This window comes from Triturus cristatus, chromosome 2_1, assembly GCF_964204655.1.
Source record: "Triturus cristatus chromosome 2_1, aTriCri1.1, whole genome shotgun sequence".
Taxonomy (NCBI): domain Eukaryota; kingdom Metazoa; phylum Chordata; class Amphibia; order Caudata; family Salamandridae; genus Triturus; species Triturus cristatus.
Window position 1 is genome coordinate 695,255,671 of NC_140581.1, and position 144,179 is coordinate 695,399,849.

Below are 144,179 nucleotides of genomic sequence, written 5' to 3' on the forward strand. Positions count from 1 at the left end.
GAGACTTTCAGTGGACCTGCAAACGATTTTTTGTTGGAAGCAGTGGCCACATATGCTGCCTATACATTCATGGATTAACTGGACAGTCGTCCTTTGCGCCTGTGCTACTGGACAGCACCCTAGCGCAGCATTTCTTCTTTTCTTTCTCTTTTTTTTCCTGATGGTCGTTTTGAGTTTTTTTTTTAACTTCCAATTTTTTTTATTAAACAACACTGGTTTATATTTTTGTAGTTTCGGACTTTGGCGCATTCTGAAACTCTGCATTGGTTACGCCTTGTTCTGCTCTGACGACACTGAACTCTGCGTTCTCTCTTTTCTTGCCTATTAAATAGTGCTTCGATCAAGGGGGCGTGTAGTGAGTTCTTCCTGAATACGCACATACATTGTTAAGTTAGCATAACCACGTTAGATGTTAGAATGCCATCTTTCTGCTTTTGCACACGACACTGCGTTTAAATGTTATTTCTTAAATAAACTGCTGACTCGAGACTAGCTTCACACGAGAGCAATCTGTTGTTACCATCCCAAGCTCTGCGCAGCGACCTTGGTCTGTACATGGTGTGACAAACAGTCTGGAATATTACACAATGCATGTTTTCCACTCTAGGTTGATCGACCCACTATTTAGCCATAACACACGCGCAGCTGCACATACCTGAAAGTTGGTGCTTTTAATATCACAGACATCATGTTTATTATTCAGACCGAAGACGAGCCTTCCTGCGAGAAGTCTCCTGATGCTCCTGTGATGTGATTTCACTAAGCTGATCTTTGAGGTATGGGGTCCCCTATTCAAGCCTAAGAGACCTTCTATTAGCATAATATTAATATTAGCTTCTTAGTAAAGGGAAGGTGGTAGTATCCACTGTCATTATAATATGATCACCCCTTTTATATTCTATGGTATTGTAACTATGTTGCTGGTTTTGATATTAATCATTTGTCTGCTTGTATTAGCCAAAGTACTGCATCTTAGGACACGTGGTCTATAAAAATAAACTCTTTTTATTTACACCGTGTCTCTGTTGATTATTGTTGTGGACTGATGTGAGAATAATATACGAACAGGTATTTCCGATTCCCACCATTCCTGAGAGTACACTGAGTCGCTTGTTCTGGGTTGTCTATTCATTGGGATCTCTGAGCTAAATCTTGGATAACGAATGGGACACTTATGCTAGCCGGATACTGGGTTCTGGGTTCTGAGGTGAGTTTCTGGTACACCACAATTCACTGAGGTCCTGGGGTTCTAAGCATAGTTCTGTGTATAAGCAGAATCCCTGCAACACTGCCCTATTTTCCTTTCCCCGTTCCATAAGAGAATTCCTTCTTTTTACTTCCGGAGTCACAACCTTTGTCTTAATGATTCTCAGAGTCTCCCTCACTGGTGTATCTGCAGTTGGCGTTTCTGGTTCCTGCCTGTACGGAGGTGGGCTTTTGAAAAACATATCATCTAGGACATCGTCATCGGTCTCGTTGGCCCCATACCTCTGGGTTTCTACATGATTTTTCTTTTCTAGGCATTATGCATTTCCTTCCTTCACTTTCTCCTTCTGTTCTAACGGGAAACAGTCCTTCAGTCATACTAGCATCTCGCCACCTTCTCATTCGATCACAATGAGTTTCGCGATCGTTTGGCCGTCCGAACATGTACCGGTACCTACTGCCATTTCTCTGTTTCTCTCGCTCATGCATCTCATCTTCCCACTCTGTCAGTGCCTCAAACTGCGTAGGCCTAGGTCGCGGATCTAAGCTCATCATCCTCTCCCGTAAGTTTCTCAATATTGCCAAATTAAAGGACCCATCCTCTGGAAACGCTAGAACTCCGTCTTCTTTGTATATTTTGCCCAATTGTCTAACCAGATGCAAGTATGGTACCCATATTTCGCAACCATGAAGGATGCGGAGGTTTTCGCTGGAGGAAGTAACTGTCCTTCCCTAGTCACAATCTCTTTGTCTTTCACAAACCAATTCCTCATTTTACTAAATAATGATTTTTTCTTCTTTTCGGCTGAATGATAATACATTTTCCTTTCTTTCGTGAACCCTTTAGTCTTTCCCGCAACTGTACGATCTTTTAATCCAATAGCAACGTGACTCTTACTCATGCACCAATCCTGGCGCGTCTACGTCACTGTCACAACCTCCAATCCTTGTGCGACTCACACTAACGCACCAATCCTGGAGCGTCTTCGTCACTATCACAACCTCCAATCCCTGCGCGACTCACACTAACGCACCAATCCTGGAGCGTTTACGTCACTGACTAGCTGTCCAATCCCAGCGCGGTCCTCCTGACGTCAACAGTCGCTGCAGCAGCTCCTGCTCCTGACTCCTGTCTTCCGTCTACCCCTCCTTTACAAAACTACTCGATAGACTTTGTTTCAATTTTACAATACTTGTTAGTTACAACATACAAACATCTCCATTGTCTGCTACGCTAACCACAGAATAGCAAAAGACCTTTCCCACGAGAATTCTGTATTCCCGAGAGCAGCGCTTACCTCTGCCCTACTACAGAATCATTACGTCCGTTGGCAAAGTAGCGCATCCCTCTACTTCACCCTTCTTTCAAGCATCAATTAACTGTTTTCTCCGATATTAAAACACATAGGTGGAAACGCAATGCTCCTGAGAAATAAAACCAGAGTTCCGCAATCAATCCGAATGCTATTTCATTCACGCACTTTACACAAGAAAATATAGTTAATTCACACAGAATTCTGCTTTTCCGAGAACAGCGAACAGTCTGTCCTACTACAGAATTATATCATACGTTAACAAAGCAGCGCTTACCTCTACTTTGTCCTTCTAACAAGCTCAGAGAACACCTGCTACCTTTTCAGTAATAAGCGTTATTGGCATACCAATTGGTTTTCTGGTACCTAAGACCAAAATTTCACAAGTAACCCTTTGCTATCATTCATTTTCTTCACACAGAAAATCACTAATGGCAACACTTGGCAATGCTACCGAATCGAACCCAGACAATGCGCCGTGTAACTTCAATTGTCACACGTTTCTCCCGTGTACCTACGGGCAACCACAATTCCGTCTTTCCCCAGAGCAGCACTTACCTCTGCTCTGCTACGGAACTGTTACCGATTCCCGACTTCCTACCTCCCAGAAGCCGTACAGACGTCATAGAACTCAATACAACTTCGACATATAGTGTTAGTACATATATCAATACCAATCAATAATCGATAAGCTATATACATGCCAAAATCATCAAACCAAAACAATAACAAACCACCTCTAGCTACCAGAAATACTAGTAGCTATATATATATACACACAAATCATCAAATCTAAACAATAAAAACCATCATCTTGCTACCAGAAATACTGGTGCAGTTCGGAACACAAAATCTTCCCCTGCTTCCACGGACGGAATGATTTCTCAGTCACATGCACATACACACATCACACGCTGGTGGGGCCCATAACACCAACATTCATTCTCTCAAACTATGCGTGCCTACAGAGGATATCCAATCCCGAACTACAGCTATTCACTTTTGGATAGAGGAAACTCATCTATTGACTTACTCTACTAGTTCCTCCATTCGGAGGTCGACTAGATCATTTAGTTGAAATAGAATTTGATGAAAATCCCTTTAACTCTCATTTTAATCAGTAAAACATTGCCAGAAATAATCACCCGACACAGTTCTTCAAATAATGATTTTTCTTTATCTAATTAAATTGCAGGTTAAATCCTAACAATGCCATATTATCTTTTGTCATATTTACCTATTCTGGCTATTTGTCGTTTTCTAAGTCAGAACCGGTCCATCGATCAGCTAGGGGTCACGAGCGCTCATTTCCCTCCCTAGACTACTAATATTTATACTAAAATTTACATATAACAGTAACATTTTCTTTATTTCCAGGCCCCTGATTGGCTGAATTCAGCCACGTCCCAATACATTAAGAAACATTCTCCAAATTTCACATACGGATGATGAATAAACTAGGCGCATGGGAAAGGCTGTTCCCAGGTCAGGAAAGTATCAGTCTATTGTCAATAGGTGGCTTTTGGTTCCCAAATGGCAACAATTGCTCCATGTTCAGGGACATTGGCATCTCGCCCAGGGTAGTCTTCATGGACCTGGTCCGATAGTTCATGGAAAGGCCACAACGAAGTCGGTGCAGGCGCCTTTCTCCATTGCTCAATTTATGAAGTCATGTACTTTAGTTAGGATTCAGTCGGCAGCCATCTTTTGGTAGGCCAGAATAGTCAACTTAAGCAAAGAAACACAAAATCATAATTAATACATAGAAATGATTAAAACAGTGTTATTCCCTTACTAATACCCTTATGTGTATGCATTTATCTAGCCTTATGCAACATTTAAAGCCGTTAATGCTGGTTTATTTAAGCGCAAATTACAATAACATTGCCTAAGCAACACTTATCATTTTAATATGCGTACAAACTTAGTTCACTTATTATTTTTAGCCATGCAAATGCATTCCCACGTGTATTCTCTTGGTTAATAAGATTGATTAATTAACATCACATCACTCTATTATTCATTAGAATTAGTTCTTTATTCGTTTTAATATAAACTTATATAAATGGATTGGGTATATAAAAAGAAAATATTTAACCCGCTCCATCAGTTTCACTTGGATCTTGTGCACATATCCTTTCAAGATCCCCACCTCCTCGTGAAATACCTTTTTCACTTTTTCCAAAATTCCTTCAACATTCTTTTTCTCACAACCATGACCTATTTTAAAGCCCTCTGGTTTACAATAATACTAAGATCATACTGATGTATCCACCCTAGAATAGGTGATCCATTGTCAGCCACATATATTTTCCCTTGTGTTTCACATATCTTGAACTTTATTGATGAAATAAAACACCCCAAAATATCAGTTTCCTTCCCCTGCTACCCTCCTGGTCAAATATCTTTTGGCAACAAATCAATATGTGGCCATGTTTCTTAGAAAATGTCTTTCGGAATAATGGTGTATCTTGAACCAGTGTCATCCATAAGTACCACTTTAGACTTTCTAATAGTAAACCACGCTTTAGGCCTAGTTTTCCTCTTGTCTGTGCCTTCATCATCCCCTAAACCCAAAATGCAGTCCCAGCAGTCTCCACAGTCATAAACAAGCTCACTTCTCTCATCACTCATTAAAGACACTTTGGATTTTGGCCACGAAACGGCCCTTGCGTCCACATCTACTGCATTCTTTGCCAATGGCATAGCATGTCTTGGCCTCATTTCCGTGAAAATTGCTTCTACACCTTTTACACCTATTTGAGTTAAAGTTATTACCTGCATTTTTCTGTGTTTTTTGAGAGTTTTTCTCCACAGCCCCTACCTTACTTCTCATTCTGTTAACCTCTCCAACCTCAGCCAGTCCATCATTTTCACTCGAACTGGTACTTGATTGTTTGCTCATCTCCCACATACAGAAGACTCTCCCGCAACATTTGCCATATCAATAGCATCCTTCAGAGTAGGATTTTTTGTTGCCCATAAACGCTCTTGTAATTTTCTTCGCTTACACTGCATAATAAATGAATCCCTTATCATTTAATCTCCCATACCATCAAATTGACATTTGACCGACAACTCTCTCAACCTTGACACAAATTCATCAATCGTTTCTCCCACGCATTGAGGTAGCGTATATAACTTGTACCTTGCCATCACCATGTTCGTTTCCTTTGCAAACCTATTACTCAATCTAATCCTAGCTTCCCTGTACACATTGGTGATCCTCGCACAGTTATCCAGTGCTGGTGGCAAAAATGTAAACATTCTTTGCGCTTCAGACCCTAATGAATTCAAAAGAATTTCCGTCTTCCTTTCAGAACTAAAATCTTCACTATCCAAAGCCAACAAGTAATTGTGAAGCATGTTAATCCAGTCTTCCCACTGAATGACTGGTGTCCCTTGATGCTGTATAAATGGTGGTGGTGCTGCAACCGACACCTGCTTATTGTTGCCTAAGAATGCTCAAAGTGTCACTAATGGTGTGAGTATCACGTGGATGTATACCAATAAACTTTCACTACTGATAGGATAATAACCTAGATTTGCTCTCTGATGATATTATAATATTTTCATGTCTTTTTTTAATGTTTCCTTTTCTAAATCTTCTTTTGGAAGCAGTAGCACCAAGCTCAACTTACAATACGCTCTATACTAGGGGTGTATGCATCACCGTGTACCTTACAAATTCCTCATTTACATTACCACGCTACAATGCAGGAGTACCATATATCCATCTTTTTTTTAAACAACTTTTGTGTGTCGCTGCGCCCTGTCAAAACTCACCGTAAAGAATGACCTAAGACTGAACAAAGTTCCTTTAAGAGACAAAGCTGAGCATTCGGCTGAGAAGAGTCGCAGCACACAGCAGGAAACATGTGCTGAACAGTCTGTTGCCAGGGAGCGTGTTGAAGGAGACATACGCTGAATAGTGCTGAACAGTGAGGTTCCTATAAGAGACAAAGGGGTATATTCACAAGAACGTGTGATAATTACCGTAAGAGTAGCGTAATGCAACTTTCAATATCGCAGCCCACCGCGGGAAAATAACCTTGTGTCAACGTGGAATTCACAACAAGGTGGTAGCATGCAGTAGACCCTAGATAACGTGTCAAATGTCAGCATCAAAATCAACGCCACGCCGCAAAAATGCAAAACTCGAAAGCGAAAAATCATGCGATGAGGACAATCGCGGTACACAAATCAGTGAAGACCAGCCACAGGCCTGCAAATCCCACGCGTCTGGCGGGAAAAAGCAACATAAAAGCAAGAAAAAATAGTCCAAAAACATTTCAAACTGCGTAGCAACATGGATGCACCCAGACCGATGCAGAGGACAAGCCGGACACCACAAGCCCCACGGAGGACCAGCCAGGGCAAGGACAAGAGGAAGACGGGGTTCAGTCTGCAGGAAGACCGGATCCTCGTCACGGAGGTGACCGAACACCATCAACAACTGTTCGGCACCTCCACTGCGGCACTGGCAACCCAAACCGAAATATGGCAGGCCATTGTTACCAATGTCAATGCAGTCGGAGTGTTGAGGAGGTCACTGGAGGAGGTCAAGAGGCCCTGGCATGATCTGAAAAGGCAGACCAAACATAAGCTTGCCGACAACAGGGAGGCAGCAACGGCGACTGGAGGTGGGCCTCCTGTGACACAGGAGGAGCTGGATGAGCTGGAGCAAATGGTGGCCACAGTCAGCAGTGAGGAGACTGTGACAGGATTGGGGGGCCTGGACACAGCACGGTACGACCTGAACCAACAGCAACAGGGTGAGTAACGACCAAGGACGGGGGGGGGACGGGGGGAGATGGGCACAATGGCACACATGCAAAAGTATGCATAGCACACTGCACACCCACAATGACCGTGGAACATGTCCCTGATTGCCTTGGCACACTGCAGCACACATAGAAACGCCAAGTAGGCCCCCATCCACAATGTGCACACAGGGGCCCCCCATCTACCAATATCACAACCAACCCATGCACTTGTGCCGAATCCAGCAAAGCAGCGGCTCTGTGACCCACACTGACTATGCAAGTAACACTGCATGTCCGATAGCATGGCAGCAGCCGAAAAAAAAGACATGGCCCACGAATTGTCATGGAAGTAGCCCAGTGCGGATCACATCCGTAAAGGAGCAGGTCACACCCTGACATGTCCACGTGCACTCACAACCCCTGCCTTACAATACACGCAGTAGACGAACAATGCACCAGGCCACAAAATCTGTCTGAGAGCACATATGACCCAAGTCAAAAGCAAATCAGGCCCCCAAAAGCACACAATTCAAAGGCACTCTGCCTTAAAGGGAGAAGGCCACACAAAATCAGAGCTGCATTGGAAACTCCCCCACAATGCAGCACACACACATAGCAATCACAGGACATCAGCAACGACAGCAATGTGGTACAATGTGCAACACCAGCACCACAGGACAGAGCTCACAAAAGGTTCCCCTCGTGCGTAGTAACTGTCCACTCACATTTGGCATTGCCTGACACAGTGTTATGATAATGAACGGGTACCACCACACATCCGTCATGCATTCGGAAAACACACTGACTGCCATCGAATAGCCAGCTCCCCCAAAACATTCATAATGTACCTTGGCATGCAGTCTGAATGTAAACATATGCAAATCAACAACATATATGTGAATCTCTGTTGACCTGCATCTCCCCTTAACATTGCAGAGGGACAATCAATACTTACTGCAGAGCAGAACACAAACCCCATCATTGATGATGTAGAGGATAACCTGCACATGTCAACGGATACTAGACAGCCTCTGCACCCCACCCCCTGGAGCAGGGCAGGCCAGCTGCCTCGAGGTGACCCCACCACCTGCACAGACCACACAGCAGGAAACACACACCACCACGGCTGTCTCCCAGGACCCCCCGACCAATACATGGAGCACATACAACGTGTGTGATCTTCCCAGGTGAAGTTGGCCAGGTGGGTTTGGAGCTCATAGCAGCCAAACTCGATGCCATACGTGGGTGTCTGAGTCCCATCATGGACCACGTACAGTCCCTATCAGACACCCCCTGTCCGCACCATGCTCCGCCACAGACCTTGGCTGACCTCGCTGGTGCCACGAATCATACACAAGAACTGTGTGCGCAGACAGGCACCGGCCATGACAGCACAGAGTTGGGACAGATGCAGAGGTCAATGGAGACCATGGAGCGGATGCAGGCTGGAAGGATGTCTGACACGGATGGACACCAGCGAGTAGTATCTGGGGACTTCAATGCCCTGCAGTACTTCATCTTGCCATTGCTGCCACTGAGCCGTTCCCAGATGACTGCAGCGGGAACATCGACACATACAGCCCCTGATGTGTCCGTGGCACACAGTGATGCAGCCATCACCCTGCCACACACACCGGACACACTGGGCATGTGAACTACTGTGTGGGGAAGGAGGCAGTAGTAGCCATCACCGCCGTATGGCCTGTCCCTGCCTGGTTATGACCTATGCATCATGGCCTGGAAAACACCTCAAAGTGACCCCCGGAACACTCTGCGACTTTCACCCGGACCCCGACACGGACTGCCATTTCTTCACGGCTGGCCAATTACACAGCTATCCTGCTGTGGACTGCACTCTCCCTCTTCCCAATCACTGTGCAATCCCCAAAGGACTCTGGTTGGCACACCACTGGGCTTCCATGTGATGTGGGCTTGGATGGCCATGTACAGCCCCAGCTCCCGCAATCACCTGAATGTGAATAAAACATTCTAAATCACACAGATGTGTCATCACTATGTTCACTCACGTATGGAAATATGGCTGGATGTAGGTACAATGATTGCACATGAAGGTACACCCTAGTAACTGACATCTATGCGTATGTGTATCCCTGAGACACATGGCCAATTGGATGACTGAAGGTGAGTACTAGCTGCGTCCCCATTGCACATCAACAGCAATCTCACAACCCTTAACGTAGGCACACGTCCATGTATTGAATAGGGCTGTGTGTAGGACTGACCCAAACGAAAGCAGGCCAGGAGTGGTATCCTACTGCACATGACACCAGAAGTTCACGTCCCATACCTACTTACACACATCTGTGTGGACACATTCTGTTGTGATATATGACATTGCTCCACATGGTCAGGGGTTGGACACCATACTCATATTGCTGAAGTCACGTAAGTGCACATGGCGTCCAGCACCTATCAAATAACAGTGTCTGGCTCACAGAGGTGGAGCTTGCCAAAGGGACACCATCCCCATTGCACATGCGTCAGTCAGTTCATCCCTGTGTAGGGACGATGCCCATTGTGGCGCACAAGTGGACAATCCAAACAACACACCTCACAGTTAGACACCAGTGGAGTTGCATAGACTTTATTGGCATGTGCGTGTCAGTACGGATGAGGCAACGGCCACAACAGGCAGGGACATGCTTAAGACACTTACACGCAGCATGGGTACATGTCGAAGTTCAGAAAATGTTGGAGCTAAAATGGGCAACATTCTTCACGGATGGCAATGCTCTCAGCCCACCTTGCCTTGCTGGATGAGTCATGTGTTGTTTGACGTCTGGCCATTTCCCCGTGTGAAGGGGCACGACTCACTGCCCATGGGATCTGCATAGTGCTCTGCCTCAGGAGTGCACCGATTGTCTGCTCTGCTGACAGTGATCAGGTGTGAGGGTCCGATAGGTTCACATGTCGTGCTACATTGCCATATGTGTGCTCTTCCCCAGCAGTGTGTCCGAATTGGCAACATTGCCAAACGACGCTGTGTTGCACCGGGCATGGACCTGCATCACCTTGCACAGGTGTGTGTACACGCGCGTTGTTCCACGCACATGCATCCAGAGCCCGGACATAGGCAGATGTATCCTCTGTTGTGGTGGGATGTGTGAGCAATCCCCACGATGCAACAAGTTGTAGGGACATGTGCTGTGGGTGACAATCGGATGTGGCTGCAGGAACGTAGTCACTCGTCCATGAATGCCTGTGCAGCTTCATGTGCAATGTGTTCCAACAGTACGTCGTTGTCGTGTTCAAGGAACCCCAGGGTGAACCAATCCATTAAGTGGTCCGGGCAGGTGCGCTCAGCCCATGCTGTTTCACCAATCTGCAACACAGCCCAATAGGGGAGAGCCTCGATGTGGTCACTGCACACGAGGAATTGTGCAATCTCCCAGTCACAACTACCAATACATACGCAGTATGTCAGGGCATTCCATCTCGGTTGCACTCCTGTTCGTGATCCAACAGGGGGCGCAGACACAAGTCATAGTCCAATTCATCAACAGTTGTGTTGGATGGGCAGACATCTATGGGACACTCTAATGTGCATGTTCGGCAGTGGATCCAGGGCTGGATGCATGTGACTTAGGCAATGCGGAAGCTGGGCCGGTAACTGATCCGCAGCACTGCCAGTGGCACTGCGCTCAGTAAATGCAGCATATGTGCATGGTACTGTTCCACGTGACGGGGGTTGTGCATGTGCCCGGTATGGCCTGCCTTGTGTTGGTGCGTCTCGTGGAACCGGCACTCTTCTGAACTGCGGCAGGTGTGTGGAGGATATTCACAGCTCTGAGCAATAATTTAAATGTCTGTGCAACGTTCGGGAAAGTGGGTTGCTCTTTCTGTGAGTGTCAAGGGCATCCCCTGCGGGGGTACCACAGGCAGGGGCTTCTGTGTGGGGTGTGGATGAGTCGGATAGTTAATTTGCAGAATGCGTGGTGTGGGAGTCGTCCCCGTCTGCCATGGCATCTCTCTCAGGGTGTTCCAGGCGCATTCTGGACCAAGGTCAGAGGTGCAGGTGTCCTTCCGCCTTCTGCATTGGAAAAATGGAGCTTTCATCCCTGATGTTTGTCTGACTATTACTTGCATTTTCGGAAAGTGACGTGGCTTCGGTGCTGAGATTGGGACATGGCCTTGGGTTCATGGTGTATGGATGGTGGTACACACACACACATGTTGGCATGTGGAGTCAGGTGCCCAAGGGGCCTTGCGCTGCTTGAGCAATCTCACTCCGTCTCTCTCCCTCGCTCTCTCCCTGTCTTTCCTTTGTTGGGCGAATGGCACACCTTCTCTTGGATTTGGTCTTCCAGGCTGTGTGCTATGGATTGTCCAGTGAGGAGCCGCTAGGACTCATCCTAAGGGTTGTCTCGGCTTTTGTTTGTATGATGTTTTGCGTTGGTTACTGCATTGCTGTTTGACTGAGTCTCCATTTCCTGGCCATGCATGTCTGTTGATTTTCCTGCTTGTGCGACATCATGCAAAATGTTTGCATTGGGATTCGTGGTGTAGGTGTGCAGTTTTAGTCCGGGGTTGGGGGTCGTCACGGGGGGGGGTTGTTGCGGGCCTTGGTGTGGTGTTGGAGGGTGTTGTGGCCCTCTTGGGTGTTCGGGCCGTATGATGGGTGGCTCCATGGCATCTGTTGCCCTTCCAATGTGGCCCTGGGCTGGTCTCCCTTTTGTGGTCCAGGCTGCCGTCCGACTTTGCACCAGGTCAGAGCAGGTGTAGATTTCCTGGTGCCAACGCATTATCGTCTGTTTTGTGTTTTTATCGCAGATCTGTCTGGTCCTTGAGAATGTTGAGGTGTGATATTGTTGTGGCTTTTGGCACGGGAACACCCACTCTGCATCTCATTAGCGATAGTTGCGGGGGACCTCTGTGACGATGTTTTTTGCTATCGAGGGTACACTAGTGCTGTGGGCTGTTAGCACCAGTTTGTGAATGGGGAGGTACATTTATCACGACTTTGGCTGAGACGAAGTGCCGTTAATTTGGCGATTGCTTCTTGTGAATATGCCCCAAGGTGTTCACATCACCGCTCTGATGTGCAAAGCATTTGACCGGGAAGACTCGCTCCACACAACTGGAGAAACGCACCAAACAGTCTAGTGCCGGAGACGAGCTGTGAATTAATTGAAGACACTCTAAAGGAGACACGCTGTGATTTAGCGCAGAACAATCTCGTACCAAAGAGTGCGCTGAGTAGTACGGTGGACAGGAGTGCTTGTGCGGGTTCGTGCTGATCAGCCTCAATGCTTGGCTTTTTCACACATCAGGAAGATGCTGTGCTACAGACTGCCCGAACAGCTTTAAAAACAAGTCTCTGTACACCACATACAAACCTTCCGTCTCATATGGTGCACACAATAACAGGTCCCATCACACTGACACATAGTAAGGAGCTGCTATCACACAGTAGCAAGAATAACACGCTGAAAATAACTGTACATATTGGATTTCTAGCTTGTTTTCCAAGGCTTTGAACTGCTGACGTCCGTTAAGGGGTATGAAAACACCCCAGAACATCGGTGCCAGCCTCAGCAAGCTTTTTTTTTGTTTTTGGAGGAGGAGGATTGGGGACAGGGTGGAGGCAAAAATGTGTCTTAGTACTTCTCAGCACGAGGCCCCGCCCCCTCCAAGGACCTATCTCCTCCTCACACTGAGATTTTTGTTCAGGTTGGCAAGTATGCATATAACACTCGTACATAGCCTTCCTTGAACACTCCACAAGTCAAACACAGTACCTTATTAAGGGTTGAAACCAAACCCTTAATTGACACTGCAATAGATATCCTCTAGTTGCACACGCTGGGTTTCGTGGAAAAACACATTCACGATCTTCATCAACTGTCAGGCTGACACCTGTAGGCCAGCCAAAAACTGTGGTAAATGAAGATAATCTGCTCACAGATTGTCTTTAAGTGTTTTTTTAATCAGCCTGCAACAACATGACCATGTCCGCCAGCCTTCAATTAAACTGACCAGGAATTCAAATCATGAAATTTCAACAGAACCTTGGTTCCAAAGTTTCCCTACATTAACAAGCATTTGCAATGCGATCGTTCTCGCCTTTAGGACCTTATATGTATTTAGCTAGACAGCACATTAGCCTGTGTGCTAAAACATCTACTGTTCTTCAACATGGTGGAAAGTAGGCACCAAACTTCGTGACACGCCAGGTATGGGAACAATATTGCTTCAGCTGTAAATGGTATAGTCCAAAGCTCTGTTTTTAATATAAAATCAGGGCCTTCGGTGGTCATATCACTGAAAATACAAGATTTGAAAAAAATATTATTGTCTACCGGTGCTCTTTGAAGACAATTTCTATGGACTAGAATCTAGAGGATGCTAAAGTGATTGTGGTATTTTACTGACCTCTGCTGGTCGTTTTCTATCAAGAAAGTTAAATAGAGGCAGTTGCCAGAAAAATTTAAAGAAGAAAGTCCCTCAGCAGAAAGCAAGTCTGGTATTTTACTGACCTCAACTGGTCCTTTTTTATTAAGATAGTTGATAGAAAAAAAAGTCCCCAAGCGGAAGCAGACAAGTCCTAGGGCTTTACTCCAGAACCCACAAAGTACATACACATATAAGTATACACTACTATATAAGTATATTCTAAAGTATATACAAGAGGTCTCAAATGCTCGACCTAAAAATGAATATGGCAAAAACCTAATACCTCTCAAGAATTTAGACAGTAAAGGATGCTCACCAACTGGACTGGACTGCCAATCTGTATAAATTAATCATCCTGTAAGAGACGTCCTCCATTACTAAAGAGGCTAAGAAATTTGTGACGTGAACTACATCAGTTGACACAGGCTCCAAATTCCATTCCAAGCACCAGCATGCCCATTGCTTCCAGGCGACCTGATTCCTCCTGTGAGTAGAGTCTGCCCAAGATTTATTGATGAAGTCAAGAGCCTGTTCCAAAAGGCCTGACACATGCTAACATCTCTGGAAAGTATCCAGCTTATCAGTCTCCACTGATGAGTCACAACCAAAGGATATTGTCGACCCAGAGTGTCCAGGAGGAGATTCGGGAACCAAGGAAGAAGGACAGGGCAATCGCAAGACAAGCAGGATTGATTCTGCTGTTTGCTTTCGGACCTGCAGGGCTACTCTCAAAATCATTGTGAAAGGGGAAAGGTGTAATTCAGACCTGCCCACTTCTGCAAGAAACCTTCTGTCGCTTGTGCCAAGGGATCCTGCTTCCAACTGAAGAAGGATGGTAACTGAAAGGTTAGTCAAGATGCAAAGAGGTGCATCTGCATAATTCTGGAAAAAGTATTGGATCCAGTTTCCACTCACTGGCATTTGTATCTTTGAGATAACAATAGTTCCAGTCGCCCACCGTATTTTGCTTGGCTGGAAGGTAAACCGATATCACAGAGATCTGTTGATGTTGGCAATAATTCCAAAAGTCCGTGGCTATCTCAACAAGGAGAAACAATCTTGTTCTTCCTAGGTGGTTGGTGTACTGCACCACTGAAACGCTCTCCATCTTGAGTAATATGCAACAATAAACCTGTTGGGGAAAGAAGGAGCGAATCTGGAAGGAACCTGCCTAGAGTTTCAAACAAGTGATGTGTAATTAAAATTAAAACTTGGGCCATCTTCCGCCAATAGTCAGATTTCCACAGCCTTAGTCCCAACCTAAACTGCAGGCATCAGATTCAATTACCATGTCTTGAATGAGATCAGAAATGGCTTCCCATTCCAAGTGTCCATGTGAATGAGCCACACAAATGGATGCTTTTCCCCTGGGTGTGATACAGGGTTAAGGCCTCACCGTTTGGGTAGTTGGGAGTGACACAGATGGTACTCATGGGCCCTGACTATGATATAGGGCCGATACCTCAATCTTATTTTTTAGTTCAAAAGGGTTTTCTCAGGGTCATGACCAACATGGAAGGTGGTTGAAACGTGATTCTGAGTACCTCCATCCTCGCCACCGTGCCATCCTGTCCTAGAGCTCATATACCGGGATTCCTGACCTGGACTGAGGAGGCCCAGCACCGATAGCTGACGGGGTACAGACGGAGCAGCTTTTTTTCAGCTTACTGCACTGCAGCCGCACTGGACAGGTGTTGTGTGAGTGAGACTGCGGCTACGCAAGATGGTGACCTGACTGCATCGGAGCTAGCCACTGATGGTGCCCCGACTCTGATACACCACAGTGCCTCCAGGCTATCTCTGGACTGCTGCCGCACAACCGTCCCTGAGTGGGGGCACTGTGATTCCTGGCATGCGCTGTCGTGGACCAGCCCGATAGCTGATGGGGCATTAGCGGAGCAGTTTTCTCCTCTGCCCGCCATCCTGCTGCCGCCATGGACTGGTGGTTCCAGGTGAAAATGCGGCTGAGCAAAGTGGTGGCCTGACCTCGCCACAGTTGATAGCTGGTTAGCCCTGGTTCTGAATCCCTGTCGCACCACCACCGATGGCTCCAGATGGGCTACCTTCAAACAATTCTCCCGAGAGGGGCGCGCTTTGAGGGCAGTGGGTGTCCTGGCTGAAAACCATAGCAAATTCCTGCTCTGCAGGCCCTCTCTCAGGCTGGGGTGAGGGGCCTGCAGGACGTGCACGTCAGCAGCAGCAAGATGGCCTGGGCCTGGACGGCCTTCCTCCAGACTACTGAGCACGAGACTGGTGGCTCTCCTGACGGTGGCTCCATGGCCGATTGCGCTTCGGTGAGCTCAGGGGCCTGCGGGCCTTCTGGCCTTCTTCTGCCAAGTGGAGCCCTCCAGCCACTGACAAGGTACCTTCAGCTTGACACCAGATACGTGCCATGGGCTTCCACTCTACCCTACACCACCGAGGGTTCCTCCTGGGGTTTGAGCCACAGCAGGGACTGGGCTCCTACGTGCCAATTGTAATTCCTGGACCATGCATGCCGGGCCTGATGACTTTGAGGGCAGATGCTTTGGCCCTCACCTTGTTTCCTCTGGAGGGAGTGTGCCCCTTTGTTTAGCTCCTGAGCACCCCATCGCTACTGGGTGACCCTTCGTGTGCCCTGGGTTTGGGGCCTACTAACCTATACCACGCAGTAGCATACTACCATTTGGAGGGGGGTCTTGGACTCAATTAGATACGTTTAATGTTCCTCAGGGTTTATGTCGCTGATGCCTGATCCCTAATTTACAATACAATACCTCTAGGAAACTGATTACCTCCCTACAGTGCCTTGCTATGGTTTTCTCTCTGCAGGTCTACTCTCTGTAGTTAGCTACCTGAATATTGCCTTCACACTGGGTACTAGTGACGATCTCCACTCAGCTAACACCGTAAGCTCCAGGGGATGGCTCCCTGTAGACTCCAAATTTGTGCATCCACAGAATTCCTGCAACATCTCTTTGACCTGCCCTCCAGGTTCAAACCTCTTCTAGACAGTGAAATGAAGCTGCAGGAATGCTTTAAGTCAAGGAAAAGATGGCTACTGGATGGGGAAAAAAGGATCACACACTGAAGGACATGCTCACCAAAATCCCAGATCCCCAATCAGGTGGCACTTCATCCTTGGTATTGGACATCGCATCAGACTCTGGGAGGACAGATGCCCCAGTCACTCGCTCTTTTATTTCAGCCCTGTTTGCTTCCTTTCGAGACGACCTCCAAGCCACTAAAAGAATCTCTCTAATGATCTTAGGGAGGTACACCGGGACATAGATAGACTGGGTGACAGAGTCTCGACACTTGTGGACCATGAATCAAGCTGTGATGAGGAAATTGAACAACTAAAACAGGAGGTCCTTCGTCTCCATGATCGACACCTGGACCTAAAGGCCATCCAGAAGATTTCCCTCGGGCTCTGAAGGGTCTAACATTGCACTCAATTTTTTTTTAAGTTCCACCAGAGACTGTAATCAAACTAGACTGACCTCATCAGATAGGCTCCAAGAGACCTGCCTCGGCCCCTCCAGCAGACATTCTGACATGCGTGCATGAGTTTCCACTGAAAAGAACGCATCCTCCAAGCAGCACAAGACAAACACCTGCGGCAATTCCAGGGACTCAAACTAATGTTCTACCATGACCTTGCTGCCTCTACCCTTCAGAAGCGCAGAGCCTTTCGTCGAATCACTATGCATTTCAGATCGGCTGGCATATCATATTCTTTGGCCCATCCATTTAGAATGGTTTTTAGACTAGACTGAAAACTCTATCAGCTCCGTTCGCTGTAAGAGGCCTGTCAACTACTGGACATTAAGGTCACTTCCTCAGAGCAATCTCGAACTGATAGGCATAACTGAGGTATCCGAAGAGATCATAGACAGAGGAACACTAGCTGACCTTTTACCTAGTTAGGTACTGCATAAATGTCGTGTGGTTTTCCCCGAAAACTAGCCTCATTTATTATGCATGGGGATTCTCAGAATCACAGCAGGATTACCATCTTCTGCATAATAACTGTGATTAAGGTTCATCACTATCATTATCCTCTGCTGACGTGACACAGCAAGGTAGAACCCCTGAGGGTATATAAGCACCATATCTTTGCTGGGGCAGGCAGAGGATAAAGACTTCCATGCTGACACGAGACGCTGAGGTTCCTGCACACAGACACTCCAGCACACAGTGGTCTGACATACCTTGCGGGGTGTCCATCTCGAGACCAAGACAGGGTTCTTCATTTTCTCACTTCAGGTAATGGGTTTGGCTTTATCCTAGGGGGCTTCTTGGCTATACACCTACACACATGCTAGGTGCATTTAAGTCCATCTAGTAAGGGTTAGCATTGTAGGAGTATGCATTATTACTGTCATGTATGTATATGCCTCCATATATTCATCGTTTTAGCACTATGGTAGAATTCTACCATCTATTTACTCTGTTAGTGCTCATGATCGTATATATCTGTTTCTGTTAGACACACAAGAAAAATGGTAGTGATGGTTCAACCGGATTGCACATCAATCATGTACAGTAAATGGCTTGAATTCTTAAATCGATACCAATAGTGTTGGTGCCCTTCAAGGTAACCGAATATAGACACCTCACTACCACAGATGTCACCCACAAGAGCTCCTAAGAGTTCCCGTGCAAAACTTAAAAAGCCAATGTACCTCGGCGCTCTCTAGATATTTACCAGTTAGTCAAAAAGAGTATGACATCGTTTAGAGTTCAGCTACTAGTATGATTACTCACAGGAAACCAATCCATGCAGCAAATCCATAGTACAATATCATTTAATTTCAAATATTGTCATTTCATACAGATAAATTCCAACAATGAACGGGGTGTGATCCAAAATACTAACAACTATTCTTGAAAAGTCCACGGAGGTCAAAATCGTATGGCCCCTCTGTTAGTAGTGGTGAATAAACAGCCAACACGTGTTTCGTTGCAAAGTAACTTCTTCAAGGCTTTAAAATAAAGATAAATGTAGAAATCAAGAAGCTTCTGAATGTTTCAAAAGGTAGGTGTTCTATTCTTGAATGCTTTAGGGCAGTAACATCACCTTGTATTCGATAAGATGAAAGGCTGTGATATGCCCCTCGGGAAACGGCGCGTCCGCCATATTCCAGCGCCGTGCATCCAAAGTATGTCAAGGAGGCTATATTTGAAATTAAATGATATTGTGCTATGGATTAGCTGAACTCTAAACGATGTCATACTCTTTTTGACTAACTAGTAAATATCTAGAGAGTGCCGAGGTACATTATTTTTTTAAATATCTGTTTCTGTTTTAGGGTTGTTGCACTACATGCGTTTTACACTAGAATGACGCTGGTTTAATAAATGCTTATTGAAAACGTTCCCATAATTTATTCTGTGTATCTCTCCGAGACAAAGTGAGAACGAGTGACTGAGCGAAAAGTGCTGTACTGTTTCCACGATCCCTGAGGGGACAGGGTTGTCATGTTCGATAGTTGCCAGAAACTATTCTCTCCTTGATAAGAAGGGTTCATAGTGGCAAAGTGAGCTAGCTGGTATACAGGCGAACATATCCGGTGGGGGTGTCTGGAGTCAGTCTGGACATCGATCCCACAGTTTATGTTGTCTAAACGCACAGATCTTATATAGATTTATAGGAACTACATGACAATCTGGGGTAGACTACTTGCCTACTCAGTGACAGTGGGCTCTCAGATCTTTACCCTGGCGGACTATTTACACCCCCCCAATGAAGGGCAGAAACCCTTCCTCTGTTGCGCAGTATCTGAGGTGCTGAACACTCCAGACCGCTTGATTCTGTTGGGAGGGGACTTACATCTAGTCATCGATAATGATTTGGATAGATCGGCCCACGGCTATGGACAGGCGGGGGCCCTCTCTCGGGAGAGGGCGCTTTGGTTGGGTGGACATAGGTTTATCAGAAATCTGGCCGAACCCTATAACCACAAACATGGGAACATACATTTCACTCTCATGCACACGAAACATACGCCCGGTTATATTTTTTGGGGTGATTTGCTGGTATTAGTTTTATAGTCACAGCTTCTGAGATAGAACCTTGCTCCTTATTGGACCATGCCATGCTGCGGTGATGAACACACGGAGCCTTCCCCCACTACAAGAACTTGGTGGTTGCAGGAAACCCTGCTACAACGCCCTGAGGTTGTCAAATTACTAAGGGGACAGAGGATTTTTTAGCAATCAATGATACGCCAGATGTTTCCATCTTTGAACTATGGGAAACACTGAAGACTGTAATCAGAGGCGAATTGATGGCAATTGCTGTGGAATGATAAGAGAGAGCGCCTGTCCTGGGTGCCCTTCGATATGGTGGCAACTTGAAAAGGCCCGCTTACAATTGGCAGGTATCAACCTAAACAGAGCAGGATATGCAGTGCTGCGACTCTGCCACATGTACTATATAGGCAGAGATAGATGTGGACGCCTCCTGGCCAACAGGCTAAGTGTGCAACACTAGGTGACAGGGGTCCAGGAGGTGTTTGATTCTAGTGGTCAAGAACGAAAAGATGATCCACATATCGTGTGTCGGGGTTGTTCAGCGCCCGCAGCAAGCTGCAGCAGAGACGCAGCAAAGCAGAGATAAAATGGCCCGCGAAGAAGGAAGGACTGCTTCTCGTTCTAGTCTGCAAGTGTCTCCTTTCCTGTCCCGGTCATTTACTCACCACCCCCGGCATCCTGAAGTCACGCATCTCGGCGTCCTTTGGTTACTCTGGAGTCTTCTTGGAGTCAGGGAAGCCATTTCCTTGGAAGTAGCTGGTAGTTTGCTCGTGTACCGGCATTGCCTCGATTCCGCCCATCCTGTGCTACAGAAAACAAAGAAGATAGACAGAGTTAAAGTCTCACAAGGCTCTTCCAGTGTGGTAACGTGCTTGCGCTCCTATGTGATGCTTGAATTTAAAAAGTAACTACTGATCTGAATTATGTTCCCCTTGGCTGTTCATAAGGGCATTTGTATTCATTGTTTCCTACATGAGAAGACTAGGTTTGGAAATAGCAGTTTGTGGTTAGTTTCCTGAAAATTAAGGAAGCCACATATTAGCCTGCATATGTTTTGCATTTTTGTTTGTTTAAACGCACAATTGGATAAATACATATATCGTTCTGGCTATTGAGCAAATGTATAGAGATTCAATATTTGGGCTATATTTTTCTTTTTTCTCCTTTCTATATAATAGGTAAGGAAGTTGTCCACTATTCAAAATTGAACAGGGGAAGTTATATCCCAGCTTATCTTTACCTGTGTATTTCTTCTTCTGTCTATAGAACTATTCTGGCGCCTAAGGAATTGCTTTACGGATTATAGTGGAAGAGGGGAGTAATCAGATAGTGAATGTAGTTACTTACCTCAGTGACATAAACACTGTAATACACTATTCCCATTGCCGGGTCTCATTCTCGCTCTCTATTACAGGGACACACACTACTTCCACTGGCGACTCCTGACTGCACTGGTCACCCGAGGGATCCTCTTCAGTTCTCTTTCCCTTGTTTCCCCTCTTCCCCCTGTACACTGGTCTTGCTTTGACCACGTTGGGCATACTCAGTGGGAAGGGGACCAGAAACCCTCGTTCCTGCAGAATATTCAGGTGAGCCTTGATAGAACATGAAGTCCACGTTATTTTTCTGCCTGAACGAGATGTAAGAACATCAAGTAACACTTGCCGACCTAGCTCACATGATAGGTAACCTACAGAAAGAAACACAAGCACTCTCACTAAGAGTAGATACATTACAAAGGGGTTCCAGAGCTGCTTCCCCTACAGAGTCTGCCACAGGGGCTGCAGGTGTTTTTTTTTCTCCTTATTCGTCCTCTCCTAACCCAGGAAACCCAATTATTCATGTTACGACACCACCTACAATACCTCCAACCCCTCCTGAAAGATTCATGGGCAACCCCACCCGGTTTGTCTCTTTTAATAATCAATGTCAATTACACTTTATGTGTAAGGCAGCTTGTTTTCCCATGAAGCAAGCGAAGGTGGCATTTGTACTTTAATATTTAGGGGGAACAGCTGCTACCTGGTCCATTCCCTTGGTTATTCGTAACGTTCCTCTTCTTTATGATTATACTGCTTTCAAGGACAAATTAAAAAGACTTTGAGATACATTCTTTTATCTAATCTGTTGATTCAGAATTGTTAAATCTTAAACAAGGAACCAAAGATCTGTTGACATATATTTCAGATTTCAACCATTTGGTGGCTAAAGCAGGGTGGCCAGAAGCAAAACACAGTGCCTTGTTATATAAAGGACTCAAAGATTAACTAAAAGGCCTTTTGGATCAAGTGATAGACCCCCCCCCCCGATGCATGTAGTGCTCGTATAGCTCTGGTGGCAAATCTTGATCATAGAATGCAGGAAAGAAAGAGAGAATGAAGTTGTTCTAACACAAGGGTAGTATTATATAAGGAGAAAAAAGCTGAACCAGAAAAACCCATGCCTGACGTAGAACCTATGCAGATAGGTAGTATCTGAGGTCCCCCTAGTGAGGAAGAGCGACAATTTCGCAGTGAAATGAAGCTATGCTTGTATTGTGGGAAGCAGACCCATTTTTTGAGGGATTGTCCTGTGTAACGCCCTGAACGTCTCAGGATCGTTTAACAGACACGACAATGAGGACGCAACCACTAGTGAAGGGTTAGTTGTTTTAATGAAGGCAAATATAATACAAAGAATAAACAAAAGTTATAGTCACTGGAATCCTCCAGGCTAAGTACGTTACCAGCCCACAGCACGGATGGTCCTAACCGTCCTCTGCATATACGCCGGTCCCGGCGTATGCCAACAGAGGGCAGAAATGAAATGGCCGACAATGCCAATCGGTAGGCTGTGAGGGGCACGAAGAGTGTTGGGGAGAATCGAGGAGTCAGGGAAACACCCAGCCGGGGTCTCTACCTGAAGGGAGCAGCCGCTCAACCTCTTCCTCAGACTGCACCGGGACGCGGAGTCACCTCCTGGTGATGCGTCACCGATACCCCAATCACAAGCAAGAAGACTGAACCGAGAGCAGCCGCTCGATCGATCCTGTGGACTTCCGAGTCTGTAACGCGGCAAACACCTCCTGGTGTGCGTTACAGCTGGCAGTCCCTGTGTCTCTGGTCGGGCTGGGAGTTACGACTCCAACCAGCAATAGCGCCACTGCGCTTGGACTCAGCCGAGTCAAAAAGCGAAGCTCAATGGTTGACCGGTAGAGCTTCCGGGTCCTTCACAGGTGACGATGGGGCAAGACACGGCCCAGGGAGCAACGACTCGACCTACCTCCGTTCTTGCCTTACTGGAGCACCACTCCGGAACACTGCTCTTCACGAAGCAGGTACGTCGGTGTGAACACAATATCCGACAGCGTTGTACCTCCCGGTTCCTCCCTTTATAGGGCGTGTTTTCCTTGAGTTATGTAACAGCTCTCCTGTTTACATAAGGGCGTGTTTCCTTGAGTTATGTAACAGCTCTCCTGTTTACATAAGGGCGTGTTTCCCTTGAGTTATGTAACAGCTCTCCTGTTTACATAAGGGCGTGTTTTCCTTGAGTTATGTAACAGCTCTCCTGTTTACATAAGGGCGTGTTTCCCTTGTATGACAGGAATTCTTGACAGTACATCCTCCCTCTCAGCGGCTCCCCACGGGTCCAGCGCTGGCAGGAAAACGCCGATGGAACAAGGAGACCAAGCGCGGAGCATGAACCCCTTCAGCCGGTTCCCATGAATGCTCCTCCGGGCCATAGCCTTTCCACGCAACCAGGTACCACAGCTTCCCCCTGCGCCATTTGGGCGCCCGTATGCCCGACACTTCATACTCCACCTCCGACTCCACGCATACCGGCTGAGGTGTCCCAGACGGCTTGGAGGGTGCTGGTTTGAGCAATGATACATGAAAGACAGGGTGTATCCGCAATGACTGGGGCAAGCACACCTTCACGTTCACGGGACCCATACACTTGGTAATTCGATAGGGGCCCATGTACTTGGGATGGAACACGCTGTTCTTTCGAAACCTCATGTTTCTTGTGGATATCCAGACGTAGTCTCCAGTGCGGTACAGTGGCCCGGGCCTTCTCTTCCTATCTGCCGCAGCCTTGTATCTTCTCTTGGCCTCTATTAGGACAGCCCTTGAGCGCATCAACGTGTCTTTTATGTGTGCCACCCTGTCCGCTGTGGCGGGAATCCTGACCTCTCTGAACGGATGTAGAAATGGCAAGAACCTGGGATGTTGGCCATAGTTGCTATAGAACGGAGATGACTGTGTGGAGCTGTGAGTGGCGTTGTTATAGGCTATCTCTGCAACCCATAGCAAGTCGACCCATTCTTCCCTGCCCTGGTCCACAAAACATCGCAGATACTGTTTGAGCGTTTGGTTCAGGCGCTCGGTTTGGCCGTCCGTTTGAGGGTGGTAGCTGGTGGACAGGGCGGTCTTAACATGCAGCGCAGTGCACCAAGTCTTCCAGAATTGCGCAGTAAACTGCGACCCCCGGTCCGACACGATCACCCCAGGTAATCCATGCAGTCGTACCACATTCTTTAGGAGTAGTGACGCCAATTCCCCGGCCGTAGGGACTCTCTTGCAGGGGATGAAGTGCCCCATTTTCGTCAAGTAATCCACCACCACCAGTATTGCCGTCATCCCCTGGTCTACCGGTAGGCCCACCACGAAGTCCAGTGATATGCTATCCCATGGTCTATCCGGGGTTGGAAGTGGATGTAAGAGCCCTTGGGTTCGGCCATGGTCGGCCTTCATGGTAGCACACGTAGGACACTCCTGTCCCCACCTCCTGACATCCACTCTCATGGTTGGCCACCAGAAATGCCGTCCCATGCTAGCCACCGTTTTTTCAAAGCCCAAATGACCTGCGCATGGAGAGTCATGGCACCAGATGAATGCTTGTTTCCTTAGCCTAAGCGTGGGTATCAATAGGCACCTGCCCTTCAGGGGTATCCCGTCCTTCAGCTGCCATTCTCTGTGACTGAGGAGCCACCTCCGCCATGCGAATGACCTGATCCCTCTCTTTATTCCCCTCAGGAAAGTATCCGGTTGGATAACCCCCAATACCATCCTCGGGGAAATGATGGAACGCTCGGTCGCAGGCAATGGTTCCTTAACTGCAGATTGACGGGACAGGGCGTCCGCCTTTTGGTTTTCCGTCCCCGGCCGATATGTGATGCGGAAGTTGAACCCCGCAAAGAAGATCATCCACCGCAGCTGCCTGGGAGAAAGGTGTCTTGTGGCCGTCATAAACTGTAGGTTCCGATGGTCCGTGTACACCGATACCACATGTCTTGCCCCCATCAACCAATGCCTCCATTCGGTGAAGGCGTCCTTGATTGCGAGAAGCTCCTTCTCCGCAATATGGTAGTTGCGTTCGGCGTCGTTGCGTTTGCGGGACATGTACGCAACGGGATGAAGCACCCCTGTGTCGTGGTTGCGTTGGGACAAGATAGCCCCCAGCGCCACATCCGACGCGTCCGCTTCCACCACGTAGGGGAGATCCGGATCGGGGTGAGCCAACACCGGCGCCTTACCAAAGGCGCTTTTCAGGGCCTCAAAGGCTTTGTTCGCTTCAGGGGACCAGACAAACTCCTTGGACTTCCTCAGTAGCTGTGTGATTGGGGCCACCACTCCTGAAAATCCATCTATGAACCGCCTGTAAAAGTTGGCGAAGCCAATGAAACTTTGGACGTCCTTCACGCTTTGGGGCACCGGCCATTCTTTCACCGCCTTGATCTTTCGTTCTGCCATCTCCTGTCCCTCTGGACTCAGCATCACTCCGAGGAATTCCACGGATGTGACGTGGAAGTCACACTTGCTGAGTTTACAAAACAGCATGTTTTCCCTCAGCTTTTGGAGCACAGCTTTGACGTGGTGTACGTGCTCCTCCACACTGGACGAATAGATGAGGATGTCGTCGATATATACGACCACGTAGATATCCAACTCCTCTCTGAATACCTCATTCAAAAAGTACTGAAAGGCTGCCGGGGCGTTGCACAGACCGAACGGCATGACGAGGTACTCAAAAAGGCCGAACCTGGTCTTAAAGGCGGTCTTCCACTCGTCTCCGTCCCTCATGCGCACCAGATGGTATGCCCCTTTCAAATCCAACTTGGTGTAGATACGAGCTTTCTTGACCTGTTCCAGAAGTACACTGATGAGAGGCAAGGGGTACCGATTTTTTATGGTTATCGCATTCAATGCCCTAAAGTCCACACAGGCTCTCAGCTCCCCATTAGCCTTCGGGATGAAGAAGAGTGGCGAGGCGGCCGGAGACTTGGACGGGCGGATGAATCCTAGCTTGAGGAGTTTATCCAGGTACCCCCGGAGATGCACGTTTTCAGGCTCCGTCAGGGCATACAGCCTGCCGCTGGGAATGCTGGCCCCTGGCACCAGGTCGATCTGGCAGTCAAACTGTCTATGTGGTGGTAGCACTTCCGCCTTCACCTCATCAAATACATCCTCAAAACTGTGATAAGCCTGGGGGAGAGCCACATCTTTTTCTGCCGCTGTAGCCACCGTCTGACTCCCGCTCTCATCTGCGTCAAGGGATTCCGTTCTTATTCCACAATGCAGGATGCAATACGGTGACGTCATTTCGATGCGATGTGTTGGCCAATCCACAAAGGGGTTGTGTTTCTGTAGCCACGGCAATCCCAATATGACGCCATATTGGGGCGCTCGGATGATGTTAAAATTGATTTGTTCCAAATGGTTCCACCCATATCTCATCGGAAGGACCCCCGTGTGCTGCCCGATGGGCCCCGTCACCAATCGCCTTCCGTCTACAGCATAGACGTCTTCGGGTACAGCTTTGGGAAGAAGCACTAGCCCTAGCCTGCATGCCTCGTTGTGGTCCATAAACATGCCAGTGGCCCCTGAATCCACCATGGCCACAACGGGTATCCACTGGTCATGCACTCCCACGTGCACCGTGATAAACAGGTGTCGTTGTCCCTTAGTGACCGAGTTGGAAAGTGAAGGGATGGATGAGTGACTCCGAGATGCCCCTTCTCTGGTCTTGGATTCCTCTAGTTTTCCGCCGGTATGTCCACCACGGCTGTTACCGACCGGTTGGCCCGATAACGTGACGTCTTCGGTTTGGCAGGGCATTCACGTACGTAGTGGCCTTTTTTGCCACAATATAGGCACAATCCTTGTTTACGGCGTGACTCTTTCTCCGTGGCTGTGAGGCTCGCTCGTATTGCGCCGATGTCCATGGGTTCTCCCTTGGATGCGGTGGAAGTTTCAGGACTTCCCACCGTCACATAGGATGGAAGGGATTTTCCTTTTCTACCATGATCCCCCTTTCTTTCACTTAGCCTATGTTCCAGCCGTAATACCAGGTTGATAAGGCCCTCACATGTCTTGGGTTGAGGGTCAATATGAGCCACGGCGTCCTTGAGCTCATCGCACAGCCCTTGATGGAAGAGCGCCGTCTGTTTAGCAACAGGCCACTTGGTTTCCGCAACCAGCCTTCGGAACGCGTTGAGATACTGCACCAGGTCGTTGGATCCCTGTCTCAACTCAAGCATTTCACGGTCCGCCGTGTACGAGTCAGCCCTTCTGTCGAATACCTTCAGGAATTCCTCGCGAAAAGCACCCCAATCACATAAGAGGGGGTCGTCCCTGCTCACCAGAGGTACGGCCCATTGTGCCGCGTTTCCAGCCAAATAGGATATAAGGAAAGCCACACGAGCCTGACTCGTGGGGAACGCCTTTGGTTTGCACGATAAATGTAGCGCCACTTGTGTGAGGAATACCTGCACTGTGTTAGGATCCCCACTGTACCTCTCTGGTGTCGCCAAGGGGATGTCTACTGGCATTTCCACTACTACCGCAGGGGTCTGATTCGTGAGGGAGGTGCTGGGCGTGAGCGGGTCCAATTGGATAGCATCCAGTCTGGCTTTTACATCGGCTGTTTCTTGCCTAGAGGCAGCCACTTCAACTTGCATGGCCGCTAAAGCAGCCAGCACATCATCAAGTGTTGCCATGTCTGTTATCGACCGGGAGACAGTTAGTGTTATTAAGGTCGGATATTTTGTAACGCCCTGAACGTCTCAGGATCGTTTAACAGACACGACAATGAGGACGCAACCACTAGTGAAGGGTTAGTTGTTTTAATGAAGGCAAATATAATACAAAGAATAAACAAAAGTTATAGTCACTGGAATCCTCCAGGCTAAGTACGTTACCAGCCCACAGCACGGATGGTCCTAACCGTCCTCTGCATATACGCCGGTCCCGGCGTATGCCAACAGAGGGCAGAAATGAAATGGCCGACAATGCCAATCGGTAGGCTGTGAGGGGCACGAAGAGTGTTGGGGAGAATCGAGGAGTCAGGGAAACACCCAGCCGGGGTCTCTACCTGAAGGGAGCAGCCGCTCAACCTCTTCCTCAGACTGCACCGGGACGCGGAGTCACCTCCTGGTGATGCGTCACCGATACCCCAATCACAAGCAAGAAGACTGAACCGAGAGCAGCCGCTCGATCGATCCTGTGGACTTCCGAGTCTGTAACGCGGCAAACACCTCCTGGTGTGCGTTACAGCTGGCAGTCCCTGTGTCTCTGGTCGGGCTGGGAGTTACGACTCCAACCAGCAATAGCGCCACTGCGCTTGGACTCAGCCGAGTCAAAAAGCGAAGCTCAATGGTTGACCGGTAGAGCTTCCGGGTCCTTCACAGGTGACGATGGGGCAAGACACGGCCCAGGGAGCAACGACTCGACCTACCTCCGTTCTTGCCTTACTGGAGCACCACTCCGGAACACTGCTCTTCACGAAGCAGGTACGTCGGTGTGAACACAATATCCGACAGCGTTGTACCTCCCGGTTCCTCCCTTTATAGGGCGTGTTTTCCTTGAGTTATGTAACAGCTCTCCTGTTTACATAAGGGCGTGTTTCCTTGAGTTATGTAACAGCTCTCCTGTTTACATAAGGGCGTGTTTTCCTTGAGTTATGTAACAGCTCTCCTGTTTACATAAGGGCGTGTTTCCCTTGTATGACAGGAATTCTTGACATCCTGTCAAACCTAAACGACGCAAGGAATTGGGAAACTAGAAGGCCCACAGTCTATGGGGACAAGAGCTTTGGGTGGACCTAGGATGATAGTCTCCCAAAATGCTATTCAGAACAATGCAGCACCGTCTTTGTACAAATGTTTGTTTCATCTTGTTTGCACTGGGTAGATCAGTCTATTAAGGTGCAGATTATGTTAGATTCTAGTGCCACAGGAAACTTCATGGACCTGCACTGGGCCAAACAAGTGAAGATAACTTTTGTCTTAAAGGCCACTAAAGAAGAAGTTAAAACCACTGATGGCTGTACACTCAAATCTGGTCCCATTACTCATACCATAGGAGTATTGACTTTATGTATCAATGACTTTCATACTTAAACATTGTCTTTTGACTTAATCCAGTCTCCCCAATTTCCGGCCAAATTGGGTATTCCTTGGTTAATTCAGCATAATCCTGTCATAGATTGGAGACAACAGTCATTGACGTTTCGTTCTGATTATTGTATTGATCACTGCCTACATGAAGAAGTAGAACAAACAGTCATATCTGGGACTTGGGTGTCTACAGGTCCAGAATTATCCCTTTGTTATCAGGATTTAGCTGAAGTATTCGAAAAACAAGCCACAATTCTGCCTCCACATAGACCCCACGATTGTAGTATTGACCTAATCTCTGGAGCTCAGACACCATGTAGTTGGATGTATGCTCTCAGAGAAAAAGTGAACATCTACCTAAGAGAATACCTAGACGAAATGCTGCACATTGGGTTCATCTCACCCTCATGGTCCCCTGCCTCCTCTCCTCTTTTTTTAATTCAGAAGGGGAAGGAGGTCTTCGGTGCTGCATTGATTACAGGGCATTAAATGAGAACACTATAAAACAAGCATTGGCATAGCCAATAGGTCTCGCCTTTGGGACATTATAAGTGTTTAACCATGCAACAGTTGATGTTGTACCAAGGATATTGTGCTGCATAATTAAATACTTATACGGTCCCAAAGGCGAGCCCTATTGGCTATGCCAATGCTTGTTTAAATTACATTTATGCTTCTGCACATTTTGGGAGCTCTGTTGTTCTGGGAATCAGTTTGCAATTTATTAATATAATATATCTTCATATAGTAAGTAGTGGTACAAGAAATCGGTTGAGAAGGTAATGAACCAGTTACTTACTGGGAATCCTCATTACTCTAAATACCCATTTCTCCTATAAGGTTACTATGGCTCCCCTTTCCTGCCCTAATTACAACCTTTAGTTCCTTTACTGGCATGACAGGGTGTATGGTAGGCCTCATTCCTCTATTGCCTGGTCATTAGGAGGGACATGGAAGTGAGATGGTGGATAGTGTTTTTTGATTGGATTAGCCGGGTCACGTAGTGGCTGAATGGGAGGAGAAACACCTAAAAGAACAAGAAATATTACGGGAAAAGGGTATTCAGACTAATTTCTCAGTCTCTGGAGCACATAACTATTATATAGATATTAACTTATAATCAGGTGCCCATGCCACTTGGTATGAATGCCCCAGGCCTTGCAACAGCTTCGGGCACGCCGGGATAATCTCCCAATGGAAAAGGAGCAATGGTGACAAACAGAAGAATGGTGGAAAAGTACGTTGCGCAAACAGGATTATTTTCACATAACTCCTTCAAAAGCATGGTGAGAACCAGTGGAAAGGGGGCATTTCAAGAATACTGGCATGATATGAGCTAATAGTATTCTTTATTCTTCTCTGTAACTCAATCCAGGACCGGCCCAGTCTCCAGCAACTTTGGGGTTACACAAGGACTCACGCGCAACTTCTCCGACAAATTTTACTGCCTCAAAAATACGTTTGAAACAATCTGTTTCTGCCAAACAGATGTTTTTGCATCTTAAAAGGGCGCTGATGCGGCTTCCATATTTCCACTGCCCGTGTGCTGCGACAATCGCCTGGCCCGGCGCCATCTTGCTACTGTGCTCATGCCTCACGCGCCGGCACATCTGTTCGGTTCCTCGGTTAACACCGATACCTCACGGAGACCACCAAAGGATGGGTAACAAAACGTATTTCCTCCTGTTCTGGCAGGTATCAATGTGAGAAGGTACTGTAGTCCGTCAAAGGTCCTTCAAATGGAATATATTAAGAGAAAGTGACCGCTATGTTTGTAAAGTAACTCCTGTAAAAGTAACTCTTATAAAAGCCTCAAGTTCACAATAAAAACACTACACAGAGGATGGGTGAGCGTTTCCTAAGGGGTGGGCCATATTTGTTTTGGCAGCTAACCAAATTGCATTGTAATTTGATAGAACTTAATTGAGTGCGCGGCCAAATCTAATCTCACACTTTGTTTACGCGCAGTGCACGCGCCATGTTGTCAAACTTCACGTATATCGCCAGCTTGTGCCATACAACGCCAAAGCACAGACAGCACCCTCTCAAAATGCACTTCAAAGCCTGGGCACCAAGGAAACCGATGCAAAACAGCGCCTCGCGGCCTTGACAGCATCATTAAGCGCCTTATAAATATTGAAACGGAACCACCCAGGAACACACCTCAGGCTTCCTTAAGTAGGGAGAGTGCCAATGCAATAATTTCTGCTCATGATAAAAGAGGAAATATGATTAAGACGCAGAGCACAGTTACAAAGAAAGACACATGAGAAATGTGACCATCTGGACACCTTTAGAGGCGACGGGGCATCTGTGGGTGTCTGATGTGGACCAAAACAGTAAATGTCGCAGTTAACAATTAAACACACAGAGAACATTACTTGCATACAGACTGAGCTCCCAAGACAACACTGGTGGATTGTTCAATCATCACTACAGTACTTCATTTGAAGACTGTCGTGGCAGGAGGTTTGGCAGTGGTTAAAAACTCAGGGTCAGCAATTGGTCAGGACCATGCGTGAGCAGCACTTCTGGTCTAGGGTTTATACTGCATGCTGGGTCCTGACTTAATAACAGACTAAACAGTACAGTAAGTTCCAGAACGCGACTCAAAAATATGGATTTCATGAGCCACTCACGCCTGGGTCCGGCAAATATAAAAGCTGTGACTTCACCCACATGATCTCCTGCTAAACATTGGCCCATGACTTGCGCATTGCTGCCCCCCCCACACACACACGTTTTTAACTACCCCAATCCACAAGGCGCTGCATCCATATTTCGCTCATGTAACCACAGTGCCCCAGCTCAGTTTCCAAGGAGTTAATTCGCAAAGTTCCAAGTGTGGTCTTTGATATACTACATGGTGTAATTTTTTGGATGGCAGCAATCCAGACAACACAAGATAATTTCACGTTAAGGAATACACATTTTGCTGACATCATTGTGTCGTCTTCTCGTTTAATGTGTTACCTCTAAGTAAATCATGTGCTGCACATCAAGAGGGAAGCGCTGAGAAGCAGAGATGTGATGCAAACAACAACAAAATGAACTACATATTAGTCTTCAGAAACAATAAATCAATATAGACAGGACGGTCATTCAAGAATGAGCATACTCCTGATCTCACTTTGAGGCAGCCGAATTTCCACATGAAGCGCTTTACAAGCAACAAATAAAACAAACGCGCATCTCGCGTTAAAAGTGGGAGGGTTGAGGGGAGCACACAAAGCGTTTCCCTTGCGGGAGCGAGCCAGGGGCACCATGTGTTTGCAAGTTAATTACAAACATATGGTGCCAAAGCTCGCTCCCGCAAGGGAATCGCCAAACTTACACGCGTTGCTATTGAAGGCAATGCAACGCGTGCACGTTTTTGGGACACAAACTGCATCGATGGCTAAAGGTCTTTTTCCAAGCAGCGCATGCGCACTGCTAGGCGAGACCAAAAAATAAATAACCTTTACCTCTGATGCCATCCTTGCTGTATCAAATGAAACATGCCAAATTCTTTACTAAACTAGACTTGCGACGAGCATATCAATTAGTAAGGGTACAGCAGGGGGATAAAAAGAAGACTGACTTCCGCACCAAGTTCGGACTATATAAATACTTGGCAATGACTTTTGGGTTATGCAATGCCCCTGCGGCCTATCAATTTTTTTATAAATGAGGTTTTGAAGAAAATGTTGGACATATATGCAATAGCATACATTAATGATATATTGGTTTACTCTTCCACCATAGCTGAGCATGAAAAACATGTAAGGGCAGTACTTACAAAGCTTTTTTAAAATTATTTATTTATTGTATTTTCAAACAGAGAAGAAAATTTAAGCAGGAGAGAAAAAGAACAATGGAAAGACACTGCATAGTACTTATTAGCAGATGACTGTACAGATCACAACACATGGCATACAAATACAGTTGTCTATCGATTTTACATTGACCCGGGAATTAGTATATGACACTGTTGGACTTTACCCTTTTTGCAGGGTCATCCCTGAACTTTTTGCCTTCCTCCTGTATTTTTTCTGACCTGTTGGCTGTTTTATGACTCTGGGCACTTTACCACTGCTGATCAGTGCTAAAGTGCATCTGCTCTCCCTATGGTAAATTGATGTATGGATTAGTGACTCCATGATTGGCTGATTTGGTTTACTTGTCAGACCCTAGTACAGTGCACGGAGTGTGCCCAGGGCTTATACATCCAAATGCTGCTGGTGGGCTTGCAACACTGGTTGTGCCACCCACAGAAGCAGCCTTCAAAATTGTGTCTCAGGTCTGCCATTGCAGAGCCTGTGTGCAGTCTGGTACTGCGATGTTAACTGGGCAAGTGCACCCACTTGCCAGTCCCTAAACCTTCGCTTTTCTTCATATCAGACACCCCTATGGTAGGCCCAAGGGCAGGGTGCATTGTAAGTATAAGGTAGGACATACCCTGGTGTGTGTGGCATGTCAAAATAGTGAATTAGAGCCATTTTCGTTTTTCACTATTGGAAGGCTACATGTTCCCCATAGGCCAGAATGGGCAGTTTGATTATTATATCTTATAATCCTAACTGACTCAGGGAACTAGGTAGAAATTCAAGTTTAGTATGCTTGAACTCAGAATGATAAAATGCATCTTTTAGTGAAGATGGTTTTAACATTCTGTTTTTGAAAATACCACTTTTAGAAAGTAGGTATTTTCTTGTTTAACCGTCCAAGCCTGCCTCTGCTAGGTTGTGTATTCCTTGTCTGGAGTTTGAGTGACAGGGGCTGGGGGATTCCAGGAGACATGGTGAGTCAGCACAGGGCTGAATAGAGAGATCTGCATGTAGATTGGTCGGAGGAGTTGCACCTGCGACCTGAATAGGGCTGTGCCTTCACTCCACAATGCTAGCTAAACCTCCTGTGGTGCGTCTGATGTCTCTGCCCTGCTCTCTGAAAGGAAAGAAAGAGTCTTGTTAAAAAAGTGCTCCAGGACTGATCAGAACTGGTTTGGACTAGGCAAAGGCCTCTCTGCCTTCAGAGAACAAAGAGAATCTGTGTAAAAATATTGGGACCCAAACCCAAGGACTTTAGATCACTTTGGGAAACAAGAAGAAACCTTTTCTGAGGAGAGGAACCAGAGAGACTGAGGAGAGACTATCCCTAAGCTTAAGGGATTGGCCTGCAGTGGTTGCCTGACTGCCAAAGAGAGGAGAAAGGAACTTTGTGTACTTTTAATCAACTTGTGAAGGATCTCCAAGGGCTTGAGGAAAGAGCTTGCCTCCTGCTGAAGTCTCAGGGACAACAGACTTCACCAACCAGCTCCCCAAGTGTTCTTTGGAAGTGCCTGCTGTTTTGCGAGGCTTTCTGAGGGACTGCGTGTCGCAAGGAGCTGGAAGCGCGACTCACGAGCAAGAAGTGTGTCGCCGAACTGCTGCTGTCGCTTCACAATGAGAAAGCAACTCGCATCGCCGGAGACGAGGATCGACGTCGTATCAGGTGCGCTACATCACCGGGAAGCGTGGCGCAGGGCCTGTTGCGGCCCAGAAGAACAGTTGAGTCATTGCAGGGTCCCCGAAGCGCCTCACATCGCCGGAGAAGAGGACCGACATCACATCAGATGCCACCGCATCACCGGGAAGCGTGTCGCAGGGCCTGTCGCGGCTCGCATGGTTGCCGAAGCATCTCGCATCGCCGGAGAAGAGGATCGACATCGCATCAGATGCCGCCGCATCACCGGGAAGCGTGTCGCAGGGCCTGTCGCGACTCGCATCATTGTCAAAGCGTCTCGCATCACCGGAGAAGCGTGTCGCAGGGCCTGTTGCGGTCCGCATCGTGTCGCATCAAGGAAAAGACGCTATCTTTGTTTCATTGCACCGGCTCTTCATTGCATCACGGCGTTGCGTGCCGCATCACCACGGAAGCACAATAAGGAACCGACGCATCACCTCCCCTCACAGAGAAGAACCAACGCATCCCCTATGCAGCAGTAGGGACCCGACGCATCACCGTTCTTGCGTGTAAGGAACCGACGCATCACCTCCCTTGCAACACTTTTGCTCTATATCGTTACGCATCTAAGGTACATTGAACTCAAAGTGTCGCATTTTAACATCTAAAGAGAACTAAGCTAATTCTACCATGTTAAGTACAGTATTGTGGATTTTTGTTGTTTATGGTCTTGTGTTAAATCTATATAAAGTATACTTATTTTTTTATATAAAACTTGTGTGGTGTCCTTCTGTAGTGTTGTCACTTGATTACTGTATGTGTTCACAAATGCTTTACACACTGCCTCTGAGATAAGCCTGTCTGGTCGTGCCAAGCTACCAAGGTGGTGAGCAGGGGTTATTTTAGGAGTGTACCCCCTTATCCTGACTAGACGCAAGGGCCCCTACTTGGACATAGGTACCTACCTCTGCCAACTAGAGACCTCCAAATCTAACATTGGTGGTCAGTGGTGAGGATTTGGACTTGCATTTGTGACTCATATACAGTGATTGGTGAACACTACTAGTGAGGGCAGACCAAAACGCGACCACATACTTTTGGTAGATTGTTTTTTCTGGGACTTCCTATTTTTGACAAGAACTACCAAGTTTAGTCACCATGAGTAAAGCTGCATCCATCGCATCTGTTGATTTTGATTGGGAAGAGGAGGAACTAGAAAGCTACAATGTGAAGCAGCTAAAGCACTTCTGCACGAGATTTAAAGTTGCTATTGCCATGACTGGTCTCTCCAAGAAGGATGAGTTCCAAAAGGCGCTGAGGGCCTGGGTGGAAGCAAGGAGCACCCCTGAGCATGTGGAGGGGGCTGAAGATTGGGCCATTGGGTCCAGGGGGGAGGACAGCACCTTCCCCAGCAGATAGCAGGTTTTCTGCCAAGGGCCTGTCCCCAGAAGAGCTGGAGGACAGGGAGAAGTGTAGGATGCATGAGAGGGAGCTGACCAAGCTCAAGTTGAGTGGGCAGTTAGAATTGGAATTACAAACTAGGAAATTGGCCCTAGAGGAAAAGAGGATGCAAATGGAGCATGAGTTGAGAATGAGGGAACTTGATTTGGAGCTCGAGAGGCTTGAGGCCATGAGTGTCTCATCCCAGCAACAAGGAATGTGTATAGCTCAGAGAGTGAGCTTTGCTGAGTTGGAGGTGGAATCCAGCTCAGATGGTGGCAGCAATATTGAGTTATCTAGTGCTGAGGGAGTAGTGCACACACCCAGAGATGTGGCGCCTGCCTTGGAGGGGGCTGATTTACACCAGGAGGTTCAAGGACGTGAGGTAGCTCCGGTGGTGCACAGTGTCCCTGAGATAGATTGGGGAACTGGCCCAGGGGGTCTTTGTCCTAGTGGTGGGAGGGACACTCTACTGACTCTAGATGAGAAGTGCAGGGAGAGGGGTTCCCCCATGGTTGAAGTCATGGTGTGTGAATGTGAAGACCGCCCAGAAGAGTGTGGGTTGAGTGACAGAGACAGTCAGATACTGTCTTGCCAATCTGAGGAGAGAGGTGTGGAGTACATGTGCGTGGAACTGGATGGTGAGGTGAAGGATAGTTTGGTTAACCCCTGCAGGGGGCTGTGTGATCCAATTGTGCGAGAGCATATTGTAAGTCCCTGTTTTCCAGAGCTATGCCAAGACCTGTTAGAGAGTGAGTTCACTGACCCCAGGGAGCTCACATTGGAGGCAGACCTTTTGATGGATTCCAGAGGGTCTGAAGAGGCATTGGGGAATGACCCTAAGGGGAGTGGCTCAGGTATCTTCCAACCCAGAGTGGGGGAAGAGGTTCAGTGTAGCCTGGCTAGGTCTCAGTGTAGTGGGAGGGGTGTAGGGACTCACGTCCTGTCTCAGTGGAGAAGTAGTGAGTGTGGGGCTGCGTGTCCCAAGGTGCCCGAAACCCAGTCTCAGAGCCTGGATGGCTCTTTAAGGGATAACCAGGTGGGGAGCCTAGTCTCTCCTGATGGGCCGCACGTTGAGAGGGATCCCCAGTGTCTAGTGAACTGGGAGTGTCTGTAGCAGGCCTCCATCAGTTCTGGTGTCTGGAAGTGCCACTCCTAAGTGTAGGGTGCAGAAGTCCAGAGTGAGGGGTGAGAGGTGGAGAGAGTCCCCAGTGGAAGAACCAGTGGGTCAGGGGCCAGCCAGAAGGGCTGAGTCACTGATGAATGACCATGCTGACACCACTTCTGTCCTGGGGATCTTCACGCACTGTAAGATGGACAGGGGTCGGGAGATCTGCATCAGGCAGACTGTTACACGACACATGAGTTGTGTGTCACCCTCGGGGGGACATATGTGCTCCCAATGAAGTCCTGGTGCGCCGGGTAAGTGTTCAACTGCTGGGGTTGGTCCCTGGGTTGGGAAGCCAGGTTATGAGGTTGTCTGACCTGGAGGGTGGGACAACTGTAAACAGTGTCCTGACCGGTTTGTATTCTGGGGGTACCGCTCCTGATGGGAGGGTGCAGTACTCTGGAAGGGGGTTCAGAGTCCTTGCCTCTGACCCCGGTTCAACTGGAGGGTTTAGACACTAGTTGGGAGGGCCAGGTTCAGGGTGTCCCCCCTGACCTCGAAGCTAAGTTACAGGATAGAACCCCTGAACTGGTGGGTGAATTATGCAGGACACCTGCCACAGGCACCCTGACAATTCTGGAAGGGGGTACCACTCCAAGTAGGAGGGTACAGAGCCACGAGGAGGAGGAGGACCGGGTTTGGGAAAGCCAACCCCAGTCGCCTGTCCAGCCACTGGGTACAGGCCCAGGGCTGGTGGGTCAGTGTCAGGATGTCATACCTGACCTGACAGGAGGGAGAGTGGAGTAAGGGTGCCAAGCACCTGGGGATACTGCCCCCTGCTCTCTGACACCACAGAGGTTTGAGAGCCCTGAGAGTCATAAGGCCTGTGTCTCATCCCTGACCACTGTCAGTGGCCACTGAGGCTTGCTGTCTGTCTGTTGGGACACACCTGTGAGCAAGCTAAGGTTAGGTGCTGCACAGGTGGTGTCCACAGGTGAGGAGAAGGATTCCCCATGGATTAGCTTGGTGGGCCCTGAGAGTATGGACAGAGAGATTCCAATATGTTCATATTGGCGTAGAACTGGAATATGGCCCTGCAGTTGCGGGCCAGGCCCAGGTTCTATAGCCCAAAGCAGGGAAGCCCATCAAGGTAGTGATTGGTCTACCCTGCGTTTTGGCTGGAAGGGGGTTGTGTTGTACTTGGCCCTTTTTTCAGGGTCATCCCTGAACTTTTTGCCTTCCTTGTGTATTTTTTCTGACCTGTTGTTGGCTGTTTTATGACTCTGGGCACTTTACCACTGCTGATCAGTGCTAAAGTGCATATGCTCTCCCTATGGTAAATTGATGTATGGATTAGTGACTCCATGATTGGCTGATTTGGTTTACTTGTGAGACCCTAGTACAGTGCGCTGAGTGTGCCCAGGGCTTGTAAATCCAAATGCTGCTGGTGGGCTTGCAGCACTGGTTGTGCCACCCACAGAAGCAGCCTACAAAAGTGTGTCTCAGGTCTGCCATTGAAGAGCCTGTGTGCAGTACGGTACTGCCATGTTGACGGGGCAAGTGCACACACTTGCCAGTCTCTAAACCATCCCTTTTCTTCATATCAGACACCCCAATGGTAGGCCCAAGGGCAGGGTGCATTGTAAGTATAAGGTAGGACAGGCCCTGGTGTGTGTGGCATGTCCTAATAGTGAATTACAGCCATTTTCGTTTTTCACTATTGGAAGGCTACTTGTTCCCCATAGGCCAGAATGGGCAGTTTGATTATTACATCTTATAATCCTAACTGACTCAGGGAACTAGGTAGATATTCGAGTTTAGTATACCTGAACTCAGAATGATAAAATGCATCTTTTAGTGAAGTTGGTTTTAACATTCTGTGTTTGAAAATACCACTTTTAGAAAGTAGGTCTTTTCTTGTCTAACCATCCAAGCCTGTCTCTGCTAGGTTGTGTATTCCTTGTTTGGAGTTTGAGTGACAGGGGCTGTGGGATTCCAGGAGACAGGGTGAGTCAGCACAGGGCTGAATAGAGAGATCTGCATGTAGATGGGTGGGAGGAGTTGCCCCTTGGGACCTGAATAGGGATGTGCATTCCCTCCACAATGCTGGCTCCACCTCTTGTGGTGTGTTTGATGTCTCTGCCCTGCTCTCTGAAAGGAAAGGAGTCTTATAAACAAAGTGCTCCAGGACTGACCAGAACTGGTTTGGACTAGGCAAAGGCCTCTCTGCCTTCAGAGAACAAAGAGAAACTGAGTATAAATATTGGGACCCAAACCCAAGAACTTTAGATCACTTTGGGAAACAAGAAGAAACCTTTGCTGAGGACAGGAACCAGAGAGACTGAGAAGAGACTATCCCTAAGCTTGAGGGATTGGCCTGCAGTGGTTGCCTGACTGCCAAAGAGAGGAGAAAGGAACTTTGTGTACTTTTAATCAAATTGTGAAGGATCTCCAAGGGCTTGAGAAAAGAGCTTGCCTCCTGCTGAAGTCTCAGGGACAACAGACTTCACCAACCAGCTCCCCAAGAGTTCTTTGGAAGTGCCTGCTGTTTTGCGAAACTTTCTGAGGGACTGCGTGTCGCAAGGAGCTGGAAGGGCGACTCATGAGCAAGAAGCGTGTCGCCGAACTGCCACTGTCGCTTCACAACGAGACAGCACCTCGCATCGCCGGAGAAGAGGATCGATGTTGCATCAGATGCCGCCGCATCACCGGGAAGCATGTCGCAGGGCCTGTGGCGGCCCAGAAGAACCGTTGAGTCATCGCAGGGTCTCCAAAGCGCCCCGCATTGCCGGAGAAGAGGATCGACGTCGCATCAGACGCCGCCACGTCACTGGGACGCGTGTCACAGGTCCTGTCGCGGCTCGCATCACTGTCAAAGCGTCTCGCATCACTGGAGAAGAGGATCGACGTCGCAGCAGACGCCGCCGCATCACCGAGAAGCGTGCCGCAGGGCCTGTCGCGGTCCGCATCGTGTCGCACCAAGGAAAAGACGCCATCTTTGTTTCATTACACCGGATCCTCATTGCATCACGGCATTGAGTGCCGCATCGCCATGGAAGCCCAGTAAGGAACCGATGCATCACCTCCTCTCGCAGAGAAGAACCAACGCATCCCGTACGCAGCAGTAGGGACCAGACACATCACCGTTCTTGCGTGCAAGGAACCAACGCATCACCTCCCCTGCAACACTTTCGTTCTATAGCGTTACGCATCTAAGGTACATTGAACTCAAAGTGTCACATTTTAACTTTTAAGGAGAACTAAGCTAATTCTACCATTTTAAGTACAGTATTGTGGATTTTTGTCGTTTAGGGTCTTGTGTTAAATCTATATAAAGTATACTTATTTTTTTATATAAAACTTTTGTGGTGTCCAGCTGTAGTGTTGTCACTTGATTACTGTATGTGTTCACAAATGCTTTACACACTGCCTCTTAGCTAAGCCTGTCTGCTTGTGCCAAGCTACCAAGGGGCTGAGCAGGGGTAATTTTAGGAGTGTACCCCCTTACCTTGACTAGAGGCCCCTACTTGGACATAGGTACCTACCTCTGCCAACTAGAGACCCCCAGATCTAACAGACACATATTCTAAAACAGAATTTTAAACTGGCATTGGAGCTCATTTAACTAAAAACCATACATCATGACTTAGAGACTATTTCTGCTATTGCATGCATCTCTGACCAATGTGGGGGACTAGACCTGTTCCTCTTCCACCTCGTCTATTACGACAGTTCACTCCCCATTGTGTATACATACAAGCATGCGGCCGCATACATCATCAAACAGGATTTTCCTTTAGGTACTCCATCAGTGGTTCCCAAATGTCTCTAGGGTGGGATGGGGTCGGAAGGTGGTCAGCGTAGGTTGCTAGTTGATCTCTACAGTATATCAAATCAGAGCCCTTCCTTGAATTTGGGAGCACGCCCCCTACCCCACCTGCATGCCATTCTACGCTTAGCCAACAATAAACCTAGTGCCACAAATTTCCTGCAGGATTGCTGTATATTGGCTGTGCATCCTAGGAGTGCCTTCAAGGGGGTGGTTGGGATAGTGACACCAACCATTTTAGATAACGCATCCAGCACCTCCCCCCAGTATTTGCAAATCACATTACAATGCCATTAAAGGGGTAAGAAGTCCGCTCCCTCCTGCTGGCATCTCAAGCAACGATCGAGTATTGAAAAATGGTCGACCTGGATTATAGGGAATGTTGACAAACAGGTATAGAAGTTGGGCAAAATGTTCATCTTCATTAACGCTACCCTTCCAGCCAGGGAGAGTGGCAATGTGACCCATCTATCTATCCATGAACAAATAGTTTCAATTGCTGTGCCATAATTAGCCCGGATGGTTGTTTCTCTATCTCTGGTGATGACCACTCCCAAATAGTTTATTTCCTGGTCACACCAGCTCAGCAGGAAATCAGGGGTACATTGTGCAGTATTGGGAGTAAGTGGAAATATCTGGGTCTTATTCCAGTTAAGGCTTATACTCAAAATGTCACAGAATCTTATTAATTCCCGAAGGATCGGTTGGAACTAGTGCTGGGGTCACGTAGATAAAGGGTTATATTGTCAGTATATTATCATATCAGTGTCTGACGAGAGGGATATGGAACAGCATATTCCCTATGGTGTGGTCTTATTTTGGCTACTAAGGGTTCGATGACTAAAGCAAAAAGCAACGGGGACAGCGGGCATCCCTGCAGCGTGCCCCTCATAATGGTGATCGGTTCAGAATATAGCCCGTTGAACTGCACTATTGCCTCAGGCTGAGAGTATAGCAGCTTTATCCAACTCAGGAAAGGCTGGGGGAGACTGAGTCTGCTCAGAATATCAAACATGTATCCCCACTCCAGGGAATCAAACGCTTTTGTAGCATCTAAGAAGATTACCGCTGCAGCGATATCAGGGTCAATGTCATTGTCATGTCCCTTCCTGCTGTTGTGGCTGGCGCGTGAAACCCGTATACCCATGCGTGCGCCAGCTATCCCTCGGAACGACTACGAGGGAGGTCAGCAGTCTAGTTGTTAGACGTGACCCGCCTCGCACCAATAAGGGAGCACTTCCGGGAGCATGGCTATTTCAATCCCGAAGCCGCCTGAATCGGGGCTTCGTATTAACGATCCAAGCCACGTCGGAATGTACTTCCCAGCAACCGGACATAGTCCGGACCGCGCAAGGGCGCCAACTTTCCCGGATCCGAGCGGGCGTGCACCCGCACGTAGCCACCAGCACCGTGTCCCTCAACGCAGGAGCGTCTGAGAGACACGTTCTTGGAGTGTATTTCAGCACAGGAGCGCAGCCTATTCTTGTAACAGTAGCGGCTCGTGCAGTGCACGAAGCCGCTTTCTACACTTACTGTAGTGTAACTCATCCTCAGTCCCTTCTTGCGGAAGCGCAGGTGCGCATTTATTTTCCCGTAGCAGTTTCGGCTCGTGCAGTGGCATGGAGCCGTTTCCTGCCTTACGTACTGGTGCAGCTCATACTCATCACGGAGCTGATAAAGACCCTTTTTCCTTCAGCGCAGGAGCGCCTTTATTTATCCTTTTCTTCACGGCTCGTGCAGAGACACGGAGCCTCCTGGTACTTGCAGTTGCAGCGTTAGAGCGTCCTTGATCTCCTTTCCAGGTTGCACCCTCCGTCAGAACCCCGTGAATCCAAGGGCAAGCTTCTCCCAGCATCATCCCAAGTCGTTCCCAACCTCCTCTGGCTACCTCCCCCGGTCCCCTTTGTTGTCCTAGATAGTATCCACCCTGTCTAGGGGGGTGAAGGGTACCAGAGGGAGTTGTTCACGTCGCCTCTGCGGGATTACTCCACACAACAAACGGTAAGCGGTGTGGGGATCTGACAGAATACGAATCCCACGTTGTGTATCCCGCCCGGACGACATGGACAACCCCACGGTTACGTTACAGGACCTAGCCGTCATGCTCACAAGTATACAGGCGGAAAATCGTAGTTTGAGACAAGACATAACGGCCCAACGGTTAGGACCAAGCAGGAAGGGTTTGTGAGGCCTCCTTTGTTTACCTATGAGAGTCCCGGGGCCTCGTCCTCCACAGCTACTTCGCCCATACAGGTCATAGCCCCGCATTTAGCGCAGTTAGCCGCACCAGAGCGCTTTTACGGTGACAGCTCTAAATACAGCATATTTCTCAATCAGTGCCATCTCCACTTTATGGCCCGTGCCTCTGCCTTCCCCGACGATGCCTCCAAGGTAGCCTTTGTCCTCTCCTATCTGGGAAGCGATGCCGCTCAATGGTCTATCCCCTTGGTAGAAAATGACGAACCTCTACTCTACAACTTTCCGGTATTCAAAGAAACCATGCGACGTATGTTTGCTCATCATACGTTCGTCCAAGCCGCGGATAATGAACTACTCAACTTGAAACAGGGCAACACTGACCTATTGCATTATATAACTACATTCAACCGGTTGGTAGTTGAGGCCCGATGGCCAGAGACAAAACAGGTGTCAGTTTTCTACCGGGGCTTGCGCGATGAGTTGAAAGACCTAATCTCTCAAATAAGTGAACCCCCAGAAGAGATTGGCCCCTTCATCGACATGGTAGTCAAACAAAACTATCGCTTTCAGGAGCGTTGGACTGAAAGAGCAAAAAGAGGCGAGATCAGGTTACCCATCTACAGAGAGATCACCAAAACCCAGGACATCTCAGAGCCCATGCAAATAGGTGGCATCTGCGGCCCTCTAACCAGAGAAGAAAAAGAGAAACGGCGAACCCAAAACCAATGCCTGTATTGTGGCAAGAGCGGCCATTTCGTCAAGGACTGTCCGGTGAAACCCCGGAAACCGAAAGAAAAGGCTCCTTTCGTTCTCCCCATAACCCGAGGAGAGGGGCTGGGAAACGGGGCAACCCAGTAGCTAATGGGGTCTGTCTACTGGGGTTGTCTGCTGAGAAAAAACAGACCCCTTCCTTCCAGGGCGTTCCACGGCATATGGGTATGCCAGTGCTCCTACAATCTCCCTCTGGTCTATCCTGGCATGTCACGGCACTAATCGATTCAGGGGCAACAGGGAATTTCATAGACACTCGGTTTATGGCCAACCTGGGCATGTCCAGCAGAGAAAAGAAAAATCCAGAAACAGTCAAGGCAGTGGACGGCACGGACCTCACCTCAGGACTGATTCGCTATCAGACCGAAGATCTGGAAATGACACTGGACAATACGCATACGGAGGTCATCGCCTTCGACGTCATCGACGCCCCACAATTCAAAGTGATACTGGGAATCCCCTGGCTAACGCAACACAATCCGCACATAGATTGGGTAACCAAGATACTCACGTTAAACTCAACCCAGTGTATTTCTTCTTGCTACTCCCCTGCTAAGCGATCCGTTATCAGAACGGTACAGGCCTGTGCCCTGCCGCTCCACGAGGTAGGAACCGTCATACAGGAGGGGGTCCGTGCTGAATACCAGGATTTGGTCCACGTCTTCGACCAGACCAGAAAGGCGCCAACACGTTACCCCCGCATCGAAGCTTTGATTGCAGGATTGACATCATCCCGGGATCCACGCTTCCCTGCAGCCGAGTCTACTCTCTCACCGAGAAAGAGAATGAACACCTCCGCAACTACCTCAAGGAATATCTACAGAACGGATTCATCCGTCATTCACGGTCTCCCGTCTCATCTCCTCTCTTCTTCGTGGCAAAGAAGGAAGGGGATTTGCGCCCATGTATAGACTTCAGGGCGATCAACGCCATAACCATAAAGAACCGGTACCCCTTGCCCCTGATCCCTGACTTGTTGGACCAGGTGAAGAACGCAGCGGTCTACACGAAACTGGATTTGCGCGGGGCCTACCATCTTGTCAGAGTCCGGGAGGGGGACGAATGGAAAACCGCCTTCCGAACACAGTACGGCTTATTCGAATCTTGTGTCATGCCCTTCGGACTCTGCAACGCCCCTGCTGCTTTCCAGTTTTTTATCGATGAGGTATTGAGGGAGTATATCGACCGCTTTTGCATCATCTACATAGACGACATATTGATCTACTCAGCGACTATGACAGAACATATCCCGCATGTACGGGCCGTTCTCAAGCAGCTACAGCAGCATGGATTATATGTCAAGCTAGAGAAAAGCGTTTTCCACACCACCACAGTGGAATTTTTGGGACATATCCTAACCCCGACCAGCGTCGAGATGGACTCCCGGAAGGTAAACACCATACTGCAATGGCCGTCCCCGGACTCCGTAAAGCAAGTCCAGAGGTTCCTGGGGTTTGCGAATTACTACCGTTGCTTTATCGCAGACTTCTCTAAGATAGCCAGTCCCATCACTTGCTTATTACGAAAGGGCACACGGTTCTTCTGGAACGAAGAAGCCAAAAAAGCATTTCAGGTACTAAAATCATGTTTTACCTCAGCACCCGTGTTGAAACACCCAGATCCAAACCAATCCTTCATTGTGGAGGCCGACGCCTCACAAAACGCGCTGGGGGAGTGTTATCACAAAGAGACCCCGGAACCGGTCTACTACACCCAGTAGCTTATTATTCCAGGAAACTGCAACCAGCGGAATGTAACTACTCCATATCAGACAAAGAACTATTGGCCATCAAGGCAGCCTTTGAGGAATGGTGACATTACCTAAAAGACGCCAAACATACAATCACCATTTTCACCGATCATAGAAACCTACAGTTCCTACGTTCAGCAAGGGCTCTAACCGCTAGGCAGCTACGATGGACTCTTTTCTTTAATGAATATGATTTCCGGATTACCTATCGACCAGGAAAGGAGAACGCCAAAGCCGACACCCTGTCCAGGTTGGAAGACACAGAGAACAACCCGGAGCCTACAGAACCTGTACCTGTTCTCCCGGAACACCGTTTCCAAGGAGCGATGCTCACTTCCTCATTCCTATCCCAGCTACGCGGGGACCTGGAAAAGAAATGATCGGAGGACTGGACAAGAGACGTCCAGGGGGTGACCGAAAACAACGGATACCTGTACAAGGGGAAGAACTATTACCTACCATTAGAGAGTCACCAACAACAGGTTTTGTTCCTATGCCATGACCACCCCTTGTCGGGGCACCCCGGGTACCAGAAAACCAAGGACCTACTACAGAGACACTTCTGGTGGCCTACTCTAGCCTCCGATACACAGGCTTACATTGCTCGATGTACCGTATGCGCCCAAGGGAAGACCTCTACCCAGCCTACAGTGGGTCTACTGCACCCGATACCGGTTCCACCCTACCCGTGGCACACTATCTCGATGGACTTCATCGTGGAGCTCCCAAAAACCAAGACAGGCAAACCCACCATCCTCACCATTGTGGACCACCTCACCAAGATGGCGCACTTCGTCCCCCTCAAAAAACTCCCCTCCGCTGCTGAACTAGCAGTAGTCTTCACACATAACGTAATTCGGCTTCATGGCATTCCCTCCGTTCTGATCACAGACAGAGGACCCCAGTTCATGTCCCGCTTCTGGAACGAGGTCTGTAGCCTTCTGGACCTAGAGGTACGCTTGTCCTCCGCCTACCAACCCCAAACGGATGGACAGGCAGAGAGGACCAACCAATCTTTGGAACAATACCTCAGTTGCTTACTGCTCACCGTTCAAAAAGAATGGTCCGAAGTACTGTGGTTGGCAGAATATGCGTACAACAACAACAAACATGCAGCCACTGGGGTGTCACCGTTCTTCTGTCTCCACGGTCAACACCCCCGGACAACACCTTGGGAAGATGACCGAACATGCAATATACCCACCGTGCAAGCATACCACTCTTTGCTCCGTGCTACATGGCAACAAGCCCGCTTTGAACTAGCCAAGGCCAAAGAAATCTATAAACAAAACACGGACAAACACTGGCAGGCAGAACCCAACTACCAAGTGGGGGATAGAGTGTGGGTGTCCATCAAAAACCTCAATACACATGGACCCAAAAAACTATTACCACGTTCCATAGGTCCTTTTCCCATAGCACAAGTGATCAACCGTATTTCCATGAAACTAACCTTGCCCACCCGAATGAAGATCCATCCTGTCTTTCACGTTTCCCTCCTGCGACCCACTCACCCTGACTGTCCATCAACTACCCCTCCACCTCCTATCCTCGTTAACGATCACGAGGAATACGAGGTCCGGGCCATCCTTGATTCCCGCAGAACTAGGGGTAGGCTCTTTTACCTGGTGGATTGGAAGGGTTATGGCCCCGAAGGACGATCCTGGGAACCCCTGTCCCATGTCCGTCATGCCCCCCGTCTAGTCCACGCCTTCCACATTCTGCATCTCCAGAAGCCGCGACCTGCTACCCCTGTGTAGCCGGTAGGGTGGGTCTTCTTTAGGGGGGGGTACTGTCATGTCCCTTCCTGCTGTTGTGGCTGGCACGCGAAACCCGTATACCCATGCGCGCGCCAGCTATCCCTCGGAACGACTACGAGGGAGGTCAGCAGTCTAGTTGTTAGACGTGACCCGCCTCGCACCAATCAGGGAGCACTTCCGGGGGCACGGCTATTTCAATCCCGAAGCCGCCTGAATCAGGCCTTCGTATTAACGATCCAAGCCACGGCGGAACGTACTTCCCAGCAACCGGACATAGTCTGGACAGCGCAAGGGCGCCAACTTTCCCGGATCTGAGCGGGCGTGCACCCGCACGTAGCCACCAGCACCGTGTCCCTCAACGCAGGAGCGTCTGAGAGACACGTTCTTGGAGTGTATTTCGGCACAGGAGCGCAGCCTATTCTTGTAACAGTAGCGGCTCGTGCAGTGCACGAAGCCGCTTTCTACACTTACTGTAGTGTAACTCGTCCTCAGTCCCTTCTTGCGGAAGCGCAGGTGTGCATTTTTTTCCCGTAGCAGTTTCGGCTCGTGCAGTGGCACGTAGCCGTTTCCTGCCTTACGTACTGGTGCAGCTCATACTCAGCACGGAGCTGATAAAGACCCTTTTTCCTTCAGCGCAGGAGCACCTTTATTTATCCTTTTCTTCACGGCTCGTGCAGAGACACGGAGCCTCCTGGTACTTGCAGTTGCAGCGTTAGAGCGTCCTTGATCTCCTTTCCAGGTTGCACCCTCCGTCAGAACCCCGTGAATCCAAGGGCAAGCTTCTCCCGGCATCATCCCAAGTCGTTCCCATCCTCCTCTGGCTACCCTCCCCGGTCCCCTTTGTTGTCCTAGATAGTATCCACCCTGTCTGGGGGGGTGAAGGGTACCGGAGGGGGTTGTTCACGTCGCCTCTGCGGGATTACTCCACACAACAAACGGTACGCGGTGTGGGGATCTGACAGTCATGTAGTAGCGCAAATGTAGTTCTCAAATTATGTGAAGTGGCTCTTCCCAGCACGAAACCATTAGTAATGATAGCCTGTTGGCAATGACCTTGGCCAGGATTTTGGTGTCACAATTGGTCAGGTACACCAGTCTATACGCATCGCAATTGGTGGCTTCTTTACCCGGTTTAAGTAATGATAAAATCATGGCCTGGCGCATCGACATGGGGAGGATGCCTATCTCCCTAAAAAACATGTTTGAGTATGGGGGCCAGCTGCTCAATATAGCATTTGTGAAAATCTGCAGGCAGCCCATCAGGCCCTGGATCCCTACCCGAACGCAGACTCATCATTGCCGCGCGTATATCATCTGCTTCAATCTCTGCAAGTAAAAATTCTCTATGGGAGTCACTTATCCAACCCAGTGCAGTATCATCAAAATAAGATGCTATGTCTGGTATGCCACATTCCCTAGAGCGATAAAGTGTTGCATAGTAGTTGGAAAATACATCAAGGATCTTTTTAGAGTCGGTGTGTCTGTTACCCCCCTCGTCTAGTATTTCCAGTACCTGATTGACAAATCCAGGGGCCCTGGTAGCCTCCGCGAAAGCCCTGCCTGGGCTCTCCCCCTCCCCATAAGCCCGAGCCACATGATATTTTGATCGAAATTTCGATTCTCGTTCTGCCTCGTCTGTGTATTCTGTGAGGAGCTCCTTAAGCCTAGCATCAATATGCCAATCAAGGGGGGATGCAATTGACTCTTCTGTTCTCTTCATATCAGCTTTGTCTTAATTGGTAGGAACTTTTTCCGTGCCTCCTGCACCGCCAGGGTGAAGTCAGTATAGATGGAAAGTCTGTTGCCATCAAAGGACAGGTCTTGCTTTTCCCTGGCAAGCCGCAGTGCTGTATCACAGTCTTTGTAATTGAGTAATCATGCCAGGATGGGGCGGAGGGAGCCCCCGGCAGTGGTTTTGGAGCCAAAGAATGATGAGCTCTTTCAACTACTAGGACCTTGGAAAAGGCCTCAGCGGCGAAGAGATCAAGCAGCAGTTTAACATAGTCATCCATGCGACCCATGGCAGTGAACTCCGAAACCCCCATAATACGGAAATTGTTCCTGCGCGAGCGTGTTTCTAGGTCCTCATGTTTGGCAGTGATGATCTTCAGCAACTTCTCCATGTCTAGGACTAAGTCCAGTGAGAGGGGGCCACTCCACGCTTGTTTCTGCGATGGATTGTCTTCCGATCGAAGTTAACGGAATGTGGGCATGCAACAGTCAATGTAGCGAGCCTCAGGCGACGAAACTCAATCGTGGCGGTGACCCTGCGTCTTCACACACGGCCGGAAACGGGTGCTTCAAACATTGTTTACTAGATGGTTTGAATCCTCCCTGCTAGTCGGATCCCCCAGTGCTGGTCCGAGGTCTCATTCACGTGTAAGTGTATTACTTCTTGAAATACTGAAAGGGCACCTTTAAAGCACTCCCCTTAGGTGTCATGGTCCTTGAGAGAACCCCACCATTCATATAAAACGGGGTTCGAAACGCGTAGACCTTCTTTCCGTTTCTTCCAAACATTTGCATTTTCAGTCCGTTGGGGTGCATTGCTTTAATTTGCTATGAAATGATGATAAATTGAACAGATTTCTTGTACACCCCCACAGCGGTACTATTTTTCAAAGTTTTCTTGTTTGGATATCCCTTTGGTCGTTTTAAATTCTTATTAATTGTAACCAAAGGCCCTTTGTGTTGACTTTGTTCCGTGTGTGTTCGTGTGAATGAGGAGTAGTGTATGATTGAGTGTTAAATTCGTCTTTCTGCCACATTGGCAGTCGAGTCTTAGTGTTCATTACATTGTCGTGAGTTTATTAACTGTCTTTTGTCAAAAGAATCTTTCTTCCTTTGTGTATTATTTCGAATCATATTTGTGAGTCCAGATCAAAATATTTCCATAAAATAATTCATTTTGAATGAAAAATAGAGATCAAGTCTGAATAAAACACTATTAATTAGTACAGACGTAGTTGTTCTGTTTTTCTTCTACAGTCTATTAGCAATTGTTAAATAGCTATCAGCATTGGCATTCTCTCTAGTTTTACATGTTTACAGGCTCAGACTTGCTGATTCGAGCCACACCCATTTTTGTTCATAGCAGATGTAGGATGGTCAGTGACTGAAACTATGAAACATGGGGAGACCATAACTGAGTTTTTGGATAGAATGAGGGAACGATGGGGACAAAAGAAAGGACAACCATGGACAGATACGGGCCCACAAGTTCCATTCTTTTATAATTTCTCAAGAAGGGGCTAGAGACATATTGCACCATTACAAGGAGCAAACCCAGAGAGACACCGTTCCCTTGGTCCAGTATAAATTGAAAAAGACCGCCCTTGATTGGGATGCATTGGCTGGGAGCGTACCAATGACGCAGGTACCCTCATCAGGTACCACAAAGATCAAAGAATTCCAAGAGGTCTACGCATTGTGTTGAAACCCACACTTTGCAGGAACAACCCCAAATTCACAGAGCGGTGGTATGGAATATTAAACAAATGCTCCCTCGACCTAATATTGCTAATAGTCGAAGAACTCTCCAAAGTGATTGAAGATCTAGAAAAAGAAATCAAACAACTACAACATAATTTGAGTATCAACATACCCAAGGATGATTTAGGTAAAGCACTCAATGATATCAATATGCAATTGGATAAATATGCCAAAGAAATTAATGAAAGAAAAATAAGGAAACATAAAAGGGTGATAGACTATAAATTGGGCGAGGTCTATAATTAGGCGGAAGTGTACGCCCAACGCAGGCAACAAAGACCATTTACCAACCCCTCTTCAGATGAAGGTAATACAACATCCAATGAATCTTCGCAAAGAGGTGGACCAAAAAGTGATAGACAAAGACCGAATGCTCAAGTAAGAACCGAAAGCACACCAAGCACATCCACAGGGGCTTCTTTTTTAGAGAGAGGCCGAACTTCAAACGTCGAACCCAGAGGGGAAGAGGCCACCAAAGATTCAAGCATACCGACTGCTCAATCAACACGGAGCAAAAGAATTTGATTATTAACATCTCCAAGAGCCCCTTATCCAACAACCAAGAGGCCGCATTACAACGAGGCATGTCATTCGTACCTACCTATCATTCGAATGAACTCGAGACTGAAGTGAGTTTGTATAAATTCATGAGGAATCTCAGATTAAAACACTTCTTCAAAAATGTCATGCCTCAGACAACCACCAATATGGAAGATACCACCTCAGGTTTAAGGAGCAAGAGTTAATTTACGGCACCAATAAGTCACAGAATATTTGACTCATATGAAACCATCACCACAAATGAAATCAAGGAGCTATTTAAAAAACCTAAAGTAAAATTTTAACATCAAAGAAACACAAGCCATCAATCAAATCATCGAAAATCACAACATTAAATGTTGTAAAGCTGACAAAGGCGGCGCATTAGTAGTAATGGACTCCAAATTCTATCAACAGAGCATTAATGACCATGTACACAATCTTGAGCTATATATGAAACTACCTCTGGATCCAACAATAGAGTTTGCAAAGACCTTAAAAACCATCATTGACAAAGCATGTATGATGGGTACAATTTCAGAGAAGGATAAGAGATATTTAATACAAGAATACCCTAAGAGTCCCAGCTTACACATGCTTCCAAAAATACATAAAAATTTGAACAAGCCACCATTTTGCCCAATTGTGTCTACCAAGGGATCCATTCATGAACCCATTGGGAAGTACCTAGACAAGTACCTTCAACCGATTGTGAAACAGATGACGACATATATACGTGACACTACAGATTTTCTAATCAAATTGAACGATACAATCCTTGATCCTGACATGACGATAACCCTATGCACCATTGATGTGTGTGCACTTTACACATCTATTCCTCACAACAGAGGCATAGAAGCTATTGAAACATTCTTAATCAACCACAACATCAAATAAGATTTAAAAATCTTTTTACTGGAATTACTTCAATACACTTTGTACCACAGCTACTTTGAATGGAACAACAAATTCTTTTTACAACTAGCCGGTACTTCTATGGGCAATTGTGCTGCCCTAGCTACGCGAATTTGTTCATGCATCGCCTAGAACTAGATAACATCTTGAATAATCCTAGATGGAAGGCAAAAATCCTTAAATTTTGGCGTTACATCAACAACATTTTTTTAATATGGATGGGCACTCCAGACGAGATAAAGGAATTCATCACTTTCATCAACACCATAGATGATCATATTCAATTTACATATTCCACCAGTATGGAACGCATCGCATACCTTGATGTTCTGGCAACCCGCAATTAACATAATTGAAACAGATGTCTACACAAAAAGTACCGACAGAAACAACTCCTTGCACTTTGACAGTTGCCACCCAGTGTCCTTGAAAAGACATCTACCATACTCACAATTATTAAGAGCAAAAAGGATATCCTCTCAACCAAGTACTTATGCAAATAACCAAAACAGAATACTTGAGAGATACAAAGACAGAAAATGCCCGTATGTGGTTTTGAACACAGCGAAGGAAAGGGCTGAAGCCACGAATTGGAAAGATTTGTTAACCCCGTATAAAACAGAAATGTCCAGCAACAGACCAGTCTTTGTGTCAAAATTCTCTACCAGAAGCCATCAAGTGAAAAAAATCATATTAAAGAACTGGCCTATGATCAAGAACGAATCAGATTTTAATGGCATTTTCAATAGCATACCAGTTTTTGCATACCAACGTTCCAGAAACATTAAAGATTTATTGGAGGCAAGATCGCAAAAAAATGTGCCATATACACAGGAACCAAACCGTGCCTTAACTGTATTCACTGCAAAAATATCATCCGAGGTAACACTATAAACCATCCTACAACTGGTAAAACCATCAGATTATTTACCAACGCAACCTGCGACACAAAGAACGTTGTATACTTGCTAAAATGTCCTTGCGGTCTCCCATATGTAGGGAAGACGGAAAGAAAAATGAAAGTTCGCATAACTGAACATAAGAGTACTATACGGAATCAAGTTATGAAAGCACTTGTAGCAGCACATTTTACCAACCATAAACACAACAGAAGCCAGCTAAGATTCTTGATATTGGAGGTTCTCCTGTGAGACAGGGTATGGACAACAAAAAAATACTTTTACAACGTGAAATGCACTGGATCAAAAAACTAAACTCCTGCCGCCCAAAGGGGCTTAATGAACGTATGGAATACAGTTGTTTCCTGTGAAGATATAGCAATGAACGAGCATGATGTAACATGTATACATACATACAGACCATATTACCTCAGTTTGTTTATGATTTTGATAAGTTAACTTTTTTAGAAATTTATGATTTGATTATCCTCTTTTACTTCATTTCTTCAAGTTGATTATAACCCCTCTATCTGTCTTACTCAACAGTAAATTCCATTATCAATTTATAACTTCATAACAAATCTATAATGTTTGAGTACTTGCATAGAGTAGTGTTCTTTTTGCTGTACATGATTCGCATTTTGTTATACATTACCTTAACAGACTTGCACACAAAGAAGTTGTGATTAGAGCACCAACACTACAAGATGGCTGACAGCTTTTTGTTTTCTTGTCTGTCGTTGGTTTCCACTCGGGAAACCAATCAACTGTCAGCGTCTACGTAAGCTGCCATCTGTATATTTACGCGCTAACCGGCAACACTTACTATCGTTCCATAGAAGTTTACGAGGACTGAACAACTCAGCGTTTGGTTATGCGGTAAGATTCTGACGATTTTGAACCTCGTAAATCCACGCTAAAGGTGCTTGAAACGTGGTTACTGTGATAGGGGCCTTTCTGTTTAAACAAATCTCGGCACACGCAATGTATTGATTTCACGCTAAAGGCACTTGGGACCCGAGTATTGCGATAGAAATCTTTCCCATTTTTAACAAGCTGCGAAACACACAACGCATTGACCTTTTAACATTCACCTTTACTTACACACAAGATTTGGTGACCATCCTTTTTTACAACGCGAGGTCACAAGCTCATGATATAGTCTATATATAACTTTCTTCTAACGAGCACTGTTTATCTGTTTGTGTGGGACAGTCAACCGACGTGTGTTTTCTCCTCGGTCTAGACGCGCTCAATTCATGTACTCACCTTTCCTTATTATTTTTATCATTTTTATATTTTCTAACATCACAATCTCATCACCCTAATTGATTTCACCATTTTTATACCCCAGAGATCACAATCTTTTGCCCTTTACTTTGTGCTTGCGTGAGGGATAATTGACATCCATGGATTATAGCATAGTATTTTGTCTATTTTTTTAGATCACTCGCACTTGCCTGAAGAAGTGCTCAGTCCCGAAATGCATAGGGAAGCACAGTATTGAATGAAGTTAATTCAGGAAGTGAAATATATAACCTCACAGAAAGTGATGCAATGTACACCAAATGAACTAATTGTGATGCAACAATGAAGAAGACGATACATTAAAAACGCAGATCGAATTGGAATATGAACAAGTTTATTGTCTTCATTACACAAAACGGTTCTACATTCATTAAGGAGACCACGTCTCACTGGAGTGCTTAATGGGCACAATATTAATAATTTAATAGTGCTAATTCTTGTTGATAGCGTACCAATGACACCAGTCTTGAAAACTGCTCCACCTCAAAACCCCAGATGGTTTCAACCTAGCTATAACGGCAGACCCTTAGAAAATGTAACTATTACCACAGGATGGGCAACATGGCCAACCGATGCCAGCTAAAAGCATATCACGAGCAGAGATCAATAAGGCTGAGCTAGTCCCCTCCCTCAGAAACTCCAAACACAAAACCAAACCCAGGGTAACCCAAATGCACCCTACAGACTGCCTCAGGGAAGCCAGACAGCTAACACTCCACCGCAACACGGATTAGGTAGTTGGACAAATGCATGGCAACAGCACCAATAGGCAGAAAACTCAGCCCAACAGGGACCAGTGCCACAACTGCGGCATAAAGGGGTAACTATCTGGGGAGCCAATGCATTCTCACAAATGTACAACTCAAATATGCAGTAAGTAAACAACCCCAATGCAAAACATGTATTTCATGCACACCTCAAAAGTCACGGTGCCAAAAGCTCAAAAGCTCAAAAGCTCAAAAGAAGGACCAATGAGTCAATATTAGGAATTCAAGCCTCTACTTACGTTTGGGAATTCATGGCTGCTTGATGTGTTTTGTTGATCGGTTATTCTCACCAGAGACCACCATTCAGGGTGCCTGCAGAAGTCTAGGCCCCACTCTGCTGCTGATCCCCCAGGGCAGGGCTGACCGACCACACCCCAGGCGGAGGACAGTCTCATGAGGTGGTCACTTCCCATCCAGTCCACAAAAGCAGGCACCCAGGTCTGCGCACCCAAAAGTCAGTTTGACGGCTCCGATTACCAAGTTGAAAGGACCCTATTCTTGGGCATCCAGCCCGAGACCAAAATTCCTTCATGGCGTGAGGTTCCAACTGCACCCCCCAAAAAGCTAGCAGTTTCCAAAATGAAGCTGTTCTCCAGTGTTGGGAGCCAGGGTTCCTGTACGCTTGGATAGTGAAGACCCCATAATCTCCACTGCACCAGATCCGACAGGTTGCAAGGTGCCGCACAGCACCAAGTCAGTTTGGAGGAGAGGTCCCCCCGAATTACCAACCATGCCAGTCCATCTCCTTCATTAGACTAATTTTGACAAGCTCTTGACCTTAGACTCCAGATTCTCCATTCAGCAATGTTTTTCCTCCCTTCTCCCCCAAAATATTTCAAGTATCCAAAAGCCTGTTCGCTGGGTCATGCCCTTCCAGAATAATGAAAGAAGCTTGTCGCCTGTTAAGAGTCCCTGGACACAGCTGGGAATCTCAGGTTCAAACACCCAGGAAAAGACGTGGTCGGAGGGAGAGGGAGGTACTGGGGAAAAGGGAGTCTGCAAAAATCCATCACAACTCTGTGCGAGATTAGAACTCAAGGATGTGCTCACTCTAGTATCAGGCCTAGTATTCATCCAACACACTAGGCCTTACACACACCATCTGAAAGAAACAGTAAGCTCGATCTCAGACACCGCAATATGAGAACCACATGGAGGCCACAGGACAGCTTTACGACCCCCTCCATTTTTTTGATAAAATTAAATAGCAGTTCATGTGAGATCTAGGTAAGTGCTCAAAAGACCGATAAAAGAAGCCCAAAGCAAGCTCAAAAGGAGGTTTCTAGAAAAAGGCCATTGTCAAGAGACCTGGCGCTAATAGGGAGAGTCATGTTTCGCGCCACATGCTTGGATTAGAGGAGTATACATTGACCTCAGGGCACATTGCGATCGCCAACAGCATTCAATTGTGCCATGCCCCCTCTTTATACATTGCCCCACAAACATGTAGGTCAAAAGACACCATCCGCACCAATAGCACCCCCCATGTACACCTTGGAGAGAGGTGCTGGCTACGCCCATTGAACCCTAGCTAAAATTGATAACATCCCATGTTCACGAGATTACCCTGTTAAAATCTTGCACCAGTCTAATTCCCAGCTAGGTACGGAGAGGGATAGGTCCAAAACCCCATAAAAAATGAATGTGTCCCATGAACCATAACACAGTTTTCAAAATAAGATACCCCTACTGGGGCCACCTTCCGATACCCCACTATAATTGGCACGAATAAATGGGGAAAATAGCATTCCCCCAAAAGAAAAGCACAGGAACCCAAAGGAAAATGAATGCTCATGCAATAGTGCACTGCTTTTTTAACTAACCAAAATGAATGCAGCTCTTATTCAACAGGTTGGCAATCGATCATCCACGTGCACCACCTTTTTCAGCCACCACATCAGCACCCAACAGGATCTACAGTGTGCGAATTAAGAACTACGAACTGTACAGTGAACTTTTTGCCTCAAACTTTGTTGAGTAAAGACACTCCTAATTACCAGAGGATTATAGACATCTCCCCTGGATCCAATCTCAAGACCTGCAATGTTCAATGAGTTATGTATTGATGCACTTCTCAGCACCCTCTGTTTACAATGGGTGTTTTCTCCGGATCCATTCATCACCAGCACTGCCCAGTCTAATGGAGTCCACCCTGAAGCTATCACCACACTTGCGTAGGGACCTCTCCCACTTCACTTATAATTACCCCAAACCCAACACTAGCATTCCACAAGCAAGACACAGTGCCCTCTTACACAACATGTGGTATCGCATATGAATGCCTCAGGCTCTAAGACAACAGTCAGGTCAAGTTAGGTCTGTTCGCTGATAAAGCATGCAGTAGGCGCAGACAGGCTTTACTTGTCCCAAGAAGTAGCCCCCGAAGAAGCAAAATGCCTTCTCCACCTATACCTATGTAGAATTAGGGACAACAACCCAACAGAGTAGAACTCCATTAGGTAGTAGGGAGTCTAACCCAATACGAGACCAATCCCACAGCATTGTACCTTTTCACCGAGCCTAGTGACAATCAAACTGAGCTACATAGGTGCAGGAGGGGCACCATAGGGGAGGATACTGTTTGACCTGAGACTTTCCAGAAAAGAGATTCTTGTAGGTAGCAAAACCACCACACCAGTGCACAAACACCTCTGCTCTCGCTTCCATCTGTGGTCCCAGGGTAGCCCTTAGCATTTCTGGCGCAATCTTTAATAATGAATGGACCCCATAATTGGAGTTCCAGTGTAGGGCCATCCAACTCGATGAAATGGAGGGAAATAAGTCTTGTAGGGGATAGTCGAACAAGAGCTTAGATACTCCATGTCAGGAAATCTGGGATACTGAGGTGAATATATATACATGGATAAAAGGGAAGGGGCAACCAGCAATTGTATGAAAACTTACACTGTATTCATTGTGTTTCAGAGGTAAAGGAACAAATGGAGCAATGGAGCCCCTCCACTACTGGCAATGTGGTGAGTTTGCCTACATTCAATTCTTCCTCGGATGGCGTGGTCTCAACTCCCTTGTCACCATACACACCCGACCCTGGTCATTCCCAGAGAAGATCTGTCAGAGCTGCACGAACATCCGCTAAAGAAGAAGATGACTATTGCATCAGGCTAGAGAAAAAAGACCTGCCGCTTATTTTGTTTGGGCTCACTACAAGGACATTCTGGAAGAATTCCGACTGTTGACTGACATACTAATCAACGCAGGGGGTTCCATACCCTTGTTCACAGTGCAGACGACAGTGAACACCCAATAGTTACAAATTACCAAGTGGGAAATGCTCAAGGTGATGGACAGCAATGAGCTCGGCCTTAATGCAATCAAGGAAGAACTAAGAGCCATCCGCCTCATGGTGATGCAACATCGATATGTGTTGGACTTAATGACTGCAATGGAGTGAAGGGTGTGTCCCAAGATCAGGGCATCCTGTTGCATGTTTATCCCAGGCAATGATGTAGACAACGGGACTTTAACTCTTGCCATCCAAGTATTGCACCCTTTACAAAGAGACATGTGCGAGAAGGGAGGTGCCCCTGAGCACGAATGGTGTCAGTTCTGTAAGTACCATGCACCTGAAAACTCAGCTTCCACAGGAGGAGATTAACTTTTCCCCAAATCCCAAACTCCACTGCAAGTCAATTAGAATAATCCACTCACAGTAAAGAGGGGGGAAAGGGAAAGGAAGACAAGAGAGACTGCCACTGCTGTGCCTCTTCCTCTCTGGAATATCTGGTAATGTCTTCAGGGCACCTGTAAACACAAACACAATTTTACAACTTCTTAACTGACTCCCAATTATCCCTCCGAGCCTTCTTTTGCTACTGCCTATTATTAGTTATGCTCAGTGGACTACCTGCTCTCCTAAATTCTTGTAGCACATTCCTCAAAGCAATATAATGTTCTTTCTTTATTTTGAAGCTTGCTGGCTCAGGAGATTCTGTGTGGTAAGTACAAATAAATAAATCTATCTACAGTTAATGTTCAATTGTTTTTTTGCTGCTTTTATCCAAGATGAATGGTTCTGTACTGTTCCAAAATTTCAACGTTGTACAAAAATTAGAACAGTTTAATTGGCTCTTAAATTGCAATATAACATGTATCAAAAGTCTCAAAATAATCCTCTCACAAAACGGAAGAAGGAAGGTGAGCAGAATACTGGAAAGAGTCTTGGTTCTGTTTATACAGTTGTAACTTACTTGAAAATGTTCTAGCTCTCTGTATGTTACTTCAAGGAAGCACGAAAGGTTAGTTTAAATGCAACTCTCACAGAACCCAAATGCTGCCAAGCTCCCAAAATACCTTTTATGGCTTGACACACAAGACTTCACCAAAACAGGATTCAAAGGAATAAAATACTTGCTGACTTTTCAGGCGGAGAAAAAACTGTAAAACGCTACTCCCTGACAAATTTTCTATATCTAGCATGCGTGATAAAGAAAAGCTCCACATTAAAGACGGTAAAAGTGCGCTCAGCGCATAGTGCGCGAGCGCGATTGCGACATCACTGCTCTAACAGGCTTAACACTAGAACAGGAACTTTCCAAATCACTATCAGCAGCCGCCATATTGGAATCCTGCCGAGGACGGCCCTGAATCAGTTTGAGCAGCACCAAAAAGAGCCTCAGAGATATAGAATGGTGGCGCTTTCCAACTGGGTAAATAGGCAATATTTTATGTCTTACCTAATAAGGATGCGGCTTAGAGCAGATTTGGGCCAGATTAATTCAGTCCTGACAAATGGTACATGAACTAGTTTTTCTGACTCCCCCGGTGGCTGGCTGGACTGTCCACACCATTGTTGCCCATTTTCATATTTTTTGTGATCTTGTGTTTTTTCCAAGTAACTAAGAAAGTAGTAACGAACAAGTTACTTACCTTCGGTAATGCTTTTTCTGGTGGATACAGTATCTGCCTGTGGATTCCTCACCTTGTGAATATCCCCTGCGCCAGCAACATTCGGAAACTTTTGTAGCAGTCCACGCCGATGGGGTCGAAGACGACGTCACAGAGACACGGCTCCGCTCGCGACTCCGCTGACGTCACCGGCTCCATAAGAAGACCTCGTCGGCGTGATGACGTCAGTTCCGCCCCTTTTTTCCGTGCCTTCGAGGCACACGGACAGACTGACAGCAATATATATATATACACAGTATACACAGTACACAATATGCATATCAACACACCCAGTGTGGAAAATAAATAACAAAGCACAAGAATTAACATAATGCTTTTGACAGTGATAAACACACTTGAAACCCATCAATAGAATTACAGGCATAGAAATACCGGCATAGAAGGATGGACAACGGGGAGGCGGGTGGGTCAGTGAGGAATCCACAGGCAGATACTGTATCCACCAGAAAAAGCGTTACCGAAGGAAAGTAACTTGTTCTTCTGATGGATACATCTGCCAGTGGATTCCTCACCTTGTGAATAGATTCCACAGCAGTCCCCACTCCCGTAGGAGGGTGTCCACCCTTCTATACCAGAAAGTCCTGAAGGACGGATCGCGCAAAGTGTCCGTCCCTCCTCACCTCGGTGTCTAAGCAATAATGCTTTGCGAAGGTGTGGAGGGAGACCCAAGTTGCCGCCCTACAAATATCCTCCACTGGAACACCTCTAGCTAAGGCAGATGTGGAAGACTTTGCTCTGGTAGAATGAGCCCTCAAACCCTCCGGAGGCTCCTTATCAGCTAGGGAGTAGCATATCTTGATGCACAAGACAATCCACCTGGAAAGGGTGCGCTTGTGCACCGCTCGACCTTTCCTGCAGCCAGCAAATCCCACGAAGAGCTGGTCATCAACTCTGATGTCCTTTGTCCTGTCCAGGTAAAAGCTCACCTCCCTCCTAGGGTTCAAGCGGTGAAGTCTCGCCTCCTCCTTGGAAGGGTGAGGGGGAGGATAGAAAGAAGGAATGGTAATGGACTGCCCCAGATGGAAGGGAGTTACCACCTTAGGCAAAAACGCAGCCCTGGTCCTAAGTACCATTCGTTCAGCATGCACAGTCAAGAATGGGGGTTTTGAACTTAGAGCTTGAAGCTCACTTACCCTCCTTGCCGAGGTGATTGCAATGAGGAATACCGTCTTAAAGGACAACAGCCTCAAGGGACACTTGTGTAAGGGCTCGAAGGGAGAACCCATAAGATAAGTTAATACAAGGTTTAAGTCCCATTGAGGCATAAAAGGAGACGGAGGAAACTTGTTTGTAAGGCCCTTTATAAAACGAAGAACAATAGGTGATTTGAATAATGACGGCTGATCCGGCAAACAAAGGAAAGCCGACAAAGCCGATAAATATCCATTCACAGTAGCCACAGCAAAGCCTTGCTGAGCCAGAGAAAGAGCAAACTGTAGAATGTTAGACAGACGAGCCTTCAAGGGATCAATGGACCTCTCTCCGCACCAAAGCACAAATTTAGACCACCTATATGAATATATAGATTTGGTGGAGTGTCGCCTGGCCGATAAAATAACATCCACCACATCTGGTGGGAGAGAGAAAGAATTCAGGTTGCCCCGTTCAATCTCCAGGCATGAAGGTGTAAGCTCTGGAGGTGGGGGTGTAGAACCTGCCCCTCCGACTGCGAGAGGAGGTCTGCCCTCAGCGGGAGACGGAGCGGAGGGCACGAGGAGAGGTGGAGAAGATCTGTGTACCACACCCTTCTTGGCCAATCCGGGGCGACCAATATAACTTGGGCCCGGTCTTGGCGAATCTTCCTCAGAACCCGAGGAATCAAGGGTATGGGAGGAAACACGCCCTAAAGGAGTCGTGAACCCCAACTCAACTGAAACGCGTCCCCCAACGCTCCCTGCATCGGATACTGGAGACTGCAGAAAGACGGGCAGTGAGCATTCTCTTGAGTGGCAAATAGGTCCACCCGAGGAGTCCCCCACGTCCGAAAGACGTGACGAACTACCTCTGGATGAAGCCTCCACTCGTGGTCGGCGGAGAACTACCGACTGAGACTGTCTGCACGAACGTTCAGAACCCCGGCCAAATGATTTGCCATTAGACAAATCTGATGGACCTGAGCCCAGGACCATAGACGCAGGGCCTCTCTGCAGAGACAAAGAGACCCCACTCCTCCCTATTTGTTTATATACCACATCGCGGTCGTGTTGTCCATCAGGACTTGAACAGACTGACCGCGAAGGGAAGGAAGGAAGGCCTTGAGTGCCAAACGTATCGCCCGCAATTCCAGAAGGTTGATGTGAAGCAACCTTTCTTCTCGAGACCAAAGACCCTTGATCTCCAGATCCCCCAGATGAGCACCACACCCTAAGGTGGATGCATCCGTTATTACTGTTGTCACCGATGGAGATAGATGGAATGGCTTTCCTTGGGACAGATTGCCCTCCACGCTCCACCAAGATAGATCCGCTGCAGCTTCTCTGGAGATCCTCACAGGCTCCCTGAGATCCCCTTTGTGCTGATACCACTGCTTGCGGAGGCACCACTGGAGCGTGCATGGTTGACCAACAGGATGCAGGAAGCGAACAGACTGAGCAGGCGAAGGACCTTCAGAACTGGAACGACCGCTCCGCTGTAAAATAAAGGAATCATTTCCTGTATGTCGAGAATCCTTTGAGGAGGAGGGAATGCTCGACACACAGTAGTGTCCAGTACCGCACCTATGAACAGGTTGCGCTGAGAGGGCACCAGGTGAGATTTGGGTAAGTTTATCGAAAAACCCAATTTGTACAACAGCCAAGTTGTATCCTGCAGATGACGCAGCACCTTCTCTGGCGACTCCGCTTTTATCAGCCAGTCGTCCAAATAAGGGAAAACTGAAATCCCGTCCTTCTGAGATGGGCTGCCACCACTGCCATCACCTTCGTGAAGACTCGAGGTGCTGAAGTAAGACCAAACGGTAGGACCGCCAACTGATAATGTTGCGACCCTACCGTGAAACGGAGATACTTTCTGTGCGACTTCAGGATGGGGATGTGAAAATACGCATCCTGCAAGTCGAGCGACACCATCCAGTCCTCCTGATTCAGCGCCTGAAGAACCTGCGAAAGGGTGAGCATCTTGAACTTCTCCTGTTTCAGGTAAAAGTTCAAAATTCTGAGGTCCAATATCGGACGTAACCTGCCGTCTTTTTTCGGAATCAGGAAATACCGGGAGTAGCATCCCTGACCCCTTTCCTGCTCGGGAACCACCTCTATCGCACCTTTCTGAAACAACTTCAGGACTTCCTCCTGCAGTAGAAGACGGTGGTCCTCCGAGCAAGCCCCTTGGCAAGGAGGGTAATTTGGAGGGAATTCCCGAAAGGGAAGGGCGTATCCATTTTCTACAAGATCTAGAACCCAGAGATCTGTAGTTACAGATTCCCAATCTTGTAGAAAATGGGTAAGCCGGCCCCCCACAGGACCAGCATGATCCGGAATGTCGAATCTAGGGCTGCTTTGCAGTGGTGGGAGGGGCTGAGGAGGAGGAAGAGGAGGAAGAGAGCTGACGGCCACGTGTGCGACCCCTAATTCTTCCTCTGTAACCTCTCGACGAGGAACCTTGCTGCTGCTGTTGCTGCTGCTGCTGGGACGGTCTATAGGAGCGAAAAGTCGCCTTTCCAAAGCCCCTATATCTTTTAAAAGAACCTCTCGGCTGGGATTGAAGGCCCAACGACCTAGCCGTAGCCTTACTCTCCTTGAAGCGTTCGAGAGCAGCATCCGCCTTCTTCCCGAACAAGCCAGACCCATCAAAAGGCAAGTCTAATAAGGTCGACTGCACATCCGAGGAAAATTCAGAGGACTTTAGCCATGCACCCCTCCTGGTGGCAACAGAAGACCCCATGACTCTGGCAACTGAGTCTGCTGTGTCCAGTCTACTCTGAATGACTTGTCGAGCAGCCGCCTGGGCATCAGTCAGAACTTCATTGAAGCCAGCCCTATCCTCCTCCGACAGCTTTGGCGCAATCTTCTTTGCCGAATCCATTAGCGCATGGATATAGCGCCCCAATAAACACGTCACATTCGTGGACTTGAGAGCCATGCTGGCTGATGAAAAGACCTTTTTGGCAGATTGGTCCACCTTTTTGGCCTCTCTGTCTCCTGGAACCTGAGGAAAGGCCCCCTTTGACCTTCCCGAACAAGCCGCCTGGACCACCAAGCTCTCAGGCGAAGGGTGCGAAGTTAGAAATTCAGGATCCCCTGGAGCCACTCTATATCTCCTTGCGACTGCCCTGGAGACCGCAGGAGCTGAAAAAGGCTTGCGCCATACCTCCAGCACAGGTTCTATAATAGCCTCATTAAAGGGTAACAAAGGCTCAGAGACCGCTGTAGGTGAATGCAGCACCTCAGTAAGTAAATTAGACCTGAACTCCGTGGACGGCAACTGTAGGTCCAACAACTCTGCAGCTTTTCTGATGACCGCATGATACGGCGCTCCATCTTTAGAGGGCTCATCTGATGGTGGAGTGATTTCCCACTCTGGAGACAAATCCAGTCCACTTGCCTCCTTCAGTTCTTCAAACACCTCATCAGATTCGACTAACTCTCCCTCTTCAGCCTCTTCCAACAGAAAGCGTCTCTCATCCACCACTCTCTGTGCTTCCCTTCTGGAACGAATCCGCACCAGCGGCGTCGGCGGCGCCGTGTTCGAATCCGACGGCGCCGGCAGCGGCGTTGAACGCGGATTCGCTGGAGCAGCCGGCGTCGAACGAAGTCGAGACGGCGCCGGTGAAGAGGGAAGCGGCGTCGAAGTTCTCGGCGCCGGTAGCTGCCAAGACGGCGTCGCCGGTAAGAATGGCATGAACGGAGCTTGAGGGTAGACCTGCGGCACTCCCAAATTCAAAGCCATCGGACCCATCGGACCCACAGGTGCACCAGAGGTATACATTGCCCTTGAAAACACCCCGTACATGGCATTAAGATAATGCGAGGGGTCTTGTCCTGGACCAGGAAATGCAGGATACTGGTCAGGCAGCACCGGACTCGGGCCTGGCGGCGCCGACGGTGGTACAAGCGGCGTCACAGTCTCACCCAGAGCCTGAAGATCCACACCCGGGGCCGGAGACGGAGCCGGAGAATCAGCTGGAGCCGGAGATGGAACCGGCGTCGGGGATAATACCGGCACCGGAGATTCAGCCGGAGCCGGCGAAGTCACCGTAGAAGAAGGAGCTGGAGGTGAAGCCGGGACCGGAGAAGGAGACACTGACTCTCTCCGACGTCGAGTAGGCGACTTCGACTTCGGAGCCGAACCTTTGTCGGAGTGATGATGTGAAGAATGCCTCCTCTTTTTCTTATGCTTCTTACTTTTCAAAGCATGCCCCGAAGTCGACTTGGACGCCGACCTCGACCTCGACCTGGATCCAGACCTCCTCCTTCCTCTTTTTTCCTTCTTCATCCGAGCGATGAAGAGCTTCGCTTCTCTCTCCTTGAGAGCCTTCGAGCTCATCTTGCGGCAGCTGGAACAACCACCCACATCGTGGTCGGATGAAAGGCACCAAACAAAGTCCTTGTGTGGGTCGGTAATAGACATGTGCTTGCCACATTCTCGACAGGGCTTGAAACCCGACTTCCTTGTCGACATCTTCGAAGAAAGACAGAAAATTTTCAGAAAATACACAAAGTAACAGGTAAAGCTACTAGTAACGATTCCCGAAATCCGTTGGCGTCGTCGGCGCGGAAAAAAGGGAACTAACGTCATCACGCCGACGAGGTCTTCTTATGGAGCCGGTGACGTCAGCGGAGTCACGAGCGGAGCCGTGTCTCTGTGACGTCGTCTTCGACCCCATCGGCGTGGACTGCTACAAAAGTTTCCGAATGTTGCTGGCGCAGGGGATATTCACAAGGTGAGGAATCCACTGGCAGATGTATCCATCAGAAAGTCAAAACTGAAGGGCAACGGGCCCCCAATAACGTGACTGTCAGGAAGTATGGGTTAGATAGTGTCGTTGAAAATTCAACTAGAGGGGGTAATGTTGATATTGATACAATTGATGTCAATGCTCATAATGATACACTCGCATATACGAACGAAATCGCATCACTATTATCAAATTTGCAGTCATGAACTCTCCATCAACCCCAACTCAGAAATACGTGGTCAGGCAGGCTCTGCAACCTAGGCCTGAGGTTACTGATTGACAGGTCACAGGTGGGGTGGCACGTAGTTGGCGGACAACCATGCAAACTAGAAACTTAGGTCAATCCCCCAGATAAGCGCAGCAATATCACAATGGTCTGGGAGATTGGCATTCCCAGAACCAAATGAAGTTAGATGCCACATGAAGTTAGGAACACATAGCAAATCAGGACACAGCATACACAGTACATGCAGTGATCACATGCCCCTCATTCTAGACACGTTACCCACTGGCCTACATTGTGTCCACGCAAGGTGGAGGCCCACCTGCATTTGTTATCATTGGCCTAATTTTGACTCCACAGACAATGCCTGCATTCTTTTAGTAAACAAGAATCGCCATAAGTACTTCTATGATACACAAGACTGTATAAAGAATTGCTCAGATTGATTGTACTTTGAGACAATCCTCAGACCCGCTTCTGTAACTGTGTTCTTGGCCGAAGTGTTTAATTAAACCAACTGTTCCTATTTTGCCTAACGCCTCTTGTCTTTAGTTTTTTCAAGGTATATTCATATTCGAGCAACACATTTTTGGGATGAATCAAATCAGATTTATTGAAATTGATGACAAAACCCCTATCTTCTAGGTGTGACATTGTTAAGACCAAGTGTGTCAGGATTCTGTGACATTAACAGGAAGTTGTCGAACTAGACAATCAAGCAAATTCCCCTGGCCCTCAGGTACTCCACCACTGGCTTGAGTAGCTTGGTAAAACACGAAGAAGCTTAGTAAAAGCCCAAGGTTATTGCCAAGAATTCAGAAAATGTGTCTCTCCATTTAAACTAAGAATTGTCGATGAGAGGGAAAGATTGGGACATGTAGGTAGGCGTCTTTGTAGTGGAGTTGATCCATGAAATCGCCTTCTCTTTAGAGATCTCTAAACAAATGAATCCCCTCCATCTTGAAATGATGATAGAGGATCCAGGAGTTTAAATCCTTGAGGTTGATGTCCAGACGGAAGACTCCGCCTGTTTTGTCCACTAGAAAAATGTTGCTCATGAATCCACGGGGATGCAGGATGCAAGGAACAACATCTTGTTTGCGAAGCAGGACAGTGATTTTCTTTACAATGGAAGACTGTTTGAGAGAAGGGAATGGGTTGGAATAGCAGTTTGAAAGGGAGTCCCATAGAATTCCAAACAGAAACCCTGCATTGTCTGCAATCAAACTCGTACTATTAAGAGCCAATTGTTTAGAAAGAAGCAAATCCTGCTCTTCAATTCTAGATGGGAAGAAGGGGCATGTCTTACCTTGAAAGTTGGAATTAGAGGCTGCTCTGCACAGCATTCCTCTGTGAAATTGCGCTCTGTAGCGAGTGGGGAAGAAAGGAGATCCCCTTTGAGAGTCATTCCAATTTTAGAAAGCGAGTTCGGATAGTCCTCAATAGGGGCCTTTAGTAGGGAAATGGCTGGTGGAGCAGCCCCAGGCCTAATGAGAAGGTGACAATGAAAAGCTTTCTTTAGTGCCGAATGCGCCTTGTCTAATGACCAATGACATGAAAGTGTTGACAAATTGTGCCACCTCTTTTACAGCGAATCACCCAAAAGTAAGACTTCGGCTGAGCCTTCAGCTTCATTTGTTGCCAACTTGAACAACATAGGGTCTATCCCTAAGAGGATAGAACAGCGGTTCTTAGATGGCAAAGCACAATTGGCATTAGACAGTAAACAAATGACTCTTTGAGCCCAGCTGACCATCTGGATCAATAGGTGAGTTCTCCTCCTTTGCCGTGAAGGCTAGGTCTAGAATTTTAGCTACTGGACCAGAGATGTCTAGCAACTTGTCCTGCTATGCTTACCAAAAGCGATCTATGCCTTTTATAGAGTCCTTTACAAATCTGTTTTTTAAGTGGACAGTTTAGGGTCTATGTCAGGTGTGAGTGACCCCTGGCCTAGGAGCCAAGGCCTGGGGCATTCTGCCCTAAGTAAATCCATTTTGGAATAGGAGCCAGAGCGTCATAATAAGCTTGTTACAGATGTTCAAGAGCATCCGTTTTGGAGACAGACTTGAATGTGAATCTCAATTGGCCTGAAGCCAGAGCCGCCAAAGCTGAGAGGAACTGAAGTGGATTGCGAGGCAGGCCTGCAAAAAAGGTCTGATGCTGGTCTGCAAGGGGGGGGCAGTGATGTTGTAATGGTCATCTGAACATAATACTGTCCTGCCTTATCAAGGGCAGGCTTATCTGGGCCCAGCACAAGTTCCACAACACCCTCAGGTGTCAAATCAATAGACACATTGGCAGAATTACCGTGAGACATACCAGTATTCTCTCAGGATGTGGCAGAATCAATTTAAGTCCCCACAATGTCACCCTGATAATTTAAAGGTTAGTGCCTGCTTCTGCCACATAGAATCACTGATTATAAGGGGGTGTTGACCCTACCAAAGCACACAAATCAATGAAACCCTGCAACTATATTGAAAAATAAAATCAATTTAGTGCCCGGAATAACTGCACTGAATAAGGCAAATGTGTAACACAATGCAAACCCTCCGGAACAAACCAGTAATATATTATTTCTGCAGCCCAAGCCGAATGGGCGTCCAAAGGTCAATTATTTCAGCCCTGAGTACAAGGCCTGTCCAGAAAACTTGGAAAGGCTGAAAGGAATCCCTCCTGAGAGGGACATAGGCCAGCTGGAGGGAGGCTGGGCTAACGCATGGGGTAAGGGAGGGCTGCAATGGCAGTACTACCGAGAGACAGACATTGCAGACAATGACCGGGAGCCCAGGAGAGAACAATAGGCAAACAGTGCCTCGTGAAGGCCGCTATTAAAAAAAGGGACAACACTGTTCTCAGAGGAGAGGAAGAAATGCTCTTGAGACTGCCGCCAGAATGCGCAATAACAAATTGGCGGCAGCGAGTGAAGTGTTATAAGACACCTGACCAGCAGGAGAACGTATCAAATGACAAGTAAGCCTAATCTAATGATTAAATAGGAGGCTGAGAAACTTAATCTCAGCTAAGAAGACTCATGCTTCACAGGAGCTCACAACAGAAAGTTCTTCTTAATAGACCATTCTTTAAAAAGCTCCTTTTTATCCTTTAAAAACCTGCAGCAACAATCAAATACATGTTGCTGGCTTTCCCTGACAAAACGTTTTCAAGCCTAAAACTGACTCTTCATAAAAGCAGTCAAAACAGTGAATGCCTTACCCCACCAGTAGGTAGTCATAGTTAGGATGGAGTTACTATCAAAAAGGTGATTTTCACTTGCCTAAATCTTTGGTGCCGGTTATTGAATCCTCATGAAATTTCCACCCAAAATTTGCCCATCACATTTTCGGGGTGTTTCGTGTAGCGGGGGAAGAGAAAAAGGGGGAGTCCCAAATGCATTTTCCACATGTCAATTCCCATAGGACATTTCAGACAAGACTACAGCCCGAACCGCTGGACGGAATTGCACCAAATTGGCAGGAAACTAGATCCTGGTACGCAGATTGTGCTTTTTGTGATTTGGTGTAAATTCGTTCAGTAGTTTGAGATATATTGACTGGAAAACAAATTTGTATATATAGGGACGCGGATCTTCTGCGAATCCAGCATTCCCTGTATGGGAATCTGATTGGCTGCCAACACTTCACCCAGGAAGTGTTGGCAGCCATCTTGGAACTCGGCTTGAGCTGAGTCCCACAAAAAACATAAAAAATAAACAAAGGTGGGTAGGGTAGGATTACCTTGTCCCCCTAGAACTGGCGGTGGGGTCCCATCAAGACCCTGCCGATGGTTATGAAACCTTTTTATATCAATTTTGCTGCGTGGATTCGCTGCAAAATTGGAGAAAAAAATGTGGTGTCCTGCATATCATGGTACTGAAGCCCCCAGGTGGCATTATAAAGAAAAAGGAACAGGGTGCATGGGGCCCCCGCCAAGGCTTTATAAAAGCCCCAGGGACCACCCCCTTCCCAGGCCACTTCTTTTTAATTATGGGGGTGCCCGTGCGGCATGCCCCAAGGACCGCAACCTCCCCCGGGCAAAACAAAGTAGTAATGCAGTGGGCCAGTATGGCCTCACCTGCAGCCCTGGGGACCACTACCTCCCGGGGATTTTTTACAATTATGATGTGGGGGGCACGCAGACCTACCCGAGCCCCGGGGATCACCACCTGCCCAGGGCAAATAGAAGAAAGGAGGGGGGTCATGTGGGCTCTCCTCATAGAGGAAATAATGGCCCTGGGGACCGCCACACCCCTCCTGATATGTTCCGGGATGCCCACCCCTGGGACATAGCAGTTTGCTGTGACTTGGTGGTAGCTTTCACAGGTTCTGCCAAGTCAAAACAAACACTCTCCTGTCAGCAAGCAGGAACATTTCTGAGGTGTTATCTGTGTACCTGCCTGCAGAGATGCAGGCAGGGAAACAGAGGACAATTGCTTTGACACACAGAGAGCTGCATGTTTAGCAGCTTCCTGTGTGGTAAAGCAATGCTGGCTCCTGAGGAGGCAAGGGGCCGGCAGGGACTGCGGGGGCCTTGAGGTTCCCTCTTCGGTCCCCAACGGAGGTAACTGGGTACCCTGGGTAGGACCAGGGCACCCAAAATAAAGAGTCAGGGTCCCGGGAGAGGGGTCCTAAGGGCTGAAATTGGCCCAGGGAGGGGGACCGCGCGGCCTCCCTCACCCATTTGCATATGGCTAGGCTTTGGGAATGGGATCCATGTGACGGAAATCGGCCCAGGAGGGGGGCCATGCGGCCCCTCCCCAGAACTATTAATAAAAATGTTAAAAGGCTGGCCCCTGGGGAATGGAGTCCCTGGGGCTAAAATCAGCCCAAGGAGGGGGAGCTGCACAAGCCCCTCCCATATTACAGGGGGCCACATGGCCCCATCCCCATATAAAATAAAATAAAATTGAAAAAAGACCAGGAGGTAAGTCGTCAGAGGCACCACCCCCTTTCACCACCACTCTGCATACTTGCCTCCTGGTGCACTATAGGTTGGGGGATGAAGTCCTCTTGGCCCCTGAGGGTCCTTGGGGGCCAGCAGCTCCTCTTGTTACCTCCAGTAAGTCCCACACAGAGGAATTGCTGAGAAGTCTTCAGTGGTCGTGCCCCTTGTATCCACCACTCTATAAACACGCCTCTTGGTGCACTACTGAAGGTCCTTAGGGCCAAGAACCCCTCCAGTTACCTCCCGTAAGTCCCATGCAGTGGGACTGCTGGGATCTGGTTGGAGGTCTGCCCCTTTTTAGGTCTCGCCTACGCAGTGCGCATGCGCTGCATAGGAAAGAGACCTGTAGCCATCGAGTGCCTTTTTCAGGCTAAAACGTGCACGCGTTCCATTGCCTTCAATGGCAACGCGTGCACGTGTGGAGATTCACTTGCGGGAGCACGCGGCGCCATATGGTAGCAATTATCACTCCTGGCGCTGCTCGCTCTCGCAAGTGAAATGCTTTCACTCGCCCTCTCCTCTCGCCCCTCCCCCTGTTGCCTCCTTTTAGCGCGAGGAACGTGCTTGTTTAGACCTAGTTAGTGACAATGACATTTTTGAGCGATGCTCGAGCATGATTGTTATAACTAAAAGGGAACAGCGGGATAATAACATGAAGCGGACAGTTTTATCATGTTGGCATTTTTTCATGGGTAACCAGGTTCGAATCAAGGCAGGGATGCTTAACATCCTGTGTTTCTGGGGAAGTTACTTAATCTCCCTGTACCTAACAAAATGAATGTGTCCATCTGTAATGCAACTGGTGCACATGTAAAGTGCTCTGGTTCATTCCTTGACTTTGAAAACGTGTTTATTCGATAAATGACATACTGTGTGACAACGTAAAGCAAGGGGATATGTCCATTTACTAAGGTATTCTCTTTTAAGCACTATGCGTGCCAAAGATCACACAAAGTGCCAGGAGGGACGCATCACATGAACAGATTCAAACTGGGAAGGAAAAGAACATGTTCAGAACCTTTCTGATCTCTGCGGCTGTCAGCCTGCACATAAGCATTTTGTAACGTGAATGTGCGTTCTGGCAGACACCAGCTTCAATTAAGCCCCGTGCAGAGGCCTACATGGACAGCCTGTGGCAAAGCCTCAGCCGAGAGGTTTTTCTCAGGGTGATATTACTAGGAAAATTCACAATGCCTAAAGAATAAAATCGTATGAAGCACAGCAGAGATTTGTATTTTTTTCATGGGGAACCGGGTCCGAATCGAGGCAGGGATGCTTAACATCCTGTGTTTCTGGGCAAGTTACTTAATCTCCCTGTGCCTAACAAAATGAATGTGTCCATCTCTAATGCAACTGGTGCACATGTAAAGTGCTCTGGTTCATTCCTTGACTTTGAAAATGTGTTTATTCAATAAATGACATACTACGTGACAACGTAAAGCAAAGGGACATGTCCATTTACTAAAGTATTCTCTTCTAAGCACTAAGCGTGCCAAAGAACACACAAAGTGCCAGCAGGGACGCATCACATGAAAAGGCTCAAACTGGGAAGGAAAAGACCATGTTGAGAAACTTTCTGATGTCTGGGGTTGTCAGCCAGTTGCTGTAGATGGCTAGATTAGGATCTTTATAACAAGGCTGCTTTTCACTTCGTTAGCTCCTCCTGGTTTCCCTTCGTAACTGTAGGACACACGCTAAGTTTTCATACAACAGCACACCTTTTGGCTCCTTCTCCACCCCCACCCCCACCCTCCTGGACAAATGATAATCCACTAGGATTTATTCACACTGCTACACAAGACAGCGTAAAAACAACATTTTTGACCTGCACCTATGTATCTTTAAACTTATATTACAGCTTTACGGTAGATTTATTGCTTTTAGTTAATTTAGGCAGATACATTGCTTTGGATTAACTTTACACACAGGACTGCAAGTTTATGCACGCAAATGGGTTTTTAATTCTGTGCTTTTTATCTGCATTATAGCGCCTTTTATTCACTAATTTTTGGTTTTGCACGCAAAAGTTCTTTCTAAAGCAGTGTGAGAACACCTATTGCATTGCATATTCTCTGTCTCAGTGAAAGCATAATAGTTAGCAAACAACTAGCAATTAATTTAATATGTACAAATAACAGGCAGTTGGGGCATGCATGCTTCTTGCTAGCAAATGGGTGTTTGAACACATAACAAACTAGAAAAAGAAAATGCAATGTATTCACTAGCATAATGAGGATAATTGTTTGTGCCTCATTTCCTTTTGTTTCAGTTACAAAAATATTAGATGTACATTTTACGAATATTTTGTTTACAAAACTTTTATATTAGTCTACAGAAAAATACATAACAAACCATGGTGTAGCACCGGGAAAATATGCTACATGGCTAAATACTTAAAAGGTCCCAAAAGCGAGACCTTTTGGCTATGCCAATGCTGGTTTCCAAATGTGACTGCTAGTTAAAAAACCATACAAAATTCACTGAAAAAAACAAAGGTTTCAGGGACGTTATAGTTAGGAAATAGAATTTAAAACACCATAGAAATTCACTTACAAACTGAAGATTACTGGGAAATTATAGATAGGAAATAGAATTTTAAAAACCTTAGAAATTCCCTAAAAATACCAAAGGGTACAGGGACATTATATTTAGGAAACAGATTTAAAAAAAACCCTTAGAATTCTTTGAAAAAACAAAAGTTACAGGGACGTTATAATTAGGCTAACATTTCACTTGTGCAAAATTCAGCAGTTATTGTTAGATGAGCCAACAATAACATATGCCCCACAATGCAGGGGCATTGTATTTAGGCTGACTTTCACTTGGACACTACCAGAGAAATTCAGAAGTTATAGGTAGCTGAGCTAACTATTTTACGCCCCATGCACTACTTATGACTTCACATATTATATCACTCATGACATGGTCGGTGACATCACTGATGACTTCACCGATGACATCTCAAATGACATCACTGATGACATCTCAAGTGACATCACTGATGTTATCATCCACAGAACCACTCACACACCCACTTACACCCTAATACAACATCTCATACACCCACTCCCACACAACCACTGACACACCCATTAGCAAACCCATACAAACACACACCCAACTACTCCCTGATCCATAGAGCCACTCACGCATCAACCCACCCATACAACCACTAACCAACCACTAACTCTCATATATATAGCCATACCTGCACCTACTCACTGACTAATACAGCCATACACACATGCAGTCATACACTAATATTGAGACTTAAACACCCACTCATATACCCACACAGCCACTCACACACTGAATCAGTCACTCATACAGCTACTCACTCACCCATAGTCACTCACACAGCCACTCACTCACCCATACAGTTACTCACACACCAACTCACTTCCTCATACATATACTAACACATGTACTCACTCACCTATACAGTCACTGACAGAAGCACATACTCTCATACAACCTCTTTCACATTCACTTACCCATACATCCACTCACACACCGATTCTCTCACCCATACACCCACTTACACACCCATTCATGCACCCTCACCTTGGTAGCTTGGTACGAGCAGTCAGGCTTATTCCGGAGGCAATGTGTAGAGCATTTGCGCACACACACAGCAACAACATCCAAGGCCCACCACAAAAGAAACTCCACACAAGGTTATATATAAACATAGCCTTTGTATTATCATAACACATTAGAATAGTAAGCACATATTATACAGGGTACCTAGCCAGACCTAAAACAAGTCACACGTGGAAGCGAGCAGCTTCATGCTGAAGTTTAGCATGAATTAAATCAAATCACTAGCACCATCTGGTCAAAGTGTGAACCACATCGTTTTTTTACAGCAAAATACTTTTTACAATATAAAGTTATTAATGCTATTCTTAAAATAGGTTGACTAGCAGAGGGTAATTTACTTCAATTTATGTTATAGAAATGCTGGCAGTCCAAGATCCTGGTTTAGAACATTCTCGGATACAAGACTTAGCCAACACATCCATTTCGATTCTTTGTGACCTAATTCACTGCGTCCTCGACTGATAGTCAGTAAAGGTCTGTCATTGGTATAGAATTTCTCTTAGCATCACGTGGTGTCTAAAAATATGAGGCTGTAATGAAGATTAAAACAGCTTTTTTCATTGGCAAGAAAATGTTTAGAAATGGGAGTCTTTAAACTTTTGATATAATTCTTCCCACAGTAACATTCAGTTATACCACGAATGTCGTAATTGAATTTTTGAAGATTCAGAAATCATAGTTCGTGCAACTTGTTTCCCCATTATGGTACGTTGGAGTGCAGCTAAGGCAAAATTGCACATTTTACTTACAGTGCCGACATGGGAAACAGACAGAGGGGCATATTCTCAAGCCGCACAAAACTTCGCCACAGATGACACGGCAACTAACGCTAATGAGATGCAGAGTAGGCGTTCCCGTGCAAAAAGCAGTGACAACACCACTTCGCAACATTCTCAACGACCAGCCAGATTTGCGATAAGACCCCAAAACAGGCGATAAGGAGCGTTAGCAGCAGGGACTTAACACCTGCTCTGACCTGGTGTAAAGTCGGACGACAACCTGCACCATGAAAGGGAGACGACCCCACAGCCACACCTGAAGAACAACAGATGCCATGGAGCTACTGATCATGCAGCTCGGACACCCAAGAGGGCCACAACACCCACCGCCACCACCCACAGGCCCGCCACCTCCCCCAGGACCCCCCACCCCCCCTGGACTAACACAGAGGCAGCGCAGACAAAGACAGCGGACCTTCAGAAAACGCACCTGCCTCACAGACTTAAGACCAGAGGATGTCATTGCCCAATAAAGGCTCAAAAGGACAACCATCCTCCGCATCCTGACCCACATTGTCCACAGGCCGACGGTACCAACACAGCGGACAACCAACATCCCTCCACAGGCAAAGCTGCTGGCTGTGCTGCACTTGTAGGCCTCTGGTACCTTTCAACCAACAGCCGCCGGAGTCGGAGGAGTCTCACAGCCAGCCCTATAAAAGTTTCTCACACCTGTCTTGGATGCCATCATCAGCTTGGTACCCCCAGCACCTGCACTTCCCACACACTGTGCAGAAACAGCTGGAGTCCAAGCAAGGCTTCTACGCCATAGCTGGCTTCACGAAAATCGACTGCACACATGTACTTCTCGTGCCCCCTGACGCCAATGCACACAACTACCGCAACAGGAAGCACACGCATTCCATCAATGTGCAGGCAATAGTGGACCACCTGGGACTCTTCACCAATGTCGTCGCCAACTACCCAGGCAGTGTGCATGATTCCTTCATCTTCCGACAGTCCATCATCAACCAGCGCTTTGAGGCTGCCACCTATGGAAGTGCACTGCACGTCGGTAAGTAACAACTGAACACACCACACACCTTAACTCCATCAACATGCAACGCTCAACTCTGGGAATGCACACATTACAAAATCACATACAACATGACAACCAACATGCCCACATACCAGACACGACAACACAACTTACTGTGGCAACCTGGGCTAGCCATGTACACAAGCCATCAACTGCATGGCACCTCAGCCCCACAATAGCTGATTGTGGGTAGAGGTGGGAAGCAGGCATGTGCGAAGGGGGCAAGTGACCCATGAATGTGAATGTACACAATGCCAAGTGTGGCGTGGATGTGCCGGACAGCATTGAGTATGCAGACCATGGACATTTCCATGTCGACATACACTGCTGGTGTTTGGAGTGTACTGGACAGTGGACGCAACCATGTCCGGTCAGCCAGTGAGGAAGATCTCGGAAGAGTAGCTTGTTACGTCCCCCCCTGTAAGCGTGAGCGTAGTGGGCTGGCCCGGCATACGCCAGGCCAGCGTAGGGGTGTGAATAAAAAGCCAGTTGCTCTGGGCGTGGTTTTCTTCCGGAATTGCCAACGTGTCTGCCAGGGCGGTGCCTCTCACCCCGCCCGAGGCCGACGCCGTGAACGGTGGTGCCTGCGATCCTGTGCTCATGCTGCACCCCAGGCCGCTGGTCACCAGACCCGTCTTGCCCGTCCCTGTGCACCCAGGCCTCACTGCTCACCTGCCGACACCAGCGTGTGTCAAAGAGGGCCCACCATGTGCCAGTGCAAGCTCCAAGCCTGAGGTCCGGGACACAGGCCCCTATTACTCCTTTCTCGTTGAGGTACTCCACCGCTGCCTCCAGCCTACACTGCGGTCCAGCACCACTGGGTCACCAGGCCTCACACCAACCCAATTCAATCCGGACAAGGCAGGACACACTCACAGCTCTGGTGTTTCTACCCTGTCAGCCACAAATCATCACTACATGCCATTCCAAAGTCGTGTGTTAGACTTCCAGGAGGAGCTGGCTGAACAGCGGTTGGCCTGCGCTGACCGCTGCCTCTGGCTTACACTGCATCAAGTAGGTCACACATGTGGAACTGAGTCTTGATTTGTGCATGGCAGAGTTGCTACCATTGTACAGGCCTCATCGCAGACTGCATCCCCTTTCAGCTCTGTTGCCATTCATTCTGTGCACCGAAATTCATGGACACTCTCTGGTTGAACTTTGGTGGCATATGAGTCTATGTTCCGGGTGTCGTCATATCATCATGTAGCCGATACTGACTTGGTGTCAAGAATGTGTCTGTAGCATTCATCTCCTCCATATTGCCTGTGTCTGCCTGGTTCTGTCCTCTGCATCATGCCCCGGAAGAACAACTTCCACTGTTTCCTGAAACACTCCACAAGATTTACCTTGGACATCGACGAGGACCCACTCAGCTCTCGTGGCCCTATCTCAGAGCACCACAAGTCACCGTCCCATGGCTGTGCAGCTCAAGTCATGGACCCCGTTTGACTGACTATTGTATGGCCTCTGAGTCGATGGCCTGGGGGTCTTCAACGCCATGTGTCTGTGGCCCTGCGCTGGCCGCTGCCTCCGGCCTACACTGTGGTCCACCAGGGCTCACACACCAAATCGAGTACTGACCTGCCCTTACGATGCCTCGCCGCTGGCTGCACATGCCACCACCGCCAGGACCACCTCCAAACAGTAACTGCCAAAGTCGAAAGAGTCTTACTGCCAGACTATATGAGTTGCACACACCTGTCTTGGATGCCATCTTCAGCTTGATACCCTGCTCATCTCTTCACGTGCCACTAACTCAGTGCACCACAACTCATGGACCCTTTCTGATTGAGTTTTGTGCTGTGGACCGTTCACGCAACAATGTCACCTCAGGCAGTGGGGAAGACCTGGGACGAGATGAGGAAGATGAGGCAGGTGTGAGGAGGGAAGAAGGCACAGACAATGGGAAGACAGGAGGGCAGGACGCAACAACCAGAAGGCAGAAATGCAGACTGGAGGTGGTAGTCCAGCTACACACCAGGAGCTATGACTGAGTTTTGTGCTGTGGACTGCGAACACAGCTATGTCACCTCAGGCAGTGTGGAGGACCTGGGACGATGATGGGGTAGATGTGGCAGGTGGAACACACCCTACTGCAGCTGCAGCAGGAATATCCCGAAGGGACACAGTCATAGACAATTTCTCACATGAGCACGCTCAGCTCTGGTGCCTCTACCTCAATGCACTGCACCTCACAGACCCTCCTGATTGAATATTGGGTGGCCTCTGTACTTGCTCCGGCTACCACCATCATGCTTTGCAGTTGTTAGTGTTATGTTAGTGTTTTCTGTTTCTGCTTCAATAGTGTTCACTGTTGTAGTTGTTGCCAGCACCAACCACTCCCTGAGGGCTGGATCACACTCACCCCACACCAATCCAGCAAAGTCGTCACTGGTCAGGTGACCCTGGTAATAAAGAGTGGCCGGGAGCACGTACCTGTAGTTCAACTGACTATCAAAGTGTGTCCGTGTGCTCATTACGTATGCATGATAGCCCCGAGCCCTACCAAATTACATTGTGTGGTGTACAGCGGACGCAACCTAGTCACCCCAGGCAGTGGGAAAGAACTTGGACATGTGGCTTTGCGTCCCCCCCTAAATACGTTGGAGGAGTGGACTGGGCCGGTGTACGCATGTCCAGCGTAGGGATGTGAATGATTGTCCCGGGGCTCTGGGCATAGTTCAGTACTGGGAATGTGCAAATGCGTGTGCCTATGTCACAGTGTGGGTGTCCATTGGTGCGTGTAAGTGGTCCCTGATGGGAATTAGTCACCCACGTATGTAATCTAGTTCGGCTGCTATGAGGACTAACCCCACCCGCACCTGTTCAGCCACCTCCTTCTGGCAGTCAAACACCTGGCCTTGGAATGCGATGTGTGCTTCGGTCAGGTGCTGGGAGCCAGCCGAGGTGGTGTGTGCTTCCTGCTGTGTGGTCTGTGCAGAGGGTGGGGTCTCGTCGATGCAGCTGGGCTGCCCTGCTCCAGGAGGTGGGTTGCCATAGATGTCCATGAGCGTCGTTGTGGATGTCCACTTCTGCTCTGCAGGAGGTGTTGATTGTCCCTCTGCTATGTGAAGGGGGGTGAATTTTAACATTGTGTTGACATGTATGTTGACACATTGTTCACGTTTACATAAAGACTGCATGACAATGTACATTGTGACTGTTTGTGAGGGGCAGACTATTTGATGCGGGACACTGGACATTTGAACTACATCGCGGATGTGAGGTTGTACACGTACATTATCACCTCACAGTTTCCTGCTATGCCAGATGTGATTGGCCAATTTCTACGAACAAGCGGCACCAGTTGAGTCCTCTGTTCTGTAGTGAAAGTGTAGCACTTTGTACCACATTGTCGTCAATCTTGATGTGCTGTGTTTGCAATGTGTGTGTGCTGCATTGTGGGAGAGTCACTCCTGCAGCTTTGATTTTGGTGCCCCTTATCCCTTTGAGGTGGTGTGACTTTGACTTTTGTGCTTCTACAGTGCTGAGATGTAGCAGGTTTGGCTACTTTTGGCTCTTGTTCGTATTTTGGACTATTGGGCATGGTTTCACCGCAGATGTGTGCGTGGATGTGTCAGGGTGTGACCTGCTGCTTTCCTTTCAACACTCAGCCACAACAGTGTTGTGGCATGCACCATGTCATGATGATTGTACTGCAGCCAAGCCATTCGTCATGCAGTGTCACTTGCATTGTCAGTGTGGCACGCAGACTCGCAGCTTTGTTGGTTTTGCCACATGTGCATGAGTTGGTTGTGAAATTGGTACTGTGTGGGGAGGGACCCCTTTGTGCACATGGTGGACGGGGTCCTACTTGGTGTTTGTATGTGTGCTGCAGTGTGCCTAGGGGATGAGGGACATGATCCAGAGTCATTGTGGGTGTGCAGTGTGCTCTAAATAATTGTGCACGTGTGCCATTGTGCCCATCTTCCCTGACCCCCCAGTCCCTGTTGGGTACTCACCCTGGTGCTGTTGTGTCAGGTCATGTCAAGCAGTGTCTGGACCCCAACTCCTGCCATTGTCTTCCCACTGATGACTGTGGACACCATTTTCTCCATCTCATCCGGCTCCTGGTGTTCCGCTGGACTGCCACCTCCAGTCTGCATTGCTACCTGATGGTTGTCAGCGAGTTTCTTCTTTGTTTTGCGCTTCACATCATTCCAGCGCCTCTTGACCTCTCCAATTGTCCTCCTCCTCACTCTGACTGCATTCACCTTGTCCAGGATGGCCTACCATATTGCATTTTTATTTGCCAATGACACGTTGGGGGTGACGAACAGTTGTTGGTAGTGTTCTATCACCTCCGTGATGATGCTCCTGTTTTCCTGCGGACTGAACCTCTTCTTCCTCCTCTTCTTCCCCTTACGTGACCCCGAGGTACCAGGCTGTTCATCCTGGGGGCTTGTGGGGGTGCTACGTGGTTTTAATTTATTGTCTTTTTTTTTTTACTGCTGTATGGTGCATTTTCCCGCATGACACGTGGGAATTGCTGGCCTGTTTGAGACTTCGCTGCTTTTTTCGCATTCGTCTTTCGCATTTTTTAGGCGTAGCGTTAATTTTAACGCGGTCATTTGCCGCTTTATCATGAGACTATCGCATGGTGCCGCCGGGTTGAGAATACAACGTTGACAAGGTGTTATTTTCCCGCAATGTTGAAAGTTGCGTTAAGGTCATTTTGCGATGATTATCGCACATTCTTGAGAATATTCCCTAGAGATTAGTGGGGGAGTCAGGAGATTTTATGTGTTTTAGAGCTTCAAAAAGGCTGGACCAAAGTATGTCCTTCAAATTAGATAACTTTTCGAAAGTGAGGGAGGATATTTTGATCTACATAACAATTTAACTTTAGTAAATAGATGGATAATACAAGATTTTTTATTTTTTGAATCATCAGTGATATTGGAATTTTGAGGTCGAAAAAGCAATTAATGAATCTCATTTTACAAGATTTAAGGAAGCTTTCAAATCATGGGGCGGCATCCTCGCTGGACAAATCTATTGAGTATTATAAATGAGGTGACCCATAGGACCGCTGGACCCGGGTAAACAATGGTACATAAATAAACGGTCACAGGGAAAAAATTTACATTCACGTATGTAGAACCAAATTCAAATACATTAAATAATTCAAATGTCGCTGCAAAGACAGATAATTTCTTGTGATTTAATTTGCATCACAGAATCGAAATTAATCAAGACATAAGAATATGCGATTAATCAAAATTGATACACATTGGTGCCCAGAGAGAAAAGGAAGGGACGGGTGAGGTTTGTGAGTGATCCAGGAGAAATGAGTGATGGTGTAAATAAACGGAAAGGTAATGTGGTTCAGATACATCCAAGTTTTTTAGATCCAATCCGGCCTTTTCCTTGGCAAACCAATAAAGTAACAAAACATAACATTATAGGTACAGATAAACATGTCTCTATCGCCTGTGTTTGACATAAATGCCAATATGTCAATGTTTCGACCCCTGTAATCATAAAGGTAGCTTCATCCTTATTGTGGGGTGTTCATCAGGACTCAAGGGAAAGGTGAATGAGGGGAAAGGAGCACCATTAACTGACAGCACGTTCAATCAGGCTGTATTATCAAGATGAGGGCTCATGATCTCTTGACTAAAGCACAAGATTCCAATTAATTAAATTAGTGGGTGCCACGAGTACAACTAAGTATCCAGACTGGGTTGATTAGTAACCGGCGGCGGCTCTGTAATGGATCAAATCTTTTGGTCATGAGTTTTGTTTCTTCAGTAAAAGTGTCCTTTGAGATTCCATTTCTTTTGACTATAATAAATTCATTCAACTGTCAATTATTTTTGGGGATCACAGGAAAAAACATAAAAAAAGTATTGGAGGTGGGTTCTATGGATATACATTCAAATTGTCCATTAGTTATCTAAACTGTTGTATCTAAGAAAACACCCTTTTTTTGTTTGTATTTCACCATAGTTAACTTACATAGGTGCCGTTCAAGTGAACTATAAAATTATCCAGAAAGGTCTCAAGACCAATCAATTTCCACTCACCACCGAGGTCGAAGAAACAACCATCACTAGGCTGGTTGAACTTAGCAGTATGTGATGCAGGAGCTGCCTGTGGTGATACATTTCGCAGCTCGGCGGAGCTGAGATGGAACACTTTCTGTCAGGTGACCAACTTTGCTCCGACTCAGCAAATTTCTATGCTGAAAAATCCATGTTGACTAATGATTTTTACTTTTTGTATTTAGTTTCTGCCTCATAAATTACTTTTCTACCTAACTGGAGTTAGTCAAAAATAGGTTTTAGCAAACTGAAATGTTTTAAAGTGAACACCTGCTTTCTTGTAACACTGCACTTGAGTTCATGCTATCTTTTAAATATGAGGGTGTGCAAAGCTTAAATTTCATATTTCAGTGCTATGCACCTGAGCTTCTCTTCTGCAAGCCGCAGTGGCAGCCGAGGTACACAGGGGCAGATTTATGAGCCCCTTGCGCCACTTTTGCGTCACTTTTCCCATGTTAAAAGTGACGCAAAAGTGGCGCAAGGGGCTCATAAATCTGCCCCGCAGTGTTAAATCTGGAATGTTATAGTTAAAAAAGCAGCCTTATTTACAGTTTGGCAGGCAGAATAGTCTGTCACAAATGTGCTGGATATCATGTCTGCTGTATTACAAATGCCGTAGCTATATATTGAACTTGTAATACAGTGGACAGGATATGCGCCATACCTGTGTTGGAATATCCCATTTGCCAAACTCTACATAAGGACCCCAGTTTTTACTTTTAATATATAGGACAAGCCTTGAGTGCTACTTGACTGTCCTTTAACACATGCTGCAGCGTCTGCTCCAGATGTGAGGGATAACTGCTTCCCCTACATGCACACATTTGCAGCTTGATGTTAACAACACCTTTTAAATTGTGGGAATTTCACAACTGTATTATAGAGATGTGAAACACACTCATTGAATAGCATAACGATTATTTCCATATTTTATGGTAAGGTACATCACAAGCTGAATGTCCATATATCATCTACCTATGGCCCCACAACCAAAATGTTCTGGAAACCTCAGTAGTACTCCACCACAATCCTGGGCTCCTACCCACGAATGCATTCCCATTCCACTGTATCCAGGGCGTCATCCTTCTTTTCTTTTTTTCTGCCTGTCAACAGAGAAGGGTAAGGGCTGGCACATGGAGCATGTACATCAAGTTCCCGAGGCTCACGTAGACAGGTTTCCTCTTTTTATCACAGGGAGATGACTAGCAAAGGTCAAAAGATGGACACCAGTGAATGGTCAGACAGACCCCGGGGAAGAATTTCGTCCGTGGTCAACCTACGAGTGTGTGCCCCTGAGAGGAACACGTAATTTAGACGAAAGAGGGATTAGTGGGCTCTAAAGAAATAGGTGTACGCACGCATGTTGGGATGTATCATCCTCCACGAGTCAACCCACCCCTGGCCCTGAACCAGGGGCAATAATTTAGAGTCCGGGGTCTCTGCAGTTTGGGCCATAGCATGCCACCTATCCTAGGCTGGCAACCTATGGTCACAGACTAAGCACCTATTGTTTAAGTTAGAGGGGTACACTGCAATACCACTTTTGATATTTCTAGGCTGTCCCAGAGAAATAGTATTACAAATTGTAAACTACAGCTCTTGTAGTCGCTGTAAGAAATTAGGTTACTGGTTGGGTGGGAGAAGATTAAATCCTACTCAAGCAGGAACCACAATGCTTGTCAGGGTGAAGTCACAAGCAATCCCTGAATGAACTTGTTCTCAACCCTCGGGTAGCTTGGCACAAAGTAGTCAGCCTTAACTCAGAGGCATTGTGTGCAACATTTAAAAAGAGTAAAAACACTACACAAAAAGGATCCAACGCCAAGTTAGAAAAATAGAACTTTCTATAATAAATAAAGCTCAACCAAAACAGCAAAAATCCAGCCAGTAGAACCAAAGATATGCAATTTTAAAGATTTTAGCGAAAATAGTGCCAAAGAGCACAAAGTGGCAACTGTGGATATCTGGTTGCAGCAAACCGGAACAGTCAAAATTTCAGACCAACCACGATGGAGCACAGGCCGGCTACAGGGACCCAGTTAGATCCGCTGAACACAGTACTCTAAATCCTAGTTAGGGGAGCGTTGCAAGGATTTACTTAGAAAATGCTTCACACAGCTGATCCAATGTGTTGCTTCTGAGATGCGGCAAGGCTGCAGTGCGAAGTCCTGTATCGTCGTTGAGGATACTGCTGGCAAGGGCTTGCGATGTGAAGGCTGGTGTCAAGGATGGGTCACGCAGATGAGGTGATGCGCAAGTTCTGCGGAGCTGTGCAGTTGATGATGCAGAATCCAATGTCAACGCCAAAGCTACCATTGATGAGGGATGCGTCATGCAGTGGCAGCTCCAATTGGCTGCGATGCAGTGCAATGATGGTCTTTTCTATGGGTCCAATCCATGCAGCAGCCGTGATGCGTTGGTTCTGCTCGAGTTTGCGCTGCGCAGCAGATGAGATGCGTCGGTTCTGCTGGATCCACAGAAGCTGGAAGTGCACCCTAAGCCCACTTCCAAGGTCCAAGACTGAGGGGGCACCATTGTCAGGGTATGTTTACAGATGACATAGTCCAGGTGCAGGTGCAAGGTTGTTAGAAGCCTTTTGTGTCCCTGAGGCTTCATTACAGGAGGCCAGCAAATGATTACTTTGAGTCACTCTTAGTTCTGGGTTTAAGAGATACAGGTTCAGTCCTTCTCACCCAGGCAAGAGAGCAGTAGGCAGCAGGTCAGTACAGCAGGGCAGCAGTCCTTCAGAAGCGCAGTCCAGCAGAGTAGCAGGACTTTCATCCTTCTTCCTGGAGTATCCACAGGTGAAGTGTACTGAAGTGGTGGTGTCTGAGATCCAATATATACACTCAGTTGTGCCTTTGAAGTGATGAGAAGCTTCTAGAGGCAGAACTTTGAAGTGCACAGATGCCCTGCCTTCTTGGCCCTGGCTCTGGACTAAGTATACGGGGTATACAGCCCAGTTTATGAAGACAGGACACACACTATTCAAGTGCAAACAGGGCTTCTGGGTCAAGCTCATCCCTCTTATCCTGCCAGTGATGGCCCACTCAGGCACCCCTAGGCTCCGCATTGTGTGTGGATGTCTAGGAGGAATACACAAAGCCCAACTGTCTGCTACACCTAGTCATGTAATCCAGAGAAAGTGTGCAGGCACCAAATGGCTAAGGCAGGAAAATGTCAACTTTCTAAAAGGAATACAACAAACCACTTTGCGTGTACTGATCCTTATTAGAAGAAGCAAATCATCGAGGTGATAGCAAACGAATTATTGTCAACTTCCTCAAAAATTATTCAAAAAGATATATTTTATTTTTCATTTTGTTTTTACATAATATCATAATTCAACAATTTTTACATTGCACCACAAGACCAAAAAACAATTAAATGACTGAAAATCGATACACAAATAATGGACAACATCAAAGACAACTTACTCACATATAACACATAAGACACAAGCCATGTACACTAGATTATCTTTTATGAAAGAAATCTTTAAATTAGTTAACCAAACTAGAGAAACCAACAAAAAACAGTGTGAATTATTCAAGAAGCAAATTTTTCTGCACTGTGCCAATCTATGGACATTTGATTCATCATTCATTAAACCAAGCAGAAAACATCTTATTATTAATCACACTTGTTTAACAATAACAACAGAAAAGGTCGACGCGTTTCGAACCCCATGGGTTGTTAGCTGGGGGTTCTCCTCAGGACCATTCACTACAAGACAATAATAAATAAAGAAAGATTAAGGACCAAGATCCTTCTGTGTGTGGACTAAGACAAGCCAACAATTATAAATGCCCTTGAGCAACCTATTTGGCGAAATCAGCCGATTTCGCTTTTAGACTCAATCATAATGTTGACTAACACATGTATCTGCAACAACATAAAAGAAAGAAAAACCGTCTTAGGGCCCAGTAACAGGGTCATGTCACAAACGGCGGCACCCTAATAGTTTATTACTTACTTAGTGTAGATAGAGCTAATGAGGCTTCTTGGTGACTTGAATGGAAAGGGTGGACCCTGGAGTGGGAGGAAGAGTTTTTTAGAAAAACTAGAAGTGTATTTGGCTGCTAATTCATTAACAGTATGATAGAATATGACATACCTTTGATTGGTATCGTTTACTTGTTAATCTAGGCGGCCTCGTGGCAGGAATAGTTTCCTACAACAGACAAAAAAGGAATCATGTAATCGATGTATCTAATTGCGCTTTTCGCATAAGCATTAGAATGCGATCTTTTAGTAAAAATGAGGCGTGAAAATTGCCTCCATATGGAAACACATTTGGGGCTGGTTGAAGAGCTCTTCGGTTTAATGGAAGATCTGCCATTTTAATAACAACTCGTGTTCAGGCAGTTTCCCTCCCGCTCGTGAATCTGCATTTACCTTTGAACAGAGCTGGCGTCTCCGAATCCTTTTGGCGTCTGGGCTAGGTCACGGAAAGAGATCTTTAAATTGCGTAATCAAACGCTTGTATTTAAGTGTCCGAGTTTCTCGGGTATGGTGGAAGCGTTCCCATACTTCTGTTGTTTAGCCGCAGTATGATTGGCTGCACTCTCAAACCGTGACTCCGGTGCTGCATGGGAAATGTAGTCCATGGCACGGATGTCAATTTGAAGCAAACTTTATTGAATCTTGAACTTCAAATATACGATTATTGCCTCATAGCGTGTCTGATAATTTTGCAAATACATTGGTTATGCATTTATGCGAGCCAAATTGGAAGACTCTGATCTACTGTTATGTTGGAAGGTTTCCAAATAAATTTGTACATCATAGTAGACAAAAATCTGTAGCGGTGGGTCACCTGTCAGTTTGATGCTAAATTGACTAAACAGCGCTTGTCTGAAGACCTAATGAATCGTTACTTGAAGCTCATATGTCATTAGGTTCGTTTGTTGGTTGTAGAAAGGAGCGCATTGTTGCATGAATACGTATTGAGCCGTACTTGTTCTTTGTTGCGAGATTAGGCTTCTCTGTTTTGTCATAGAGTCTATTGGCCAAACATCAAACTGACAGGTGACCCACAGCTACTGATTTTTGTCTACTATGATGTACATGATCTCTTTGTGTGAGTGTCAGAGTGTCAGTGGGTAGGAGTAGTTGCATCTCTGTATGTATGTTTATAAAGGAATTTCAGTCGAACTCTGTGTTGGTGTGTGTGGTTGTCTTGCTTTGTGGGTGTGTCAGTGCATGTGTAAATGTCCGTCTGGATGGTTCTGTGGGGGTGTGTGTATTTGTTAATGTAAGACTCTGTGGGTCTGTGTGGGGGGTTGTGTAATGGTGTGCATGTGTGTGTACTTGTGCATGTATCTGTGTGAATATGTGATTTTGGAGTTGTATCTGTTAGTAAGTACATGAACGTGTCTCTGGTGGTGTATAAGTCAACCTGGCAGTATGTCTGTGTGGGGTTATGTATATGTCTGTGGGTGTGTAGGATTATGTGGGTATGTCTATTACTGTGCATTTCATAGGAGTTAATACAGTTGTGGGAATGTGTGTGTGAGTGTGGTGTTGTGTGTGTATGAGAGAGTAGAAGCCTGTGTCATTGTGTGTGAGTGTTTTACTTTGTATATGTGTGTAGGGTTGTGTTTATGTGTGTAAGTGTGGGGTGAGTGTGTGGTGGTGTTGTGCATGTGTGTGGTTGTGTGGCCTTGTGTGTGGTTGTGTGGCCTTGTTCATGTGAGTGCATGGGGTATTGTGCGGGTGTGCCATTGTGTAGGTGTATGAGTATGTGTGTGACTGTGTATTTGAGATTCTGTGGTTGTGTGTGTCACTGCATGTGTGTGTTCTGAGGGTGTGTTTAGATGTGGTTGTCTGTGTAAGGGGGATGCTGTGTGGGTGTGTGGCTGTGTGAAGTTGTGTCTGTGACTGTCTGGTGGTGTTGTGTATGTGTGTCACTGTGTCAGTGTTTGTGTGTGTTTAGTTCTGTAGATGTGTCTGTGACTTTAAGTACCGCAGTTTGAGAGTGGGTGTGACTGTGTGTATGGGGATCTTTGTATAAGTGTGTGGTTGTGTGGGTGAGTAAGTCTATGTGGAGTTGTGTGCATATATCTATATGGGTGTGAGTGTGACTTTGTGTGTATAGGATTGTATGGTTGTTTGAGTGTCTGTGGGTGTGTGTATTCATTTTTTAATGGTTAAATGGATTCGCAGATCCATCGCAAAGTCTCAGGGGGTTGCGTGTTGTGATGGATCTACGAATCTGCTGTATGCTCAAACAATTATTTTCTTTATTAGCTTTAAGTTCTGAGAGGGTCCCTGTGCAACCCCCCAGCACTCCAGGGGGTCAGGATAGCTCTACCCTTCCCCCTTCTACCTTTTTTTGCAAATTATTAAGAGAATACTGAGTCCCTGAGTCCTCAGATGCCATTCGCAACTTGCTGTTCAACACAAAGTGTGGCTTGCTGATTCGCAGATCATTCGCGATGGCGGGATAGGGGTCTGCATAGCCTACTCCCCGGACAGATTTCGGCTCTGAGGACCCCATCCCCTGCATCATTTTTAGGGGAGGGGGGGCATGTGGCTGTGTAAATGTGTGTGTGTGTGTGCGTGTGTGTGTGTGAATGTGTGTGTGAGTGTGTGTGTGCTTGTGTGCGCGTGTGTATGGGTGAGGATGTTTGAGTGACTGTGTGGTCTCTCAGTATAGAATTTTGTCTATGTCTGCATGTAGTTGTATATGTCTCTTTATATGTGAGCGTCAGTGTGTGGGAGTAGTTGCATCTCTGTATGCATGTGTATAAAGAAATTCCAGTGGAACTCTGTGTTGGTCTACGTGTTAGTGTATGTCTGAATGTGTGTGTGAGGTTGTTTGTTTGTGAGTGTATGTATTTCTAGGAGTATGCCTGTGTCTTCTATGGGAGTGTAAGCGTGTCAGTATAGGGGTCGGTCTGTATGTAGGTGTATACAGTGGCGTAACGAAACTTGAGGGGGCCCCCCTGCAAGGTACATTGAGGGGCCCCCTCCAGACTCAATCTGGAGCTCTCTGGCCGACATGCGTGCTGAGGGGACCCCTGGAGCTTGGGCCCCCCGCACCGCGGGGGCCTATGTTACGCCCCTGGTAAGGACAATGACTACCCAGCTTTGTATTTACAACTGGTTGTGCACCAGTGGCCACACGTGCCATGCAAAACACAAAAGCGGCGTCCAACATAAAAGTGATGTAACATTGTACCGCAGCGAAAAGGCTATTGGGGAGCATTGTGTGTGATTTTATGCAAATTACACAACGTGTACTCTTGCAATTTGCATCCGTTATCAGGAACTTCGCGCTACGTCACGCAATGTCATTTAAGCCTCTGGTACAGCACCCACTTGACTAAATCTGGGGCTAGACGTTTGCCTGTTCTTCATTTTTTTAATTCAAGAAGCGTATTAAATTGTACATAGCAGTACGTTTGGTAAAGTGTAGTCATGTGATCAAGACCGCCTGGACGGTCGAAACGCGTCTGGACTAACCAAATAATGTTTGTATAAATAAATTGAGCACCATTTGCACCAGCAAAACGTGTCCGTGTCTTTGGTGGTACCGGCTGGTACTGCAGAAGTTGGATTGGATATATATATATATATATATATATATCGAATCACACTGTCAATCAGTAAGCTTCACGCCATAGACGGAGACGGACCACAGGTAGGTGCCAAAAGTGCGTAGTTTATTCGCCTGTACGGTCTTGACGCGTTTCGGTTCGAAAAGAACCTTGATCACATGACAGGGATACAGAGTGACCTTACGTTATTTAAAGTGACAGTGCAATACGGCAAGCATAAACATGGTAAAAAGACTGTGTTTAGCCGACGGCTACTTGCATCATATCTTAATAACAGATATTAAACATCTCTGACCGAATCATCATCCTGCTGACCAGATATAGATGCATGTATATATATATATATATATTATCTACTGGCGGTCGCCAGTAGATAGTTATAGTTAGGACCGTGTTTCCATAGGAAATCTGAAATTCTATTTTGAATAACTTTGGCGCCGGTTGACAAATCCTCGCGAAATTTTCAAAACTAATGGGGCGCTCCGCTCAGCTCCTACCCTGAAAGTCTCGGGGTGATTCGTCAAGCGGGGGCTGAGAAAAAAGGGGGGTCCCAAAACGCGTTTTCCCCATGCATTTTCCCATAGGACCTTTAGTCGAAGGTACAGCCCGAACGGCTGAACAGAATTACTTGAAATTTGGCAGAGAGATAGTCCTCAGGTCAGGGATGTGCCTTTTGCATATATGGTGTCAATCTGTTCAGTAGTTCCTGAGAAAATTGCAGTTAAAGCACATAAATATCTATAGCCGCGCACCGTGCGTGCACCGTGCGCGCACCCTAACGTGCACGAGCAGAATTCTGATTGGTGGTTACATGTCAGTCAACGTTCGAATCGGTCAAAATCAGGAAGTGTCGGCCGCCATTTTGTTTGTTTTGGGTGCGAGAGTGAAAAAGAGAGGTGGCGAAAGTGAAAAGGGGGCAGGGTAGAGAGTTCCTGACCCCCTAGCCTTTGTCAGGGGGTCCCTAAAGGACCCAGAAGGGTGAAAAAACATTTTTTATTTTTTTTATTTTTAAATCGCGGGGTGTGCGCACGGTGCGCGCACGGTGAAAAAACCTTAAAAAATAAAATAAATAATACATACATAACTTAGCATTTAAAAAACCGTACAAATTCACATAAAAACCATAGGTTTCACACACGTTATAGTTAGGAATTAGCATTTAAAAAACCTTGCAAATTCACTTAAAAAACCATAGGTTTCACACATGTTATAGTTAGGTGGACATTTCACTCGGAAAAAAACAATGAAATTCCCCCGTTATAGTTAGTTCAGATAACTATAACCCGCGCGACCGCCACTCTATCACAAGGATGATGTCATCAGTGATGTCATGAGTGATGCCACTGACCATGTCATGAGTGATGTAATATGTGACGTCATGAGCAGTGGATTGCGGGCGCGCGAGTTATAGTTATCTGAACAAACTATAACGGGGGAATTTCATTGTTTTTTTCCGAGTGAAATGTCCACCTAACTATAACATGTGTGAAACCTATGGTTTTTGAAGTGAATATATATATATATATATTTATTGAGGTTCGGGACTCATACGCAGAGCTGAGTTAAACAGGATATGTTTGTACAGTATTCCTGGGGGATATTTTCATATATTCTGCTAGGGTGATCATATTAAGCTGTGATACATTGCATAGGAAGGTTTGTTTTTTCCTCGTGGAAGTTGATAAATGCTACTGCATTGTCATGCGAGCACCATGTAAAACTATGCTAAATCTGGGGCTACAAGTTTTAAGTATCCTTCATGGTTAACTGTTTTATTGATGTGTGACAATTTCGCAAATGCGTCACTGTGCAAAGTATTACATCTGATAGGACATTGTCCTTCACAGCACCTCACATGAGTAAGGCCTCGACTGCTCAGCAACAGTTGTGACTTACACATAAGTTGATATAACTGTATTCCAAGAGTCCTGGATGAGTAGGGGAGCAATGCCTTATCACCCCTCAGACTGCAAGGTGCTCCCTACTACCAACAGGACATGCAGAAACAGCCTGACAGTTTGGGGATTAAGGACTGTCTTACAATGCAGGTGTAGGATAGGGATTGAATGCTGTACTGTAGTGCAGGCGTATGATAGTGATTGACTGATGTACTGTATTGCAGGTGTAGGATAGGTATTGATTACTGTACTATAGTGCGGGTATAGGATAGGGATTAAATACTGTCTTATAGTGCAGATGTAGGATAGTGATTGATATCTGTACTATAGTGCAGGTGTAGGATATGAATTGACTTTTGTACCATAGTGCACGTGTAGGATGGTGATAGATTGTTGCAATATAGTGCAGGTGGAGGATAGTGATTGACTTCTGTACTGCAGTGCAGATGTAGGGTTATGATTGACAGCTGTGTTATGGTGCTGGTGTAGGATAGGGATATATAGTGTTATAATACAGGTGTAGGATAGGGACTGACAGGTCTACTATAGTGCAGGTGCAGGAAAGGGATTAACATCTGTGTACAGTGTGCCAAACACAAAACATTAGTTTATGAATACAGGATTGAAAAGTGACACAACACAGCATTTGGAATGAATATTGCACCGTTGTGTGTTCTACCACATTAACACTGTATCATGAATTGTCAAATCCTCAGCATTACTTGCCCGTGGGAGCTGTTCGAGGCCACCTGTAGGGATGTAGTGGACGTCAGACGAAGGTACTCGGTCGTCTATGCCCCTGCCGCTATGCAGTGGCCCGGGGACCGATCTATGGGGCGCAAGTTACCCTACACTCCTCTCCTGCTTCTACCCTTCCACTCCCTCCCCCTTGACTTCTACAACCTCACTCGACTGCAGATAAGCAAAGTTTCGATCCATTTTGGGTTGGGCAGAGTAGACGGTTATAACTATGCTTGGAAGGCATTGGGAATAGTAAATTATGTTAAAAAGGGAAAAAAAATAGAAAGTACAGTCAAAGGTGCCCAATTTAGGTATAAACCCCATTGCCGCTAATTCTACCAGTGTGAGTCCTTCGGGTGCTCATTTTTCTTGTTGGGGACGTTTTGAACCCCAAGCTCTGCATACTGTGTGTGTACTCCAAACTTCTCACACTATCTGTTCATTTGCCCCAGGTCCCTTAAGTGTCTAATTAACCCATTTTCCTTAATTTGTCTGTCCCTGTACACCAAGCTTCTCACAATACCTGTTGTTGTGCCACATGTCTCTCACACTCTATGTACCCCAAACTCCACATGCGGTCTGTCAATGTACCCCAAACTTCACACAGTATCCATCCATGTGCCACAGCTGCTCACACTGTCAGTGTTCCCCCAAATTATGTATGCTCTCTGTTCACATGCCCAAGCCTGCGTCAAACACTATCTCTGCACATGCCCCCGGCCGCTTACACTTTCTTTGTACCTCACGCTCCTCACTCATACTGCCTGTCCATGTACACCACGCTTCTCACACTATCTGTCCACGTGCTCAAGGCCGCTTGCACTGTTAATCTATCCCAAGCTCCTCTCTCTATCTGTTGATGTGGCCCAGGCCCCCGCACTGTGTGTCCGTGTTCCCCAAGCTGTGCTGTGCCCACGCCCCTAATTTTGCCCACGTGCTCCATACTCCTCACTGTTCATGTGCCCCACCATGCCCCTGCACTGTCAATGTACCCCAAGCTCCCCCACTATCTATTTGCCCCCGGGGCCCTCATATTGTGCACCCCAAGCTCCTTATGCTGTATAAGATTCCCGGGCTATTCACAAAGTATTTCCATGCGCCAGTGGGTTCTAGCGGTTTCTGCCCAGGTGTCTCCAGCTCAAGTGTTCCCCACACTGTCTGTCTACGTGACCCGGCACAGCAGCCTAGTTATCCATGCCCTGCACACAATCTCCTCGTGCTCCAGGCCCCACATGCTGTTTTCCATGTGCTCCAGTATCCTCTTTGCATCTGCCTCCACCTCAGGCTTTGTCCATGTCCCCAACTCCTCACATTCTGCTAAGCATGGTATACTCCCAGGTGTGCTAAACATGGGCACCAGGCTCCTGCGCTCTCTGCTCACATGTGCCCTCCCCCTCCCCTCTACGTGGCGAATGTCAGCTGGGATTATACCACCAGAAGAGCGGGGTTGTCCACCCCTCCTGGTAGAGCCTTGCTGTATGGCTGTGGCCCTCCCGAGAGTGCGTGTCTCGTGTGAGAGCTTAGCTCTGATACTTGTGACGTGGAGGGTGGGCCCCTGGCAGACCTGTGCTGCAGCTCGCGTGGCGCTGCTGTGAAGAGTGCTCTTCATGTGCTGGTGCATGTGTTGAGAGTGGCCTGTCAGTGACTGGTGCCTTGGTGTATGTTGTTGTCACACCGGCGTGTCTTTTTTGATGCCTTTATAAGGGGGAAGATGTGTAGTGTCTTGCATTTCTGCTTAGACAGTCTAGTTATCCTGTGGAATGTTTTTCACATTTTGTAATTATTCGCCAAAATTGTAGTGATGGTGTATGAATCAGGAATCAGACGAGGTAGTATATTTAGAAGTTTATTCCAAGTAGAAGATGGAAGCTTATGCAGAGACCCCACCAGGAGCAGTATGTTACTTGCTCAGCCCAGCTCTCAACTGACTCCTAGAGTCCAGAATGCCAACATTCCAACCATCACATGAATGTCAACATTCCACAGGATAACTAGACTGTCTAAGCAGAAATGCAAGACACTACACATTGTGTAGTGTCGCATGCTTCGTTCTGCTTGGTCGCGTGATGTTGGAAATGGTCATCGCGCGAGCAAAGCAGAACGAGAGCATGTTTACAATTGAAATGAGGCAAGCTCGTGTTCACTCTGAGGAGTTGTCACGAGCGTGTAGCTGTTACGGGAACTGTTGTTAACATTTAAAGTGCAATGTACGTTAGACGTTGGTTACTGGCTTTGAACTACGGACAGGATGCATATGTCCGGTTGAGTGTTACAATAAAGAATACTTCTTCAATTCCTGTGTTAAGTGTAATCACTACACTTACAATTTGGCGACTTGGGTCTCAACCGGAGCAGATCCACGCATAATTTCATCGTATCTGGCATTTTCGTCAATTTTCTTCTTCCAGCCCTGAGGGACTGTTCGCATCCTGTTGCCGTCGGAGGTGTTCTTCGTGTGTTCCAACCTAATTGGTTCTTGTTTGGGAAGAACCGCCTCCTATTTTGAAGATTGGTTCGTGTTTGGGAAGAACCGCCTCCTATTTTGACCGGGAAAACTCATTCCGGGTTGGTGCAAGTTCATTGGCCAATCGGAAGGCTGTAATTTTTTTCCTCTTCAAGTCGGTGACAACGGAGCATTCACAAGCGTGAATCGGAAGCGAGTTAACCGGCGGATGGTTGTGCCAGTTCTACGACGTGATCTTGGTGAGGATATCACGTTTAAGCTTTTATTCTGAGGAAGCTGAAACGTTGCAAGGTACGGAGGTGTTGCTTTCTTTCAATAACATCGCAAGCCCTGTTGGAGCGCTTTGACTTACACGTTTGGGCATAATTGAGAGCGCTGCTGACTGTACTGTGTAGTCACAAGCGCTGAAGGTCACAGTGTGCACACGTTCTTCATAGCGTTTTAATTGTGAAAACGGTTACACTGTTCTAAATGACTGAATCTGGATAAATCGTTCTGGAGCAGTTTATTGAAGAGCCAACAGTGGTCATTTGTTCAAGAGTCATTTCTTCCATCTTCACAACGTTGACTAATCAGCTTTAAGGAAGCTTTGTTTTTTCATGTGGTACTGTGCTAATATTTCATAATATTGAAATAATCAAATGAGCTACAGTTAATAATTAGATTTATATTAAGAGGTAGCAATTTTTAAAAAAAAAATCTGCATCATAAGTTTATGTATTGATTGATTGTATAACATTTTATCAACAGGTCATAGGGTAACATTCTAAAACTGTGCGGCCATGGCTACTCCTGTCACCAATATAACTGTCAATCCTCCAAAAGAGTTCTTATGTGTTCCGGGTGATCCACCAGTTCCGTGGTTACAGTGGAAGGAATATTTTATCAATTATTTGTTCACCATTGACCATGCTAACAAATTGTCTGCAGACAGGAAAAAAGGCTTATTGATGCACAGTTTAGGCCCAGAGGGTTTAAGGGTTTACAATAAGTTAAATAAGGATACTGTTGCAGGCGATGATAATGTGTTTAACCAAGCTATCAGACAACTAGACAATTATTTCTCCCCAAAAGTTTGTATTGGCGTCACACGTTTCAAGTTTTTTAAAAGAAAACAACTTAAGGATGAAACCTTTGATGATTTTGTAACTGCTCTCCAAAAGCTAGCCATTGATTGTAGATTTGGGGCTATTGAAGAGGAGCTAATCAGAGATCAGGTAGTGATGCATGCATATGATTCCGCTATTCAAGATAGGTTGTGGGTAAATGGGGATAATGCGCTTAAGGATGTTTTAGCCATTGCTAGGAAAGCTAAATTGTCGGGAAGATGTGCCAAGGCACTCAAAAAAGAGAATACTGATAATTCTCAGCAAGATACTGTAGCAAAGATTGGTCATAATCGTAGTAAAGAGAACTCATCCAAAGCTGTGGTAAAAAATAAGATGTCTAGAAAGGACAAAAATTTCAAGTGTTATCGTTGTGATAGCAAGAATCATCTAGCCAACGACAAAAGTTGTCCGGCTATCAAACAAAGATGCTCAATTTGTAAAAAAGTAGGCCATTTCAGCAAAGTTTGTCATGCTAGAAATGTTAAAAGGGAACATGTTAAATGTATTGAAGAAAGTTATCCGTCTTCCAGTAATGATGATAGTGAAGATGATTCTTTGAGCCCCATGAGTAATGTTGTGCTTAACATTATCCAAGATATTGATTCTAGCAAACCTATGTGTGACATCTCGTTAGGTGGTGTAAATGTTTACATCGCAGCGGATTCTGGTTCACCTTTTACCATTGTAAACGAATCAGTGTGGGCGGATAAATTCGTTATGAAGTTAGGCTCCAATTTAGATCCAGCTGATATTACACCGTTAAGCTACAATGGAGAACCAATTGAACTGTTAGGTTGTAGGGAATTGTTGTTTAGATTCAAGAACAGAAGTGCCCTGTGTAAATTGTATGTATCAAAGAAAGGTCCTTCTGTGTTGGGATGGAAGGACCAAAGGAAACTTGATATCATTCTTGATCCCAATGGGGTGGAACAGGTCTTGGTGGTGAATGAAGAAGAATCCCTTAAAAAAAATGTTATTAAAAAAGTTTCCTGATGTCTGTTCTGGCAAATTGGGGAAATTGGAAGGTTTTGAACACCTTATTCGTCTCAAACCTGACCCTTCTCCAAAAGTTCACAAGGTACGCAATATACCTTTCTCAGTTAGAGAAGAAGTGGAAATAGAACTTGGCAGCTTGGTTGAGAAAGGTGTAATTGAACCGGTTGAAGCCTCTCAATGGGTTTCTCCATTGGTGGCAGCCAGAAAATCTAATGGTAAGCTCAGGCTATGCATTGATTTGAGACATTTAAATGATAACATCGTGATTGATCAATTTCCTTTACCAAAAATCAATGAAATGATTACAAAATGTAAAGGAATGAAAGTCTTTTCTACAATTGATTTATCACAAGCTTATCATCAGATTCCGTTGGTAGATTCGTGCAAACACTTAACAGCCTTTATTTCTCACATAGGATGTTTTCAATACACTCGGATGCCTTTTGGATTAGCCTCTGCGGCTGCAGTTTTTCAACGTTTAATGTTCAAGATTTTTGGTCATCTAAGATATGTGCTTATTTTCCAGGATGACATTTTAATTATGGCCAAGGATATTCAAGAGCACAAAGAAAAGTTATTTCATGTAATGTCTTTGTTACAAAAGTATGGTCTAACCATTGAACCATCCAAATGTAAGTTTGCTGCTAACACTGTAACTTATTTAGGACATGAAATTAGTGCCTCTGGAATTCTACCCAAGACAAAATTAGTTTCTGCTATTACAAATGCGCCCAGCCCCAAGAACAAAGATGAGGTGAAATCTTTTTTGGGGATGGTGGAGTTTTTTGCTAAGTTTGTGGAAAACTTTTTAAAAAGAACATGCCACATTAGAGAACTCCTAAAAACAAAGAAAGCTTTCACATGGTGCAGTCTGTGTCAAAAAGAATTCACTGATTTAAAAAAAGCTATAAGTACAGCTCCTGCACTTCAAGGGTTTGATCCTCAGGGAAAAAATATAATAACCACAGATGCCAGTGGTATAGGTATAGGAGCTGTCTTCTCGCAAATAGACCATAAGGGGGTAGAATCAATAGTGGCATATGCGTCTAGGTCGTTGTCTCCAGCGGAAACTAGATACGCAGTGATTGAGCGTGAAGCTCTTGCTTGTGCTTGGGGACTAGAGCATTTCCGAACCTTTGTGTGGGGAAGTGAGGTTATTATCAAATGCGATCATAAACCATTGGTGAAAGTTTTAAAAAATGTTGGCATGATTAATGTATCCTCCAGGCTTGCCAGGATTTCTATGAGACTGTTAGATTTTGTATATAATATTGAATATCTTCCAGGTAGGAAGAATGCGGTTGCTGATTTCCTGTCACGTCTGCCAGTCCAAATGATCGAAAACCAAGATGATCTGATGGACAGTGTGCAAGTTGCGGTTGTGTGGGATCATGGTTCAGATTCTTTTAGGAAAGAGGAATGGATTCAAGCTGTGTCCTCTGATGAGTGTTTAAAGAAAGTTATGGAATGTGTCACCAATGGATGGCGGTAGTGTCTTGCATTTCTGCTTAGACAGTCTAGTTATCCTGTGGAATGTTGACATTCATGTGATGGTTGGAATGTTGGCATTCTGGACTCTAGGAGTCAGTTGAGAGCTGGGCTGAGCAAGTAACATACTGCTCCTGGTGGGGTCTCTGCATAAGCTTCCATCTTCTACTTGGAATAAACTTCTAAATATACTACCTCGTCTGATTCCTGATTCATACACCATCACTACAATTTTGGCGACGATTTGACTGAACTTCCGCCTGCTACTTCAAGGATTTCTAAGATTAATGAAACTTCAAGGTAATGGACTTCCTTTTCTTCTAACCACTAATTCAAAAGCATACTGGCACCCTGCGAGCCCCACCAGTGACCTTTCCACCGGTCGCCCACATCCCTTAAGTGCCAGTCCCTGCTGTAATTTACCTACATGCTTCTCCTAAAATCCATGGAGAATTATTCTGCCTTGCTGTAACCTCCTGCTTGCTTGCCTTATTCCAAAGCTACTAATCGTTCCTGCCTACTTGCTGTTTGACATCCTTTCTGTCAACTACATGACTACAGCACTGCTAACTTCCTTTTGTGCTGCCCTGAAACGAGCGTTTTCTAACAGTTGGCTATCCCCTCAAAACAACATCCACAAGGTTTTCGTCCTGGCGTTGTTTGGCAGAGCTTCGTCCCTAATGTGCACAGTTATCTCTTCATTCCGGCATGATTTGAATAATGAGTCGTATGGGAGAAGACTTTTGTTAATGACATGTTATTGTGATGAATTTAAGGTCATGGGAGAAATGATTCTCGTGTATAAGAACAACTTGAAGTGTTTTCTACTAAATCGGCAATTTATGCCCGGACGGCTCAGAGGTCTGAACAGAAACTTTCCATTCAAGCGACTTCAATTTCTGCCTTGATTTTTAACCTTGTTTTCCTCCACGGAACAGTCATGCATTATTAAGAGGCCTGTCACCTGATTCGAGACATTGGGGGGTGAGTTTGATCTTATTTTTATTATTTTTCAATATGGCACAGTGCGCACCTTCCTTTTGGCAGTTTAACAGTTTTTTTTAAAAACGTCGCATGAGCCTTCGACAGCACGCTCACACACAGCGCGAGCACTCTCACCTGTAGCTCCGGTGCAGTTCTGTCTTCATGACGTCTCTCCATTAAAAATTGCTTCTGGTGATTATAGACGTTTGGAGTACGATGACGCCGGGAGCCACCCGGCACAACGTAAAATACGTGCCGCCATTTTATGCATAACTCACCGATTTCACGTTTGCATTGCCTTATATTGTTGTTGCCAACCATTCTGCCAACCACGTTTCTACTTGGCAATGTGAACTTCCTCGTTATACAGCATGCAGCACTGTTTTTATTGATTTACGAAGCATTCTCCTCACAAATTATTTTTAAGAGCTTGAGGCACAACATCAACCTTCTTCACAAATAAGGAACTAAACTTCAAGGTCAGCATTTGAGTGTTGATTTATTTCGTATTTCACTCGTTATTTTCTTCTACCGCAGTGACTTACTACATGAACTGAATTAATTCAACAGCGCCATCTACTGGTTTTTATTTGAATATTAAATTTGATATTAATCTTGGATTCACCATACTAGATCTGTATTTTCGCCAGTGAACAACGGTGACTACCTTATTTATTTTATCTTATTATTTTCGAGAAATTTTACTGTGTCATCTGCATTTTTCGTGCTTCACATTTCATTTTCTGCCTTCAGTTTATTTCTCATGATCTGTGCAATTTCTTGTGTGTAGACGTACATCACTTGAAATTGATTGTTCACATTCTTCTGATTAATGATAATTAATGACACTCGTTATTTTCTTTGCAGGTTCTTTCATTCATGATTTCAAACTATGTTAGAATTTTTTCGCAAATTCTTCTTGATGTTTGTCTCCTGCATTTTCATTATTCTGTATTTATTCTATACTCATGAGTTTTCTTGGTTTTGTGCACGAAACCTCTTCCTGTGATTCTTCTTCAAAAGTTCTGTATGATTTTTCTTCAACAGTTCTGTATGATTCTTCTTCAAATGTTATGCCAGTTTCTGTTTCACCTTGCGTAAGGGTTTCTTTCTAGAAATTTTACTGGCAATTGTGGTTCTTCCATTTTTTTTAGATGGTTTGTACTCCTGTTAGGTGTAGTTTTTCACCTTTCTTCTTTCTTTCTTTCTTGGAGATTCATGTTGTTTTCTCCTGTTAGGAGTACTTTTCTTGTTTTTTGTGTTTCTCTTCGTTGCATTACGTTTGTCGGTTCTCGCCTTCATACCAGTCTGGCCAATTGGTGTGTTTTGCTGTAACCTTGAACGTGTTGTATAATTCTCTTTTGTCATTGAAAGAGAAGATGTCGTGTCGTGTCTTCCTTCCTTCATCCTTGTTGTACTTACCTTACCTTTGCTATGCTACGTTTTTCGTATCGTGCGTCACATCTTTTTCACATTTTGTAATTATTCACCTCATGTAATTAGTGTTTTCTTCCTTTCTTATTCTTGCTGTTCTCGTTTATAGCTCTTCCTATTTATTTAATTCTATTCTATGTATTTATGGTGTATTACCATTTTATTCTTGGTGTTCCTGCTTTGTACTTTTTCTTCATGTTACTTACTCATCGTCCACCCTATGTTTCTATTGTTATGGTTATACTTTGCATTTTTTGATGCCTTTATAAGGGGGAAGATGTGTAGTGTCTTGCATTTCTGCTTAGACAGTCTAGTTATCCTGTGGAATGTTGACATTCATGTGATGGTTGGAATGTTGGCATTCTGGACTCTAGGAGTCAGTTGAGAGCTGGGCTGAGCAAGTAACATACTGCTCCTGGTGGGGTCTCTGCATAAGCTTCCATCTTCTACTTGGAATAAACTTCTAAATATACTACCTCGTCTGATTCCTGATTCATACACCATCACTACAAGAGTGCTCTTCATGTGCTGGTGCATGTGTTGAGAGTGGCCTGTCAGTGACTGGTGCCTTGGTGTATGTTGTTGTCACACCGGCGTGTCTCCCCCAGGCCGGGCCCATGGATAATAGAGCATACCATTCAGCGGATGCTTTCTATTTCACAGTCCAACGCGTATCTATCTCGGAAGGATGAAAGTCTGAACCGATCCACCAAGATTCAAACATGTGAACAAATGGTTGCACACTGTGGCCTGCAGGGGACGCTTCAATCACAAGACCCCTCTTAAATTAAGGTCTAGTGCGAAGTCGCTAAGCAGCGTTTCCCTCGATAATAGCAAGAGGCTAGCAGGGTAGAATTCCACCTTTTAGCTGTCATTGTTCTGGCATCCGGGAGCCAAATGAAATAACAGCCTTCAGACCCATCCTACACATTTTCACTGCTATGGTGAGAAAATATGTGGAATGGCCGTTGGTTGATTTTAGAGGCATGTTCAGTGCTACCAGCCACCGCTTCACCTCTGCCCGTCACTGTGCTCTCTGAGGCAGGATCCTGCTGTGGGAGCCTCACACCACTCAATCAAGAAAAAAACGAGCCTTCGCAAAGTCAAGTTTGGTGAAAAGTCCAGGGTGATTTGTGACTACTTGATTGCAAATACCTCTGCAGTAACCGAGGGTATCCTTAGATTCTTAGGCCACCTATCACCCCAACACAGACACTCACCCCCCCCACCCAACTCTTTCGAAGGGCCCCTTAGTCGGGATGGGTCAGAAAATAAGCCCAGTTCCAAAATAAAAGTGCCCCCATTGATGAATTAGATAGCTAAAGAACTGGCCCACACATGCAGATCAGGGCAGTTCTGACCTTGTAAAGACACAAGGTATAAGTGTTTTGTAATGTATGTGAGACTGCATGTATTTGTGCTTGTTGCAGGCACTGTTTGTGGATAAATCAGAGTAATCAATTGGATACCTGGCCCTCCAGACTTTGAAACAGGCCCACAAACAGTAAAACAGCCCACACACTGACCAGCCAGACCACCCTCCTCCTGGCACTGCCAGATTGCCTTAAAGGCCAGTCTGACCCTGCTTAGCCCCAGGTCACCGGGTGGTCTGGCCGCTAGGGATAGGTGGGGGTGCATGAGCATCACCCTGTGTATGCCGGGTAATGCACGCGCAGGACTCTATTCTCTCAGGGACACGCCTTCAAGCCATTGGTCAAACCATCGTGCGGGTCCAGGGCTGCACCAGAGTGTCCTGGTGCCCATACCAGTGATCACTGGTACTGACGGCAGAAGATGGGAAGGGCACCTACCTGTGTCCTGGACTTCACCGCAGAACGCCCAACTCAAGAATGGAGTTTCCTCAAAGTCTGTGCAGGGGTCATAGGCTAGAGGCGATGACAGGGTATCCTACAGGGTGCCAAATGCAGAAATGTGGTATCCACGAGTCTCCGACCGAGAATCCCGCAGTGAGACGCTGACGGGAGGTGGTGAACCCCTACAGGGTCTGTATTGAAATCCCGTGGCTCCAGCAGCATGCTGCAATGAATGAGGGGGCGTCCTGGGGTCGGCACAGAGTGCTGCGTGAGTTAAGGGGTCCACGGCAGCGCGCTGGAGCCAGCGACGAGCCTCCTGGGATCTCAGCGGGATGCTGAGTCAGTGACGAGGAGTCCTACAGTGTACAGGAATGGCCTAAGGGGATCCTGAGATGCCCACAGAACAGAGTGAGGGGCACCGTGTGACCCTAACAGTCTGCTGGGGCAGCTAGTAATAATAAAATGATGCCCCGCGGCCGTACGGTGACGCCGGTCCTTCTCAGTACAGTAGTACTGGGATGCCTCACAAGTCACTCCACCACGCACTTTTAATTTGCGCTGCGCAATGCGCATGACTATGGCATTGGTTACAAGCCCCACCCTGAAGACCGCGTCACCGCGGAGACAACTGCGCGCCGCCGCGCACCATTTAATTACGAAGAGCCTCGGAGGCCCGTCCGGGGCCCAGAGCATGCGCATTGAGCACCAACCATTTAATTAATTAAGAGGCCGGCATGGAGTGTGCCCAGGACACGGCACCATTTAATTCATAAAAAGGACGTGGCGTGCCGTGCGCGCACCCTTTAATTTATGGGGAGGGGAGGCCCTGCGCACCATTTTATTTATGAAGACTTAGAGGCTTGCATGCTGGCTCCGCTGAGTGAGGGGGCCCCTAGAGCGCGGTGCCCCCCGCACCGCGGGGGCTGAGGTTGCCTTTGATACGCCCCTTGGTGTATATGTGACTGTGTATGTGTTGACTTGTGTGTGTAACTGTGTGTGTGGTTGACTCGCTTTGTGGGTGTGTCAGTGTGTGTGAATGTCCGTCTGGATGGTTGTTGGGGTGTGGGTGTGTTAGTGTAAGATTCTGTGGATCTGTGTAGGGTTGTGTAACTGTATGCATGTGTGTGCACTTGTGTGTGTGATGGAGCAGGTAAAGCAAAATTGTGTATACCTCCACTATTTTGCATGAAAATACTAATTACATAACCTACTTATATTATAATTTGAATTAACTGTTTGCTGTGTTATATTAATCAATTAATTGCACCTTTTATTAAACACCATTTACACGTGGGACTTATTGCTATTTGCATGGCAGAATAACTCTAATAACTAAAACTTGTACGCCTATTAATAGTAGTATGTGTGGTAATAGGACATTGCATGATTTATGTTGCTTTTGTGACGTTTGCGTTCCCGTTTTGATTGATTGGTGAGTTTTATTGCTTTAAATGTTGCTAAAAGCTAGGAAAATACTAATATATAAAGGGATTATTGAGTGTTTAACATTAGAATCTTCATTTCTGTGTAATAATTATTCTTTTGTGTTTGTTTTGCTTAAGTTGGCATTTGGGCCTACCAAAATATGGCGTCCAAAATGGAGTTCAGAAGTGGCCACCGTCTCGTGAGCGTGATGCCTACTGCGCAGACTCGGATGGCTCCGTAGACCTCCAGGCAACCTCAAGGCACAGTGTTCCTGGTCAAGGATAGGAACATGGAGAACTGCCAAACTTCAGTCAGTAAAATCTGGTCTAAATGAACAATTGGGACATATAAGCAAAACTTTTACAATGTTGCATAAGGGCAACATGGACAGAGGAAGTGAACCAGCAAAATCCATGAGAACCTCAAGTGATGTAAAAATCGGACGTTTCCAATTAGCCAATCATCTGCCTTCTTAGCCTAAGAATGTTTCATGTTATCCCGAATTTTATTATAAAAAGGATAGTAGAATAGAGAGGGAAAGGCATTCTGCGGTTTTCGATGACTGCACACCCCTATCGACCCCACAGGCGATGATAGATGCTTGCACGATTTCTGGTCCTTTGGAGATCTTTGGGACTGTAACGTGCTGAGCAAAGAACTTTCAGACTTTAAGCTTTGGCCTGCTTTATTTGGACAATTTAACGGCTAAATTCGGTTATGCAGAGCCAAATGAATTAGGAAAAATCCAGAAAGCAAGAATAGGTAAATATAAATGTCATGCGATTTGTGCTGATGGAACAAAATTCTAAACTTTGTTTGACCAAAATGCTAATATTAATTGCAAACAATATTTAGATAAACAAATATTTGATTAACAGAAATTACGAGTTTGTGGTTTTTAAATGAAGACAGTAGAGGATTCTGAAACTTAAATGTGTTTTAGCTGGTTCTAAATCACCATCAACCAGTCCAACTAATTGGTCCATCGACCAAGTGGTGGAGTGCCTTGATGTTTAAGGTTAGGAATCAATAGGTGGTGATTCTAATGTATATTCTGTAAAATAACTTTTCTTCCCCATAGGTAATAAGGTACTCCCCACATGTCCAGCGCTTAGTTATTTCATCCCTTCTGTGTGCAGACTCGTCGGAGAAAACGTATGAGTGTTGGTGTTATGGGCCCCACCAATGAATGCGTGTGTGAATGAGTTGGTGTGACGTCGGGTCTGCGACGCAGGGAGGGTAGTTGTTAAAATTTTCTCTCTTTTTCTGGCTTTGCGCTGGATCAGTTTTTCTGGTAGCAGATTGATGGTTATTATTGGCTAGTTTGGTGATTATTGCTTATTGATTTTGATTTCCGATTATTGATTGTGGATGTTTGGATGAGTATTGATTTATGTACTAACATTCTATGTTGAGTCGTGTTGCATTCTACGTTGTTTTGAAGACTTCTGGGATGTAGGATGTCGGATGGCCTGTGGCAAGTGAAGTCACATGGTGAATTGTTTGTTGCCCTGTAGGTACACAGGGAAAACGTGTCACAATTGGAGTTGCACGATGCATTGTCTGGGTTCGATTTGGTAACATCGCCGTGTGTTATCGTTAGGGACATTTCTGTGTGAAAGAGGTGTATGGGTAGCGAAGGCCACCTGTGAAAGTTTGGTCTTAAGTAACAGGAGTCCACGTGAACTCTGATTACGCTTACCACTGGGAAGGTAATAGGTGTTCCCTAAGCTTGATAGAAGGGTAAAGTAGATGCTACTTTATTAACGAATGAAATAATTCTGTAGTAGGGCAGAGGTAAGCGCTGCTCTCGGGAAAGACAGGATTCTGTGTGAATGAACTACATTTTCCGTATGAATGTGTGTAAATGAAATAGCATTCAACTTAATTGTGAAACTCTGGTCTTAATTCTCAGGAGCAGTGCGTCTCCAACTGGTGTCTTATCTCCAGAGAAATAGTTAGTTAATGCTTGCTAGAAGGGTAAGGTAGAGGGAAGTGCTACTTTATCAGCGAATGTAATAATTCCGTAGTAGGGCAGAGGTAAGCGCTGCTCTCGGGAAAGACAGGATTCTTGTAAAAAAGGTCAAGACTATCTCTTTTGTTAGCGAAACAGACAATGGTGGCTTTTTTATGTCGTTACTAACATAAGATTTTGAGTAAAAGAGAACGTAAGAAAAGTTTGCCGATAAATTTTGTAAAGGAGGGGTCAGCAGAAGCAGGAGTAGCTGACGTCAGAAAAGACCGCACTGGGATTCGCCAGTCAGTAAGAGACGTAGACGCTCCAGATTGGTGCCTTAGTGTATGCCGCACTAGGAGTGGAGAAGTGACAGGGTGACGTAGACGCTCCGGATTGGTGCTTTAGCGTAAAGTCGCGCTGGGATTGGAGATTTGCAAAAGTGACATATGGTGCGTTGGTGTGAGTTGTGCTACAATTGGATAAGATAACAGAATAGTCATAGGAGAAATCTGGCGATACTAAGAAAAGAAAATGATGTATTATGATCCACCAGAAAAGGAGAAAAGGTCCTGGTTCAGAAAGATCAAGAACTTATTTAAAAAGGATAAACCGATTGTGACTAGAGAGGGACAGTTGCTTCCTCCACCGAAATCACCCGCATCCTTCATGGTTGCGAAATATGGATATCATACATGTATTTGGCTAGACAATTGGGCAAAGTATACAAAAAATTGAGTTTTAGCATTTCCAGAACATGGTTCATTCAATTTAGCGGTATTGAGGAATTTAGGAGAAAGAATGATGAGATTAGAACCGAGACCTAGACCTACTCAGTTTGAAGCATTGACAGAATGGGAGGATGAGATGTATGAAAGAGAGCGACAGCGGAGCGGCGGAAGGTACAAATACATGTTTGGTAGACCGTGTGGACAGGAGAATCATGATGATAGAATGAGGAGATTGCGAAGTGCAAATATGGCTGATGGTATGTTCCCTATGAGGAGTGCTGAAGAGTCTAGTAGTAGAAAATGTACGGAGAAGAAAAATAATACAGGATCAGAAGGTTACTAGTATGGTGTGCATGAGTCAGAGGATGATGTACTTGAGGACATGTTTTATAAAAATCCACCCCAGTACCAACCAAATTCCACGTTACTGACACCAAGTGCCCCAATAAAAGAGACCCCACAAAATATAACGTTTGAGTCAATGCCACCTGAGGTAGGAAGAAATAATCCTTTTAGAGAATCAGAAAATACACAACCTGGTAAAATGACAAATGAGAATTCAGCTGAATTAGCCAGAACTACTTTAGAGTTAACTGAAAAGATTAGGGAATTGACTAAAAATATGGAAGCTGTAACTGTTCCTGTAACAATAGGTCCTGTAATGCCCATTTTTGATAAACAAAAGTATAGTGAGCATTGTCTAACGATTCCTTATAACAGTAATAAACAGACCGAAATGGAAAGAAGAGGTTCAAGAGAAAATCCATGGGGACAGGTGGTAGGAACTTCTGGACTAAGTACCCCTAAAAATTTGACAGTAAATCAGAGTCTAGCGAATAGAGCAATAATGATGACAGAATCAGTACCAGGGACACCAAAATGTTTAGAACAAATAAGAAATTAACCAAATTCCGTAGGTCCTACTTCAGAAGAACGAAGTGAATGGTTAAGGAGTTTACAGCAAAAAGATACCGAACCTCGAACATTAGATGTGGCAAAATTAAAAATAGTTTTAGAAGAATTAATAGTAGGAACTATTCCCACAGAAAAACTAAAAGCATATCAGGATGAAGAACTAATGTTGCTATGCAAAAGTATAACATGGAGAACAAGAAATGTACATGAAAGATTAGAAGTAGCAGCAAGTGAAATGGATATCGACTTTGAAAAAATAAAGTCATTACAGAAACCTTACAGAGTAGACTTTTCTGAGAAGGACATTGAAAATTTGTATACCGCAGGAAGAATAACTCAGATTAAAGATTTAATTGTTTTACTGAGAAAATGGGGTGATGTAGACAAATGGAAAAGTAGGTGGTTTCGAAAACGAGACGATGCAATAGACAAAACGTTTGCAGCTTTCCCAGTAAGAGAAAAAGAAAAGGTGGTAATGGAGTGTCCCATGAGGGAGATTCCAGGCAGAGGCTATGTGCATGTCCCCTGGACCAGTCAAGACATTTTATCATTCACCAATGACTTTCCTCGTTTGCGCAAGAAACTGGTTTAATGTTACAGTCAGGTAGACAGGTTTGTAAAATTATCAAAAGCACTATGGATTGATTTGAACAGTTTATTTGACATAATTGTGCCAGCAGACCTATGGGCAGAATGTAAAATTACAATAGGTTGGCCTACTCAAGAATACCGTAGGGATCCAAAAACAGGTGCTCCTGATCCGGAAGTAATGAGAAAATACGAACAGGTAGTTACCTTCCTGAAAACTAAAGTGCCTCCTAAAGAAACTGATTGGGTAAAAATTGATAGAACTCATCAAGAAGTAAAAAAATCTGTACATGCCTACTATGAGAGATTGTTGTTGGCTTTTGAACAATACAGTGGTGATGAAAATTTAAGTGAAAAGGATTTGAGTCATTTTGTATATCGATTTGTGTATAGGTTGCGTCCTGAAGTAAGTGAAATGATTAAACAGCATACAGTGGATTGGCAAAATAAAAAGATAGATGAAGTACTGAGACATGCAAAATATTTTAGCGATGAGATTGAAGCCAAGCAGCGTAAATTAAAAGAAAAAGCCATGTGGGTTCAAGTAAAAGTGGCAGAGAGACAGGAAGCCCAACTGATTGAACAAGCCAATGGTACGAGCATGAAACAAAAACCTAATATTGGGAAAGGGAAAGGACAGATTAGTATAGAAGAAGCCAAAAAGAAGTGGCCATGTCATAGTTGCGGAAGAATAGGGCATTGGAGAACCAAGTGTAAATTTCCCCCAAGTGCTAATGGCAATAATGCATCATTGAATCCACAGGTGCAGAATGAGGTGAGTTGTCAACCGCAGCGACAGCAGCAGGTTGTTGCCCAACAGTGTCAGGTGCCAAAACCGCCTATTCCACAGAACGTAAATCCTCAGAAATACAGTAATGAGACAGGATTCTACAACGAAGAAAAGGTAACTAAGATGCAGCGCGCTAGTGCTGTTTCGCAGTATTGGCTACAACGCGATGAGAGTGAGTTAGAAGAAAGTTATTGACAGTGCCGAGGGGAGGAAGAAGAGTGCGTACTTGACGCAACTCTAGAAGTAGACCAGACAGGCCCTTTTGTGGATGGAAAGCTAAATGACGAAAACATTACTTTGCTTGTAGATGCTGGTGCTACTCGTTCAACTGTTAGGTCAGCTGATGTCAAAAATCTTCCTCTCTCGGATGAAACAATCCAAGTAGTTGGAGTATCCAACAGACAGATAAAAACGTATCTTACTGAACCAGTTAAGGTCAAGATAGGCAAATTTTCCGAAATGCACCGTTTTCTCGTGTGCGATTCAAGCCCTTTAAATTTGTTAGGGAGAGACTTGCTGTGCAAAATGAACTGCACAATTTTCTGTACTCCTGATGGTATAGCTTTTGAGACTCCTGATGAGGATGTACTGTACAAGATGACTATAGCTAATATGGAATCTGAAATTACTGAGGTATTTGCTGTATTTGACCCCGAGGAATTGCCTCAAGAATTGAAGAAAACAGTGAAACTGGAGGTATGGGATTTTACGGGAGAAGATGTGGGATTAATGAAAAATGTAGATCCCGTAAAAAGTTCAGTAAAAGAAGGAGTAAGTTACGCAAATATCCCACAATACAAATTGACACCCGAGATAATTACAGGAGTTACTCCTATAATAGACAGAATGATTGAACAAGGTATTTTGAGGGAAGTAATGAGCAGTCCTTGTAACTCACGAATTATGGGTCTGAAAAAGCCTAGTGGAACTTTCAGGATAGTACAAGACCTGAGAAAGTGAACAAAATTGTTGTATCATGTTGTCCAATTGTACCAAATCCATCTGTGATTTTATATCAGATTCCTCATGATGCAGAATGGTACACAGTGATTGATCTGTGTCATGCTTTCTTTTCCATTCCTTTGCACCCTGACAGCCAACAGATTTTTGCGTTCCGGTTTGGCGAACGTACCTTGGCATGGTGCCGAATCCCACAGGGGTATACAGAGAGTCCCTCGATATTTAATCAGATCTTGAAAAAGTCCCTAGAAGGTTTAAAAATGCCCGAAAGTTCGGTACTAGTCCAATATAACGATGACCTACTTGTGGCATCGAGAACTCGAGAAACTTGTGTAGTGGATACTGTTGCATTGCTGAATCCTTTGGCAGATGGAGGACTTAAAGTATCCCCATCGAAATTACAATTTTGTAAGAAAGAAGTACAATATTTAGGCCATTAAATTGAAAAAGGACTAAGAAAGGTAACTGCAGACAGAATCAGGATAATAAAAGGAATGAGAGCCCCAATGACTCAGAGAGAAGTGAGAATGTTTCTTGGAATGGTTGGATATTGCCGCCAGTGGATTAGTAATTTGTAATTGATTGCAAAACCTTTAGTACGCTGAACAAAGAGTGATGTAAAAGACCCCATTGAATTAAATAAAGAAGAGTTGCAGGCTTTTAAACAATTGAGAGATGGTTTGTGTGAAGCCCCTGCTCTTGGCATGCCTGACTATGAGAAAGAATTTGAACTCTATTGCAGCGAAAGAAATGGATGTGCACTTTCTGTGTTGATACAGAAACATGGAAAATTGAGAAGACCAATTGCATATTTTTAGCAATACTATACCCTGTTGCTATGGTATTGCCTGGTTGTTTGAAAGCAGTAGCAGCGACATGTAAGAGTCTAGAACAGAGTGAAGGAATTGTGATGGGATATCCTGTGAGGGTGTTTGTGCCTCATGATGTGGCGATCCTTTTAACTAGGAGCCGCACTCAGTTTATGACACATAGTCGTCTAACTAAATATGAGAAAGTCATATTAGGTGCAACAAATGTGAGCATTGTGAGATGTCTGAATGTGAACCCTTCAACACTGAGACGATGTGGATCATGACTGTTTGGAAGTGCTTGATTTTTGTACCAAACCACATCCTGATATACAAGATGTACCTTTGACAGAAAGTGACTATGTGATGTTTGTGGATGGATCATGCCTGAGAACAGATGAGTGAATTTTGAGTGCAGCGTATGCAGTATGTACGGTAGCAGCTGTACTGGAAGAATCTTGTCTGAAAGGAGTGAAATCAGCCCAGGTTGCTGAACTTTTTGCATTAACAAGAGCATGCAAGTTGGGAAAGAATCTGAGAATGACTGTGATAACAGATAGCCAGTATGGCTTTGGTGTGGTACATGACTTTGGGCAAATTTGGTCCCAAAGAGGGTTTTTGACATCGAGTGGAACTCCTATAAGGAATGCTGAAGCGGTTGGAAAGTTGCTGGAGGCGATACAGCTACCTAAGCAATTGGCAGTAGTGAAATGTGCTGCGTATACAAAGTCTGTTGATTACATTTCGGCAGGTAATGATTTCGCCAATGATATGGCACAGTATTGCGCACAAAATCAGAATTTGGTTAATTGTGGTAGGGAAAAAGAAATTAATCCATGTCCCTTGCTGTTTACTAACATGTGAATACATGGGAAGAAGTGAGGCAGTTACAGGAAAAAGCAGGAGATGAGGAACGGAGACAGTGGGTAAAAGCAGGATGTGCACCACGAGAGACAGATCATGTGTGGGTTTATCGGGATGGAAGACCAGTCATGCCTGATAGCATGGTTTCTACCATGGCACGGATGTATCATGGACAAGCACATGTAGGAAGAGATGCTATGATCAGACTTTTTAAACAGACATGGTATAATGCAAAATTCAGACTTGTAGCTGAGAGCCTTTGTCAAAGATGCCTTATTTGTCAGCAGTACAATCCTGGAAGAAAAACAGTGGTAAGTCTAGGAACGATAGGAAGAGAAGGAGGGCCTTTCACAAGAATGCAGATTGACTTCATTGAAATGCCCCCTTGCAACAGGTTGAGGTACGTTCTAGTGATAGTTTGTCTGTTCTCACGATGGGTGGAAGCATACCCAACTAGAAGGAGTGATGGAATTACTGTGGCAAAGCTACTATTGAGAGAGTTCATTCCCAGATTTGGTTTTCCAGTCACGATCAAGACAGATAGAGGAAAACATTTCCATAATGAAATCATGAAGTTAATTTGTGAAGCATTGAATGTACAACAGAAACTGCATTGTGCCTATCGCCCAGAGGCTTCTGGTGTGGTGGAACAAGTAATGGCACCATTAAAAACAGATTGGGAAAAATGTGTTTAGCCACAGGTTTGAAATGGCCTGATGTCTTGCCTCTGGTACTCATGAATATTAGATCTATTCCGGATAGGAATACTGGCTTGAGTCCTTATGAGATTGTGATGGGGAGAGCGATGAGACATGTTTTCATACCTGTCAACAAGCTATTGCCTATATCTGATGACTTGGTGTTGGATTATTGCAAAGGGTTGGCTGATTCCGTTCATTCTGTGTTTCATCAGGTTGGATCGGATGCAACCCCTCTTGAAAAGAAGCCAGCTCATGATCTGAGCCCAGGTGACTGGGTAAGAATCAAAGTGCATAGAAGAAAAAATTGTTTGGTCCCAAGGTGGGGTAAACCATGTCAGGTGATCTTGACCACGACGACAGCTGTAAAATGTGCAGGAGTGAAGAATTGGATTCATGCTAGTCATACCTTGCGAATTCCAAATCCAGTGGATAACAGAGAAGAAGAATACTTTGAAGAATCTGAAACCAGTTCTCAGTCAGATACAGAAGAAACAAGAGCAAGACCAACTCCTGAATGGGGGAAGTCGGGATCAAGTCCAGTTATAGCCCCAGAGAATATACCCTTAAGAAGGAAATTGCAAATTTCTGACACTAGCTTGGAGTCAGACACTGAACCAGTACAAGCACATAAGAGTGTAAACAAAAACAGTGAAGAGACTGTCAAAGAAATTCTTGATAAAGAAGCTCCGCATGAAAAAACAAGAGAAATTCCACCTGAAATAACAGAAGTAGATGGTAAGGTACCAGATACAGAGAGAGAGGGAAAGTTTGTTGCGGAAGATCCCCGAGGAGATGTAGGGAAACCATACATCCAGGTAGAAGAAGGGACAACTAGTCAGCAGGAAGATTGTGTGGAAGAAACACAAGGAGGGACAGAAGTAGATAAGGAAAAGGAAGTGGTGGAAAGAAAGACTATCGAAAGTAAGAGTCAAGTTGGAACTGAATCTGAGGACAGTGACGAAGAAGTACCAGAAGGTCGAGTCCTGAGAAAAAGAGCATGGAGAACTGAGAGAAATGAAAAGGGAAATAAGTTAAAAAGGCCAGCTAATGGATGAAGTTTGGCCAAACAAGATAAAGAGATTGTGATACAGATTGACACGAGTAAAATCATCTAGAGCTGAACAAGTGAATGAGGTGTCTAGCCAAGAGAAATCAAAAGACGTTGAACCGACCCCATTAGAGGAAAGCAAACGGATGAGAAAGCCTAACCAGAAGTATAAGTCACCAGAATGGTCGTATGTGGCACTTCCTGAAGTACAAGAGGAAGCTGACAGCCAAGGAGATCCAGAGGTGACTATACCAGAATTGGTTGAGGACGACGAAGAATCGGAAATCCTGAGAGTTATCTTGTCCGACATCAGGGAAGAGACGGATGTTCAGGAAATTCTAAATCAAGATTGTGAGAAAAGAGTGAAAGACGATCAAATGCCAAACTGAGGAGACAAAAGTGCTCCAGAAGAGAAACTTGAAAATCACTGAATAAAAGACATAACAGAAAAGAACCAAGTAGGTGCTTAGAGCCTTGGGTTTAGACAAAACTAGTTGTGAAGTAGACGAGGCTAAGTCAAAAGACACTGATCATTTTCCGAAATGGCAAACACAGAAAGTAGAAAATCTACATGTGTGTTCTTTCGAAGATGGTGCAAAATGTGTTGTTGTTGTACAGGATTACTAATGCTTCTGTGGAGTGCGTTAGCTTTAATGGTTTCATTTAAAGTTACATTAGAGACAATAGAAGGTCATAGTGAGAATAAGACTGATGTAGAAAAGATTCAGAAGATTTATCTGACTAAAATAGATAGAAATTATTTACATAAAGATAGGTCCATAACTGATTTTTCTAACAATGTTTTCTCAAAATTATTGTATGAATATGTAAAAACAATGGACGTGAGAGACTGCTATGTATGCATGCAGTTGCCTGCATCAGTGATGGAGTGACGTACCATCACCTTCCAGTGACATATGGAATAAGATGTAGTGTATTAGCAAGTTTGTTTTACAAGACAGGGAAACTAGAATATTATTTTTCAGATGTAGATAACATATTTTCACAAGTACCTGTAGTCCATAAATTGAATAAAGTAAAACCTGGTGAAGTGTTAGTTCTTTAGTTTCTAAGAAAAATTCACCTAACATTAGAATCAGTATTTAAAAATAATCTCACTTGTAGTCTGAAAAGAGAAGAAAAGACTTTCTTAGATATGGTAGAAGAGAGGAGAATACAAATGCAAAAGAAGGTACCTGAGGTAAAAGAAGAAAAGACCGTTTGGGACGTTGAAAGAGAAAAACATTTGAAAGGAGAAACTAGTCCAGCAATGGCTTTAGATTTACCTCAGAAAGGGAAATTGTGTATTAGAAGAAATCAAACTGTGTATGATAACTATTTCACAGGTGCAAGTAATTGCCATTATATTTATAGAATCATGGGTGGATGGGGATCTAAAGGAGGAAATGATCCGGTATTCCCTGGATTATATTTTATCTGCGGGAACAAAGCTTATTATCGATTACCTGACCATTGGTATGGCGCATGTTACCTAGGCCTGGTTTTCCCGAAGATATTTCATGTGGGAAGAGGAAAAGATGGAGCACATGAGATAGGTAGACAACTAACATGTAGGAGAAGAGAATCTTGGGCAGACATTGTAGGAGACATTTTTGGAGCGTTGATACCAGCAGTTGGAATATCTCTGAATGCACATAAAATTTAGAAAATTATCAACAGTAGTAGATCGCTTGTCAACAAGCACTGCTGGAGGATTTTTATTGATAAACACAGAAATGGTTACCATGCGAGCAATGGTGAAGCAAAATCGACTTGCCCTTGACATAATTTTGGCAAAAGAGGGTGGAGTCTGTGGAATGCTGAAGGTCCAACATTGTTGTACTTACATTCCTGACGAAAGTCAAGATCTAAAAACATACATAAAGAATATAACTGATTTGCACGAGGAGATTGTTCCACTGGAGGTTGAAGGTATTTGGGAAAAGATTGGAAAAAAGTTTTTTACTATTAAGGACTTTCTACTAAAATTAGGTAGTACATTTATTGGTAAAATTGTAATTCCAGTAACATGTGTAATATTTCTAGTATTAATTCTGAGACTAGGATGTTTATGTAGCAAGAAAAGAAAATTACAAAAACATATAAAAAGAGAAACTACAGAGAAGAGAAAGAAAGAAAGAAAAGAAAGAGATGGAAGAGGTAGAACTAGAAGAATGGAAAGAGAATATGTATAAGAAAACAAGAGAGGAAGAGACAGGGGAAACAATTTTGTGATCTAACAAAACATAAGGAGAACTGAATTCATTTCAATTGCTAATTTTATAAACATTTAAGGGTGTTGTGGTGATATTAAAAATCACCAAAGGGGGGATTGATGGAGCAGGTAAAGCAAAATGTTGTATACCTCCTCTATTTTGCATGAAAATTCTAATTACATAACCTACTTATATTATAATTTGAATTAACTGTTTGCTGTATTATATTAATCAATTATTTGCACCTTTTATTAAACACCAATTACACGTGGGACTTATTGCTATTTGCATGGCAGAATAACTTTAATAACTAAAACTTGTACGCCTATTAATAGTAGTATGTGTGGTAATGGGATATTGCATGATTTATGTTGCTTTTGTGACGTTTGCGTTCCCGTTTTTTGGATCGAATGGTGAGTTTTATTGCTTTAAATGTTGCTAAAAACTAGGAAAATACTATTATATAAAGGGATTAGTGAGGGTTTAACATTAATTTAATTTAATTTAATTGTGGGTTTATATAGCGCTAGAATCGACTCCCGGAGGAGTATCTCCGCGCTTCGACCGCTGGGGAACCCGTCCTGGCTCACCCTGAGAGATGGTCCCTAATGGGTATCTCTAAGGTGCGACCAAGCATCCCCGGCGGTCTGGGGGGGCCGTTGTGAAGATGAGGCAAGCTAATGCCCAGAGTTGCCGAATGTGGTCCCTGACTGGAGTAGGCACCGAGGCGAGAATTATCGAGCCCGCTGACCCTGGTCCACGACCCTGCCGCGTCGGGAATCGAACCCTGGTCCCAGGCCGTCCTCTGCTTACGGGTCTGCCGCCTCTAACCAGTGAGCCACACCTCTCCACCATCTTCATTTCTGTGTAATAATTATTCTTTTGTGTTTGTTTTTGCTTAAGTTGGCATTTGGGCCTACCAAAATATGGCGTCCAAAATGGAGTTCAGAAGTGGCCACTGTCTCGTGAGCGTGATGCCTACTGCGCAGACTCGGATGGCTCCGTAGACCTCCAGGCAACCTCAAGGCACAGTGTTCCTGGTTAAGGATAGGAACATGGAGGACTGCCAAATTTCAGTCAGTAAAATCTGGTCTAAATGAACAATTGGGACATACAAGCAAAACTTTTACAATGTTGCATAGGGCAACATGGACAGAGGAAGTGAACCAGCAAAATCCATGAGAACCTCAAGTGATGTAAAAATCGGACGTTTCCAATTAGCCAATCATCTGCCTTCTTAGCTTAAGAATGTTTCATGTTATCCCGAATTTTATTATAAAAAGGGTAGTAGAATAGAGAGGGAAAGGCATTCTGCGGTTTTCGATGACTGCACACCCCTATCGATCCCACAGGCGATGACAGATGCTTGCATGATTTCATGTCCTTTGGAGATCTTTGGAACTGTAACGTGCTGAGCAAAGAACTTTTGGACTTTGAGCTTTGGCCTGCTTTATTTGGACAATTTAACGCCTAAATTCGGTTATGCAGAGCCAAATGAATTAGGGAAAATCCAGAAAGCAAGAATAGGTAAATATAAATGTCATACGATTTGTGCTGATTGAACAAAATTCTAAACTTTGATTGACCAAAATGCTAATATTAATTGCACACAATATTTAGATAAACAAATATTTGATTAACAGAAATGACAAGTTTGTGGTTTTTAAATGAAGAGAGTAGAGGATTCTGAAACTTAAATGTGTTTTAGCTGGTTCTAAATCACCATCAACCAGTCCAACTAATTGGTCCATCGACCAAGTGGTGGAGTGCCTTAATGTTTAAGGTTAGGAATCTATAGGTGGTGATGCTAATGTATATTCTGTAATATAACTTTTCTTCCCCATAGGTAATAAGGTACTCCCCACATGTCCAGCGCTTAGTTATTTCATCTCTCCTGTGTGCAGACTCGTTGGAGGAAACATATGAGTGTTGGTGTTATGGGCCCCACCAATGAATGCGTGTGTGAATGAGCTGGTGTGATGTCAGGTCTGCGACGCAGGGAGGGTAGTTAAAATGTTGTCTTTTTTTCCGGCTTTGTGCTGGATCATGTGTATCTGTGTGAATATGTGTTTTGGTGTTGTGTCAGTTAGTAAGTGCATGAACGTGCCTGTGGTGGCGTATAAGTCTATCTGGTGTTATGTCTGTGAGGGGTTGTGTACAGGTCATTGTGTGTGTACGGTTATGTGGAATGTATATTAATGTGCATTTTATAGGAGTGTGACAATTGTGTGAATGTTTGTGTTGTGTTGTGTGGATGTGTGAGAGAATATGTTCATGTGCAATTGTGTATGAACGTTTTATTTTGTAAATGAGTATGTGTGTTTGAGTCTGTGAGTGGCGATGTTGTGCATGTGTGTGGTTGTGTGGCCTTGTTCACAGTAGCGGCCACTCGTACTGCGAAGTGGTGGTGAGGGGAGTGGTAACACACACACACACACAAAGTATAAATAAAGAAAAAAAACTTTGCTGCTCCAATGGCTGCGTCTTGCTCCTGATCCTCTCGTCCTTGTTAGGAGCATGCTGCACACTGCGCAGACTCCCGGCTCCCAGATCCCAATCCCAATGCTATTCCCAGCATGTGAGTAGTGCTGGGATTGGTCTGAGCACCTCGGTTGGTCGCTCAGACATAGACTGGGAACCTGTGTTGGTTTCTCCACCCAGCTGTACAACACAGCTTGGTGGAGAAAGGCTAAGTGCGCAGAAGGGTCGTCCAACTTCCCTCCTCCCTGGTGCTGCAGCGTCACGATGGGAGGCCATGCACCTCCCTTGGCGCGCAGCGTTCGGGGCTAAAAATGAAATGATAATAAAAATATTTTGTCCTTTGCCTCTGTTAGCTTTCAGGAGGGGGAGTGCCGCTCCTCTGCCATAACGGAGGAGCTGCCCCTGCTTGTTCATGTGAGTCCATGGGGTGTTGTGTGGGTGTATGAATATGTGTGTTGGTTATGTTGTTGACTGTGTGTGTGAGGTTGTGTACATGTCTGTGTGTGGTTCTCTAGTTGTGTGTGTGACTGTGTATCTGAGGTTCTGTGTGTCAATGTGTGTGTGTTCAGAGGATGTGTGTAGATGTGTTTGTGTGTATGAGGAGGATGCTGTGTGGGTGTGGGGCTATGTGAAGGTGTGTCTGTGACTGCCTGGTGGTGTGGTATATGTGTGCCATTGTGTGGGTGTATGTGTGTGTGTTTAGTTCTGTGGGTGTGTCTGTGACTTTAAGAACTGCATTGTGAAGGTGAGTGTAACTTTGTGTGTGGGTTCTTTGTATAAGTGGTCTGTGTGTTACATTGTGTGGGTGTATGTGTGGTTGTGTGGGAGAGTATATCTATTTGGAGGTGTTTACATATATCTATATGTGTGTGTTACATTGTGTGGTTGTGCTGAGTGCTGCGATGGATCCACGAATCTGCCGTATGATCAAAAAAATATTTTCTTTCTTAGCTTTAAGTACAAAGAGTGTCTCTTTGTGATACCCCCACCCCCCAAGCAATCCAGATGGTCAGAACACCTCTACCCTTCCCCTTCTACCTTTTTAGGTCTCGCTGAGCACCAGCGCTTGCGCTCGCTCAGAGAGACATTTTGTATTTGGGATTTTTAAAGTGCTGCCAGTGGCCTAAAGCTTGAGTGCACGCGAGCGTGCACGCGCGCAGCCAGCAATCACTGCTGCGCGCGCACCACTCGCGTGCTTGCCACACAGCGCATCCCGTCCTAGCGATCGCGATCACTTTCGCTTTGATCGCGATCGCTATTACTTTCGCTTTCACGGCCGCGTGGCCGTTACTTTTACGGCCACGCGGCCAATGCTTGTTTCTCTTTGTGTCTCTGCAGTTTGTTGCCCTATTTGTATCTGTCTTTCGCAATCGTTACCCAGCTACGTGTAACATGAAAAGGGTACATCACCAGTCCCTGCATGGCCTCTAACCCCCGAGGACTTAATCGGGTTCTAACCTTTCGTCAAACGTCACCCTTGTGTGACGTGACGCCGTCGCTACTTGCGTGACTCCCCATTCGTCATATAATGTGATCCATCTCACATAGCAGAGCTCTTTGAACAGTGGATAAAACAGCAACCCAGGGTCATTAAAAAAAACGGGCAAGGCTCAGTCTCACCTCTCCTTGCTCTGTGTCGAAACCCAACCCTGCAGCTTGCAGATCAAGTGCCTCTCTGCCTTTCAACACTCGCGCGCGCATGTGTCTGGTTTAACTTGCAGCGCTCATACACCACTTTCACTGCCAATGCTTGTTCTCTGATGGCAGACTTCAATTCTGCAGTCCATGCTGCCCCGTGGAGTTGAGTGGTGGCTGCTGAGGTGTTGGGTTGGTGATCTACCCTCCGGCCGTTCTCCTTTCTGGGCTTGTTCGCAACTGCTTGTCCCCTGGTTTCGCCTTGCCGGATTGTCAACGGGGCACGTGAATTTCATTTCCCCCTATGGAGATGACCAGTGCCCCCATGTTTATTTCCACTCCTTGAGCCGGTGAGTGAAGCGCCCTCTTGGTCTCTGCTGCTGCCTCCCCTTTTTCTGGGGCGCTCAATGGTGACTTTTTGCGGCTTTCTGAACGACGAGGGAACAACGAAGGGCTTTCCATAGCACTGGTATCCAGTTCCCACGAGCTCGTATCCACTCTCCGAGCTGGTGAGAGAAGGGCCCTCTTGGTTCCCATGGCTGCCCCCCCTTTTCTGGGGCGCCCAAGCTGACTTTGCACCTCATTGAACGATGACTCTGTTACCCATGCAACCCAGAGTTCTATTCTCAGCAACGACCCTTTTATCGGCATTCTCCAGCCCCCCCTCCCTCCTAGCCCCGGCAGCTGCCTACGGAGCCAGCTCGTTCGTTATTTTGTTGTTTTTTAACTTTTTTACATGCTTTTGCCATCTTGTGATTATACTACTCTGTGCCCGAGTCATGGGTCCAGCATCTTGACGGTCCCGGCCCGATTCGCTGGCCGTACTTGATTCGCCCGTCGGACCTCCCCCCCCCCCCCCCCCATTTCCTCCCCTAGGTCCCCTTCACCCCTTCTCATTTTTTTCCACCCTCCGTGACCCTGGGGAGTTATGATTGTTGATCTCTAGCCGGTCAGTTGTTACCCGGAACTTCTACCTTCTGTTGCCGATTTATTAGACCTAATTGATTTTCTTATCCAGCCACTGACTCTTCCCCCTTTCCCCCTTTCCCTCTTTTTTCTCCTTGGACTTGTTCTTTGTGTTTTGTTACTATGCAATTATTTTTAATTGATGTAACTGAAACTTTATTGCTATGTTCCTCATGTAAAGCGCGCTGATACCTTCGGGTCTAACCAGCGCTATATAAAACTCAATAAAATGAATAAATAAACATCATCCTTTTACCAAGTTCAAAAGTAATGTATTTATACATTGAAACGCATATTAGGTCTCTCTGCGTTTTGATCTCAAGAATCTCAATTTACGCTGCATTTTCTCAGTCTCAGAAAGAAGTACCTGTTTTAACAGGCTCAATTCCACAGCTGTCTTCTCTCGTCAAGCCCCTAAACGTCACGATATTCTATTACAATGTTGCCTTTTTCAGAATATGGTTGCCTGCACAACGGAGTTTGGGAAGATTTATTTTGAATAAGTTCGTTTTTTAGTCCAAGGGGCTCCCTTCTTTATTCGGTTATTAACTCTTTCAGCGCTCCATTATTAATGAAGGAGCGCTGAAAGAGTTAATGCCTTTATTGTTAATAAACAACTGTCCGGCAAGCAGAGCGCCCTGCCCGGGGTCTCTTTCTGAATCCAATGAGTAGGAAGCAGCGGCACTGCCCGCATTCTGCACCTTGTACTGTTCGTCCTGACACCGTCCGACGAAAAATCCGAAAAATACCGTTTTACAAACAGAGCACTTCCTCCTGTGGCCAAGAGCTCCTCCAACCTTCAGTGGCTGTTGTACAAACTCCAAGCGTACTGCGGGATCAGGCTGTTTAATCCAGTACTTAAAAATAAACATTGGATTTTGAGCTGGTGTCTCTGCTGCTTCTAGGCGCACTGAAGCCCTCGCAGGAGTTAGGCTTTCTGTGAAGCGCACCTTCACTGCCAGAGGCCTCGTGGGCAGCATAAGAGACTCCCACTGAAACACATCAATGTGCACTCATCTAATGCTGGCCTTCATCCCAGGTGAGTTCATGCACCTAATACCATCATTTTATAAGGTTGTATTGAGTTACTGACCTCACTGTTTGTGAGTTGTGGTTTGGTGAAATAATAGCATGTCTGACTGGGCTGTTCATTCTGCTATTCAGTTGGATGACACTAACCACCATTTTATTATAGTGCTTTGAGAAATGGAATATTGACATAATGCTACGAAAGCTTAGATTATTACTACGTCTGTGTTTTCAAGTACTCTTCTTAAGGACAGACTACCAGTCATGAAGAACGGAATTACCGTCACAATTTTGCTGTATCCGATCACGAGTGGGGTGGTGTTGTCACATCTAGTTTTCCCCGGTGTGGGAATACCAGAACTGATTTTACCAGGTGGCAATTCCGTCCGGTAACACCACAGGAGGCTTTAGCCGCAACAGCAGCCAAAGTTCATCCCCGGTCTTTGCTTTCTTGCAGGGTAGCATTTTTTGACCGCCACCAGGAGTATCTGCCTCTTCCCTCCCTTACTCTCTACTACCCTCTCGCTCTCACTTCACCCTCACCTCCAGCAGAATCTGCCACACACATTCACCACCTTCTCAGAGCATCTGGTTAAAGTGTGCGTCAAACCCCCTGGGAATCAGGAATTCCATGTGGTTTTATGCCTAGTAATTCCGGGTCCACAGTTATTCCCTAACCTGTGGTTTAACTCCTACCGGCACAGTGTCACTGCATGTGAGCACACACAGTGTCACTGCATGCGAGCACACACAGTGTCACTGCATGCGAGCACACACAGTGTCACTGCATGTGAGCGCACAGCACCAACTCAGCATCACTCGGCACCACCTGAGAAGTAGCTCAGCAACACCTGAGCACCAGTTTAGCACCGCCACCTCCGCATGACTCAGCACCACAGCATCACTCAGCACCACCTCAACATCACTCAGCACCATCTCAGTGTCACTCAGCATCACCGGAGCCTCACATACGCACCAAAACACCAACACCTCAGCATCACTCAGCACCACCGGAGAATCATTCAGTATCACCCCGAGTATCATCTCCGCACCAGCACCCCACCACCTCAGCATCCCTCAGCACCACCTCAATCTGCCCTCGGAATCGGGCATCTGTTGGATCTCCCCTAGTGTCCATCCGCTGCTCATGTTGCAATTCAGGGACTATTTCTCAACCTCCACTCTCCTGTTTGTCTTCCACCCCCCCGGAAAAAAAAGCAATAACAAACCAGCATTACAACAGACAGGAAGTAATTGCAAGGACAAAAAAACCACAAAAAAACACATTTTGTATGTTAATTCTTGTTTTAATTGGGTCGTTCAGTTGTACATAATGTCTTCTTGGTTATATATAAGGTAGGAAAATGCTTATAATACTCTTATAACTTTTCAACATGCCGCACGGCAGCCATACTGCTCTAAAACATAGCTTAAAAACATTGACAAAGCCTATAGCTCCGGCTAAACACTTATAAGGTCCCAAACGTGAGACCTATTACCTATGCCAATGCTTGTTTAAACATGGTATCTATCGTTGTTTCTACAGCGCCTCCCATACCCCTCACGAGGTTAAAGCGCGTGCCCTCTCTGGAATGCCAATCACGAGGGATGGGTCATCGGAGCCAGTCCGGGCACCTCCAGGACAAGTATACGTGCCTCGAGAGAAAGCACTGACCCCAGGGCAACATGGTGGTGCAGAAGGGCTGGTCTGACCGGTCGGGCTATTCCGGTTGGTTGGCTGTTTGTGGGTCCGTTTTATAATCCACTGGGCCGGTTTTTGTTGTTGATTTCCCTGATATTAAAACAAACATTGCCTGCCGCAAATCCAAATGGGGTTGTAATGTGGAACAACGCACGCATGCCTTTACAACGCAATCACTAGGGTGACCATATTCCCAAAACAAGCATTGCCATAGCCAATAGGTCTTGCTTTTGGGACCTTATAAGTATTTAGTTATGCAGCACAATATCCTTGGTGCAACAATATCAACCGTTGCATGGCTAAACACTTATAAGGTCCCAAAGGCGAGACCTATTGGCTATGCCAATGCTTGTTGTAAGTTATTATGAGGCCTGGGGGACCGAGTCCCTGAGTCCTCAGATGGCAGCCACAACTTGCGGTAAGCCCATCAGAACACTAAGAGGGGCTTGCAAATTCACATATCATTCGCCATGGATCCATGGTGTGATAATACTTCACTCTCACATATAGTCAGTTATATACTCCAACACTCACACATACTGCCTTTCACATATGTAGTTACTCACATATATACCACTGAGACATCCATTCACTCACCAACACAGCCATATGCACACTCACTCACCCATACAGCCCCTCGCAGATGCACTCATGAACCCATACACCCACTAAGTCACCCAGTCCACATACATGCAGTGAGTTACACCACAGCTACTCAGGCACCCATACAGGTACTCAGACAACCAATCGTTAACCCATATAGACACTCATGTAGCTACTCACCAACCCATGCAGCCACTTACATACCAACTGACAGAGTGATACAGACATTCACATAGATTAGTCATTCACCCATGCATTCACTAAGACACGCTTAATCACTCACTTATATTCAGTCACGCACCCACTAAATCATCCATTCAAACACCCCCCACTCATTCTTCAATACACCTTTGCTTATCTATATATAACATTCTTAAACTTTTAAAAATCTTTGGATGATGTCATCAGCGATGTCACTGACCATGTCATTAGCGATGTAATATGTGATGTCATCAGCAGTACATTGCGAAGGCGCGAGTTATAGTTAGCTCAACTAACTATAACGGCCCAATTTCTCTGGTTTTGTAAGAGTGAAATGTCCAACTAACTAAAACGTCCCTGAAACCTGTGTTTTTTTCAGTGAATTTCTAAGGTTTTTTAAATGCTAATTTCTAACTATAACGTCCCTGAAACCTATGGTTTTTTCAGTGAATTCCAAAGGTTTTTTACATGCTAATTACTAACTATAACATCCCTGAAACCTATGGTTTTTTCCAGTGAATTTCTAAGTTTTTTTAAATGCTAATTTATAACTATAAAATAATAGTCACGTTTGCAGAGTGGTGCAGAAAGGAGGCTGGTCATCCGACCAGCGCTCAGGAATTCCGCTGCGTAGGACTTACAGGAGGTAGCAGGAAGGCTTCTTGGCCTCTAAAGTCCCTCAGGAGTAAAGGGGACTTCATCCCCAACCCATAGAGTGCCAGAAGGCACGTTTGCACAGTGGTGGAGAAAGGGGGGCGTGGCCTCCGAAGGCCTCTTAGCAATACCACTGTGTGGGACTTACTGGAGGTAACAGGAGGGGTAGTTGGCCCCCAAAATAGTCCTTGGGGGCCACCTACCCCTCCTATTGCATCCAGTATGTTCCACACAGCAACATTGCTAATTTCTCATAGCAGTCCAAGCCCCCTTTGCCCACTATTCTGCAAACGTGCTCCCTGGTGCGCTCTTGGATGGGGATTAAAGTCCCTTCGATGCTGGAGATCCTTAGAGGCCAACTAGCCTACCTGACACCTTCAATAAGCCCCAGATAGTGGGATTGCTGGGATGTGGACACAGGCCACGCCCCCTTTCTCCACCACTCTGAAACATGCCTCCTGGCGCACTCTTGGTTGTGGGATGAAGTCCCTTTGACTCCTGAGGGTCCCTGGGAGCCAACTAGCCCTCCTGTTATCTCTAGTAAGCCCCACACAACTGGATTGCTGAGAGTGGTCTGAGGCCACGCCCCCTTTTTACACCACTCTGCAAACACACCTCCTGGCACACTGTTGCTCAGGGGATGAAGTCCACTTTAGTCCTGAGTTCCTCAGGACACAAGATGATCTCATCACCCCACCAGCAGTGTGCCATGAGGCGTGTTTGCAGAGTGGTGTAAAAGGGGCGTGGCCTTGGACCATCTCTCGGAAATCCCACTGTGTGGTGATTACTGGAGGCTCCTGGTGGGCTTGTTGGTCCCTAAGGACTCTTAAGGTTCTAGGGGACTTAATGCCCCAACCCAGAACGTGCCAGAAGGCACGTTTGGAGAGTGGTGCTGGGAGGGGGGTTTGCAGAGTGGTGCAGGGTGCGGGGCCTCCAGGGAGATGCCAGCTTTTTTTTCTCTTTTTTTGTTAGAAGAGGGGCTGTGTGGCCCGCCTTCTCTCAATATTTTGTGGGCCCTGGAGACCCCATCTTCAGGGCCAGCAATTTTTTTTTTTTTTAAACAGGAAGGGCCCCCCTCTGAGGCCGATTTTGGCCCCTTCCCCTGGGACATTGCCACGTTTACTTTTTTTATTTACAAAGGAGGGGAGACGTGTGGCTCCCCTTCCCATGGCCACTTTTGGCCCCGGGGACCCCATTCCCCATGGCCTGACCTCATGTTGGGGACCGCGGGGAGCCCCAATGCCCCTGTGGTCCCAGCCGGCCCCCTGCCGCCTGCTGTAGCCGGCATTGCTTTTGGATAAGAGGAGCTGCTGACATGCAGCTCCCCTTGCCCAAAAGCAATTTGCTCTGCTTCATGGAAGTGAGAGCAGGAATTCTGCTCTTGCTTCCATGAAGTGAAGCAGAGTTTGCAATGACAGGGCGAGAGCCATGCTACCTCCCTATCATTGCAAACTGCAATGTCCCTGGGTGGGCACCCGAGGACATTGCTGGAGCAAGCCTTGGGGGTGGCTGTTCCCAGGGCCAAGGAGGGCTCTAGGAGGGGGGCCCTGCGGCCCCCCTTCCAACGTAAACATAGCCCAGATAAGTTGGTGGTCCCCGGGGATTGGGGTCCACAACTGACCCCCACCCCTAATTTAAAATTGCCCCGGGGGAGGGGATGGTCATCGGGCAGTGTGGGGAGAGCCAGGAGTCCCCCCACACTTTCTATTTCAAGTAAAGCCCCGGGGAGGTGGCAATCCTCGGGGCTTGGGGGGCCCGCAGGGCCCCCCACCCCATAATAAGGAATGCCCCAGGGGTGGCACTCCCTGGTGCAGCATGGCCCCCCACGCTCATTTTGAGCACTGCAGGGGGAGCTGCATGCCCCCTGCATATTATTTAAAAAGCCCCGGAGAGGGGTGGTCCCCAGGGCAGTATCAGGGCACCAGCCCCCCACGCAGTTTTTTGAAAGCAGCCCTGGGGAGGTGGTGAATCCCGGGGCTGCAAGGGGGCAACATGCCGCCCACATATTATCTAAAAAGCCCCAGGGAGTTGGCGGGCCCTGGGGCTGCGGGGGCCCATATGGCCCCTGCATATTTTAACAACATTACCCCCGGAACCTGGCACACCCAGGGGCTTATTAAAAGGAAGTGTGGGAGACCGTGCTTCGGTAAAAAAAAAAAACAGGCTCGATTTGCGCACCCAGCGTGAATCCCGCCAATGTCCTTTTTTTAAAAAAAATAACATTTTTTGCCCCTGGGGGTCTCTGTGGGGCCCCCTGAGCAGGCCTTGGGGGTCAGGGTGTTTCTACCCTGCCCCCTTATGTTGTTTTTTCAACTTTTTTCTTGTGACTCGGTTCAAACGAGTCACAAAGATGGCTGCTAATACTTCTTGGTTTTAAGTGTTGGCAGGCAATCAAACTAAAGCTCGTGCTCGGGATGGTTCGCGGATCCACAATGGTCACCAGATATCGATATTTTTTATTTGTGAATTTCTCGGGAACTATTGAATGGATTTAGACCATTTAAAAAAATGGTCGCTTTTTGAACCAAGGGCTACCTTTTTGCCAAATTTGGTGTGATTCCGTTCAGCAGTTCGGACTGTAGCCTGTTCCAAAATTTCATGTGGAAATTAACATGAGGAACATGTTTTGGGACCCCCCTTTTTTCTCAGCCCCCGCTTGACGAATCACCCCGAAACTTTCAAGACAGAAGCGGGCTGGACCGCCCCATTTGTTTTGAAAATTTCGCAAAGATTCATCAAACGGCACCAAAGATATTGACAAATCTAAAAACGCTTTCCCTACAGAAACTAGGTCCCAACTATAACTACCAACTGCGGACCACCAGTAGGTGACAGTTATGCAATGTAGATACACTCCATCATGACATGAATTGTTTACTCTTGGGGTACCTCCACCCCAGGTTTAAACAAGCATTGAAAATGCAATAGGTCTCACCTTTTATTAAGTTAAAGCCATTTGCTTTGCTATACAATACCATTAGCAAAGCAAATGGCTTTAACTTAATCAAAGGCGAGACTAATTGCATTTTCAATGCTTGTTTTTAAATCCCATGCCTCAGCCGGTCGTGACGCCCCCTCGTCCTGTGGGTTTTCAAACACTTCACTCACAACCTTCGTTCTTCGAGAGAGCATTTCTGTGACGAACACACGAGTGCACGGGAAGTTTTTTATTTATATAGCGCGTATTCCCCTGACCAGGCGTCCTGATTCGATTGTTTCAACTCTAAATGCACATAGTTTACAGTGTCTACTGTGCCTTTTATTAAAGCGCTCTGACGTCAACTCGGACTACGTGCGCACCTTATAAAAGAAAAAAAACATTTACTCAGTGTGAACCCTCTAGTCGTCCCCCAGACAGAGCCCGCCCTCCACCTGTTCCCAGCGAACACGCCCATTGTGCAAGCTTCCAGCACAGAGGCCAAGCAATGAATGAACAATGCTGCCCCTAACGCTTGCTTTTCCCGCGTGTCCACAGCAGTGTGCTGACCTGCCATTGGTTGTGAAGGGCGTGCTGGGTGTAAAGTGACAAGTGGTGCAGCACAGCATGCCATCGGAAAGCACCGGGTAGATTGCCGCAGGGGGACATCAGCAGGGCAGCCCTCTAGTGGCCGCCCGTCGGAGCCTCCCCCCCCCCTTTGGTCCATCGCTCCCTGAGGCCGCGCCTGTCGGGAGGGGAGGCCCCAATGGGCAGTGCTGGGGGAGGCAGGCCACTGGGCTGGGCGGGGCGGGGCCAGGCCCTATTTATGCCTCCCGCCCCTGCAGTTCACCCTCTGCTTCCTGTGTGCTACTGGCCGCGCGAGATCCCACCCTCTCCGCTTACCCTGCGCGGCGTTAGGAAGCGCGCAGCTGGAATGTTATAATGTTTTTTTTCTTGCGTTGCAGGCGGAGTTACAGGGCGATCTGGAGGCAGAAGGGTACAGTAAGGGTACCTCTGCGACAGTCGGTACAGTAAGGGTACCCCTGTCCGGCACAGAAAGGGTGCCCGAGCCAAGGTCCATGAGCCGAAGGAGGTTCTGGGAAGACCGCGACGGCGCCCCGTTAGTCCTTCGGGCGGTTGGGGGGCCTGATCAACAGGGGGTGTGCCATAACATGCTCCGCCCCCGTAAAAAGGGGCGGGAGTATTAGACCGATCACGTGATCCAAAGGAGGATCCGAAAATAATGTGCCGCACTGCCGGGCATCGACCCACCGTGCGTGCCGGCTCGCAAGGCGGGCGGGTCAGCGAGGGGCTGCTTGCCCTGGATCGCCCGTAAGATAGCCCACTCTATCGTCATACTTATGTTGTATGAAATAAACCTGCAGCAGTTCTTCACCCATAACTAATGTGTCAGTGTAATCTTTGGGTGATGTCTGTGCATACGTGTTGAGTGGAGCGGATGACGGTGTGGTCACTAAGACTTATGTATTGAAAGTACCTGTGTAAAAACCACTAATCTGTGTTTTTAATGTGTTATCAATTGCATGACTTTGTACAAAGTTATTGTTTTTTTATGTACGTTTGTTTGTACCTGTAGGGGACAGTGGTGCAGTAAATCTTGCGTTTATTTTAAATTAAAATGCCCCTTTTGAAGGATGTTGGTTTGAATGCGGAGTGCAGTCTAGATGGATTTAGGCGAGCGCCACGGCATTGTTTTAACTCCTTCTCAGGGGACGACTATACAGCACTAGGTCATCTGTGGGTGCATATCACCCCTGGGTCATCAGTGGGTGCATATCACCCCGAATTCACAGTGCCCATTTCAAACTCAGAGGGATGAAAGCCAAAGCTGGTCCAGTAAGAATGTCAGTCTAAGCTGAATGTTGCACACAGCAGCAACAGGCGCATTGACATGATTGGCTATCCTGCCTCGCTTTGTATCCTCTTATTGTACGGTTTCACACAAGCCTCGACTTTCTTTTGATATGCAAATCTCCCCACTGTGAACCCCATTTACCACGTAAACTGCTTCTATCGTGTTGATTGTTAAGGAGGAAGGGGGGAGGGGGCGTGAAGAGTAAAAAAAAAATAAAAGTGTTAGTTTGTTAAAGTGGTTTTCCCAGAAATACTACACACAGCAAGAAAAGCAAAAATGTTCAGCCAAACAAAACGACATTCGCTCAAATCGTTATTAAACACAAAATCCCAGAATTAAACTTTGATGCCAAACACCTTCCTCGCGACCGTAAAAACCTTCATTGGAAGTGCCCGTGCCGTCCCCTAGCGGTAACTTCTTAGTGCTCATTCAGGGCTGAAAATAATGAGACATTAAAAATAAAACTGTCTGCAGGCGTTGAAGGGGCTCGTGCGACGCCTGGCGTTCATCCCGACAAAACAAGGCCGTGCCAGGCTGCCTCGGTGGGGGTGGGGTGGGGGGGCCAATAGAGATGGAAGGAGGGTGAAATGGGTGAAGAGGGAAAGGTGCAAACGAAGTGATTGGGAGAAAGACAACGAAAGACAAACGGGGAAAGTGGTGTGTGGGGTCCGATAGGAGGGTTTGTGTGGCTGGGTGGTGGATAAATGCTTTATGTGGGCGTAGCAGAAGAGGGTGGTTGGTGAGCAGGTGGGGGTATTGTCTAGTGTGGGAGGAGAGGGCAGGCAGGAGTTGGTGCAGGAATACATTGTGTGAGGTTCCTTGGAGTGGTTGGGTCACGTCAGGCGGGCAACTAGAGCAAAATTTCGGGGGGGGCTGAAAAAGATTTCGGGGGGCTAAGTCTTCCAGCCATAGGGAGAGTGGCTGTAAGAAGGGGTGAACACACAACAAAAGCCTCATTAACGAGTAAATGGTCTTTTAAAGACCTGTTAAGTACTCGGGTGCGGCTGCAATCAGACGGACGCCAGCCCGCGAGGCTATCTCAGCCGGGCTGACGCACATGACGGGGGGGGCTGAAGCCCGGTGAGCCCAATGGGTGTTGCGCGCCTGGGTCACGTGGAGGGGAGGTGGGATTATTAAGAGGTGTCCGGTGGGAGGGCAGGTGGCATTGGTGAAGTGATACATACACTGTGTGAAGTGCGGCTCTAGTGAGAGTACGGTGTACACGGACCCTCTCTCGGTGATGTCCGCCTGGTTTTAATGCTCCGGAGAACCAAGGACGCACCAAACCTACGCGGAAACGAGGCCCGCCGCCGTGAGAGGCGCCGTGGCACTGTTTACAACTGTCATCGAAGCGCTAGAATGACCTAGTGCTGGACACAGACCAACATGAATTAACCAGCAGTCTATGAACTAACCAGTCCAATGACATTGAATGTAGGTAAACGTAAACAAAAAGCTGGACAAACGTTCACGCTCTAAACAACATGTCTCAATCTAGATAACATTTACAAGTGCAGGCCACCCATGGCAATCACACAAAAGTGAAACGGTGATAGGCCGCTGTGTATACCAAAGGCAATGACGGGGACCGAGTCAGCTGAACACAGTTTTCCACATTCGTTATTCACCTCCTCAAAGCAGCGGATTGGTTTTATACAGGGGAACGCGCCTCGAAGTCGTGATTTGCAGCCCTGAGCCCCTGGTTTTTCAAAGCACGGCCCATGGTCTCATGGGAGTCATACTGGCAACCCATGAAGCCTAAAGATAGCTCGGTGGGCTAGAGCGCCTGCTGCAGCGGTGCTGTTGGGTCGACTCCCTCAGAACCGACCTCAGCTTTCATCCTTCTGAGATCCCTGCAAGGCACACAACAGTGGACGCGATTGACGCGCATTATTCAATCGCCAAGAGGACGATGAGCGCTATAACAATGGACAGTGTTATCCTGTGTTTAAACTCACTTTCATTGTGTACTCGGATGTGATTTCGGACTGCAGTTCTTCACCAGGGGGAAGGTGCACCGACCCTGAAGACCTCTCAAGCCTGAGAGAGATGTTTACTTCAGAGGGGGATTCATTCATGGGCGCAAGCTCCACAGACAATAAGCATTTAAATGGGCCTGCGTGGGGAGGGGCGCGAATTCCAAGGAGGGGGGCTGGTGCGATGAATTACTGAGTACAAAGATCCCAAGTCAAATCATCCCTGCATCTCGCCATTGCCTTGTCCTCCCCGTGACCCCGTGCGCCTCTGAGCTCCGTGCCTGCTTCACAGCTGTCGAGAAGACTTTTCTTATCTGCATGTTAAATAAACAAGCAGATAAGAAAAGTCTTCACGTCAGCCGTGAAGCAGGTGAGGCAGTCCACCAAAAAGCCAAAGGGAGGCAACAAAAACCCCTCCTTTCCAATGGGAAGCCAGCGTTTACCATAAACGCTGACGCTACCCAATGGAAATGAGGGGCGGGGCTCGAGTTCCCTTCTCCAAACTGAGTTGTTTACTATGAGTCTCAAGGCGAGGAGCGCATGCACGCTCCAACGCCAACCGAGACCTAAAAAGGACAAGACTCATAAGGTTATACCATTATAGGATTTTGCTGAAGTTAGAGTGGTGTCCTGATGACAATGACCTGGAAGGGTTCAAGCTGGTTAATACTTTCTGTATGGTCTCGGAAGAGGCAGTTAAGGTGGCTTTATTAGTTCGCACAACATGCAATAAGAAAACATAACTCAAAGCGATCCTAATGGTGAACAGTCATAAGGCACTAACAAAGAGAGGGGTGGTCATCTTACCTGGAAGAGTGTGAGCCTCCATCCATGGATTTGTGGATCATCAGGGTGATCATGGCCAGGTAGGATTACGGGTCTTGGCATGTCATCTCTTTTGTTTCTTACACTTTACTCTCTGCTTCTGACCCTGCTCCCCAAGAGTCTCGTCCACTTTTCACACCTGAGCCCTCTCTTCCCAGACTCTCCTCCTTCAGGGAATCGAGGACCTCCATGGGAGCTAGGTTGATTGATCTTGAACTCCGCATTATCTACTTTCTTATTAAATCCGCCCACTAACACCATAAGTGTCCCCGCTAAATCACTGTCCTCAGAGGCGTTGCTATCTGCTGATCCACCAGAAATCTGGGACAGCAGGGGAAAGTACTTTTCTCATCACACTGGTGAGTCCTAAATAGGGCAAAAGGTGTCTGATTGTTGGACAATTTGAAATGCTTTACTTGGGCTGTCAAAGTAGAGTTTAAACAGTTACTGGTATCAGAGTTTGACATTATCGAGCGCTTTTGCATGGGATCATTAAAGCTAAAAAGGAGGTGTCTCTAATTCACAATATGCATAACACACAGCACCTACTTGTGACTTGATTGTAGGGTGAACATTTGAAAGAAGATGGGTAGGGGTAAAATCGGGAATGCAGTGTGTAGGTAGTTATGAAAAGTATGTAATTTTATACCCAACATTACAATGAATGAATTTGATGTGCTCCAGTACTCACCCTCTTATTGAGGTTGGTTGGTAAATATAAATAGAAGGAAATTGGGATGCTAACACCCAACTACAAAAATACAGTGTTATTTATGTCACTTTTAACATCATGCCATATCACATAAACATTATTTACTGTTGTACTTGTTACACACACACATGTACTGTTCCCTAATAGAAAGTAGAAGTTGTAAGAAAATGGCATTAATACAAACCATTCTAGTCATTGTATGTCAATTGTGACACTGCGAGCCAGCATTTTAAATGTTCTGATTTCTTTCATATGCTCAGATGTGTGTGCCCATGCAAGCTTAGGCTGTAGGTGGGTGTTTATAATGGGCTACAATGGAGAGCTCTTGAGTGAGGCTGATGAAGGTGTGAGATTCGTGCAATGCCTGTAAATGGAGCCACAAGTTGCTCATAATAATGTGCATCCAATTGTTGCCCCTTCTGCAGAGCACACAGAGCAATGGTACCATTGTAACTGTGTTTATATACAAAGAGTATGATGGAGATACAAAACACCTATACAGTGAATTGGGTGAAAGTAAATGAAAATGCAGTTCTTAAAGGTAAGGGGGTGATTGCACTACACCTTCAACAAACCCCAGTAACAGTTACACTTCTGCTTGCCATGACTATTTTAGAGACAGGGGGGCATATTTACAAGCTGGCGATAAAAAATTATCGCCGCTTTTGCGGCCGTTTTCGTCCGAAAAGCGGCGATAATTTTATCGCCTAATTAGCAAGGCCACGCTAACGCGTGAAACATTGCTTTAGCGTCGGGATTCCTAACGCCCAGCTTTGCATCTCCAATGAGATGCAAAGTGGGCGTTCCTGACCGAACATGACAGGAGAAATGTCGCTAAGCGACATTTCTCCTATCATCAAGCCCCACGCTATGAAGCATAGCGTCAGAAAAAGTAACGATAAACCCTGTTATCGCTACTTTCCTTACGCGTGCTTCAGGAATGACTTAGCCATGATATCCTATGGAAGGTGGATATCATGGCTACGTTTGTGAGTCCCTATCAGCAAGCTAACGCCACACTACGTGAGATTATCGCTGGGTTTCCAGCGATAATCTCACCTTAGGCAGTTAGCGTGAGGAATTTTATCGCTGAGGAGATAAGCGTTGCTAATAGCACGCTATCTCAGCGATAAAAATCCACGTTACCCAGCGATAATTATCCTCACGCTAAGAGCGCTGAGCGATAATTATCGCCGGTTGTTGCTGATATACCCCTCTGTTTTTTCCATCCCACTTAAAGCCGTGGTGAGAAGTATGATTTCTCCTCTCGCTGGCAGCACACTTGAGACATCATAAAATAGATTGATGAGCTGACACTATCTGGCTTAGAAGGGGAGGGAACACAAATTAACTACTGTCTGCAGCCCACAGGAGAGTGGGGAGAGTAGAGGTGAGCAGACCAACCAATTAACAGGGAGAACTGAGCAAAGTGTCGGCTCTGGCTCTAACATCCTGTTTACAAGCAGAGCTCTGAAAATATTTGACACCTAAACTTTACAACAAACATCACCTTAGAATATGATAATCTGTCTTCAAGATAGTGTATATTTTTAACACAAAGAATCGTTTCACCGTAGCACATCAGTTTATTTGAAAAATATTTATTAAAAGTGGGAATTTTAAAAACATGAACTGAGAAACTTTCCTGTGCCGGCCCTGATGACAGTACTTTAAGTTGTCATGCATACAGAATAAATGACCTTGAATCGTATTTTAAATGGAGCAACTTTATAAGATATTTAATAAAAAACAAGAGAAGTTTTCTGTGCGGCGTATATCCTGAACTCTAGTATTCTAAGGTGCTCCCATATGTTTTTAATTTCATCTGTTTATTGAGGTGCTCTGATTTGTGATAATGAACAAATGAATGCTCAGTGAAGTAATATATTTGCCTCGGATCCCACAATTTGGCCAAGCAGGGATTTTCTAGTTTTGGCCTATACAATTCAGCCACTAGATTGTTATCTATTTCTGCCATCAAAGGTTAATGCTTTGTGCTTACTTAAAGGATGTGAAAATAGATTTTGATGACAGCCAGAATCCTCATTTCCATTTGCTAAATTTTACAAATCGCAAACGTAGGATAGTTTTATCCAGCTCGTTACAACAGACCCAATGTATTAAGCTTTTTCAGTGTCACTGCCAACAATACATCCGTTCCTAAATCCTGCTGCTGCTGTTGAATCCTGGCACGAACCCCACCTGACACTAATAGAGCAAGCAGCATGTGTAACAACTGACTGCTCCGAGTTTTGTCATCCATAGCAAAACATGTGCAGACAAGAGGAAGACTTATTTTTCCAGTTTTATATAGCACAAATTCGACCTGAAGGTATCCAAGTACTTTACATGAACACCAGTTGCTTTACAGACAGACAAATTCATTTTAGGCACGGGAGATTAAGTGATTTTCCCAGATTCACAGGATGTTTGAGCCTCCCACAAGACTTGAACCTGGTAACCCAGCATCAAAGTCGGCCTCCTAGCTGTTAAACCACACTGCTGAGGACTGCTTCGAGCAGGATAAAACTGTAGCAATGATATGATGTATTTGAAAGAAACTAAATTTGCTTTACAATTTTGAGAAAGGGTATGATTCGTTTTTTAAAAAAAAAAGACAGTTAAAAGATCACAAAAGTGCAAAGAAAGGTTTAAGAAACATTATTTGCTGATTTTCTTTTCTTTTTTACTATAGGTGGCCCTCTGGATCCCCCCATGGGGCCTAGAGGGTCAGCGTATCCCTACTGTGCCCCCTTACATTATTTTTTTAAACCTCAGAATAGTCATGTAATGGCTGGCAGTGACATTTTTCTCATGTTGCTGGCAGCTGATCAGAGCACTCGCGGGAGATTGACTTCTACAGCAGTGCAATGGCCTAAGGGAAATAAAGCTCCCTGGCCCAATCAGAATGCTCCATTTTTGAATTGGCACTCCCATAAGAGTCTCCCAAGACTCTTGTGGAACCAACTGCCTGAATATATAATTATTTTTTACCCTAAATTTCTCAAAAACTACTGAATACATTTACACAAAAAGCACAATCTGTGGCCCTAGATCTAGCTTCTTAACAAATTTGGTGCAATTCCCTTTAGCAGTTTTTGCTGCTGCTCATCTTCAAGAAGTCAATGGAAAATGCATGGGCATTTAGCATTTTGGGACCATCCTCTTTTCTTGGGCCCTCGCCTGACTGATCACCATGAAATGTTCTAGGAAGGAGCTGAGGTGGATTAACTTTTTTTTGTGTGAAGATTCGTCAAACTGGGCAAAGTTATTAGCAATCCAAAAACGCTCTTTCTGTTGAAAAGCAGGTCTGAGCTGGAATACGTTTACTATTACTATGGGTTACTATTACTATGGGTCCTTTTTGGGTGTAGTAACGATAGAAGTGCAGTTTGTGAATCGTAATTGGCTTACGCTTTTGGGAGTGGGTGCATGTCCATGCATAAACCACTCCTTATCCTTCCCTTAACCCCTCCTCCAACCTCCTTTGACCCCTCCTATTAAGCCATATGTATTCCCCCTTGTCCAGCCACTCCCCCATCCCTCCCACATTTACTACTAAACCCTATACTTACCAGTGTGGAGAGATCCTCAGTTTGGTGAAGATATCTGCATATAGAAAATAGGAGACAGAGGCGTTGACCTTTATATTTAAGTTAGTGGATAGCATATTTTAGTATGTTAGTACTTCTATAGTAGTATTAATGTACTTCAAAATGCATTTTGTGAATAGACCTGTGTATTTAATGGAAATGATTTTCTTCAACTCCGCGGCTCAGTGACAGGCTGTAGATTTGCTTCACCTATCGTGAATTTTACTATAGGGTGCATGGGGGAGACTACGGCATTTCATCCAGACAAATGTGTACTTCTAAATAACATAGACATATTATTATGTTTTTATCGATGGCTTGACTTTTTGGAAGGGTTTATATCAGGATGTTGAAAAGTATGTGCAGGCGCTAAACATTAACGATTTAAATATACATTGACTATGAATGCTAGTTAAGACAGTCTAACATTTTTAATCTAAAATTTAAAGTGTTAAATGATTCTCAGTTGAGCACCTCTGCACATAAAACAACAGCAGTAATCACGATATGACATGCCTTGTGCTACTACCTACTTAATAGAAACGCAGTGTTTCTTACTGAGGAGGACTGTTTTGAGCAGGACAAAACTGTAGCAATGATATGATGTATTTGGAAGAAATTAAAATCGCTTTTCAATTTTGAGAAAAGGGTATGATTAGGTTTATATTAAAAGACACAGTTAAAAGATTATGAAAGTGCCCAAGAAAAAGGAAGCCTTCTCACTAAAAATAAGGTGCAATTTTCCACAGACGACGCTATAGGAAACAAACTCCTCTTGAATTATTTTGCAGTTTAAAAAAATCAACAAACCAAAAAATGTCAAAAACATTCAGAAACATTGGCACCTAATTCGTAATTATATAGATCTAGGATTTGAAAAATCACCCTAAAATCAGCTACAGAAAACTCCATATTTGTGGTAATATAGTGACACAGAGCCATCTTGAACCTCGGAAAGTCAACAGAATAGTTGGCTTCCAACTTTACCGAAAGGATTCTATTGTTGTGAGCATAAAGAACGTATATTCTCATTACACAGAATAAATGCATTTTACAACGAAGGATTACAAAAACAAAAAAAGATTAAATAGTTCTCACGTTTGTGACTGTTTATCAAAATATTTGGTTTATATAATAAAACGTACCTGTTGTAAACTCAACGTGGTTAGCACAGTTAGCATTTTAAAAGTGAGAATTTTAGGGTGGCCAGCCAGCCAAACATGGCGAAAGCGAGTCACTAGAGCTCCGTCTTTCCACCCCTAATTATACTGTCCAATTCTAGTATCCCCCACCATCCGGGTGCACCCAGCTGACACAAGAACGCCTGAGCAGTGGCAGCCCAAAATTGTGAACGGATGAAGGCGGCGGAGGCGAGGAACGGTGTGACTGCGATCCTGTAAGACCCGGCACCGAGGATCGCGTCACCGAGCACCTTCAGGGACGCGGCTGGCAGTTGCGGGGCACCCAGCTTGGTGGTGGGTGTGTTGCAGTGGTCAGAGCTGAGGAGGACTGCGGATGTCCACCACCTGAGAGAACCCCCCCCAGTGGAACATGGACTGCTGAGGCGGCGACGTGCCCCGCAGAGGACCAGCGGTGAGGGACACGCGAGTGGTAAAATACAGCGGCCTACAGTAATGGCCCACGAGGCGCGGACCTGCACACACAAGGCCGCTGGAATAGCTGAAATGAGGCAGTGGGCTGCTGGGCCCCTCCGCCCTGGGATTTCAAGTGGCCCCCTATTGAAGTGAGATAGTGGGCGCCTGCATGCACTGCTGTGCAGACGGAGGAAGGCAGCCGTTGCAGCAGCCCCGCGATACCCACGACTGACAACGAGCGTGCGGTGGCTGGGTCGCTTAGCTGTGGGACAAGCCTGCTGCGAGTGCATGGAGGTTAGTGGCCTGCCCCCCTGACTTACTCTCCACTCACCAGGACAGCTGCCACCAACGAGGCGCTGGGGTAGACTGCTAACATGCCCTAAGTCGTACTGAGACTGCTAGCTGATGCGGTGTAATGTCGGGTGTATGAGTCCTGTAGAGGCCCCGCAGGGACGCATACAGCGCTGAGAAGGAATGAAGGCCTGCAGAAGCAGCCCACGTGGTGCGGGTCTGCGCCTCCTGAATCGCTGGACCGGTAGCAAAGTGTGGCTGTACCATCGTACCCCTCCGGGTTAGAATCTGTGGTGCCCCCCGTGTCACTGTAGGAGGGAGGTGGCTGCCCGATGCTACTGTGCGCTTGGACCGCCCGTGCACCACTGTGGCAGTGAGAAGGGAAAGCAATACAGGTGGCCCAGCGACCCCTGAGGAATACAACGCTTTGGGCCTGAACTGTGGCGCCAAGGGTAGAGGCTGTTCGATGAGTTACGGAGCGGACAGCCTGCCCCTGACTCCCCCACTCTCCTCGCCTGGATTGGTGCTACGCTAGGGTTCCCAACTCACTAACACCTTGAGCCGCTCTGGGACGACTACGCGAGACATAGTGGACGCAGACAGTTGCCGCCTGAGCTGAGTCGTGAGGCTGACCTGGGCCACGTCTGCACAGATAAAGCGGGGGGGAACAACAGAACAACAGCACGGAACCTGCCCAGACGCTGACTTGCCCGGAGGTCGGATCTGGCCTAGACTGTCTGCTTAAGAAGCAGAGAGGAGCACTGGCTCCGCAGAGTCCAAACACGAGTGCGATGGAATGCTGCGTGCCTACACTGCACTGGTACGCACTGCGCCATGGTGACGGAGACACAGAAGGAGCATGCACAGCAGGGCCGCCCTCTCCCTGTACTGTACCATAAGCCATCGGACAGTGCCCAGAGACACCTAAGTGTGCGCCCAAAGACCAGCAGACCTGTCTTCTAAGACACAGAGAAGTCAGGCACCAGAGAAGACCTACCTTTCCCCCCTCTCTACAAACAACAGACTTGATCAGGCCTCACTATGTCCACCCAGGGTAGAGGCGTTAACCAGACGATAATACACGGGTGTGTAAGTTGCACACGCACATCCCGGTAACTGTCAGCCTCATATGCCGCATAGGCAGCTCCTCCATGTGACTGGGCCTACTGCGCCAGTAAGGTCCCTACCCTGCCCTGGTAGCACCTACACAGACTTGTGACGAATGCCGACAGCGCAGCAGTTAGTAATAGGCCGTCTAAGCACCAACAACCAGCAACTAAGTACGTGGACTGGCAGATCAGAAGCGACAGCGGGGGAGAGCGACACAAACACAGAAATGCCACGTGCAACGCTCGCTGCCAAACTGGACTCTGTTCTGGCAGTGGTGGAGAAGATAGGATCAGCGCTAGAAAAAACCCGCTCCTCGTTGGAGTCCAAAATCAAAAAAGTTACCTCAGATTTCACCCTTCTGAAAGCTGACCACCACAAACTCTGGGACAAACTGCGCCTCCAGGAACAAACACTCACGGAGCTCAAGCAAGTCACACATAACCGCACCGCAGCCCTTCAAGACTTAATAGACCGGGTGCACGACCTTGAAGACAAAGTAGAGGATGTAGATTTGCGTTGTGGGACTTCTGGAGGGTGAAGAGGGACGGCAGCCGGAGGACTATGCCGAACATTGGATCAGAGACTTGCTCCCCGCTGGTACCCCGTCTCCTCATTTTGTAGTCGAGAAAGAGCACCGTGTCCCGGCGCAAAAGCCACCACGGGGAGCCCGCCCGTGTCCATTCCTGTTTAAAGTTCTTAACTATAGAGACAGGGACTCGATCCTCCGCGAAACCTGTAAGCTGGCAAACATAAAGATAGGAAGCAGCTAAATCATGGTCTTTCCAGATTATGCGCCACAAGTCCAACGCCACAGAAGTGCATATACAGACGTGAAAAGACAGCTTTGCGACCTTGGTTTAAATTGCTATTTCCTGCTTGACTCCGTGTTGTTGCAAAAGGATTGGCGCGCTTCTTCGAATCACCCGCCGAGGTTTGGGACTGGCTAGAAGAATCAAGAACATTGACGGGTCCCAGGCAGCCTGTGGAAGAAGAACCTAGAAAATTTAACAGAAAACGAAATCGTCGGAGCAGACACAGTGGACACCGCTCGGAAACCGCGGCTACTTCCACGACCCCTGACCTGGCACAGAGGAAGGCGGAAAGGCAAGAGGCACAACAAGTGGCCGCGATGCTGGGAATTGCAACGCACCATTCAGACTGCTACTTAAGCCCGACCAGGTCCTCGGCCACTGGGGACTTCACGCCATCCAGACTCAAGGACCCTGAAGAGTTCCCAATGCCGGAGGTTATGCCACAAACAGCTGATGACAATTATATGGCTCTTCCCAAGGCCTCCTGTGAACTGATGAACATAACCCATGCAAGTACCTGTCACGCCAGCAGAATGTTGTGTTACAGAATATGTTGAATATGTCACTGTTTTCTTACACAGCGCGGTGCTGCCTCACACAAGGCTATGCCCAACACATACCTAACACTATGTTGGGGACATGCGCGACCAGCACCATCTTCCTTCGTGCTGCGGACAGGCTGAGGGGATACACGACCAGAGCATGACAAAAGGGGAAAACCACTCTCTGCTGCCGACACACCACACACACCCATGCCACACGTCAGTTCAATAAAAAGTTTAGCCCTCGATTGGGCAATACAGTTTGGACAAACTTCCACTCGGAACTCGCCCTCATGGTTATTCACAGTTTGTTCATGCATGAACCCTGTTTTTAGTAGCGCTGAGCTGGAGCACATCCCCGCAGGCCAGGAACTGCAGCATTTTGTCCCCCCAATGCCGAACTGGTAAACGTAAAATGGAAGCATGGCTCAGGTCAACGTAGTCACATGGAACATGTGTGGTATACACACGCTGTCACATAGATATTCGATCTATGCCTATCTACGGCGCAGAGCCATCGACATAGCGCAGGTCCAAGAAACACACATGTCCCACGTGGAACTGGGGCACCTCCGTCGCAGATGGAGGGGCCAGATACATGGCACCAGCTACTCAGCACACGCGCAAGGCACCCTCATCTGGCTGAGAGCAGATGTCCCGTTTATATGCGAAGAGGCGCTTATCGACCCAGAAGGCAGATATGCGCTAGTGAGCAGGAGGCTCAATGGTCAACCGATCCTAATTGGGTCCATCTATGCTCCGAATGTCAGTCAACCCACATTTCTAGAAGGCCTCACAAAAATTCTAGCAGGGTGGAGTGGAGTCCCCTGGATCCTGGGGGGAGACTTTATTTCTGTGCTCAAATCGACCTGGACAGTTTGTTCCCGCCCTTGTCCAGGACTGCAACTACATCCAACGCGCAGGCTCTCACAGGCTGGCTGTTACACTGGGCGTTATTAGACATATGGCGTGCCATCAATCCTAAGGCTCGGATCTACTCACACTACTCAGCAGTGCACCACCTGCATGTACGTCTAGACAGAATAGTGGGATCCCCTGAGCTGCTCCCTTTGGTCCATCATATAGAATATCTAGGCCGGACGCACTCTGACCACATCCCCCAACTACTGAACCTTACCTAGGCACCTGTGCTCCCTGACCCCCCACGTAGAGACTCCAAACAGCCGCATTCGAAGATCCACCTTTTTGCTCCTCCCTGGGCACGGTGATCCTCGAATATTTTGAGCTTAATGAGGACACAACATGGGATGCACTAATAGAATGGGAAGCTTTTAAAGCCACGACAAGGAGACACTGCATGGGTGCGACATGGAACATATGCAAAACTCACCTCCAGTCTGAACAAAATAGAATTAGAGCTACTGCGCCACGAGACAGAAGGGGAAGGTGAGGGTAGAGACAGTCATGTGGAGTTGATGGAACGGCTCCACTGTCATAATTATGCCGCACACACGGCCCGCGCTCATGCCACTGCTGATCGTGCAGGTTGACTCCTAGCTTAGCGGATCCACCAAGAACATGCCCGCACACCGATAGTTGCGCTGCGCGATGGCACGGGCTTCTACTGCACATGCAGCGGGACATTCACAAGATTAGAGAAGCAATTATGTCCCTGGCCACGGGAAAGACCCCAGGACCAGACGGACTCCCGGCGGAATACTACAAGACATCTCAAGTGTCATTGGTATCACGGCTATGTGTCCTTTACGAGGCTGCTGTGGATGAAGGACGGCTCGCTCCCACGTTATGTGAAGCACATCTGATTTCACTGCCCAAGCCCGATAGAGACCCAGCTGACATGGGTTCATATCAACCCCTCTCTCTGCTCAACACTGATTATAACATCCTAGCGAAAATCCTAGCGGACAGGTTAGTGCAGGTAGTCCCCACCCTGGTACATGCGGACCAAGACGGCTTTGTGCCGTCCAGAAACACCTCGCTCAAACTGCGTCGCTTTTTTCGAGTTGCAACCTACTCCGTATGCGAAAGGCCGAGAGCAGGCTGCCCTGTACTCGATCTCGAGAAAGCATTCCATTCTCTCGAATGAAATTACATGTTTGCAACCCTTGAAAAGTACAAATTAGGCCCCGATTTTTTACAGCTAACCCGTCTACTTTATACAAACCCTGTGGTGAGAGTGAAGTTGGGACCATACATTTCTGCTGCCATCATGGTGTGGTGGGGGACGAGACAGGGCTGCCCGTTGTCCCCTCTCCTTTTTGCGATCGCAATGAAACCACTAGCAGAGTCACTAAGAACACAGCTACATGATGGCATACCGCTGGGCAATGGCACGCATGTGATGTCGCTGTAAGCAGACGATCTGTTGATCTACCTACGAGACATCACTCAGGTACCAGAACGACTAGCCCAAATCCTCTGGGAATTTGCA

The 144,179-nt window shown here is 46.3% G+C and overlaps 1 protein-coding gene across 1 annotated transcript; it reads right to left on the reverse strand.

Moving 5' to 3' along the window:
- Positions 1-3,678: 3,678 nt before the first annotated feature.
- LOC146865774 (uncharacterized) lies at positions 3,679-100,250 on the reverse strand. The gene is made up of 6 exons (XM_085632639.1): positions 100,133-100,250; positions 86,870-86,926; positions 86,729-86,784; positions 20,383-20,523; positions 6,306-6,469; positions 3,679-4,247 (listed from the first exon to the last, which is right to left on the reverse strand). The coding sequence occupies exons 1-5, from the start codon at positions 100,172-100,174 to the stop codon at positions 6,340-6,342; spliced, it is 426 nt and encodes a 141-aa protein (XP_085488765.1). The 5' UTR covers positions 100,175-100,250; the 3' UTR covers positions 3,679-4,247; positions 6,306-6,339.
- Between the last annotated feature and the right edge of the window lie 43,929 nt (positions 100,251-144,179).

What these genes read in the sequence shown, in the direction of transcription:
- LOC146865774 (XM_085632639.1), bottom strand. Translation starts at nt 100,174, where the DNA reads ATGGAGAGACGTCATGAAGACAGAACTGCACCGGAGCTACAG. An exon ending in ATTAGCTCTATCTACACTAA is followed by an intron (nt 20,524 to 86,728) that starts GTAAGTAATAAA and finishes TGTTTTCTGTAG; the next exon opens with CACAGGATGGGCGGAATCGA. An exon ending in ACTTCAGGATGCCGGGGGTG is followed by an intron (nt 6,470 to 20,382) that starts GTGAGTAAATGA and finishes TGTCTCTTATAG; the next exon opens with GAACCTCACTGTTCAGCACT.